This window comes from Rosa chinensis, chromosome 2 (assembly GCF_002994745.2).
Source record: "Rosa chinensis cultivar Old Blush chromosome 2, RchiOBHm-V2, whole genome shotgun sequence".
NCBI classification, from domain to species: Eukaryota; Viridiplantae; Streptophyta; class Magnoliopsida; order Rosales; family Rosaceae; genus Rosa; species Rosa chinensis.
The window spans coordinates 5,485,393-5,599,091 of record NC_037089.1 but is presented as its reverse complement, the minus strand read 5'-3'; the positions used below and the strand labels follow the sequence as shown (position 1 = coordinate 5,599,091).

At 38.6% G+C, this 113,699-nt stretch overlaps 15 protein-coding genes, 1 long non-coding RNA gene and 1 pseudogene across 23 annotated transcripts in view; 8 read left to right on the top strand and 9 right to left on the bottom strand.

The window, feature by feature from the left end:
* Nucleotides 1-10,923: 10,923 nt before the first annotated feature.
* On the top strand, nt 10,924-15,190 carry LOC112185981 (hexokinase-1). Its single transcript, XM_024324329.2, has 9 exons — nt 10,924-11,506; nt 12,460-12,610; nt 12,692-12,874; nt 13,115-13,189; nt 13,321-13,476; nt 13,652-13,750; nt 13,838-13,968; nt 14,143-14,224; nt 14,491-15,190. The coding sequence occupies exons 1-9, from the start codon at nt 11,235-11,237 to the stop codon at nt 14,836-14,838; spliced, it is 1,497 nt and encodes a 498-aa protein (XP_024180097.1). The 5' UTR covers nt 10,924-11,234; the 3' UTR covers nt 14,839-15,190.
* A 164-nt stretch (nt 15,191-15,354) lies between these two features.
* On the bottom strand, nt 15,355-19,842 carry LOC112185980 (receptor-like protein kinase HSL1). Its single transcript, XM_024324328.2, has 2 exons — nt 16,252-19,842; nt 15,355-16,155 (listed from the first exon to the last, which is right to left on the bottom strand). Exons 1-2 carry the CDS (start codon nt 18,929-18,931, stop codon nt 15,740-15,742), a joined length of 3,096 nt encoding a protein of 1,031 aa, XP_024180096.1. The 5' UTR covers nt 18,932-19,842; the 3' UTR covers nt 15,355-15,739.
* A 1,435-nt stretch (nt 19,843-21,277) lies between these two features.
* Nucleotides 21,278-22,541, bottom strand: LOC112185982 (probable 3-hydroxyisobutyrate dehydrogenase-like 1, mitochondrial). Its single transcript, XM_024324330.2, has one exon. The coding sequence runs from the start codon at nt 22,521-22,523 to the stop codon at nt 21,474-21,476; it is 1,050 nt and encodes a 349-aa protein (XP_024180098.1). The 5' UTR covers nt 22,524-22,541; the 3' UTR covers nt 21,278-21,473.
* A 2,222-nt stretch (nt 22,542-24,763) lies between these two features.
* On the bottom strand, nt 24,764-25,720 carry LOC112183537 (mitochondrial import inner membrane translocase subunit TIM17-2). The gene is made up of 3 exons (XM_024321922.1): nt 25,695-25,720; nt 25,302-25,647; nt 24,764-25,243 (listed from the first exon to the last, which is right to left on the bottom strand). The coding sequence occupies exons 1-3, from the start codon at nt 25,718-25,720 to the stop codon at nt 24,764-24,766; spliced, it is 852 nt and encodes a 283-aa protein (XP_024177690.1).
* Nucleotides 25,721-31,697: 5,977 nt separating this feature from the next.
* On the bottom strand, nt 31,698-32,677 carry LOC112190504 (mitochondrial import inner membrane translocase subunit TIM17-2). The gene has a single exon (XM_024329939.2). It carries the CDS (start codon nt 32,539-32,541, stop codon nt 31,918-31,920), a length of 624 nt encoding a protein of 207 aa, XP_024185707.1. The 5' UTR covers nt 32,542-32,677; the 3' UTR covers nt 31,698-31,917.
* An 84-nt stretch (nt 32,678-32,761) lies between these two features.
* Nucleotides 32,762-35,083, top strand: LOC112189918 (uncharacterized tRNA/rRNA methyltransferase slr0955). Its single transcript, XM_024329299.2, has 2 exons — nt 32,762-32,861; nt 32,970-35,083. Exon 2 carries the CDS (start codon nt 33,002-33,004, stop codon nt 34,823-34,825), a length of 1,824 nt encoding a protein of 607 aa, XP_024185067.1. The 5' UTR covers nt 32,762-32,861; nt 32,970-33,001; the 3' UTR covers nt 34,826-35,083.
* Nucleotides 35,084-35,590: 507 nt separating this feature from the next.
* On the top strand, nt 35,591-36,682 carry LOC112183536. The gene is made up of 2 exons (XM_024321921.1): nt 35,591-36,152; nt 36,270-36,682. Exons 1-2 carry the CDS (start codon nt 35,591-35,593, stop codon nt 36,680-36,682), a joined length of 975 nt encoding a protein of 324 aa, XP_024177689.1.
* Nucleotides 36,683-44,310: 7,628 nt separating this feature from the next.
* On the bottom strand, nt 44,311-47,115 carry LOC112187301. Of its 3 annotated transcripts, none has more exons than XM_024326044.2 (7): nt 46,611-47,115; nt 46,416-46,501; nt 45,770-45,848; nt 45,591-45,650; nt 45,302-45,423; nt 45,079-45,150; nt 44,311-44,711 (listed from the first exon to the last, which is right to left on the bottom strand). In XM_024326044.2, the coding sequence occupies exons 1-7, from the start codon at nt 46,974-46,976 to the stop codon at nt 44,609-44,611; spliced, it is 888 nt and encodes a 295-aa protein (XP_024181812.1). In that variant the 5' UTR covers nt 46,977-47,115; the 3' UTR covers nt 44,311-44,608. The 3 variants fall into 3 exon arrangements, 1 of the variants encoding a protein (XP_024181812.1); XR_002931049.2 differs by having other exon boundaries at nt 44,635-44,711; nt 45,079-45,200; XR_005806484.1 differs by having other exon boundaries at nt 44,635-44,711; nt 45,079-45,160.
* A 111-nt stretch (nt 47,116-47,226) lies between these two features.
* LOC112187302 lies at nt 47,227-52,185 on the top strand (annotated as a pseudogene).
* A 3,823-nt stretch (nt 52,186-56,008) lies between these two features.
* LOC112187437 lies at nt 56,009-61,399 on the top strand. Its single transcript, XM_024326218.2, has 14 exons — nt 56,009-56,568; nt 56,945-57,000; nt 57,116-57,290; nt 57,736-57,837; nt 58,049-58,120; nt 58,444-58,560; nt 58,680-58,757; nt 58,878-58,940; nt 59,024-59,120; nt 59,251-59,329; nt 59,421-59,632; nt 59,989-60,134; nt 60,700-60,822; nt 60,930-61,399. Exons 1-14 carry the CDS (start codon nt 56,479-56,481, stop codon nt 61,077-61,079), a joined length of 1,560 nt encoding a protein of 519 aa, XP_024181986.1. The 5' UTR covers nt 56,009-56,478; the 3' UTR covers nt 61,080-61,399.
* Nucleotides 61,400-61,709: 310 nt separating this feature from the next.
* LOC112187438 (cytochrome B5-like protein) lies at nt 61,710-63,611 on the bottom strand. Its single transcript, XM_024326219.2, has 6 exons — nt 63,390-63,611; nt 63,080-63,183; nt 62,897-62,937; nt 62,723-62,800; nt 62,536-62,627; nt 61,710-61,973 (listed from the first exon to the last, which is right to left on the bottom strand). Exons 2-6 carry the CDS (start codon nt 63,144-63,146, stop codon nt 61,889-61,891), a joined length of 363 nt encoding a protein of 120 aa, XP_024181987.1. The 5' UTR covers nt 63,147-63,183; nt 63,390-63,611; the 3' UTR covers nt 61,710-61,888.
* A 9,158-nt stretch (nt 63,612-72,769) lies between these two features.
* Nucleotides 72,770-75,335, top strand: LOC112188961 (senescence/dehydration-associated protein At4g35985, chloroplastic). Its single transcript, XM_024328198.2, has 5 exons — nt 72,770-73,707; nt 74,178-74,302; nt 74,393-74,559; nt 74,655-74,739; nt 74,929-75,335. Exons 1-5 carry the CDS (start codon nt 73,084-73,086, stop codon nt 75,092-75,094), a joined length of 1,167 nt encoding a protein of 388 aa, XP_024183966.1. The 5' UTR covers nt 72,770-73,083; the 3' UTR covers nt 75,095-75,335.
* Nucleotides 75,336-78,173: 2,838 nt separating this feature from the next.
* On the top strand, nt 78,174-81,956 carry LOC112189394 (tRNA A64-2'-O-ribosylphosphate transferase). 3 transcript variants are annotated; one of them, XM_024328726.2, is made up of 8 exons: nt 78,174-78,657; nt 78,755-78,933; nt 79,388-80,093; nt 80,326-80,414; nt 80,502-80,610; nt 80,724-80,783; nt 81,061-81,142; nt 81,356-81,956. In XM_024328726.2, exons 1-8 carry the CDS (start codon nt 78,189-78,191, stop codon nt 81,450-81,452), a joined length of 1,791 nt encoding a protein of 596 aa, XP_024184494.2. In that variant the 5' UTR covers nt 78,174-78,188; the 3' UTR covers nt 81,453-81,956. The 3 variants fall into 3 exon arrangements, with proteins under 3 accessions (XP_024184494.2, XP_024184493.2, XP_040371266.1); XM_024328725.2 differs by having other exon boundaries at nt 78,175-78,657; nt 81,061-81,216; nt 81,430-81,956; XM_040515332.1 differs by having other exon boundaries at nt 78,522-78,657; nt 78,760-78,933; nt 81,061-81,956.
* A 6,495-nt stretch (nt 81,957-88,451) lies between these two features.
* Nucleotides 88,452-94,547, top strand: LOC112184123 (putative ABC transporter B family member 8). Of its 2 annotated transcripts, XM_024322407.2 has the most exons (9): nt 88,452-88,889; nt 89,029-89,083; nt 89,452-89,630; nt 90,006-90,463; nt 91,219-91,759; nt 91,899-92,078; nt 92,171-93,469; nt 93,555-93,976; nt 94,051-94,547. In XM_024322407.2, the coding sequence occupies exons 1-9, from the start codon at nt 88,632-88,634 to the stop codon at nt 94,400-94,402; spliced, it is 3,744 nt and encodes a 1,247-aa protein (XP_024178175.1). In that variant the 5' UTR covers nt 88,452-88,631; the 3' UTR covers nt 94,403-94,547. The 2 variants fall into 2 exon arrangements, with proteins under 2 accessions (XP_024178175.1, XP_024178176.1); XM_024322408.2 differs by lacking the exon at nt 89,029-89,083 and having other exon boundaries at nt 88,764-88,889.
* On the bottom strand, nt 94,540-96,173 carry LOC112184127 (histidine-containing phosphotransfer protein 4). Its single transcript, XM_024322414.2, has 6 exons — nt 95,927-96,173; nt 95,702-95,829; nt 95,531-95,599; nt 95,050-95,121; nt 94,838-94,910; nt 94,540-94,721 (listed from the first exon to the last, which is right to left on the bottom strand). The coding sequence occupies exons 1-6, from the start codon at nt 95,987-95,989 to the stop codon at nt 94,698-94,700; spliced, it is 429 nt and encodes a 142-aa protein (XP_024178182.1). The 5' UTR covers nt 95,990-96,173; the 3' UTR covers nt 94,540-94,697.
* A 589-nt stretch (nt 96,174-96,762) lies between these two features.
* Nucleotides 96,763-101,636, bottom strand: LOC112184125 (probable protein phosphatase 2C 6). 2 transcript variants are annotated; one of them, XM_024322409.2, is made up of 5 exons: nt 101,098-101,636; nt 98,864-99,151; nt 98,382-98,487; nt 97,536-97,844; nt 96,763-97,502 (listed from the first exon to the last, which is right to left on the bottom strand). In XM_024322409.2, exons 1-5 carry the CDS (start codon nt 101,551-101,553, stop codon nt 97,462-97,464), a joined length of 1,200 nt encoding a protein of 399 aa, XP_024178177.1. In that variant the 5' UTR covers nt 101,554-101,636; the 3' UTR covers nt 96,763-97,461. The 2 variants fall into 2 exon arrangements, with proteins under 2 accessions (XP_024178177.1, XP_024178178.1); XM_024322410.2 differs by having other exon boundaries at nt 96,763-97,844.
* Nucleotides 101,637-113,155: 11,519 nt separating this feature from the next.
* LOC112189675 overlaps nt 113,156-113,699 on the bottom strand; it is a 2,325-nt gene continuing 1,781 nt past the window's right edge. For both annotated transcript variants that reach the window (XR_005807359.1, XR_005807360.1), the window contains exon 4: nt 113,156-113,699. This exon is cut by the window's right edge and continues 420 nt beyond it. This is a non-coding gene — a long non-coding RNA (uncharacterized LOC112189675).

The following is a 113,699-nucleotide window of genomic DNA, read 5'->3' as shown; positions in this document are numbered from 1 at the left end:
GTTCTGCATAGTGGGCTCCTTTATATTTTTGGATCCATCCCAAATATATTAACTATTTATACAACATATACTGGTTAATATTTTCAATATCTACTAAAGAACAGAAAAATATCAACTTTATTAGTTAACAAAGTCTTGGTCCTAAACGATATATTAACAGGACTCGCACCAGCTTATATATATTGGACGATATGGAACTTGGCATGGGTAATTTAGCTTGGAACATGATATCTCATTGCATGAGATTTAGGACTTACATGGTCTGTAGGAAATTTATGTATGTATGGCTAACACATGAAGTTGGCATCGATATCAAGATCGAGTTGAGGAGAGATACATACTCGAAGTTGGCAAATTTTTGGTTGTTAGAGTCTCCTTTTTCTTAATAGATATTAAATTGCTCAATCATAGTTGAGTATCTACATCAGTGGTGTATTAAATACATTTGTATAGTTTACAAAACAGAAGAAGCCCAATTTGTTTTGTAAACTAGAAGATGAAGGGAAAGGCAGAGGTGTTGAACAGAGACAGTAGAACCCTTTGCAGTAGAGAATATCTTCTTACTATTGGGTGGATTGTGAGTAGGTCCCTAGTCAGAGATGGTAGTGGGGCATCTTTATTGGGTACTGATGGGCAGCTAGATAAGCTCTAGGGTGTTCGCACAGCCACTTGATCGATCATGGAAGCACATGATGACCTGCTGCTAGCAGTTGGCTTGAAACTGAAATTTCTGGCTTTCAAAAGCTCGATCTGTATGTACGTATACTTGAAAGTGCTTATTGTTTAATTCTTTTGCTTGGTGATGGCTCGCTGGTTCAGCCAAGGTTACTACTAACTGCTTGTTATCTCATTTCTTGAGCACAGTACTTCGAACGCCTTCAACATTAAAGAATGCTAGAACAGTAAACCTAAATAGTTCAGTGTAATTTCGACAAGATATTATATATTATTCGAATCTCACTCTCAAAACTACTCATCATATTTGGCTTTTGCTCGCTCAGTGTTCTATCCAATCGGAGATTTCTAAACTCCATCGTTTTCAATTTTGTAAGCTCATGACATGCCAAATTAAATATATTAACATGTGAGCTCGCTATTCATAATTTCCTTCCTTAATCAACAATATATTCCGATATATTTCCACATGGTTATTGAAAAATGTTTAGATATTTAATATGGTTGCATGTGTAGCCAAATTCCATTCATTGTTGGCTTATATAATAATTCAAGTACTATACTAATTTCTTTTCTTTTCCAATTCAACTGTTGTATAGGGTCCATTGTGCATTATTTCTGGCATAATTCAGTAGATAATGTTAATAAGTTTTGAATATTTTTAAATTGACTTTTGTTTATGCTAGTTTTAAAGTGCATGCCAATAACATTTTGTGGTACTAGTAACTTTTCTTTTCATGGATTTATGATTTCAAAACTATATATCTCCCACCCAACAACCATGAAACATTGAAACCTTACAAGGAATGACACTTCTCTTTCTTCATACTATGATCATGAAAAGGCAAGACATAATGAAAAATAGTATAAAAAGAAAATTTGAACATCAACTATATGGGACGCGTGGCAACACCCTAATTTCGAATGAAGTTGCAGAGAAGCTATTCCATAAGTTTGCTGTTTCTTCATATAAGATCTTTCGTGACCTCCTTTTGTGAAAAAGCTTTGCTCTCGATCCCCAGGATCACACTGATCTGCAAAAAGGCACAAGCAACCGCAAAGCAAACTCTTTACTCGTTCCTTTCCACCTACACATGCTGATCTTTTTTACCAAAATATGCCATCTAGCTTACCTTTTTGTTTCTATATATTATCTAGCTATACGGCTATACCATTACAATGGGCAAGTTTAAATGCCTCGGACTATGACCAAAACAAGTAAAAGTAGGGTCTGGGTGTTCAGATCAGGTCGTCAAAGAAAAAGAACGGTTAATGGTGTTGAGTTTTAATCACAAAGGGTCTCCGTACAACTTGGTAAGAGTAACCCACTTATAAGTTATATTTTCTTTTGTTTCTTTTCCAATGTGAAATATTTTCTCTCTAACACGCCCTCTCACGTGCAACCTAGTTTCAGGTCTGCACATGAAATTAATTAACAATCTAATTCCCACATTAGAAATTGGGACACAAGTCTCCGATAGACTTAGCCAATATAACAATCTAAGGCCCACATCAGACACTTGGTAACAATCTAATCGGAATATTCCGATGGCAATATAAGGAACCCAAATTCGGGCCCATGACAATTGGAGACGTAATTAGAGAGAGGCCCACTCTGATACCATGTTAAACAACGACAAGCATGGCTAGTGGCCCACTGTTGTACCGATACTGTCATAACTTAACCACCTGTTAGGTGTTGGGTTTTAATTACAAAAGGTCTCGGTACAATTGGGTAAGAATCACCCACTTATAAGTTATATTTTCTTTTGTCACTTTTTCAATGTAAGATTTTTCCTCTCCAACATGATCCACTGGTATTATAGTGGTTAGACAAAGTACTGGACTTGGAAAATTCAACTCGTCAGAAAATAAGCTAACGAGTATATCAAAATATATATGATCCTTTCCATTACATGCATGCACTCGGATTTATCAATAATATATATCAAATTAACGCAACGAATTTCATTAACTGTTACCAACTGATGTACTTTGCCGCCAGCCTTTGGTTCAACTGTATATATAGCAAAAAGGAGGAAACCTCACGTAAGATGGAATTGTATATAGGGAGAGTCTTCTATGCATGGCGTGAAGATACACGCACCGCTGAGATTGGACGGTTTTGAGTGATAAATAACGGATCCCACATATGAACAGCTGACATTGCTTAGTTAGTATATGTAGACTTGCACCGACGTATATAGAAGAATTTTCACCATATATAGATAAATGAAAGAAAGCAATCAAAAGGAAACAGAAAGAAGAAATTAAAATGGGCACGTGATATATGGAGGAATTGGGAAGGAGGTGGAGATGGGTCTTTATAAAAGCCAGCTACTTGTTTCACACGCACAGCTCATCTTCATGTCGATCTAAAATCACATCTTAGATTCCAAAGCTTAACTTGCAAAGCAAATAAAAGAAAGGAAAACCCTAAAATTTCAAAAGGGTACTGTACCACGGCCTTAAACAAACTCATACAGTTTTATAATCATTGATGAATGGCGATCGTATTTTATATAGAATTATATTAGCTCTAGGGTTCGATCAGTTTCCTAGCTTGGAAACTTTGTGGATTCACACGCATGCCATATCCCACGTGGGACGCATTTCTGCACATGGCATGCAAGACCTTCTTGTCCAACTCCACCTAATTCCTCTACTCAGTCCTGGCAACCTAGCTAGGTTTATCTCAGCTTCTTTTGGCCTCAGGTTAACTGAGATTGGTCTTTAATCAATTTGCTTAAGTTCTCAGCGTGCTTGTTGGACTTGGACTACTACTGCATGCCTTTCTAACAATATTAAGGTCAAGGGATTGAAAGGTCTCTAGCTAAAACTCCATTTTCTTCTGAAGGCCGGGGGGAAACAAGCATACAACAACTCTCTTCCAAACTTATGTGCTAATAATCCCTTCGGGACCCCTCCAATACTGTTTTGGGTTGGACAACAACAGTACTTAAGACAGTCATGTAGTGAGATTATAGAGATTAACCATGTGGCACGATGGGCCCTAGCCATTTGGAAATTAGGGTTGGACAACCTCATGATGAGGAGAATATATTTCGGCAGGGCCATTGGGATGCGTGGGCTCACTAAACCCGTAAATAATCTTCTTATATATACGTGGTCATGTAAATTGAGCTGTTTAAGAGTTTATGTAACATAAAATTAGGGCTGCATACGGATTAGGTTGGATCGATTTTGACTCCAAACTGTTTATATGCCAAAATAAACAGTTTAGGTATTTTGGAAAACCAGTCATAAAAAAAAATAAGCTCAATTTGACTTAATCCAATCCAATTAAAGATGGTTTGGTTTGGTCAGTTAGGCGGTTTCTACCTATATAATATTAACATGCTATTTATGAAAAAATTCATAGTAAAAAGTCAATCTCAAGAATTGAAATTATGTTAAATTATCTAAATTTAAAATTCAATAATTAAAATCCAAAATATATAGTCCAAAACTAAAACCTAAATTAGATTCAAAGTGATTCACTTATTTAACGACTTAGCCATCAATACTAGCTTAATATGCATGATAGTATTAAAGGTCAAAGAATGAGAGATTGAGAGATCAGAGATGTGATATGAAAGGATCAAAAAAATTGTAGCGATTATATACTAAGGTTTTAGGCCTTTGGGCCTTGAATTCAATTATATCATTTGAGAATAAAGTCATAACTGGAGATTTAGAACTTACCTAGAACAAACTAGACAAATGAATATATATTTATTATGTGTGTGTGTGTGTGTATAAAAACTTTTTCTCTTATATTTTATAAATACAGGTCAGTTCGGGTTCCGCGATTTAAGTACAAGAGAAACCAAACCAACCCAGTTCATAAATGGTTTGGTTCGATATTGAACCGATTTTCAATTTTTAAAGTTAAAAAACCTTAACCAAACCATATTTATCGGTCAGTTTTGGTCGGTTTGTACTATGTTTTGCACACCCCTAATATAAATCACTTCTTAGATTTGGTGATCGGACAAACCATGTGGACAATCCAGTTGTCCAACCAGGAACTTTTGCAATAAAGAGGGACCGTACATATTTAGATTGAAAGTTTTTATGCTACCGAAGACTTATAATGAGATAATTTATGGCTTTTAATGGACTTGACTTTTTTTTTTTTTGAAAAAGATAACCATTTGGAGAATTTGAAAAATTTTAAGTTATGATTTTTTTTTTTGAAAGGAAAGTTATGAGTATAACATTGTATGGTGAATTCTACAGAAAGTTTCGTATTATAAAGTAAATTGATGCAAAAGATATATTAAAAAGTTTGGTATGTAGATTCCTTAATTGATGCGAGAATGAAGGGCGTGCACCAATCGAGCTAGAATTTTCAAACCCCAATTACCCAATTCCATTAGTATAGCAGATTGTTGTTGACCCCAGCAGTAGTCAATCAATTAAGGACAATGTTACGCATCTTAATCATTAATCAAACTTTAATTAATCACTTTTTTCGGATTGATTAATTTGGTCAACCTTAATCGAAACGGGTCAAATATAAATTAAGATATAGCTAGCTAGTCAATAACTACAATAATCACCAACTAAGAAAACAGATATAATCTGAGGTTTGACAAAATGGAAACAGGAATATCAAATTAAAGTGACTTTCTAAGCATGTAGGCGTTCATCCACGATTTAACTAAAGAGCTGAAGAATGATGAGGGAATAGATATGGTTCGATCTGGGGGGTCAAGTTTCTCATAACACCAGCGATTATGGAGGGAGAATATTGGTTGGACAAAGTAAAACTTAGCCAGTCCAAATCAATCAACATTAAGTTTGTTGAATACATACCATCTTTAATCAATAATATCCTACCTAGAGGGCTAGAGGCCACTAGCTAAGCTACAACCTTCACCGGCTATAGCTCGAACAATTAGGAAATTAATTAACCAAATTAGGTCAAATGAAAAACATGTTGTTTGTTTCACTTTTGTAGAGTGATTCACGGTTATAGCTGGTGAAAGTTGTTGAATTCAACAAGATATCATAAATACAAATTGAGCTAGCTGGACTACCTAGCTGTCTTTTTAGAAAATGTTTTGTTCGATCGAAACCCTAGTTAAAGCATTACGCACATGACAATTCAAAATCCGAGAAGATTGTCTCCAAAGTTTTCTAGCTTCAGTGGTAGAACACTTCATCGTCCCGTTGATAGAAGGGCTCCAAGTCTTGCTGTCCCCTAGAACCTTAGCTAGATTACAATCAAAATCGCCTGTGTGTGTATGCATGTACCCATTTTTACCCAAACACCATCAAAATTAGTTTACAGTACGCATCATAAACGCAGAAGACACCTTTAAGCTGAGTAACTCAGATTTAAGCATGCATAAGTTTCTATCATACAGAAGTCTGCATCACAGATCGAACAACCTCACTAGCAAGCTGCAAGAAATTGTCAAGCTACATTATTGATGATGTACAAGTACAGCACCTAAAGCTACTCCTAGCTATCTTTATCATACGGCCCATGTATATAAAAAGTTTATCAAGAACAGTTCCAAGACTACTATCTCTATCAGCACCACCAGAAGGCACGAAGTACTGTATATTATTAAGACTGATGAACAATGAAATAATTAAGCAAATGCAAAGATCTATTAATGATTGCTAAATCCCCAAAAGTGATGATTACGCCAATATGACATATCATGAGCGTGTGGTTTCAGATGAGTGATTAGTCCATCCAAGATTGATTGATCTACAATCTCGAGTGGAGAAATGATCATTGTGCAGAATCTAATGATCGTTGTCAAATGAATCCCCATAGATTAGAGAATTCTACTAGAGCCTTAACCTAATAACCTTCCTGGACCACTCAGGCCCGGCCCACAATGAATATGACACTTCGGCCCACAATGAATTTTATCATGTCCTCACTTTATACACAGACACACACACACCTGTGGTTCAAGTTCAAGTCTTTAAGATCAATGATGGTGTATAATTGATCATTACGGAGATTCTAATGGACCATAAAAAATGATTCTAATCCAAATTATGGATAACATTTTCGACATGTCCTTAAAATTTCTATTTTTGTTTACATGAAAGGTGTATTGCATTTACTGATACTTTGTTTTAGTACATTCCGTTGATTAGCTATATCTGAGATTTTGATATGATTTTTACTGGCATTCGATATTTTTGTCTAAGTTTTGTTTTGCTAACACTTGATGTTGGCGATACTACCATTTTGTTGTCTTCACTTGGGCCCACAATGAATTTTAGTGATGAGATTAATAAAGAACCACCCAGGCCCGGCCCATAGAAGCATGCTACTTCGGGCCTAGTCCAGATTTCTGCATGTATGGTTAACTTAAACCCACAAAAGCCCTTTGTTCTCCATCATCTCCATATAACTTAAACCCATAAAAAGCCCCTTAAACCTGAGAGCTGGGAATTTAGCTGAAGCTTCAGCTAGCAGAGCAGCCAACAATGGCACCTAAACAACCACCCAAGAGGAGGAGAATCGCTGAACCACCGCCTCAGCCTCGCAGGTGATCACTAATCCCAACATGCCCTTTTATTCAATTTTCCAATTTCAAATTTTGAGTCTTTGCAGTTTATGGTCCCGTGAAAACTGTGAAAGTTGGAATCTTTTCCTGTCAAATTTTCACTCAACGAGAGAGAGAGAGAGAGAGAGAGAGAGAGAGAGAGAGATTCTTTGGACTCTGAATTGGGTTTTCGTAACACGACAATTTATTAACTGAAAAAAGGCATCGTCTTCTTCCCCAAAAGGCAAAACCGACCCTTTCCACAGTTTTCTTCGTAAACGACAAGTCGTTTCCTCACACGCACATGTATGGTTTTTGTTGATTGTAATGGAGTTCTCTCATTAACTGGGCTTTTCTGTAACACCAGGAATGTGTCTGCACCCACTGAGAATCAAGTAACAGTAAGAACTGCTCATATCTCCGGAGTTTCAATATTACGAAACATTCTCCAAGGCCCCCAAATGTAGTCTCTCAGTTTTGACGTTGTGTAATTTATGTGTAGGTTCCAGCGGCTCAAATGAGTAGTGGAGTCGGATCGAGCAGTAGTATTCGGCAGGCTAGAGATTTTGCAGTAGCACAGGCACAACAGGATGGTGTCCTTGGAAACTTCAAGATCTTTGATTCACCCTTTGGCAATTTTCTTGTTCCTGTAATTCCAACTGCCAAGGAACTAGCTGATGCTTAGTTTCCTATGTGTATCAGGAAATGTTATTACATTACATATGTGTAGAAGAGTGTGTAAGGAGTTTGATATTTCAATTACTCGGAAGTTTTGTATAACTTTTTTGACGGATAAAAATTGTGAATGAAAGATCCAAATGAATTGAAATGTGGGTGCGTTTTATCCAGTTTCAATTAAACAAAATAAGGGTGGAATATATTCATGAAGAAGCAAAATCAGATCATATATTCGATCAAGAATCGAATAAAAATGGAAGATGAAGGTGTCAAGTCCATCTGTCTTGGCCAGCAGCACACAACTTTTCCCCAAATCTGAGTTGACAGATTCAGCATTTGTTAGTTTTGGGTGTTGCAAAGATTGACAACTTCTGCATACTCCACCAACCAATCAGGTTCTGTAAGCAAAGACCTAACTTTGATCCCTTCCAATAACATTCTGATCCATGAAGATAATAAGATGCCCATAAATGGAGGAAGCTTTGTCCGTGTCCCACTGGAATTGATTTCTCTTTATAACACTATGGTTATTTGGTTAGGCAAGGTTTGTTTCTTATTCTGGACCACTTTTTGGGGTTCCCATCTGTCCATGGAAACTGAAATGAAATGGAAACATCCTATAAGCGACAAATACAGGTATGAAGCCGATGTGGCTGGTAATTGATGGCCGGAGATCGTCTACCGAGTTAGGGTAATATCAGATGTATCACATTATAATACATTTTATAACGCATAACTAGATACAACTTCGACTATTAATGTTATAACGTTTATATGCACTCATGGTCTTTAATAAGCCCGGACATGAAGGGAGTCTAATGATTATGAAGCACACCTAATTACGCATTATATTGGTATGATTGAGATGAGGCTACATAAACCACTTTAATAATTCACTTTCTGTCAACTTGACTCATACATCTATTTATATAAATTAGAAATACGCGATGTTTGAGCAAATTTTATAAGCTTTTCGGATTTATATCCATTTAAGAAGACAAAAAAGAGATGGGATGTTTGAATGTTAATTACATTGTATCAATATTACTACTGCAATCTGATTTATTTTTTGTAAACCAAAAGCCAAAGCATACACGATTCTTGTGCAAAATTTATATATTTTAAAATTTTATATCTATTAAAAATGTAATGAAATCACTGAGCACATAAGAAAAGGGACAAACACTGGATTGTCAACTCTTTTAGAACTTTTTAATCCTTACAAATCGATCAATGTGCAATTTTTTTCAATTCCAATTGGCAAATGCTTAAATGATAAAGTAATCTAGCACACAATGTGGTCAGAAATAGTTTAACTAATTTTATTATGTATGTACATTTCAAGCATAGAGTGTTAGAGTCAAGAAACTTGTTCTCATAGTTGTAGTTTTGGTGAAGCCACTCTGTAGTGAATGGTTTCACATCCGACTCAAGCGCCACTTGCCCTCTTCTTTTCAATGATGATTAATTGCTGACTTGGATTGTAGTCAATTTTGGACAATCTAGTTGTCAATTTGATCATCAACTCAGATTTAACATTTTTTGTTAGAATAAACTTAGATTTAACTATAGTTGTTAATTCTGACCCGACTCGAAACCCGCACGAAATAAAGCGGGTTGAAGCAGCACGATTAAAAAGCCGGTCGACCGTGGGTCAACCGGCCATGACCCATTTTATAAATAGGTCTGCCACGAATCAACCTGCCAACACGAAATGAACCTGTATAAATCAATTATGCTGTACTTCTTCTTAAAATTTTGGACGGCGGGACTATTTGATTATATGATTAAACAATTTGAAATATTTTACTTTATAATTATTAGATTTAATTATTTATAAATTATATATAATTATTTATATTCTTCGTTTTGTGGAGTTTTTAGCTAATTTAATTAATTTATGCATTTTTTTTAGTTAAATGAGTCATACTGTTAACCTTTAAATGAATCATTTTGTCTAACACTATACGATCTATTTATTAAATGGGTTAAGTGGGTTGGAAACGGGTAATCTATTTAATAAATAGGTTGGGTTTTGATTTAAATTTTTGACACGATTATTAAATGAGTTGGGTTTGAGTTTGTTTCTTGCGACACGACAAATACCTTGACCTAACATGAACCCAACCCGACACGACCCATTGACAACCCTAAATTTAACATGTACCATTGCAATTCTCTAAGGGCCCAACTATTTTAATCCCTAGACTTAAGGACAATAGACCACACACATTGGATGTTACATCATAAATATCTTTCTTCCTTGTTGTTTATTGGAGTATGATTAGACTAATGCAAATCATAGTTTTGTTTTCTCTTGAGCTCTTCAATTCCTCTTATTATATTTTTCCTTCACAATTAGTACTGGGAATTTTTTTGATGAGTTAGTCGTAGGATTTCATTTCAATGCCCTTTGCATAAATCATTCATATAAGACTCTTTATCTGTTTATCTTATATGCAATCAACAGATGCTCAATCATAATAAGATTGACCGTCTATTCAAAAATAGAATAAAATATTAATAAAAAGGTTAACTAATTTATATGTTTATCTAATACATAATCAACATCTGATAAATATTAAATCGAGATCAAATTAACAAGCTATCGACCACACAAATTGTAGATATGATCAAATATAATAAAAAGTCATTAATCTACAGATTTATAATGATATTAAATACTTTATCAGATAAACTTACTATTATTTGATATGTATTCGATATCAAATACTTAATCGAAATCAGATTAACCAAGTTATTACCTAATCAAACACACATTTTGACATCTTGTTAGGATCACACACCAAGATGCAAACCTTTCCTTTTTGGAAGCATTAATGTTTTCGGGTTGGAAGCCAAGAAAAAAAAAAATCGCACTTTACACATGACCAGATGAGCCACCACCTCACACGTAGCCTTCCCTAAACCTGAAAACTCCAAAAATCCCCAACACCTCCCAATGGAATCATGTTCGTCCATATGAACACCCCCCTGACACTGACAGCCCCATTCTCGTAATTTCCCCTCTCCTCCAAAAAAAAGTGTAGGAGAAAATTAGATACCAAGAAGTTAAGCAAACAAAAAGATAAACCCAAAAGCACACACTTGCTTCCATTTACTCTCCAAATTCCGCAGCAAATTTTGCATTGGCGATTTTCCATTCGTGTCCCTAATCGATTCCGATCTGGGCTTCTTCTTCTTCTTACATTTGTTCAATTCCCAATTCAAAAGTCTTGATGCAATTACAAAAGCTCGAGTCTTGGCGTCAATTCGGATTCAGAACCCTCTGAAACCGATCAAGATTCGATCTTTTTGAGTCGAATTGGGAGATTTTGAGCTCAGTCGGCGGTGGTTATGGGGAAGGTGGCGGTGGGCGCGGCGGTGGTGTGCGCGGCGGTGACGTGTGCGGCGGCGGCGCTGCTGGTGCGGCGTCGTTTGAAGAGCTCGAGGAGGTGGGCCCGGGCGATGGCGATACTGAAGGAGTTTGAGGACAAGTGTGACACGCCGATTGGGAAGCTCCGGCAGGTCGCCGACGCCATGACGGTGGAGATGCACGCCGGGCTTGCGTCGGAGGGCGGCAGCAAGTTGAAGATGCTCATCAGCTATGTTGATAACCTCCCCACTGGGTATTCAAAACTCTATATCACCCGCCCTAGTTTTAGTTTTACTTCCTCTCTTTTCAGTTTTCTTGTTTCTTGGGGAATTGTGATTGCTTAAAAGTCACTGTTTTGTTTGAATTGGTGATTTTACTTGTTTGTTTTGTTAATTTATGTTAGGAGGGGGTAGCGATATTGAGCTTGTTTTGCTCTTTATTTCTTGAAATGGTGTGTTAAAGCAGATAAGAGTTGGGTTCCGTTTGTGTTGTGCTTGGTTTTCTTTTGATCAAAGTTAGTTTCATGATTCTGTATTGGGTCTACAATCTTTCTTTTCATCTTTACAGCTTTAGTTTTGAGTCCCTATCACCTTTGCTCTTTCCATCTTTTTTGTGTGGTCATCTAGTTCTCCTTACTGTTTTGCCGATTTGCCTCTGGATATTGGTCGTAGGATACGAAATTCTTGCTTTTTCATGCAGGTTGCATATGATTTCGTTTTGGGAATAGTGGTTTTTTTTTTTAATAGATCTAATTCTAGAGATGATGGCCTGCCTTTAGGAAAGGTGGTGGTAACGCCATAGGGTAATGACCTGGGAGTTCACTTCACAGGGTTGGAAAGTTTGCAAATTTGGACTTTATTGTTTACTTATTAGTTTTCATGTTTGGTATGTGCTTCTTGGTGTGTGGTTGTGTTATGTCACGACTCACGAGTCCCGTGTTCAGTGTGCTTCTAGTTTTCTACTGTATTTCAATTGGAAAAGCGGGGCAGCATTAAGTTGAGGGCGTATTGAAAGATTGTTAGAAATGATTGTGTAATTCATAATTTAGATACTAAATTCATAGAAATTGAAGTCTCATGCTGGGTAGACTATATTGATGCTTTCTGCTAGCTCATACACTAGCTGAATAGCTGATCTTGTTGAGCCCTATTGAGGGCCTATTGGAAGCATAGCTCAGTTCCCTTACTTTTGTCCTTAATTTTTCAGGGATGAGAAAGGTCTATTTTATGCATTAGACCTTGGTGGGACAAACTTCCGTGTCCTGCGTGTACAGCTTGGTGGGAAGGAAAAGCGTGTTATTAAACAAGAATTTGACGAAGTTTCAATTCCACCACATTTGATGACTGGGACATCAGAAGTTAGTATTTCTTTAAGCAATCTAACAAACTTGCCTAAAGTTGTTTGCACTTGAAACTAATTTGTCATGATTTGGTTTCAGGGATTATTTGATTTTATTGCTGAAGCACTAGCAAAATTTGTTGCTACTGAAGGAGAAGGTTTTCATCCTGCACCTGGTAGGCTAAGGGAGCTGGGTTTTACCTTCTCCTTTCCCGTATGGCAAACATCAATTGCTTCCGGGACCCTTATGAAGTGGACAAAAGGATTCAGTATTGAAGATGCGGCAAGTCTTCATTACTTTGGCACTTCCTGCTGTATTGACTTTGCTACCTTTTGTCTTTAGTTAGTTATGTAGGTCATATTTGGGTTTGCTTTGCTTTTGAGCTTTCTATGATTCCATCCATTATCTTACTAAGCATAAGCTCTACCGAAACATTCTTTTATTCATTGAATATCAAATCCATTTGAGAGAATATCATAGTGTGTCCTCTTGTGACAATTTCCATTTGTTGATATGATGTAGGTTGACCAAGATGTGGTGGCGGAGCTCACCAAATCAGTGGAAAAAATAGGCCTGGATATGCGTGTTACAGCTTTGGTAAGTCCAATATGGTTTGTGATTTCAACAGCTCTGTTTTCCTGTTATGCTCCGAGGAGCTGATTTACACCTGGTTAATGTTTAATTGCTAAATCAATTTTCAAAAATCCTAACTTGCCAGGCTGATGCAGGTTAATGATACAATTGGGACATTAGCTGGAGGTAGGTACCACAATCCGGATGCGATTGCTGCTGTCATTCTGGGCACTGGAACAAATGCCGCTTATGTAGAACGCGCACATGCCATTCCAAAATGGCACGGTCTTCTACCTAAATCAGGAGAGATGGTTAGTATGTGATGTCAAAATTAATGGATTTATGGTTGAGTCACAATGTCATAATATCAATGGCCCCTAGCCTTCTGGAAAGGAATTTTTATGTTTGATGCCTGCTTGCATGGTTAATTTCTATCCACTTAGAACAGAGCAGTCAGAGCTAATCATTTCTTACTTTCATAAATAGGTAATCAACATGGAGTGGGGTAACTTTCGTTCATCACACCTTCCCCTAACAGAATATGATCAAGCCCTTGACGCTGAGAGTTTGAACCCTGGAGATCAAGTAACTACCAAGTTTTTTTTACATGATTGACCTATGGTAGATGTGGTTTGATCTAGATTTGACCAGGGATTTTATTTTGTTTTACAGATCTTTGAGAAGATTATTTCTGGGATGTATTTAGGAGAGATTGTGCGCCGAGTTTTGTTGAAGATGGCTGAAGAAGCTGCCTTTTTTGGTGATACTGTTCCACCCAAACTGAAAGTTCCTTTCATATTAAGGTATATGGCAATCCTTTTGACTGATTGTTTGGCCTAGTATTTTGTGGCAGTGGCAACTTCTTTTAATATTTATTCAGCTTCAAGTACGGATAGGCTTTCTGCATGTGTTTCATTGAACCCATTTGTAAGTGGAGTAAGTGTTAGCGAGTCTTTACATTGCTGTAATATTTGCAGGACTCCTGACATGTCCGCAATGCATCATGACTCATCTCTGGATCTGAAAATAGTTGGGACCAAACTCAAGGATATCCTAGAGGTAATTACCCTTCTCGCACTTTCTATTTTGGAAGGGTCTGTTAGCAAACTGAAAACAAGAAAAGGTTAAAATGGCTAAAAGGGCTATGTCTTTCATCGAATCACTTTTTCATAGAGTGCGCATGATAGGTCATGTTTTTGTTGTCTAGATGGTCATACTCACAGTTCTAAGAGCAACTATAATTCCTTTCTATCTTACAATTCTTCCCAAGTCAATTTCAAGACAGCAGAATGAGTTTTGGTTTTTGATTTGTCAACAATTGTCAGATCTCCAATACATCACTGAAAGTGAGAAAGGCTGTTGTGGCGTTATGTGACATAGTTGCCACTCGTGGGGCCCGCCTCTCTGCTGCTGGGATCCTGGGAGTCCTTAAGAAGTTGGGTAGAGACACAGTAAAGGATGGAGAGAAGCACAAGTCAGTGGTAGCAATGGATGGTGGCTTGTTTGAGCATTACACTGAATTCCGCGTCTGCATGGAGAGTACTCTTTATGAGTTGTTGGGTGATGAAGTTGCTGAGCACATCTCGGTTGAGCACTCAAATGATGGGTCCGGAATTGGAGCTGCTCTCCTGGCAGCCTCTCACTCCCATTACCTTGGGGCAGAGGAGTCGTAAAATAGTTGAGACCAGGGTAGATGAATGAAGTGTGACATTCGCAATTTTTGTATATTTTCGCCTTCCCCCTGCCTTTTCACAACTTTCTTCGGAACAGTTGGAGCTGCTCTAAGCTCCTATTCCGAAAGATGTTGCATCCAATCCGTAAGTTATGGTCCTTCGAGCTTGTAATTCTCAAAGGATCATAATTGGCAGTTGGAGTTTTCAGTTGGCTAAAGCTTTAGTGTCACAGCCTGTTGTTTTGCTCCTTTCTGGGTGCGTCGGCTCCGTGTTGGTATAAGTGTATACGATCAATTCTGCTGGATTACATAATAAAATGGGGGATGTAAACTGTGTAGTTATCTTTTGCGGAATATTCTCTCTCGTTCTCTATTAATAAAACCGGAGTTTTATGGGCTATCAGAATCTTTTTTGGTTCCTTTTCCTTTGCCGTTGGAGATTCTATAGCGATGATTGTACTTGTATTAAAACGAAGAATGGAACTTCTATCATCTACAGGTCGCCGTACGGTGCTCCTCTATTAAGGGATCTCAACATATATACGCAAATCATAAAATGCCTACAAGCAGCTCATATTAGCCAACATACACTATCTAGCATCTCATATTAGCCTACATACACATCTTATTTCCCCTTTTATTGGTGTCCACTTCGGGCTCTAGTCCCGTTACCAGGGATCATTTGGTCAGTCACTGTCCGATTGAAATCGGATGGCTGACAGATAAGTGATGAAACGTTTTGGAAGATCAAGATGGTTTGGCACCGAATGTGTGATAACGCCCATGATCCCCTAGTTAGGTACTGACCATGGATCATTTGGCCAGTCACTGTTTGATTGAAATCAGATGGTGACTGACCAAATGATCCATGGTCAGTAGCTAACCAGGGGATCATGGGCGTATCACACATTCGTTGCCAAACCATCTTGATCTTCCAAAACTCTCTCTCGCCTCGAGTTCTTGAGGAGAGGAGCAGCGGCATATTCAGTCTTTTCCCTGCGAACTGGAGGAGGACTAGTTCGAACCAAGATCTGCAAAACCTCTTTCATAGAAGGCCTATTAGTAGGAAGTGTCTCGGTGCACATGATGCCGAGTCTGAAAACAGCGCACATTTCATCCAAGTAACAGGGTTCTTTGACGTCCTGGTCCAGAACACTGTCGATAGGTTTGCCTTCTTGAGCATGACGCCACGCCCATTCGGCGAGAGAAGTGTTTTCATCACCTTCATTGGGTTCCTTACCAGTTGCCAACTCCAGCAGGATGACCCCGAAACTATATACATCGATCTTTTCATTCACTTTTCTGGTATGTGCATATTCTGCAATCAAATTGAAAAGATGAGTTAACTAATTTGCTCACAAATAGCACATTTCTTTGGGAACTAACTTGAGCATTTTCGTGTATAGGTTATTACCTGGAGCCATGTAGCCAAAGGAACCAGCAACAGCTGACATTGTGGCAAGGTCTCCTTGCTTGACCAACATCTTGGCCAGACCAAAATCTGCTATTTTTGCGTTGAAATCAGAGTCCAATAAAATGTTACTTGATTTCACGTCTCGATGCACAACGGGTTGAACACAGTCATGATGCATATAGCAGAGGCCCTTAGCAGCTCCCACTGCAATCTGCAACCTCTTAGGCCAGTCCAGAACAACATGATGGACTGAACTTGAGAGGTTGGATAGGTATGGCCTGTTTTTCTTGTGCAACCATCGATCTAGGCTTCGATTGTCTAAGTACTCATATACAAGAAGTTTCGAAGTCTCACTGGATATGCAGCACATTAGCTTCACTATGTTAGCATGTCGAATTGAGCTCAGTATCTTGACTTCTGCATGAAACTCTTTTTCAAGCCTCTCCTCCATGATCTTCTTGTTGGTCCAAATCCTCTTCGCAGCTACAACATCACCTGTACGATTCACAGGTACACGATAGACCCTCCCTGATCCACCACTTCCAATCACATTGCTTTCTATCAACCCTGACAAGATTTGTGAGATGGTGAAATTCAACCTCTGAAATGCAACGAGCTTCCAGTCTGCGTCTGATCCATCCTTCCTCCTCAAGTAACCTCTAACAAAGAAGATTAATAAGGACAAAACCAACACGAACAACACCGCGCTTAGACTTAAGATCAAAGCAAGAGACCGAATTGAAATCTTGCTGGACTTTGGCGATTGAGAGCATATATTGAGATTCACACCACTGGTGCTTGCACAGAGACCGGTGTTGTTCAAGAAGCTTCTCTCATACGCAGAGTTTTCAAATGAAATTGGGATCTCGCCAGAGAGGAGATTTGAAGAGAGGTTGAACTCATTGAGTTTCAGATGGCCAAGTTGATTTGGAATTTGGCCTGAAAACTGGTTTTCAGAAAGGTCCAATTCAGTAAGGGCGGGCAAACCACCAAGTATCTCTGGAATTGGTCCGGAGAGCTGATTTCTACGCAGATCAAGAGTGTTTAGTGACTTCCATGATACAATATCTGACGGAAGGGGCCCGCTAAGCTGATTCTGATGCAGGGTCAGAGTCGTCAAGCTCGGAAGAGTAGTTAATTCCTGAGGAATACTACCATTGAAGAGGTTGTTACCAGCATCAAAAACTTGCAGATTCTTACAGGAAGACACCCCTCTTGGAATCTGACCTGAAAACTTGTTATCTCCGATTTCCAGCCTTTGAAGATTATATGACATCTTCTCAGGAAGCTCACCCGTGAACGAATTGTTGCTCATCATCACATAACTCAAATTCAATGCATTCCACATACCACTAGGAATGTCCCCAGATAGCACGTTATCATAGACATTGACTACCAGCAGACTATCACAATTTCCAAGAGAGCTTGGTAGCTCCCCAGTGAGACTATTCTCATAAGCAACAACTGCCACAAGCTTACCATTTTTACACAAGCCGTCTGGCAGCTTTCCGGTAAGCCTATTCACCGAAACCTGGAAATCTTCAAGCAGCGAATGCTTTCCAAGCTCTGGAGGAATTGTTCCTGACAAGTTCATGTTGAACATTTTGAAAATCACAAGATTTGGCAGGCGGCCAATGCTCTCTGGAATCTCACCTGAAATACCATTGTAGAACAAACTCATATCTGTCAACTTGGTAAGGTTTCCGAAACCTTGTGGTATCGGCCCTGTGAGAGTGTTCTCTGAGATGTCAACGATGCTCAAGTTGAGTGCTTCAACCACTTGAGGAATCTCCCCTGAAAGCCTGTTCTTGAACAGATATATAATGCTCAAGTTCTTGAACAGAAACACACCGCTTGGTATATTCCCGCTCAACTTGTTCTGCGCCAAATCCAATACTTCAAGTGCTTCCAGTTCTCCAATAGATTCTGGTATTTCCCCAATCAAATTTGCTTCGCGTATCTTCAATATCTTCATCTTTTTCAACTTGGTGAAGTTAAAAGGCAGCTTCCATGGCGCCATTTTGGGAAGCCAAGAGAGCCAGAGTTGCTCAAGATTGGAGAGGTCACCTATTTCAGCAGGGACAGAGCCGTTGAGCTGGTTCATGTATATATCCAAAGTAGCCAGCTCCTGTAAGTTCCCAATAGACGCCGGAATGTCACCGGAGAAGTTGTTACCGGCGAGGTTGAGGATCTTAAGCTTAGGCAATCCGTCGATGCCATTAGGAATTGTACCCACAAAGTAGTTTTGCGAGAGGTCTAGATACTCTAGCTTGGAGCAGTCGTAGAGAGACGAAGGAAAACCTCCCGGGAGGTAGTTATTACCAAGGTCAAGGTGTGTGAGGTTGTTGAGGTCACAAATGAAGGGTGGAACTTGAAGGCTGAGGTTTACGGTGTTGAGATTCAATCCGGTGACGGAGTTTCCGGTGCAGTTGATCTCAGGCCAGTTACAGTGGGAACCAGAGTCTGATGATGAAGTCCAATGACTGAAAGCTGGTGGAGGTAGCCAATATGACTTTAATTTAAGCAGGACTGATAATTCCTTGTCCTGAAGGGACTGAGAGTTTGCATGGATGAAGAAGATGAAGAAGGTGCGGAAAATGAGAGAAGGTTTCGGGGTTAGTGTAGTCATTTGGATATGGAGGCTTAACTGTTTCAGAGCTGTGTTAGAACTTGGAACCATGGGGGATGATGATTCAGAACAAAACAAGCTGATTAGAAAATGATGTGATCCATTTGGTTTTTAAGAGGTGGGAAATTAAAGCAAACCAGTTGTGGAAGTTTGGGGATGTTATAATAACATTATTGGAGGGAAGACCTGGAAAATGGAAATATTGGCTTCAAGTCTTCTGTCCCCAGTTTCCTATCCCCTTCCCTGTCTCCCTATCAAGTTTGACAGGTGGAATTTTTTGGTCTCCTCAGCCTAACCCTCTCTTACCAGCCTACAACCCCCCGTGTGTATCTCTAACCCAACTCTAACTCAGGGTATCTCTTCGAAGAGAGAAACCATCAAAAACCCACATCACATCATTGAACCCAGCTGCTTATAGTACTTGTTTTCCAATCACATACATACTTGGCATTGGCTCTATTCAACTTGGTTCCACCGCCAACAACCCAGCCCCTCACCGTCGAAGCCCCACCGGAATCCCTTCTGCACAGCCATGGTTTGCCGGCCAACGCACCCACAAAACAGTCCCATAGCAGTAGATCGATCACAATTGCTTCTTCTCCACCAAGACAAGACCATCAACCACCCATCCGGCAGCAACCACCACGCACCGGTAAGGCCAGAGGCCCGTGCCGGCACCGGGTCGCCGCCGGAGGAGATCACCAGATAGAAAACTGAAAAAAACTAACCCTTGCGCAAAACTGCAGTTTGCCGAGAAAGGCGGAGCAATCTAATTACGGGGAATCTCTCTTGATTTTGGAATATTGCTAAGTTGTTTGTGTTTGATGGCACAGGAGATTCATGTTCCATGGTGTAACTATGGCATTTTTGAAGAGGAGTTCCAGACAAAAAGCAAGACAGCCGAAAGAAGGAAAACGAAGAAGAGTCGTGGGTGAGTTAGAGATGTTGGGTTAGAGTTAAACGGGGTTGTAGGCTGGTAAGACAGGGTTAGGCTGAGGAGACCAAAATTTCACGTGTCAAAATTTGATAGGGAGACAGGGAAGGGGATAGGAAAATGGGGACAGAAGATTTGAAGCCGGAAATATTGGTCAATGGAAATACGGACGCCACTTTTAACAACTGGCGGAAGATCTGTTACAATTATTGTTTTTGCTCGATCTACAAGCAAGAAATAGTAATATAGATCTCAACTAGTTGACTTGATCTTATTGTATTGCTGCTTTCGAAAGAGAGACGAAAGAGGGACCAAAACCACGTGCGCTTTCTAAGTAATTTCCGGGAGGGAAATAGACGAGTGTACGTTATTCTATTAATTTCTGAGTTGGATGTTTACCAGGTTAACATTCTACATTCTACTTTGTTAATGAGCGAGTTAAACATATTATTATGAGCGAGGTGTGAGTCACTCAATTTGAAACGTACGGGCATGTTGGGATCGGAAATGAAAGATTACATACTTGCTGACAAAACAAGTAACCTTAATTAAATGTATGGAAGACGGCATTTGAAGCTTCCCTGAAGGCGGCCAACCAACGAGCAGAATGTGAACAGAGAACGCCATCGCTGAACGAAGACCAGAGAAAGCAGTGTGTTTTGTGATGGATAGGAGACTTTGACTCTAACAAATTAAACTTTGGATTTTTGTTCCCCTATTTTCTTTCCAACCATTAATGATTCCATTGGTCTAGAATAGAATTTCTAGCACGTAAGATTGTTCAGTGACACTGACATGAAGAGAAGAAAAAAAAAAGTTTGGGTGGATGTGTAGTAGCAAATGGCATTGGAAAAAAACGGGGGATCTAGATGGGTGGGTTGGTATTTCTCCCAAGTCAAGACCAACCCATCCATTAAGCTAGGCGTGCTTGATTTTGGGGCTACATCTGAAAGTGGGTATCATGTTTTTTCTCACTTCGCTTTCTTCCGGAAGATGTACAAGTTCAATTGATGTCCACTTTTAGTGTTAAGAGAAGAAGATCAGTGAGCTTGACTAAACCACAAGGCACAAATCACTCCCCCATTGTTTTCCTTTTTGGTAGCTTTCTGAATGGTGCAGTTATGCATGTGACTTTTGTAATGCATATAATCTAGAAATTGGTTGGTAGGACGGGGATAGGAATTTGGCATGATTTCAACTTCGATTCATTTCGTACGCTACAGCACACAACGTTCTCATGAATTTTTTTTTGTTTTGGATGAAAGCATATGTGAAACTGTGAAAGGCAATCACATGCTGAAACGTGTTAAATCTTGTCATAATCTGTTGTTTTGAGTCTTGGCAAAGATGGGTACAGAATCACATGAAATAAAGTTAATTTTTTTAATCAATTTTTTAATTTTTTTTGATACTATACCTTTTATTTTATATACACTAGTAATTTGAACAGTTACAAAAAGAAGGGAACATAACTGGGGTTCAAGAAACATAATGCCCCAATGGTATTAAAAAGCCATTACTAAAACTCAGTAGAACATTCAATTCCAGAACATACAAAGGCAAAGGCATCATCGCATTTAGAAGCAGCAGTAATAACTAACAAATATCAATTCTTATTTGATGAACATTCATACACATACCAATTCATATCAACTCTTACTACTTTGTCAACCCAGACTGTTGTTCAAGTGACACATTGTTGAGGCGCTCCAGAGCCACAATGAGCGCTTGGGTGCCCAAATTGCCCTCACCATGAGCCTTGAGTGACAAGTAAAGCTGCTGAGCCAGAGCCAACCCCGGCAGAGCCAGCCCCATGTTCTGGCACTCCTTCAAACAAATCCCCAAGTCCTTCACAAAGTGATTCACATAGAATCCCGGCTCGAAATCCCTCTTCAGAATCTTAGCTCCATGCAAATCCAACGACCTGGACCCGGCCGCCCCGACCGAGATTGCCTTCAAGAACAGGCCCACATCAAGCCCAGCCTTGTGGGCAAAAACCATGCCTTCTACCAGGCCCAACATTGTTGAACATATGATGGTCTGGTTCGCTAGCTTTGCAAACTGGCCCTTCCCGGGGGCACCCATGTAATTAACCTTACCCATGAGGGCAAAAAGGGGAATCAGCTTCCCCACGACGGCTTCGTCGCCGCCCGCCAGAATCGCTAAGGTCCCGTTTTTCGCGCCGACGTCTCCGCCGGTGACGGGCGCGTCGATCGAGGAGCAGGACTTGGCGGCGGCGGATTGGGAGATCTCGACGGCCAGGGAGGGCTCGGAGGTGGTCATGTCGACGAGGACGCCGCCGGGGCGGAGGCCGGAGAGGGCGCCGGAGGTGGGGTCGAGGAGGACGGAGCGGACATCGGAGGGGTAGCCGACGATGGAGAAGACGACGTCGGATTGGGAGGCGACGGCGCGTGGGGAATCGGCGAGTTTGGCGCCCAAATCGAGAAGAGGCTGGGCCTTGGATAGGGTGCGGTTGAAGATGGTGAGAGTGTAGCCGGCTTTGAGGAGATGGCCGCACATGGACCGGCCCATGACTCCGGTGCCGATCCAGCCCACGCGGGTGGTTGATGGGCTTATAGTGGGCTCGGTGGAGGAGGCGGCGGCGGCGGCCATGGTGCGGCGGAGGAGAGCGGTGAAGTGGGAGTGGAAGTGATGGGAGAGTTGGGGAAGGAGTGGAGGTGAAATGTGTTTGACTATTTTGAGGATCATTCTTTGTATTATCTCAATTTTTGTGATGGATTTTGGTGTTTTGTTTTTAAGAAGATCAACGGTCCATTTGCAATGTTGTGACACGTGTTTGAGATCAACCGTCTATATTGAAGTGAGAGCATATATTTTTTTTTTAACATTTTACTAGCTTGGTAAAATAGCCTTGTTTTTCAAGTAGTTTATTTTGTTGGAGTTTTCTTTTGCCGGAGTGCTTCAAATGTAATGAATGATTAACTTCAATGAAAAATTCGGGATGATGGTTCCTTTCTTTTTTTTTTTTTTTTTTCTTTTCTTTTTTTTTAAGCCGAGTGCCTTTAGAAGACAGTGAATATACTGGTTCTGAAGGCACTTACTGTCTTCTAAAGGCACTTGGCTACAATAAGTATTGAACCGGAGGCTATCACCCATGAAACCCTGCAATAGAAATGCCGGCAGCCATGGCGGGTTACAGTAACTGCAATCAGAGGGATTTTGGGAAGGGAAAGGAAAGAGGTGGTCTATATTTTTCAAAACAAGGGATCAACGTCACCAAACTCCTTGAGAGTATAGTCGGAGACAAATCTAAAAGGTTTTGATTGATCTATACTCCATGTCTCCATCTAGTTTAGACTCTAGAATATGAACCACTGAACAATGACGATAATGCTCGAGTTCGACAGAATAAAAGCTGATTGTCTGAGACTAAACAATGTGCCATCCTTTAGCCGAAATTGTGTGAAAGAGTGGAAAATTGCATAGCATTTGCAGAATGCATTAAGCTTGACAAACTGAATGACTAAAAGAGAAGATAACAGAACCACCTATCAGTGGCTAAAAGCCAAGTAACAAATCTATTGTTGAAAACATCCATAATCAAAGTGGCGATCGTATCATTCAATTTCTTGCCACAGGGTTCTTTCTCTGCAATCGTATCATTCAAATTCTAGCTGCATAAACTAAACACAGAATACCACATAAGTGCAACTCCTACTTCTAAATAGCAAGTTACCAAAAGATAATACTCCTGCTTCTAAATAGCAAGCTACCAAAAGATAATAGTAGGCCTGTAAATGGACCGGGTTCGGATCGGATCGACCTAAATCCAAATCCGTTTACTAAAAAAAAAATTCGATCCAAACCCGCTCCGTTAACCCGGCAGATCATTGATACCTCGATCCAAATCCGTATCCGTCGGATTAACGGATACCTGATCCGCTAATCCGATCCGTTTATAATTTCAAATATTTTTAAATTTTAAATAGTAATATTAAATTTATATCATAATATCTCATAAGATATTAATAAAATATTAAAATAATATGATCTACATGAAGAGTATCACCAAAAATAAAATTACATTATCAAAAATAAAATTACGAAGACTGTCTCTTAAATTTCTGCAAAAAAGTAATATTAGAAATCTTTAATATTTTATATTTTATATTTTTAAAAAATAATAATATATTAATAAAAAATAATATTTTTTTATTATTAAAACGGGTCGGATCATTAACGGATCGGATCGACCTAAATCCAAATCCGATCCGTTTATTAAACGGGTTAACGGATTCGGATCATTAACGGATCAACGGATCAAAATGTTCGATCCAAACCCGTTTAATAGCTACGGATCTGGAGCGGGTCCGGATCAAAATCCGGTCCATTTACAGGTCTAGATAATAGTGCTTGATGCGTATATACCAGAACCAACCACGCACTACTAACATTACAGAAGTACCTCCTTTTTCCAAGCATTGAAAAGATCATACATGACATGCAAACATAAGAAAATATAAAGTATAAACACAAGAAAAGCAAATAATAAGGCACGGCCACCAGGTCTAGTGCACAAACCCTAAAATGCTACTAGTCTGGCTTCACTTACAGAGCCAACCAAGTTAGAGCAGTAATCACACCTAGTTCTGGCAAATGTCCTGCTTACAAATGACCATTTAAAGCGATATCATGAATATGCGGCAGCCACCCATAACACAAGTGACAACATTTCAAAGCATTTAGCAAAGGTCACAAAACAAAGAAGGTAATCTGCTATTCAAGAACTCATCTGAAACCTTGCATGATCTTAGAAAGAAGCTGTGTTAGAATTTTACAAAGGTTTAATCTTTACATCTATTTCCACTCCAAAGTTTAATTAACATAAACCCATCAAACCAAAGGTCTAGCATTTAACATCTAACATCAAATATTCCTCAAATCCGTCAGTTCCATTCCAACCCTCCTATTTACAATTACTAACCTTTCTAATCAGCCCTCCACGTCACTTTGATCTCAAAACCCTGCACCGGAGGCGCATCAAAACTCTCCAGAACCTTCGTCTCGCTTCCGCTGCTGGCCGCCTCAGACTCTTTGCCTTTCCCAAACCACGAACCACCGGAGGAGCTTCCTTCTGACCCAACCGCCTCCGGCCTAGCGCTTCCTTCTGACCCAACCGCCTCCGGCTTAGAGCTTCCTTCTGACCTAACCGCCTCCGGCCCAGGGCTTCCCTCTGATCCAACCGCCTCCGGCCCAGGTAGACCGGGCATACTAGCACCAGGTTCCTCAGTCACGTACCAATGCAGTAATGCTGATGGTGATACTGCTCCAAGAACTTGTCCATCATGATCTCCAAGCCTTCGAGTAGGGCCAACAGTACCCCTCCCACGACGGTGGACCTCGCCGTCGGCTCGAACCCCTGCCGCATCTGGCGGAAGCGCCGGCGATGTTCCGGTTCCAGTGGTCCTCTTTTTGCCACATGTGCTCCAACGTGCAGTCGAAGGTGGAAAATAAGCCGCCCCATACGGCGAAGCGGCCGCCCACGAGCGGAGCGTTGATACGGATGGCCTGGGCGGCGCCGGCGAGACGCGCGCCACCGGGCGAGTTGTAGATTCCTTTGAGGAAGTGAAGGGCGCCTCCGAAGACGAAGCCTACCCCGAAGGTTCCGCCGACCACGTTGACGACATGGTCCGGGGACGGCTTCGGACAAGTTTCACGGTCAGGGTTTAAGTTTTCAGGGTTTTGCCGGTTGAAGAGAGAGAAATATAAGAGTAAAGAGGAAGAGGAACTTGTGCGTTGTGACGGAAATAGCCTCGCTTGTTGTAGTGGCTTTGTGACGGAGCAGGGTCTTTCGATCACTTTGTAAGACCATCTGCCATGGCAAGCAATAAACCCATATATAGCCTATCAAGTATCAACCTCTCCCACGGTAAGCCATTCCACATTTCCCAAAAATTTATTTTGCCGTATGGTCCAACATCCAAGCCATATATGGCTTTCAATCTGGTAAGCCATATCATTTAATAAAATATTGTTTATTTCTTTTATTCCTCTTTTACCCCTCTTCATTCATCTGACAGCATTTTTATTCCATTTGTGTCCTTTTTCCGTTTTAGTTACAATTTTCTTTTCTACTGAAATTTTATGTCTATAAATTTATCAATAATAAAAACTATACCATTGTGAAGTTCACCTTGAGATCTTTCATTTGAGCCTAATATTGAATATATTCGGACTAAATTATTGGCTTTGAATTAGCATGCATATGGCTTTGAATTAACATATGGCTTACCAATTATGACTTATGGTGGGAGCTTCATGCAAGAGTGATCAAAGATTCTCTAGAATATTCTCATGTGATAAGCCAAATATGGCTATATAGATAGAGTATGGTGGCAGATGCTCTAAAGATGCCTTCTTATATTAAACGGCGTCGTTTAGACTAGCCTTGACTCGACTACACACAAGTCACACAACTCAATCATCCTCCACCTTCGTTCTCATTAATTTTCATAAGGGAACAACTTAGCCGTACTATGTGGTGCGGATAATGTTGAGAATCGGTCAATATGTGGAGTCGAAAAGTATAAATAAGCACAATACATCAAAAGAAACAACCACAAAATTACGAGCACAAGATCATAGATTTAAGGTGGTTTAACAAAACTTTTGCCTACGTTTACCTGGCAAAAATAGGAAACTGAAATCTGTACTTCCAGAATTGAAATCCACACTCCCTTTGAATAGTTTAATAATATTTTCTCTCAACTCTCTTCAAACTTCCTGAAATGCTCTCAACTTGTTGTGTTACTTTTTTTCTTCTCTCTCTCTCTTCCTTCTCCAAACCTCCGGCCTCCTCCGCTCTGCTTCACCCCCAAAGCCTCTATTTTGGACCAAGCCTAGGGCCCAGGGCTTCAAGTCCACGCCGATCGGGGATTGCAGCTTGGATTCCTTGCCGGGAAGCTTCGATTGGGCCAACCACGATGCCTCTGACGCCACTACTTCTTCTTCTTCTGCTTGCGTTGGTGAGGAAAATGAAAAAGGGTGGTCAAACCCAAAAGGGGGCTATTTGTGCAATTGGATAAAGTCTAGGTTGATTAAGCCTGGAGCCGATTAGGCTTTCGATTCTGGTAATGGTTCCTCGAGTCAATGGGGCCTCGAGTTTCTCTCTGTCGTGGTTCCGTTGATATTATTCCCAGCAAACTCAATGCAGACACAATAATAACTGAGATGAGGTTCTAGTACAGCATCAAACAAATTTTAGCATTAAAATCATAGCTGGAAAGGACGAATTTGTTAACTAGTATCATGCTGCCGGAAGATATGCAATATGCAAGACCAGACAATAGGGATTGGTTTTGTATTTTGACTTCGCACTGTTTTATCTCTGTCTTTGTCCAACTTTCCATCTTCCAAATCAGCTTCATTCTTTTCAAAAGGCTTCATTTAAAATCAAAACCTTTGAGCCCCCTTAAGCCAAAAGTTCAGCAGCTCCACGAAGACCCAAAAGAGTTGGAATTAGAGAGAACCCATCAAGCTTCAGAGCAATGTGGTGAGAAAGGTGAAGAAGAATAAAAAGGGATTTGAATTGGAAGCGAGAGAAATAAAAAGATGAAGTCTTTCTTTTTAAATCTTCTTTCTCTCAGTCATGGATTTGGAGAAAAAAGAGATAGAAAAGAAAAAAGAAATAAAACAATAAATATGAGGGTATTTCAGGAAATAAGAAGAGAGTTGAGAAAAAATATTATTAAAATATTCGAATAGAGTGTGGATTTCAATTCTTGGAGTGTAGAATTCATTTCCCAACTAATGGGTACACAATCATACCAAACTTAAAATAGACTTGATGAACAATAAAAAAAGGGTGCGGCTATTGCCACCCTACCATTTTCTTAGTTCACCCTACAAACACATGAATTATTGAAAGACTATATTACCCAAATGTAAAATGACTAATAAGTACACTAATATTTAAAAATCTAAATATATAAGAAAAAATAAATATATAAGTAATTAATTAAATATAAAGACTACTTAATTTCTTATTGGATAACATTAATTTTTATTTTCTCCACCCAAATTTGAATTTATTACTATTTTTTTTGTCTTTTTGTTGCCTCCTCATTGTTAATTCGTTATTCAATTCACAAAGTCATTAGTGTTAACTTAATCAAAATCTTTACAATATCCATTGAGAACACCGCAAAAAAAAAAATTAAGACACCAAAAAAAAAATCAATTTCTTCTTTATTGCTCATAGTTGTAAATTTACTAATATTTTTACATGGATTGAAATAGAAAACATTGAAATTGAAAACAAAAATTAAAAAAATGAAAGTAAATCAGATTATGATTTTATTAGAAAACTTTAATATATATATATTTTTATTGGTATAAATTAAATGAAAGATTTTCGTTAAAAATATTTATTTTTTAATTGGATATGTCATATAAAGATATTATTGGAAAGAGAAATGGGTTAGATAAGTAAATTTAATAATTAAAATTAAAATGTAGGGTGTAATGAGCAAGTAGGGTGAACAAAGAAAATGATAGGGTGGCAATAGCCGCACCGTAAAAAAGAATAAGAAAACAAGGATTCTCTATTCTCTTCTTTGTCCTCTCTCACTCTTTAACTCCGAAAATGGAATATACTTTGCTCTCTGTCTCTGTGATGCAAAACTAAGAGCAGAACCCCTATGTATATAGCCATAAGGATATCAGCTTTTTTCACCGATTAGGAAACCTATTCCTATTGGTGGTAGACAATTATGCCTTCTCTTTCTCTATAATCAACAAGGATTACAAGTAATCCTACATCAATAAGGATCTTACTTCCTTATTGGAACTCCATTCATCAGTAGGAATCCAAAACCTACTGGGTAAACTATTCTTATACTTTGAAATAATTGTCTTAAGAAAGATCCATAGGCTGGAAACCCAATAGATAAGGTACCCAGTTATCAAAAGCCTTCAACTTTTTCTATTTTCTAGTTCAAGTTTTGTTCATTTGAATCAAAATATCTGGTTTTTGAAGTTGGGAGCTTTAAGTTTTTTAGGGGTGTTGTTAGTTACTACTTACTACTACCCATGTATGTATACTAGTATACTACACATAAGTGCGACTCCAGCTTCTAAATAGCAAGCTCTCAAAAGATAATAGTGCTTGATACCACCATCATATGGACCCGGATCCTCTCCTAAGCACGTTTCTCTCTTAACCTACCTAAGTTTTCACAGAGATGATCACACGTGTTAATTTTCGTATCCAATGGTCTACAACAAAGCTATCTTTTCTTTTCATTTTCTATTCTCTATGTTATGGAAATTATTCTATGCACCGACGGTGTAAGTGACCCAACACTTATAAAATAATCTCAACCTTTGATTATTCTTCTCTTCATTTCACACAAAGTGCTGATCTCCTCTCTCTCTCTCTCTCTCTCTCATTCTTCTTTTACTCATTCTCTCCGCACCAATACATGCACCAACTGCTAATCTAGCGGTTTTCATTAAATTTGGTCTTCTGAAAATAAAATACAAGAACCAAATTAACAGGTACGGTTGATCCCGCAATGCTTGAAGAGAGAAATTCAAGGATCAATGAATGAAATTTTACAGGGAAGAGACCCATCAATGAAACTTGATCATATCTTAATCTTCCATAAAGAATTCTGGAGCGACGATCCTTTGCGTTCTAGACTCTACCCAGATCGACAAAAACCCGGCCACCACAGAAAGTCAGAAACTGATTGACAAAAACCAATTTGAATATAGAGCTACACTGTATCCAGATCTATGCATGGATTGCCTTTTATCATTGAATTGTCTTTGACATCATCGTATATGCAAAAGGGCAAAAGCCGCAAAACATAGACATTATAATAAAGACTTGAATCATATGCATCTATTGATTCTGGAGAGAGGGAGGAAGAAGAGTGGGTGATGGTTTATTAGCAGCATATAGATTGGGTTGTCGGGGTTGTAATTATCGAAGAATTTTCTTTGCTCTTCGATCTACTCAAGTCTTGATTTCTGTTTTTGGTTTTTGCTATAGGATTTGGTGATGGTTTATTAGCAGCATATACATGATGGGTTTGAGGCTTTCGGTCAGCTCTCTTCTCTCTCTATGTTTATGGGTTTGACAGTAAGAATGATAAAGTTGTCTTTAATATGGAGAGAGGGAGGAAGAAGATAAGAAAGAATAGATAAGACTCAGAATAGAGACTGCTGGAGAATACAGACAAAAATCATGAGAGTATTTTTGCAAAATCATTTAGGGCCTGTTTGGATATAGGGATTTAGGAGTGTGGATTTGGATTTGAGAGTTCCAAATCCAAATTTGTTTGTGTGGCTTTTTTTTTTTGAAAGGAATTTGGATTTGAAATCATCTCCTCAAAATCCACACAGTCATTTCCTTAAGAATTTGAAATAACTATGAAGAGGTAGTTATTTGAACTCACCACTCTCTCTCTCTTAAAAAAAACACGTGCTAAGGCAGCTAAGCCTCTCTAACTCTCCTCTCCTACTATCGACATTCTCTCTCCTCTCACCGTCTCACAACTACAAACGCCTCCATCTCTCATCGTACAACGAGCGACCTATGCTGTTGAGGTCCGACCCCGATTTGGGGGAAGACCTGATCATGGGGGTGAGAAAGGAGGAGAAGAGTATGGATCTGAGGAGCCCGAATTAGAGTATGAATCAGGTTATGGGAGAAAACCCGAGTACGAAGCACCGGAATCGGAGTTAATCGGAGTTTCGATCCGGATATGGTCTAGAAACCCGAGTGCGAAGCGCCAATCGGGTTGGGTGATAGTGCTGGCGGTGTTGATCTCCTTCATCTTCATAGTATTCCTCTTCTCCTAGGCGGTCAGATGATGCTTAAGGCCTTAGGAAGAAGCAGCGCATACTTCTGATACTGGTTTCTCCATCCTAATTCACTGATCGAGATTAGAAAATTTGGGTTTTGATGAAAAATCGGAAGTGATTAATACATTATCGTTCAAATTTGACAAGAAATCTCGAATTATAATTTGAGATTTGATGTAGTGACTAAGTTTCCCGATATTGTTTTTGCAAATCTTCACTTTCAAATCTTGTTTAATCAAAACACTAAAATTTTAAATACATAGATTTTAATTATACAGATTTTAAATACATCAGATTTGAAATTCAAATCCAAATCCAAATCTTGTTTATGAACGGGGCCTTACTTCTTACTTTGAGAGAGATAAGTAGACCATTGGATATTAAAATTGACGAGTGTCTTCATCTTTGTGAAAACTTAAGTAGGTTAGGAGAGAAATGTGTTTAGGAGAGGATCCCGGGTCCCCACCACCATATACTACTAACATTACAGAAAATCATACATGACGCATGCAAACATAACTATATAAAGTATGAACACAATAAAAGAAAATAGTCTGGCTTCACTGGGTCTAATGCACAAACCCAAAACTGCAACTAGTCTGGCTTCACTTGTAGAGCCAACCAAGTTAGTGCAGTAATTGATACCTAGTTCTGGCAGGAAATGTCCTGCTGACCATTTAAAGAGATAACATGAGTACGCAGCAGTCATCCATAGCACAAGTGACAAGATTTCAAAGCATTTTACTGAGGTCACAAAACAAAGCACCTAATCTGCTATTCAAGATCTCATCTTAAACCTTGAATGATCTTAGAAGGAAGCTGTGTTGAAGTTTTATAAAGGTCCAACCTTTGGACTTCAAAGTTTAATTAACATAAACCCATCAAACCAAAGGTCTAGCATTTAACATCCTACATTTTACAAAGCTTTGATCTTTCATATACAGAACAAAAGCTTTGGTCTTTCATCATCGAAAAACAGTATAATACACCTATAATAGTACGATTAGTTCAAGATAGATAAAAGATAGAACATAAAAAAAAAAAAACATCTGGTTCAATCCAAAATTACCAATAAAAACCTCAAATTTCCCAACTTCTCCAAATCCCTCGGTTCAATTCCAACCCTACTAAATACAATTACTAACCTTTCTAATCAAAACCACCCAGATCACACTTAAACTCACAATGCAACTTCCCCGAATCCCTCAGTTCAATTCCAACCCTCCTAATTACAATTACTTACTAACCTTTCTAATCAGCCCTCCACATATCACTTGAACTCAAAACTCGGCACCGGAGGCGCATCAAAACTCTCCAGAACCTTCGTCTCGCTTCCGCTGCCGGCCGCCTCAGCCTCTTTGCCTTTCCCAAACCACCCTCCTAACCACGAACCACCGGAGGAGCTTCCATCCGACCCAACCTCCTCCGGTCCAGGCAGACCGTGCATTCCAGCAACTATCGCCATCTCATTCTGTTTCTGCTCCATGCACTTGCTCACAATGATCCCGGCGCCTTCGATTAGGGCCAAAAACATCCCTCCCACGGCGGCGGACCTCGCCGTTGCGCCGAGCCCCTGCCGCATCTGGAGGAAGCCGCCGGTGGCCGCGCCGGAGATGATCGAGTTCCAGGGGTCCTCTTTTTGCCGAATGTTGACCAATGCGCAGTCGAAGGTGGAGAAGACGCCGCCCCATACGGCGAATCCTCCGCCCACGCGCGGCGCGTTCATGCGGATGGCCTGGGACGCGCCGGAGAGACGCGCTCCCCTGGGCGAGTTGTAGATTCCTTTGAAGAAGTGGTACGCGCCTCCTCCGATGGCGCCCATCCCGAAGGCTCCGCCGGCGTCGTCGAGGATTCGGTCCGGGCACGGCTGCCGAGAAGTTTCTGGAGTTCCCATGGCGGTCAGGGTCTAAGGTTTAAGACTATAAGGTTGAAGAGAGAGAGAGAGAGAGAGAGAGAAATAGGGTTTAAGAGGGGGAAGAGGAACTTGTGTTTGGACCGAAATAGCCTTACTTGTTGTAGCGGCTTTGTGCCGGTGCTTGGGAATTACGTAAAGGGTGTTTCGGTCATTTCATAAAGATGCCTTCTTATCTCCAACGGCGCCGTTTTTAGACCAGTCTGGACTACACACAGCTCAATCATCATCCTCCTCCTCCTCTATTCTTCAGTAATTTTCACGAGGGGAGCAGCTTAGCGTTACTATGTGGTGCGGATAAGGTACCCAGTAATCAAAAGCCTTCTACTTTTTACATTTTCTGGTTAAAGTTTTGTTCTTTTTCGATTTAGATATCTGGTTTTGAAGTTGGGGGCTTTTAAGTTTTGTAGGGTGTTGTTTCTTGGTAGTTGCTACTACTCCAATGTATGCTACTAATTTGACAAAGGGCCAAGCATTTCCATTGGCTATCAGGGTTTGTTCAAAACCCAGAAGCTTTAAAGGGTTCCACAGCTCAAAGCCCCAATCTTTACAGATTGGTGCTCACCCAAAACCCTCACTAAACCTTAGTTCCCCTTTGGTTGATTTTGCTACCGATTCTAGTTATAGGGTTGTAGGAAATGGAATTGTTGCAAAACCCAGAAGTAATATGAGCGGATTCAGGGTTAGAAGTGCTACACAGAATTGGATGTTGGTAAGAGGTAGAGGTTTTTCGAATTGGTCTAGTCGGGGGGGTAATGGAGAGAGTAGTAGTGTGGGAAGAAGTGGAAATAGACTGCCGTGGTTGGCAGCTAAGGAAGCAAAGAGATTGGAGCAGCGAGCAACGGCTACAAAAATACCTCTTTCATCTTGGGGGGAGTCTGCTAAGAGGTTAGAGAAAGACAGCAATGCTGGTTCTTCTGGGGAAGAGGCCATGAGTTTGGCCAGGAGTAGAGGGGGAGACCGCCATAGTAAGTCCTCATGGGACAAATCAGCAAAAAGGGTAGAGGAAGAAAGAAAGCCGAAAGCTGAGCGTTCTTCTTGGGAGGTGTCTTCAGAAGGTTTTGTTGGGAATGGTGGTCCATCGGAAAAGAGGAGTGCAGAAAGAAGAATTGGAATGGTGAAGGATAGGCGAAGTGAGTATAGCGTGAGGGATAGAAGACAGGAAAAAGCCAACTCAGAAGGGAGTGGAGAGGAGGAAGAAATGGATGTTGGTGACGATCCAAGGTGGGATCAGATCAAGAATAAGTTTAGGAGAATGGAAGATGTCAAATCTGAGAAACCTGAGTATCGAAGGTGGGATAGGCAGGAAAATTGGGGCAGAAAGACATGGCAAGAGGCTAGTGAATCGTCGGTGCCTAGACTGGTTGGCCAAGGTGTTTATGGTGTTGGTCCAGTTTTGGCTGCTTTGTCAGCTGGAAGAAGAGAATTTTATACGTTGTATGTTCAAGAAGGGCTGGATTTGAGCAATAATAATAGGAAGAAGAAGGACAAGAAGGGATTTGAGAGAGTTTTGAGGATGGCTGAAAATTTTGGGGTGAACATAAAGGAATTGCGCAAGCATGATCTTAATATGGCCGCTGATAATCGACCCCATCAGGGTCTGCTTCTAGATGCCTCTCCATTGGAGATGGTTAAAATTAAGGAATTGGACCCTGTTTCAGTAGAGGAAGATAAGGGTTCTCTTTGGGTAGCTTTGGATGAGGTTACAGATCCTCAAAATTTGGGGGCAATCATCAGGTCCTCTTACTTCTTTGGAGCTGCAGGCGTGGTGTTATGCGCAAAGAATTCAGCCCCACTGAGTGGCGTTGTGAGCAAAGCAAGTGCAGGCTCACTTGAGTTAATGGAGTTGCGATATTGCAAGAACATGATGCAGTTTCTAACATCCTCAGCTGAAAATGGTTGGCGTGTTCTTGGTGGTTCTGTTTCTAGCAAAGCTATTCCTTTGAACGAGATAGTACCTTGTGAACCAACCATTCTTGTTCTGGGTAGTGAGGGCACTGGGTTGAGGCCTTTGGTGGAAAGATCATGCACTCAATTGATTAGAATCCCCGGGAATATTCCTGCAGATGTAGCTGCTGCTGGTTTTGATGATAGCGAATCCGTGGAAGTGAATCATGGGTGCTCTGCTGAAGAGTTCCAGTCGTTTTTGGCTGTGGAGAGCTTAAATGTCAGTGTTGCAGCTGGTGTGCTTCTTCATCACTTAGTGGGAAACAATGAGAAAAGTGAAGTTCATGTGGTTGCTCAGCAGAATAACGGACTGGATTGAGATTCCACACCATTGATTTTGTTATACTAGATTAAGCTAGTGTATTTATAGGATGATTCCCATTTTACAGCTCTCTGTTGTAATTTCTATTTGCATTTTTAGAGCTTTATCTAGAATTGGGATTTGGAGTAGGTTTACAGTTTTGATTTTCTTTTCAACTCTTCTCCGAAAACATGTACCGTAAACAACTGTAATTTTGGTGTTAGTGTTAAGCGAAGTGGCGCACAAAAATGAGATCATCAAATTGCCCGTATCTCAGTTCATAACTTCTTACTGCTTTATGCTTTTCGAATCTTTGGATTAAATACACTAATGATACTAATCTTTTTGTTGGTACATCATCTTATCTTTTCTGTATCACATTTTCTGATACTTCACTGTGCTCTTATGCATTTGAGCACGTTTATAAAGATCAACCAGTTATCTTCTCTTTCACTTTCAATCTTTAATGGTCCTAGGTATAGATCATCAGTCATATCTCCTTTATTCTGTGAGCAAAACAATTTCTGCACTGGTGTCCTGTGTCTCTTGAGCTTGAAGTTCCACTGTTTTTGGGCCATTGATTGCTAACTGGCCAACAAGGAAATCGTGAATCCTAGCAGCGTAGGGAATATTGTGTCCCCATTCTGTTTAATTGTCATTAATTTCATTCTTATATTGGGATTAAGATTATTTTCCGTTATTCTTCAAGGATTTGTATATAAAGGTATATAGTTGCTTTCTCAATTGTTCTTCTTTCAGTTCCTAGCTAGCTCTCATTTTATAATGAGTTTCTCTGTCATAAAGAACCCCTGTGGCACAAGCAGTCGTCACCAAGCTATTCTGGACTGGGCAGCAAGTCTTCCGGAGGATCTTGTGTTTACTATTCTGGATAACCTATTCGAACCCATTGACCATGTTCATTTGGCTGCAGTCTGCAAGCTTTGGCCTTCCCTTGCCAAATGCTACAATCGTTCAACACATCGCTGGCCTAAGCTACTCCCTCCCATGCTCATGTTCCCGATTAGTTTTAGTACTACTCCATGGGTACTTTATAGCCTATCTGAAGGAAAAATTTACGACAACATTAACATAAGATGTACAATGCCTGGTTTTGGTAGTCTCATGGCTAACAGATGCAATGGCTGTGGCCAGGGTTGGTTGGCCACAGTAGATGATCAACTGGCTGGACTTCCTGTTCTAAAGCTCATAAACCCTTTCAGAAAAGAAATCATTCCTGTGAATCGCATCGGATGTCCCCTCGTCATGAGCTCTAAGCCAAATGAGTTCCCAAAGCTGATCTTGTATGGCGATCCCACACTAGAAGGGGACAACATGCAGCTTTATGGTTGTAGCATTATACAATCAAGGTTCCAGTCTTGCTTTCACTAGAGAAGGGCAACGTTTTTGGACTTCGATAGAAACCTATGGACATTAATCGATTATGAGGTTGTGTTTTACGAAGGTAAAGTCTACGCAGTTGACAAGAATTTTGGAAGAATTGTGTCGTTTGATGTTAACAGATGCAGTTCTGGTATGTCACGAAGGCCAAAGATACACAATACTAGTGGTATGTGCCAGAGTTCTCAATCATGTCTTGTGGAATCAACTAAAGGAGAGCTTTTGCACGTTCGAAGATTTTCAACACTACGGATAGAAAGGAATCAAGGGGCAATGCCTTTCACTCACACCTTCAAGGTTTACAAGTTGGTGTTCGATGACACCGGATCCATTGTGAAGCAGGTCGAGTTAAAAACCATTGGAGATGAGACTCTGTTTGTTGGTGACAGTCGATCAATGTCTGTTTTGGCCTCGAGTTTTTCTTGGTGCAAACCGAACTCCATATATTATACAAAGCGATTCGTTGACTCTGGATGAATACTCAAATTTTAATGGGAGAGATATGGGAATTTTCGATTTAAAGCAGGGATCCACTACTCCTATACAGTGTCACCCTCAGGATTTAATGTACCAACGGTATAAATCCAAGTCTCTCATTCTTTTAATTGTTCATTTTTTGAGGTAAAGTACATATCTAAAGAAAAGATGAGGAACTGCAGCTTTGAGTTGGAAGCTTCCATGGAAAGCATGTAGATGAGGATGAAATCATCACTGCGTACATTAATTCTTGCATATATAGGGTCTGAATAACAACCTATTAGAACACCACTTTCGAAACTCCAAATTTTGGACACAGCCTAACCTAATATTGCTAGTTGATATAGTACTATCACACTGGCAACATAAATCAGCTGCTTGCATTTGCTATCATGTCACAATGTCCTTCACGACTTTGAGATCCGATGGGCAGAATTTCTTCTCTGTACTATGGGCAAAATACATGAAAAGAACACGTTGATCAATCCCTACGCAGCCTCAGTATATTTTAAACAATCAACCATAAATTGAGTCACAAAAAGCAAGCTCGATATCATAGATTGATTACGCATAATCCACCTATAATGACACATTGTCATCTGGATAAAAATGAACAATCAAGCAACATGACTCCAACAATCTCACAGCTTATTTCAGATCATATTCATAAGTTATGTAACATCCCAACCCGAAATAATAAAAAAAATAATCAGCATTTGAGGTGAATTGGAATTATGCTAACCACGATGATACAATAACTACATTATCATCTAGATCTTAGCACCCTTTCTTTTTCGACCTATGAACTTAAAAACTAGCTCCTCTCTTGAAGAAGAAGATTAGAGATGATGTTAAAGAACCCTAGCACTGAGGAGTGATCGGAGGAGAGACAAGACTAATGAGAGAGAGAGTTACAAGTATGGGTTTTGGCGACGTATCAATGAGAGAAGAGAGACGTTATTAAGTTTTCCTGAAGCGAGAGGAAACTTTCCCCCCTCTCTGTCTCCTCCCGCTCTAGAACTTCCCCTACCTCCTTTTCTTTCTCTCTTTTCCTTTTTGCCTCCCCGAAGACTCTCGACCTTTCCCTTCCTCTCTAGATTTGCCATGTGTCAACAAAAAAATAATAGCACGTGTAAGCTTAGAGACCTACATATATCTGTTATATGAAGATAGAATTCATTTAAATTTCTTCGAATACACATTGATAAAATGAATTTCTTCATTTAATTGAAATAACTAATTTATATTCGATTCTTTTATTCACTTCTCGAATCTATTGAGATAATAAGAAAATATTTATTCTATTTTCTCATGGTCTCATATTCTTTGTTAATAATTTCTTATCACTAAACAATAATATAATATGCAAATAAAATTATTTATTTCTAAAATATCTCGGGTATTACAAGTTAACAAGACGTACATAAACCATGCATACAGCTTGGGGCAACTCAGGCACCCATATATAGATGCATTGTCTAAAAGCAGGTTCTAGTTATTGATTCCTTCATTTCAGTCTGAGCGGTTGCACGGTGTAGGCAGCCGTCCAGGCTCCCAATTTCCTGTAGGACAATTCCAAGACAGGTGGGTACTAGATTCATTACAAACGACACAATCCATCATAATAGCTCTGTACACACCACTGCTACAATTTTCAGACCGACACCTCCGACAAATCTTTACAAATCCCTCCTGCAGTGGTGCATCATCATGCACGATTAAGCCTTCAGGGTTCAGCAGCTCTTTGTAGTAATCTGGTTCTGGTACTGTAGGGCCATCCATAGACAGTGTTTTTGCAACCAATGATTATCCTTCAAGCTAGCTAGGATAATCTTGGGTGGTACATACTTCCTCCTCACAGACCTTACAAACCACACCATACCAAACAGGCTCCTCACTAGGAGGCGCCGCAGACCTCCCATATCCCCTACTGTATGAACGCACCATGTAGATCCGAAGGAGCTCCGCCGCTGGGCGATATGGTATTACCCTTGGTGCCATACTCGTGTCTACATGACATTGATTAATACCTGTAGGAAGGTCAAGCAAAACATCGCGGTGACATGATGCATGTTGATGGGTGGCATGACAATCCTGCAAGTTAGAACCCTCTTGGATGCAACCCACAACACAACCACACAGCCCACAAACCAACTGAAACCATTTTAACTTGTCAACAGGACCAGCGAGCGGAACCAAGTCGTAGATCTGACGGAACTGGTACTCTGGCCATCTCGTGTCTTCATAACCTGGCAGCTCAAAAGTACTTTTGTCCTTTTGACGCTTCAATTTTTCAGCCGTGACTTCACTACAAACATCCAAATAACTCTCCATTTTTTCCCATTTCTTTGGCTTTCGATCATATGAAGAAGGGGCATCAGTTGTAGATTTTCTTTTTCCTTTACCTCCATCACATTCTCCATCAATATTAATGACATCTACATCATCAACTTTATCATGAATCTTTACGTGAACATCCGTGTTTAGAAATCTATGCTCTAATTGACGCTCCTCATCAGAGTTTTGTGGAACTTGGCCAGATGCATAATGCATTTGACCTGTTGCAGTAGTGGTGTTGAATATTTCACCTAGAGTTTCATAGTGGGCCAAGCCTTTAAGCCGAAATTTCTTCATCTTTGGCTTTTTCTACAAATCATAGAAATCACTAAAATTAGATACCAAACTATGTTGAAGTCAATTAATGAAAGGAACTACGGAAATCTATGGCTTGACATATAACAATACCTGAAGATAATTATCCCAAACATCTGGAGATGCAGTTACTGTGTTGGATACAGGATCCCACCCAAATCCTGTATGCTCTAATAAATCTGAGAATTCACGATGTAAAATGCGTAGCCTATTAAATTTACCAGTGAGCTGGTCAAGAGCAAATCTTTTGCCTACTTGTGCAAATAATTCATCACCTATCTCTGCCCAAGTTTTTGCTTTGAAAGTAGATGCCTGCAATTCCCCTTTCTTCACATGTTCGTACAATATGTCTATAATTATTTCTTCCCTTTTGTTAGACCAGTCAGCTGTTTCCTTTTCATTATCATCATCAACATTCTTATTCTTGGCAGAGGCTATCTCCTTTTTTTTTTTTTGAGGGGCCATCTACTAGAAAGAAAGACAGGAAAACAATATCTTAAAGGTATTACAAGTATTCGTTGGTTTTGGGTAACTATACATCTAGATTCTAGACTAAGTGTGGTAAGCTATAAAAAAATACAAATAACAGACCAAACAAATACAAATAAAACCTACGGGATTCATGATTGCAAATTATGGTCAAGCTAAGCATCAGTATAACCCAACTTCAAAATTTAAAGACCTTCATATAATAGACCAAACAAGTGCAAAGAAAACCAAACGGCAGGGGAAAAAAATTCGTACAACACAAGTCAAATTATAAGAACAAAGCATAACCAAATTGAATGGAGATCAACATTGTCAATCGATAAACCTTGAACCCTAAAACATATGTAGGTATTCCAAAACTTAAAACCTAAAACATAAACCCTAAAACACAAACCCTAAAACATATACTTGCATAATTGTTTTCTAGAAAGCAAACAGATTTGAATACAAAACTCATAGAGATTTTTATAAGAGCTTCTATGATTACTTAAGAAATACATACCGTAGCAAGACAATGATAGCGTTAGCTCCTCTAATTCAAATCGTTCTCTGTATGTATATAAAAAAAAATCGCAAGTAATGAATATAAAAGGATTTTTGATGAAGACCAAGGTCTGAAAATCAAAACCAGTAGGTGATGGAAGAAGAGAGCAAAGAGAGAAGATGGTGACTAGAGAGAGACCTGAGAAGAAGAGAGCGACGTGAGAATATGAAAGAAAGCACGTTCTTTTTTTTCTTATTATCTTTGTTTTGGAAAATATATTTCCGTGTTTTCAGAAATATGAGAATGAAAAGGTGAAAACGTCTATTTATCGTTTTCCTGTTTTACGAGTAAAATAAAAAATCATTTTCAATTTTTATTTTCTGCATTTTTAAAAACAGACCAACAAACGCATTTTCAAGCCATTTTCATTTTATAAAATGAAAAAATGACTTGAAAATGTTACCGAAAGCCACATAATTATTTTTCTTTATTTGTTTTCCTCAGCGAACGATGATGACAAGAAACTATTTGAGATTTCACAATTTTCAAATATCTATTGTACCGCAGCCGACGCAGTTGAGCCTTGGGATCGGATGTACGAATATGTGGAAAAAGCGGCAAGAGTTTTGCAAATTTGAGTATTCCAATGCGAACCTGTGTATATATTTGAACCTTTATATTCTTGTGTAGGTGTCCAAGGAAGAACAAAGGACGGGGAACACTACTACCGCTGAGTTTGCTAAGGACATGCTTTATAAGCACTGTTCTGAATGTGAAAAAGAGAGACGGACGTCAACTTATAATTATGAGGGTATAATAGTTGGGTGGCCAACTGGAGGGGTAATGATTTAACAAATTTTTTTGTTTTTGTTTTCCTATACAGTTACATTGATACTTGTTCGATGGCTTCTTAGTTCAGTTTGGTTTTGTTTATTTAGTTACTTTTGCTGTATTAGCCGAGTTTTTCAGCTCTTTTAATTCTCTTTAGTGGGTTTGTTATATTTTGGGTTGTAGCTGTGAGTTGGGCTTGATGGCCGCCTTTGTTTTCTCTTTGTAGCTCCTGGTTTTTCCTTTGTGGCCCATGCCCTGCTTTGGTTTAATAGATGTTTTATATTAGTCCAAAGAAAATAAAAAAGTGCGTTAACACCGCTTCTCTTGCAAGTTGGTCAAATGTATGAGTTCTAGGTCATCAAGAACAAACCTGGACATCAAGAAAGTATTGTGGATGATTGCTCTACATCGATATTTAAGAAAGTTGCCACAGCGGGAAGTGGCAGCCAGCATGCAGCCTCTCATATTGATGTAGAACGCCTTGCAGAAGAATTCGGGATGAAATAGTAATTATCTCTTTATTTTAAATATGCTTATAAAGTTCACAATTTTTGCTTTTGAATTGTATCAGGCCTACACTAAAAATTAGGGCCGCACATTGCATAGCCGTTACAAATTACTTTGCATTCCATCGCATTTTATTTGTAACCAAGTATGACAAAGCGAGAGCGGAGAAATACTTTTTAGGCGGAGACGAGCCGGATCTTGGGAAAGTTAATTCGCCTGACGAGTTTCTTGCAGCCCTCCATGTGGTGATAATAGGCGGAACAAAATGTCGTCTAAGCAGAAAGTCAAAGAGAACAATCGATTTGATCCGTCGGATGAAATAGATGGAAAAGAGAATGAGTGTGTGCTTTAAGCAGTGATACAGACGCTTGGGTTGTAATTGAGCTCTATGCTTTTACTTTGTTATTTTTGAATACTTCAAGAACTCTATTACTTTCAAGAAATTCAGCAGCTAATGCTTTTCCTTCTTTAATTAGTTAACCTTTTTGTTGTTTTTTCAAAAAGAAAAGTTGTTTTGATAGCTACTGTTGGAGTCAATAGCCATAAAATGGCACAGGATGCCTGCGTTTAGAAGAGCTTCGATGATTACTTAAGAAATACATACCGTAGCAAGACAATGATAGCGTTAGCTCCTCTAGTTCAAATCGTTCTCTGTATGTATATAAAAAAAAATCACAAGTAATGAATATAAAAGGATTTTTGATGAAGACCAAGGTCCGAAAATCAAAACCAGTAGGTGATGGAAGAAGAGAGCAAAGAGAGAAGATGGCGACTAGAGAGAGACCTGGGAAGAAGAGAGCGACGTGAGAATATGAAAGAAAGCACGTTCTTTTTTTTCTTATTATCTTTGTTTTGGAAAATATATTTCCGTGTTTTCTGAAATATGAGAATGAAAAGGTGAAAACGTCTATTTATCGTTTTCCTGTTTTACGAGTAAAATAAAAAATCATTTTCAATTTTTATTTTCTGCATTTTTAAAAACAAACCAACAAACGTATTTTCAAGCCATTTTCATTTTATAAAATGAAAAAGATGACTTGAAAATGTTACCGAACGCCACCTAATTATTTTTCTTTATTTGTTTTCCTCAGCGAACGATGATGACAAGAAACTATTTGAGATTTCACAATTTTCAAATATCTATTGTACCGCAGCCGACGCAGTTGAGCCTTGGGATCGGATGTACGAATATGTGGAAAAAGCGGTAAGAGTTTTGGAAATTTGAGTATTCCAATGCGAACCTGTGTATATATTTGAACCTTTATATTCTTGTGTAGGTGTCCAAGGAAGAACAAAGGACGGGGAACACTACTACCGCTGAGTTTGCTAAGGACATGCTTTATAAGCACTGTTCTGAATGTGAAAAAGAGAGACGGAGGTCAACTTATAATTATGAGGGTATAATAGCTGGGTGGCCAACTGGAGGGGTAATGATTTAAGGACATGCTTTATAAGCACTGTTCTGAATGTGAAAAAGAGAGACGGAGGTCAACTTATAATTATGAGGGTATAATAGCTGGGTGGCCAACTGGAGGGGTAATGATTTAACAAATTTTTTTGTTTTTGTTTTCCTATACAGTTACATTGATACTTGTTCGATGGCTTCTTAGTTCAGTTTGGTTTTGTTTATTTAGTTACTTTTGCTGTATTAGCCGAGTTTTTCAGCTCTTTTAATTCTCTTTAGTGGGTTTGTTATATTTTGGGTTGTAGCTGTGAGTTGGGCTTGATGGCCGCCTTTGTTTTCTCTTTGTAGCTCCTGGTTTTTCCTTTGTGGCCCATGCCCTGCTTTGGTTTAATAGATGTTTTATATTAGTCCAAAGAAAATAAAAAAGTGCGTTAACACCGCTTCTCTTGCAAGTTGGTCAAATGTATGAGTTCTAGGTCATCAAGAACAAACCTGGACATCAAGAAAGTATTGTGGATGATTGCTCTACATCGATATTTAAGAAAGTTGCCACAGCGGGAAGTGGCAGCCAGCATGCAGCCTCTCATATTGATGTAGAACGCCTTGCAGAAGAATTCGGGATGAAATAGTAATTATCTCTTTATTTTAAATATGCTTATAAAGTTCACAATTTTTGCTTTTGAATTGTATCAGGCCTACACTAAAAATTAGGGCCGCACATTGCATAGCCGTTACAAATTACTTTGCATTCCATCGCATTTTATTTGTAACCAAGTATGACAAAGCGAGAGCGGAGAAATACTTTTTAGGCGGAGACGAGCCGGATCTTGGGAAAGTTAATTCGCCTGACGAGTTTCTTGCAGCCCTCCATGTGGTGATAATAGGCGGAACAAAATGTCGTCTAAGCAGAAAGTCAAAGAGAACAATCGATTTGATCCGTCGGATGAAATAGATGGAAAAGAGAATGAGTGTGTGCTTTAAGCAGTGATACAGAGGCTTGGGTTGTAATTGAGCTCTATGCTTTTACTTTGTTATTTTTGAATACTTCAAGAACTCTATTACTTTCAAGAAATTCAGCAGCTAATGCTTTTCCTTCTTTAATTAGTTAACCTTTCTGTCGTTTTTTCAAAAAGAAAAGTTGTTTTGATGGCTACTGTTGGAGCCAATAGCCATAAAATGGCACAGGATGCCTGCGTTTAGAAACGGAATACTTCTTTGGGCTAGAAAGAGAGGAAAAAGTAAATACCAAGTGCAAATGTTGGAACAGAATGTTGCAAAATATACTCTTTTTGTCAAAAATGGATCCTTTCCAAGCTAAATTACTGGACTGAATTGTGTGTCTCCTTAGAGTTCGCTAACTTTTCTCTTAGGCAATATTACATATACATTGACAATCGGAACATGGGGTACAGGATCCTAAATAATCATTGATTTGGTACTCCCGGCATCTGCATTCTTGACTTGTCTTTAGTACTCGGTCTTGGTTCCTCAATCATCAGATGTTGAGCGCAATGAATGATTGCGCTAATTTAGAGATCGTGGATGCACAGCAAATTGGCTAAATCTTGTGAACAGTATATCCAACTTCCTCTGATGTCATGTTCTCCTTCCAGTGTTCAAATTCAGTTCCACCAAACACCACTTGCTTGATTCCAACAAAGCTGCACAGCAAAAAATTTGAGAAAATAGAGGCTTTAGAAGCATTTCAATCCTAGCCGGCATCAAAGAAACAATAAGTAAAACAGGACAACAGTTGGCTGAAAGGAGAGAAGGACGCAAATCCTAGATGTCACTGCTTATGTAAATGTCTGACTATATTCCCACTTGTCCTTCACACATCAAAAAGTCTAATTATGTGAAGGAATCAACAATTAACAACTATTAGTCTCTGGAAATGCTCATTACTACGACATGACTATGTTTGCAGTAGGTTCAAAAGATCATGTCTTATACATATAGGTTTGCATTGTTGGAAAGAAGAAAGGTGAATAAAGAAACAGATAAGATATAGGGATTTAAGGAGCATACTCGGAGCTTATCTGAGTCAATGCATTTATCAGAACATCCAGTATCAGTGGCTCTTTAGTACCGATATCCACCCTGTCAATAACTATATCCCATAGGTGAGTAAGAACCATCTACGCTTCTGTCTGCAAGTGTATAAGAGAATCAGCATATAACTAACTATCAACATAAAGCCTGAAATTGTGAAGGATTATAACAGTTCCACAATTCAAGATGAGCTACATACCAAACACGTCCCAAGTTGTCTTGAATCTCAAGATCTCCAATATTGTAAAATGTGGTTGGTGTCACATTTGCTCCCTGAATGGGATCATAACTTGGTCGTTTATCCAAAGGGGATTGTGACAACTGCATCAGTAACAGTTCAGTGGGTGAGTCCATAAGGGTCAAAACTCAAAAACTCGCATTTTATTTTCCAAGCAAGAAGCTTGCTATAAAGTCATCAATGATATATGCACGCGTTACCAGCTACGAGAGATTTTTACTGAAATTTTAAAGATGGATTGAAATCTTACTTGCATATTCATGGAATTGCATCCACCCAAGCGTCCAATAATGTGCCACGATCGAATAGTCTGGACACAAGACATATCAACTAAATTACTTCATATCATGTTTTTTTTTTTTTTTCAAAGGAAATTACTTCATATCATTCTTGGAGGGATGTATTATCAAGTTAACATAAGTTTCTTACATCCGAGATTAAGGAAACATCTTGTTCCAAGGGAATGTTGTAGAACTCGAACCATATGTATGAATTTGAGAATCCATAGCTGGTAAAGCAGGAGCCAAGAGCTAAGAAAAAGTTAAAAAAAGAGAGGCACTGATGACCATTGTTATAGCTGTGATTGAACACACAAGACTAATATCTTGACAAAACACTACATGAGGTTAGTTCTAGGCATGAGAACAAAGGGTTCTTGTTGAAATGATAACATATTGCACAAAAGGCATAGTAATAGATAAGATGACCCACACACACACACACACACACACACACACTCCTAGAAGAGAATGCTCATATTGATTCTTTTAAAACAAACTCGCATAATTCGGAAGAACCATTATGAGCTTTCTTCTCCACTGAGCAATATGAGCTTTCTTTTCTGGGAGAAAGCTCATATTGATTCTTTTAGAAAAAACTCGCAAAATTCTGAAGCGCGCACACACACTCTCCTAAAAGAGAAAGCTCATATTGATTCTTTTAGAACAAACTTGCAAAATTCTGAAGAGCCATTATGTCATTTGCTTATGTTAAAATTACAGTAGGTACAAGCTAGAAAATGGACTAAAACTCACAAGAACAAATTGCTTTCTGTTCCTACATCATCTGAACTTACTCATTGAATACCACTCTCATGGGTTCCCCTGACCCCGATTTTGTATGCAATATCTTGTTCCTTTTCTTCCTCAACCTCTCCTCCATCTGCAATCATGTCAAACCCTTTCAAGCTCACACCTAAAAACTCTTCAAAACTCAAACCAAAACTGTAAAAAAGACAAACTAAAACCACCATTGCAGAGAAAGGACTCACCTTGGACCTAGCCTTTTGTGGGTCATCAAGACATGCACCCATTATTTCAGCAAACTCAGGGTCTCGATCAAACTCCTTCCCTTCTCCTCTCCCCATAAACCCACTCCCACTCGAAAACCCATCTTCACCTTCACCCTCTTCATCACTAAAGCCTCCATCTTCTCCTTCACTCTCTTTCTGGGTCCCCAACTTTAAACGCCGACCCGCTTTAGCCACCAATACACTCGTCTTGGGCTGACCATTACAGCTCCGAAATGGACCTCCGACGGCCCAAAACGGCGGCGAGCAGTGTTTCTGGCGGGAAAATAAGGATAAGGGAACCCTCGGAGTTTGCAGAAAAGGCGCGCAGCTGTGTAAGACAGCCATGGTTATAGCAAAAAGGTTCAGTCTTTAGCCAAAAAACAGAAGAAAGCTTCAGTCTAGAACTCCCTCTGTAATACTGGGTTTTAGTGTTCGAAGCTGAAGAGTGAAAGAGCATATGAAACCAGAGACCCGGAAAAGGCCCAAGCTTTTCAAACAAGGACGACCCAAGTTCACAACTTTTGGGCCTTAGGCCCACGATGGTGGTGCAGCCATCACAGTGAAAACCGATGGCTATACACAGAAAGGTTTCGAGTCCCGCAGTTTTTAGTATTTTTTTTTAACTCTCTGTCAAAAAACAGAAGTGAGAAATTGGAAGCAAAACATGGATTTGCTTCCGGGAGGAAGTTCAAGCATGGTAAAGAAAACCGGGTTCAGGTCACTGAAGCTGGTGAACATAGAGATGGACCAAGTTCTGGGAGACAAGCCCGTCGGAGTTGACTATGGCAGGCTTGATAATGGTCTCTCTTACTATGTTCGTTGCAATTCTAAGCCCAAAATGAGAGCAGCTCTTGCCCTTGCTGTTAAAGTCGGGTATGTAATGCTTTCTTTACTGCTTTTTGTTCATAATTCAAATTGAAATTTGGTTTCTTTATCTTGTATTGGGTGTGTTTATATGTTTCTTGATTGTTATTGCTTGGTTGAGTTGTGTTTATGTGCTTGAATTAGTGGTCTTTTCAGTTTTGGGGTTGGTTAATTTGGCATTAGTTTGAGTTTTCTTGGTAATGGGTATGTGGGGAAGTGTTATTTATGTGTTTTGGACTTTTGGTGTAGAATTATTCATAATGTGATTGACCCAGAAGAGAATTAAGTGTGGTTTTAATCATACATGCTAAAAGTGAGCAATCTATTGCTTAAGCAGAAAGAAAGATTCAAACTTTGTGTATGCCTGAATGTATTAAGGTTTTTGATATTATTGGGATCCTGGCAGGTCAGTTTTGGAAGAGGAGGAAGAACGAGGAGTTACCCGCATTGTTGAGCATCTTGCTTTCAGTGCTACTCAGAATTACACGAATCATGATATAGTCAGATTTCTTGAAAGTATCGGGGCAGAATTTGGCGCTTGCCAGAATGCAGTGACATCGGCTGGTGACACTGTTTACGAGTTATTTGTACCCGTTGACAAGCTTGAACTCTTATCTGAGGCCATTTCTGTCTTGGCGGAATTCAGTTCTGAGGTATCAACCATTTTTACCTTGTTCAGTAACCCTCAGCAATTTTTACTTGCGTTTAATTACTGCGAGTGTGCAGATTCGTGTCTCAAAAGACGACGTGGAAAGAGAAAGAGGCGCAGTTATGGAAGAGTACAGAGGGAATCGAAATGCTACGGGAAGGATGCAGGATGCACATTGGCTTTTGATGATGGCTGGTTCAAAGGTACTGCTACTAAGAAACTAATTATAATCAACCACTTTGTCAGGAGATTTTTTAAATCCATCATTAGCCATCACTTGTAATGTTTGCATGTACTTATTCTGACTATACAATTAAGTATAAGATTTAGTTTCATGTAAACTTTAGTTTATCATGGCGCAATGCACCATGCACCATGCAACTTTGATAGAAGGTTGCAACATGGAACTAGTTTTTACAGAAGTTTTTGAACTTTGTCTAAACTTAAAAGGATGTTGCAAACCTAGTAATAGCTGAGTGAAGTTCTTTGAGTTTGCTATATTATGTGAGGATGACTATGATTTTTAGGTGAACGTTTTTGGTTTTTCTTTTACAATTTCTACCAAACTTATGTTATTCTTTTAACTCTATCTTGATTGCAGTATGCTGAGCGTTTACCTATTGGATTAGAAAAGGTAATTCGAACTGTTTCTCCTGAGACTGTGAAGCAATTTATCAGAAGTGGTACCATTTTAGCAATATGGCAGTGATAGCTGTAGGAGATTTCCCTGATACTGAGGTCAGATGTCATTGACTTGTTAATTTTCTCATTTGAATAATAAGCATAGTCTGTAGTCAAGATGTCTTAACACATTCTCTTTCCATCTCAGACTGTAGTTGAGTCGATAAAGAATCAATTTGGGCATAAAAGTTCTGCACCTGAGCGTCCACTTATACCAACATATCAAGTTCCATCTCATGAAGGGCCACGTTATTCTTGTTTCATTGACTCTGAGGCAACTGGGGTTAATACAGGAATAAATCTTAATATCGTTTGTGTCAATTGATGTTCACATTAGCAAAAAATGCAAGTAATATATGTAGAACTTGTCTTTTTACATATTGAATTTGTCGTGTTGTAGTCTGCAGTGATTATTAGCTATAAGACTCCAGCTGTTGAGATGAATACAGTGAGGGACTATAGGGATTTACCGGCAGAATCAATGTTCCTTTATGCTCTAAACCAGAGGTTCTTTAAAATAGCTCGTAGAAAAGATCCACCCTTCGTCTCATGCTCAACTTCCGCGGATGTTCTATTTAATCCCTTGAAGGCGTACATGATGACTTCATCTTGTAAAGAAAAGGGAACAATTCAGGCCCAAGAGTCGATCCTGATTGAGGTATGTTTTTCATCCACTATAATTACTATACTTGATTTTGTTCAATTTTAAACTAATTATTCTAACACCTAATGTTTCAGGTTGCCAGGGTACGGCTGCATGGGTTTTCAGAACGAGAAGTGTCTATAGTTCGAGCTTTACTGATGTCAGAGATTGAATCTGCATATTTGGAACGCGATCAAATGCAGTCAACTAGCTTGTGAGATGAATATTTACAGGTATTTCCATATTGTAGTTCCTTATCTTTGATATTTAAGGACTTCTGGTATTGATTTTGAAAAGTTATTCACCATTATTTTTCTCTGGCAGCATTTTCTCCGTAATGAACCTGTTATTGGGATTGAGTATGAGGCTCAACTCCAGAAGACTCTTCTACCTTGTGAGTCCTTGCAGATCCAAAATGTATTGATTTCGCAACTATATAACAATATATTGCTCTGCTCATCAAAACTTTTATACTTGTAGATATAACAGCAGCAGAGATATCCAAATATGCTGAGAAGTTACAAACATCATGCAGCTGTGTCATTAAGACAATTGAACCACGAGCTTCTGCAATAGTAGAAGATCTGAAAAATGTTGTATCTAAAATCAGTGCTCTTGAGGAAGAAAGAATCATTTCTCCATGGGATGAAGAACATATTCCAGAAGAAATTGTTAGCACAAAACCTAATCCAGGGTAATGGTGGACCTTAACTTCTCAGCTTTGTTTTATCCTTTTTTTTTGTGTGCTTGTTATTCCTCTTCTAGTTCATGTAAGACTCACTTCTCTATTTAAATTTCCTGAGTTTGGTTGCATCCTTCTTGATGTGTCTGTTCAGAGTTTGGAATCTTATATATTTTACACTGGTTATTAGCTTGTAATTTCTTTCATACTGTTTTTGCGAAAATTGTAGTCATGTATTCTTAGCTTCTTTCAATTATTGTTTCAGGAATATTGTGCAGCAATGTGAATATTCAAATATTGGAGCTACTGAATTGATTCTATCAAATGGCATGAGAGTTTGCTGTAAGAGTACAGACTTTCTTGATGATCAGGTACAACTCTTTGACAGCAATGCAATATCTGTGAGTTCAGAACTTATCCAAGGAAACACTGTCTATCTGTCCCTCAGTTCTTTGTACTTGAAGTTATGAACGCAAGACAATATTCATCATTGTAATGGATCTCTGATTTGTACTGGTAGGGTAAGAGAAAGAAAACTCTACTTGCAATGCATGAAATGAACAGTTATTAATGTTAAAACTAATCGATGAGGTGGATATGACAGGAAAACGAATGGTATCTTCTACAAGTCTTAAATGCGATGACCTCACAGGACTGCCATTCACTTTTCCTAGAACCATAATAAGGTATACAACAGTACAAACATACACACTGGAAGAGCATATTGTATTCATATTGGTGGTTGAAGGTGTTTCAAATGTGAGACAGTTGCGATGCCTTAGAAAAAGAACCATTATGTAATAGTGGTTTAATTAAGCAGCATCCCAACTCTGTTTGAATGTTGTTGATTTCTATATTTATAAATGTAAGATATCCCTAGATTTCTTCACAGTATTACTTGAACATGTTATCGCATGTCTGAGTATTTACTACCATTTGGATTCAAACCCCTGCTAATTGGATGTGCTTGTAGAGAAGTGGTACCGCAGCCCTATGGTGGAAGAACAATGCTCTGTCCAGCTTTGCTTTCCTGTGGAGCTGAATAATGGAACCATGGTGCATGGGAAAACATGTGATGTTTCATGATATGGCCTTTGAGGAGTTCGATTTTACTGATGATTTCTTGCTGGGAAAAACCCATCAAATGGCAGGTAGAAGATATTCACGTTGTTGGTTTCCTGAGCAAACTTCTTGAAACGAAAATAATGCAAGTTCTCCGGTTCTAGCATGGACAGGTTAATTATATCCCGGAACTCCTGATCGTTTTTATTCTATTATTCATCTTCATCTTTGGTTCAACTCTTACCTCTATGCTGCAGATCTACACTGTGGGTGTTTCAGTATTTCTTGGCGGTAATAAGCCTTCCAGAACTGCTAATGTTCGTGGAGATATAAGCATAAATTTTTCTTGTGATCCAGAAAATTTTCTTGGCAGTAAGAAGTTGAATTGCTTTTCACAGCGGCGAGTTGAATTTCAGGTGGAAGAGAGGAACTTACGGCTGACGGCGGTGGCGGAAGATGCGGCGGCAAAGAGTGGTCCGGCTATATAGTGGAGCTGACAGAGTGATGCTTTGGAACGAAGAGCAAGGAAACCGGCGGTTGTGAGGTTCTACACTGACAGAAGAAGACATGTTTATAATTTTAAGAAAATAGTGTTATAATTCAGAAATTAAAAAAATAGTGACTCAATTTTTCTAAATGACAGGGAAGAGGACCGAAATATGTTACTGAAAGGCTCTGTTGAGACAAACATGGATTTGTCATGAACATATAGGAGGTAGGATGGACACTTGGTCATATTTAGTATGGATCGTACATGGACACTAGTTAGAATTGGTGACTCTCCTAGAATCAAGTTGGGCTCTGATCAATCTTCCGGATGCAATCACACTATGAGATAGTGAATATGTATTTCTTATAGTGATTGATAGAGCAAGGCTTGAGTCCCTTTATATAGGCATACAAGAATTAAGAACCTCCCATAAAGATTTCTAATTCTTTATTGAATATGCATAGAGCTTTCGGCTTTCCTAAATCATGTTCTGTTAGGGATAATTATTCCCTTGATGAAATAGGTATGCCTTCCTTATTGACTATGATTCCTAGTCAATCTTAAGATACTAGAGTAGAACTTACCATTTTATCTCGATTACCTTTTCCACAATGATTGTAAGAATCACCTTTTGAACAGCTTGATACACTTATCTTTCTTCAACTCTCTGAGCGAAATGCCGCACAAGGGGAGGAAAAGAAGGGAAAAAAAAGAAGAAGAAGTTTTCACAGACCCTGCACCGTATAACTGTGAGATCACCCAAGGTTGTCTTCCACATCCATGGGTTACGGACGAACAACTCATGAGCACAAGTCCCTCATAAAATCGATCAGAAAGAAATGCACAATTGCCACTGAATGATAAGCAAAAATAGTAATACATTTTTAAATTCATCTCATATGTGATTTATACGGTAATACACATCACAACCCGCAGTTTGGATTCTGCCTCCATTTAATGGCCTATGCTAGCAGCTCGCTTTCTCCCTCCCAACTCAAACATCAATTGAAGCGAAGTTAATTGGGTTCTTAAATGAGATCATCAAAGTGCTGTCATCTCAGTTTCCTTCACTTTAGCTAGGAACAAAGCAGCTAAAACGCTCGAGGTCAATTTATTTTTTGTTGAGGGGTACGGTTCAGTATTTCGCTATTGTTACTTGCGAGAAAAACTGTCATTGTGGTTGATCAACAGTCTAATGAACTTGATTATGATTATAAGACTTATTGTCATAACCCTGCAACTTATCATCTCTGTAAAATCTATATGTTCCATCTTAACTGTGATCTTGGTATTTAAGTTGACGACATATTACATTGACAATGCATGATCACCAGAATCTCTTTTAAGTTTTAAGCCACTAGGACAATCACTGTCTTTTGTTTAGACTCTTTCATACACGCAGGATTTTATCCGTTTTATCTGTTTCACTTAATCTTGTACTTGCTCGAGTTGTTTCGAAAAGCTTGCCCTAGTGTCAAGTCGGGCCCATCTCCTAGCAAACTTGCTCTTAGCCATGGCTTGTAGCTCTAGCTGCTCTACTGGTAGCGAACATTTACTTCACACGTACACAAAGCGTTATTAAGGAAACGTAAGCTAGCTAGCTGTTAATTTCTCCTCCTTAATCTGCATAGTACAGTTAGTACTGATCCATGCATGGAAATCCCTGAAACTAACGGTCATGTTTGCCCCAAGAATTTTAGGTACAAGTCAATATCGAAAAGACTAGTAGTTTAGCATTATACCCCATCTGTCCCAGAACAATTTGAATTGTTCCTTTGCTAATTATAAATCCATCCATCCAGAATGAGCTTGTGTCTTTTGCTAACATGGTCGAACGCTTTCAAAGCTGGCAAGGCCATGTGAAATTTGATGTGATTGTGCTCAATCACAAGAAGAAGTTAATATTTATATATAGTAGGATGCACGCTCTCTCTAATTTGCCTAATTCCTCTGTCTCCCACAGTTTTCGGTTCTGGTATATATGGTCTATCCCACATATGCCTTTTTCATAATTTTATTTACATATTTCAAACGGTTTAATATATATCCTTCATTTTTGTAAAGTTTCAAATTCCTTTTATAACCTTCTTCTCAACTTAACAAGAAAAAAAGGTAATCTTCCAATTCTCATCTTCATCTACTCAACGGCAAGATGTTATAGAAGACCAAACTTTTCATAGCATGTCTTTGTATTCCTTCTGGGTCTCCCATGCCTATCCAAATACCTTCATCAACTTATAGTTTATGTCCTGTTAGCATTTTTCTTTTCTTCATCATCATATTGAGAAGGCATGTCACCCATAACCATTCTTTGCATCTTTGAAATGGCTATGGCTATGCCCTTCATAATCTGGTTCATCACTACCATCTCTCTTTAATTTGTGGGCGTATGCATGAAGATTGTATTTGTATATAATCCACTAGCTAATATGAGTCCAAATTTAGTTGGTGTTGTGTACTGGCCGGTGTGGTACAACAAGAAAGAAGAGAGAAGTTTGGAGGGAGTAGAGAGATAATAGATGGATGGAGGGAGAAGAGAGAGGCGGAGAAAGAAAGTGTGCGGGCTAGAGGTTGTAGAGAAGAAAGAGGAGGGCAAAAGAGGAACAATTTGGGAAAAAATGGCAAAAAAGAATTGAAGGTTGTGTATTAAGAAGTTAAAGATGTGTTAATAAAATTTCTCTTCCAATTAAGCTAAACCAGCCCATGACAACTCACTAATTAGTCAACAAAAATACCTAATTTCCAACCTTTTGTGATAATGGCCAACACTCAAGAAGCTTGTATATATGGTCCACGATATATATATATATATATATATATATATATATATATCAGTTTCACCTGCTTGAAGTTAACTTCAATTAGCAGTAGCTGCGCGCTACTAGGGTTTTGTAAGCAGTTTCGTGTTTGTTCCTTTCACATATCTAGACGTACCCGGGATAAAACTCTCTTCAAGCTTTACTTAATTACTTGTTACGTTACGAAACTGAATTTGGTGCAAGTTCAATAGTTTAGGACGACCACAACATAAGATGCTAGATAACAAGAGAGAATATTTACGCCAATTAAACAGAAGTATACGAAAGCTGCTATATATTATGGTGGGTCATCTAGTCGAATTTACCCAGGAAGTACAAGTCACCTGGGTTTGATTGATGTTCTAAATGGGGTACTATTCATTTCAGAATTACAAACGTTGTCATACTCATATATTCATTCAAGAACATGATATAACCCCCTGGACCGGATGTCGTCTCTGCAGGTGAAACCTAATTAATTTTACGTCGGTTTTGTGCTAAAACCATGTGAACCACGACATGATCTCAGAATTTAGATAGCTGTCGTCATCAACAGCAAAACTTCTGAAAAGCTCTATCCATGATTGAATTTGATCCAAAACGAAACGGAATATCCACAATCTTCATCTATAAAACTATCATTTCGTGGGTCCGAAATATGAATCCGAGTTGAGATAGAAAAAGCGGATTTGGTAGTTGTGAGAATTATAATGTTTCATAAGAGCTTTCTAGTTTCTAGCATCTTTGATGTTTAGCCAAGTTGTTGTCATGACTCATGTCCTTGTAATGAGATAGTTTTGAATAAAAATCAATAGCGTACACGCGTCTTCTTGATTTAGAGCGAATAATTGGTCGAGAGATTCACCCTAGCGACTCTTATTTTGTCAAAACTGCAATAATGCACCACAACTCTTCTTCAACGGTTGAAGTTAAATGCTAGAATCTCATTCATCTAAAATTCTAAATTATTATCATATCATTCTTGGAAAAACTAAAACTGAGTTTTTGAATTTTTAATTCAAGTTCATATTAGTTTTCATTTATTTGTACACATTTAACGTACACTGTGGTTATATGATTCGAATCTTTCATTTTTTAAATCAATATTTAAATAGTCATCTCGTAAAAAATTAACGTAAACATAAATATATTTATTTATATAATTACACAAAATAAATGAATGGTTGGTTATGAAAATGTTAACGCTTCACTAAAATTATTCATTTATCTGATACAATTGAATGCGTTAACGATCTTCTATTCAGATGCTTTTATGTAGAAATTACATAAAAACAACAGTACGAATGCATGCAAAATAAGAAACAGTCTGGACACACAAGTTCATGGACCTAAGTTTTTTTTTGAAAATGAGCTCCCCCCTCTTTGCCAGAACCATTTCTCAAACTATTACTAGTATCTTAACTTTCTCCGCAAACAAACAAGACCCAGAGTGGGATTAGCCGAAACCAGAGTATACCAAGATGACAGTGGTACCTACCATCCCAGATTCGGATCATAACCAAAGCATCTTCCCTTGGGGGGGGGAGTGGGTCTCAATCCCCAGCTCACCTTCCTCCCTATAAATAACCAAAATTCAATTTTTTCCCAACTGTATTTCTCTCTCCTACCTTAAAAAAAACGAACTTTGCCAGCTCGAATCCCAAAAGCGAAATAGTAAGAAAGAAAATGTGATGCTTCAGATAATCACAGCCAATCAAAGCTCTCATATTTCTTCCTCTTCGGAAATTTTATAAAAACTTACCCGCTCTGTCACACTAGCCTCTTCTCCCATTTCTCTCCCTGTTACGTTCAACGACGCCGTTTAACCCCAATCCGGCGAATGCGCGGTTGATTCAAAAACCCTTCTAGGGCCTTCTCTCGCCGCCTCGTCTTTGTCTCCGGGAACGAGAAATTGAGACCGAGACGGAGACAGGCCGCGAGTTTTTTGAATCCAAAAGATTGAAACTTTTTTTGAATAATGTCGACGACATTGGATCCTCTCGATTCGCTCCTCTTCTCTCTCAGCCGAACTCTCTGTACTCCCCTCGCCGTTTTCATTCAGCTTCAGGTTTGTTACTCAGATCCAGTTCTTTTAATTTTCTACTCGCCGGAGCAAATTTTTATTCATTTATTTAATGCCGGACGGAATTTGAATTCGGATTGTGGAGTTGGTGATTCCGAGGACTCGGATTTTTTATAATCTTTGGTTTTTATTTTTATTTTTTTATGGCGGCAGTTTTTGGTTTTCATTTTCAATCGTTTCGGATGATTTAGCTTCTCATTTCTTGATTTTAGCTCTGAATTTTTTTTTTTGGGTGTGATTAGTTGCATAATAGAAGTCAAAGATTTGATTTTTGGTCACAAGAAACGGATTTTTGCATGTTTAGGTCACTGTTTAGATATAGTGTAAGCAAAGGTATCTAATTCCATTATTGGTGCTGCAGGGATGTCTAATTTGTTTGATTCTGGCTTTAGGGTGGGCTTGTGCAGCTTATGTCAGGTACTTGAAGTGTAGTCTCGTCGATTGGCACGGCCTGTATGGCTTCTTTAGTGTTACACTTGCATTTTGTGATTGATATTGAACGTGTTTTTGTGCTTCTGTTTTTTCGTTTCAGGAATAGAGAGATTAGACGAATGAAGGATAGTACGAGACGGGGAAATAGCTTTGCTTTCCTTTGCCAGGATATCATGGAACTCGAGCACTCAAGTCAGGCCAAGTTGCCGAGAGTATCTGTTGTTATGCCTTTGAAAGGATTTGGAGAACACAATTTACATAATTGGAGAAGTCAGGTGAGGGAACCATTTCTGTATCTTTGAAGAGATAGGTCTGTTCATTTATATTACAATAGCCATTTCTTTGTTCTTCTGTATCTCACACGGATGCTAACTTGTCCTTGGTTTAGAAAAGTGTGTGTGTGTTCTCTTCTTAAGTGAAAGCTACAGAATGAGCTGAATCCAATTATAATGAAAGCTACAGAATGTCCTTGGTTTAGAAAAGTGAAAGCTACAGAATGTCCTTGGTTTAGAAAAGTGTGTGTGTGTTCTCTTCTTAAGTGAAAGCTACAGAATGAGCTGAATCCAATTATAATGCTGGTGGCTACTGTGTGCATTTTGGGTTTAAATCCTAGTTTTAGTTAATTGAATTTGTTAAATTGTGTCTTCATTTTTTTTTTCTCAACTAGTATAATTGGCATGGTCTTAACTGCTGATTGTTTTATTTTATAAATGAACCCAGATCACATCTCTCTATGGCGGTCCTTTAGAATTTCTTTTTGTGGTGGAAAGTACAGAAGACCCTGCTTACCGTGCTGTATCTATGCTACTATCCGAGCTTAAGGTATATTTATGTCATTTTGAAATTATTTCTTTTTAAAATACTAAATCCTCTAATGATCTGAAAAGCAAAATATCTGAGACAATGCCATAACATTTGCTTGGATCAATTAGTTGCTTCTTCTGGATATTATTGTAACTGCTGATGTTCAAATTCAAACAATCTTCTTTAATATATTAACCTCCTTTACCTGTTTACCACGGTTCTGTTGCAGGATGAGGTTGAGGCTAAGATTGTTGTGGCTGGTCTTTCAACAACCTGCAGTCAGAAAATCCACAATCAATTGGTATGTTTCTACTGCAGAAACCTAAAGTATTATTTGCTATTATGCTTGTGCAGTGTCAAAGGTGTGATACAACTTACGTTTTCTGTTCCACCTGTGAATTGTTAGTCACTATTAGTTGCCTACGATGTCTAGACTAGATACTGGATCAGACTTATTGTGGTATAACTTTTCTTAGGGATTCATGTAAAATGCTAAGGAAAGTTTCATTTACATGTATATATGGAAATTTGGCTTCAGACTTATTGCCTGTTGTATTTAGACTAGGTTTCTTGTGCTTTATCATGTCAAATCATCAATTACTAGATAGTAATGTCCTTTTGTAGGTTGGAGTGGACAAAATGCACAAAGACAGCAAGTATGTACTATTTTTGGATGACGATGTTAGGCTCCACCCTGGATCAATCGGAGCCCTAACTACTGAGATGGAGAAAAATCCTGATGTATGATCCTTGTATGCTGATACAATATATATTAATCCATCTTCTAATTTTTTCTGGTTCATGTGGTTAATTAACTGTGGATTATTATATCGTGTTAATTCTGTTAAAATGGTGTGCAGATCTTCATTCAAACTGGATACCCTCTCGATTTGCCTTCAGGAAGTTTAGGGAGTTACTGCATTTATGAATATCATATGGTATGCTTACAAAAACAATAGTGGCATAAATTACTGCTTTGGGATGCTTAAAAATATATTAGGGTGCAGGAACATGTACCAGTCTGACTCATTGATATCTGGAATTTATGTTGTCAACAGCCTTGCTCAATGGGCTTTGCTACCGGTGGAAGGACATTCTTTCTGTGGGGAGGTTGCATGATGGCAAGTAGCTATCACCTTCTTTTTCTCTAGCTTGCAATAGATAAATTCGAGATATTAGCCTAACTGTTTGAGATTGTTTGCAGATGCATGCGGACGATTTTAGACTTGATCGCTATGGTGTGGTCTCAGGGCTTAGAGATGGTGGTTACTCCGATGATATGACTCTTGCAGCTATAGCTGGTATATTCTCATTGACATTTTCTGTTCAATCTCATTCAATAGACATAGCTGCATTGATCTTGGTGGATTATGGCCTTCCCAAAGGTCAGTATCATTTACATGCATTATTGCTGATGTTGACCATTTCCAGGGGCTCACAAGAGGCTCATCACATCACCTCCAGTTGCTGTCTTTCCTCATCCCCTTGCAAGTGATCTTAGTTTCTCAAGGTTTATGATGCACAATTATTCAAATACCAAAAGTAACCAATTTGGTGCCTTAAAAACTTGGCTGAAGTAAATATTTTGACTTTTCATGTAGGTATTGGAATTACTTGAGGAAGCAGACATTTGTACTGGAATCATATTTAACAAAGGTTAATTGGATTATGAACCGGGCATTGTTTACTGTACACTGCTATCTCTCATGGGGTTTTGTAACACCATACTTGATGGCCATGATTCATGTCACAGCAGCCCTACGAATGTATATTAAGGAGTATTCAGTTGAGGAAACGACCTTCACTTTTGGTGGTGAGAACCCTACTTTTCCTTTTAGATAGGTGTTGTTTAGAGAATACATGTGGGGAAAGTCAGCATGGACGATACCATTTTGATTCCCAGCTTTAGCAACTGCATCTGCGGTTAATAGGGTGGTTAATTTGGACAGAGTACTGCAAATCAGGGTTTTAACAAAGTTCCTGATGTCCAAGAATTGCATCTTGTGTTTCACCTTTCATTAGTATCTCAATTACAACTGATAATGATAAATACATGCCTGCAGTTAGAAGTTTAAACTAGAAAAGATGTGCCACCCTTAATCTGAGTCTTTTTTTTTTCTTCGATGCACCATAATCATACTCCTGACTGCTGCAATCACCTTTGCCCAGGTTTGACACTGGTAGGCTGCCTAGCTGTATGCACTATCGTGGAACTTCTTTCAATGTGGAACTTGACAAGGATAGAAGTCCATCTATGCAACATGCTATCACCAGAGGCACCTAACCTCTCACTTGCTACATATAACTGGGGACTTGTAAGTATCCTTGTTCTCTGAAGAGACTCTGAATTTCATTACGGATATCCATATTTCTTGAAACTATCTTTGACTTCCATCTATAGGAAAGTGCACCATTTAACTCCAGTTATAGAGAAACTTTTATCAAAATTCACTATCTTGCTGATTTCCATCTGAAACAAATTTTCCCCCTTGGTAGACATGAATGGATTCTATTGACATTTGTGACTGAATGTAAATTCTTCAGTTTGGATATGGAGAGACTAAACATATAGCTAGAGGCCACCCTGTACCCTGCAAATTATACGTGGGAATGGGGATCAGAGGTTCTGAAGTAGGACCTCCTGCTTGTATACCATGTTCGATGACCACAACTCAATGGACCAAAAGGCCCAAATATGAAATAATGTACAAAGGAAGTTTAGTTAGCTAAGTGTACTATTCCTAAATATCTTGGTGAAAGTTTTGTTTGGAAATATGAGCAGCAGATATTGGTAGCTAGGACATCAGAAGTTTACAGTCATTTAGTTGGAGATGCTAATTAGTACTTTCTAATGTTAATGTACTGTTTCTCAAATGGCAGGTATTCATTGCACTCCTTGTAGATAACTTTTTATACCCCATCTCTGCCTTTCGTTCTCATTTTACTCAGTCTATCAATTGGTCGGGTATTCGATATCACCTAAAGAATGGGAAGATATTCAAGGTATGCTGACCAAGGCCTTTCTTCTAAACTATGACAAGTTAGTTTGTGTATTACATACGAAAAGGAAGAATTTTTTTCTGACCTGCTCTGATGTATTTTTCCTGAAGATTGAACGAAGCAAGGATATGGGTCCAATTTACACGGATTTGGGAGGAAAGCATTTAGGGAAGAAAGGAGCTCCTCCAAAGTTGTCATTCCTCAGCTCATTGGCCAGAAGTTTGGCACAGTGGCATCAACCGAAGAAATATGATAGCTAAGAAATTTGTTCAGTTCAAGTGAAACATCTTGTGATCAGCTGCCGAGCTCTCAAGATCGAATGGGTGACGAGGGTGTTGGAAGAAAAATTTGTTGGGGTTGGATTGGTTGGCAATTCAATTATTGGTTATTGGTTAGTGTTTTTAGGAAATTTTTGCTTCATTTTTTAAAATCCCATTCAAATCCATTTGATTCTTCAGCCTTAACCCACTGTCTGGGTTGATTTGTAACTCATTCTCATCTCCTCCAGCCTCTTCTTTAGTTCTGTAACTTGTATTCTTATACAGAGATTCATATGATAGCTAGAGATTTGATTTCCATATGCTCTTGGTCCCAGTACATATCAGTTAACTCAAGCCTTTTACATTTAGTTCCCCCTGTTACTGGTCCAGTTACCCCGTTTCCCTTGATTTGATCATCTGTGTTAAAATTGTAACTTGTAACGTTGTAAGTTCCATAACAAGTAAATTTTATAATTTGTACGAGTAGCTCTCACAAGTTTTAATCAGAGATTGAATTGCAATTGCAAGAGGGCAGTTTTGGTGTGAGGTTTTCTAGTCTTTCATCTCCCCCAAACGGGAGGACTTCTGTACAACGTCATATTCAAGTAGGATTAAGTTTGACTATCAGAGTGATCGCTAAAACACATGTTCATCCGGGGATTTCAGGAAAGAAACAGTTGGAAACCATATCTATAAGCAAACAGGTGATGCAGGCAACACGGAAACCAACTAGAAAATGTTTGAATACAGAAAGAATGCCGGTGGCTAAAAGAGAAGTACATTCTCCCAATGATTTCACAAGCTAATCACTAATTAGTTACACTGGCTCCAGGCTCCAGATCTCCAATATAGAATTCGTGAACCATATCATAGACTAAGCTAGCATGCTGTGGCCTACAAAACATAAAGTGAAGATTAAGAAGATAACGTCAGCAACGTCATTGCCACAAGTTTGTTGATGCAATAAAATGCAATAGTGCGGGTGCTAGGTACTGACAGATCACAAGAAAAAGATATTCCACCCTGGCTGATCAGATCTATCTATGAAGATAGAGATCAAATTATAGTTTAGCACTAAGAAAGAACAAATTAAAACACATTATGCACATTGATTTAAAACATTACTCTGGAGCTAAAACATGATTAAAGTGAGAGATGTGAAAATAGGGGTTCATTTACATCTATAAGTAGTGCTGTATCGATTGTCTTGGTTTCATTTCCAAACAGCCAGTTCAAAGCCTCAGATGAGGATTGAGAAAGTCACTATAAAACACTTTCATTCTTTCCAAATATGATTAGTTGACGCCAATCAAATGAGAGAAGACTCATTTAATGCTATCCAGTCTTATCTAATATCAACACACACCCTATGGTTGGTGAATTGAGAAAACAGGCTTATTATTTTTGCAATGAGTAATGGCAAGGAAAAGCATTTCAGCAGAGAGATACTACTTACCCATAAAACCCAACAGTTGCATCATCCCCGGCGTGTGCGAGGATGGCATCACCACCCGGGTGTACCTCTACATATGGTGTAAGGTCATACACCTACAGTTATTGCAAAAACAATACTAGAGTGAAATGTAAAGCCCACAAAGGAAGAACAAGAGATCTCCAAAGAATCTAATGAATCATCATATTACCTTGTTTTTGATAATCACCCAACAATCTGTTCGTTTATTATGCAAAGAAACCTCAGCTTTAGAGTATATCTTGGCCGTCTGGCAATGGAAATAGCAAAAACATTTGCTCAAACTTCATTTCTAGAAAACTGAAAAAGATGATCATTTTTCTTTGCCTGACAATTACAATTATACCTTCTCAGCTTTAGCATTTGACTTAACGTTTTTTGTATTCCCTGCAACCAAAAAGATTTCCTCCTTTATAATCCAAACTCAAAACTTGCTAACAAAGATTCAAACTTTTTGACATTACAACAACTCGAGTAAGATTGCTTTTGTTCTTTATGAGATGAAAAAGAAAAAGGAATAAGAAAATACCAGATGGGATCAGAACGAAAGCTCCTAAAAAGACACACAGAAGCAATGCCACCACAGCTAGAATCATATTTCCAAGCTGAGCTCCTTCAACTGCTGAATCAGAACTATAAAACACACCCAACAAATCCCATCAAAATAACTCAGACATATGCATCAAAAACTTTAGCACAGATGAAATGAAGTCGACTATGATTTTGATCAACTGGGTGTCATTTAGTTTAACACAATGCATAGTCTAAACCTTGGAAAAGAGAAATAAATCAAAAGGAAGATCTCTGCAGGCATTGAAGATGGGATAAGAACTACTTACAGAACACAAACTAATGCAAAGCCCGGAAATTCGATTTGAAATTGGAATCTATGTTGGTGTGTATGTGTAGAGAAAGAGACTGATTGAGAAAGCTGAAAGCTTTAGCTTGAGATTCAATTTGGAAGTCCCTGTATTTCTGCGGAGGTTCAGTGAGAGTTTGCAGTCATGTTAAACTAGACTCTGACTGTGAAGGTACGGATCCAATGGGCCTGGACTTCCAGTAAGTGACCCGGTTGAGGATCCAAATGTAAACATATGAATTTTTTTTTTAATTTTTTTTTTTGTCAACTGAAGTTCATTCATGCCAAACGAAGGATACAAGAGGGAAAGCAAAAGAAGACAAAACTAACCAAGAAAAGAACAACTATCTAAGGTTCAGTTGAGGTAACATCAGAAAGCAAAATAAGTTGCAAGGAGGGAGGCGGTTGCGAAACCCACGTGGGTGGGCACACCCTCCTGTATGTCAACGCAGCAACGTGATCCGCCGCAGCATTGGCTTTTCTGCTGGTAGATCCAAGACCAGCTGAGGGTGCTAAAAGAAGCAGCCAAAATTCAGATATCAAAGATGATAGGAGCTAGAGACGAATGAGAATGATGAGATGAGTGCGAAAGGGCGTGAATAAGATCTTGAGAGTCTGAAGTGATGATGATTTCGGTCAGAGAGAGATCATGAGCATGGAGTAAAGCCTCTCTACAAGCCAAGGCTTCCACAAGCAGTGGAGAAGAGGTATAAACATACTTGGCCACATCGTGGAGGAGCAAACCAGAGGAGTCTCGAAAGAGAGCAGCAATTCCACCACAAAGTGATTCTAAGTGCCAGGAAGCATCTACATTTATCTTGATGATACCAGGGGAAGGTGGCTCCCAAAGCTGTAAGGACAATGATGAAGTGGTCCCATTGTCAAGGCGACTCAACTTGTGGTTAGCTTCAGAGAATTCTTAAGTTGCGACAGTCGTCTCGAGACCACAGCAAAGGGGTCGGGTGGTTTGCGATGAAAAATACAATCACAACGATGCTTCCATAGCTTCCAGAGTAGGTAGGCCACCTTGGAAAATTTCGAGGAATTAAAAGGTTCAGATTGCCAGTCTCTGATAAGTTGATGAATCCAAGCTGCTAAGGCAGAGATGTGAGCAGTAGGAGCCCTATAGCTTAAGGAATGTAGGAACCATGCTTTTGTAGCTGTAGAGCACGTGAAGACAATATTTTCAATAGTCTCCGGTTGTGAGTCACATAAAGGGCAGATGGGTGAAGTCGCAAGATGATACCGATGACGATTATCGCCGGTAGCTAATGCATTTGAGACGGCTCTCCATATGAAGTGCTTCACCTTGGGAGTCGCACAGAGACCCCAGATCCATTTCCAAACAGTAGAATCTACTTGGAAAGAGGTGTGAGGATGTACTGATTGAAGAGGGTTACTGGTGAGATGACAAAGGTGATATCTGGACTTGATAGAGTAGCATCCATTGGATGTGTGAGGCCATACTTGTCGATCGATCAACAGATGCATGGTGGGAGAGTGGAATGGCCATAATAGCAGTGGTTTCAGCTGCCGTGATAGAGCTGCGTATCAATTGAAGATCCCACTGCCGGTTGATAGGATGTATAAAGGAGGAAACTCTAAGATGTGGGTCCATATTGGGGGATGAGAGTCAATGATCTGGTAAAGTAGAAATCCATTTGTCACACCAGATAAAGACATCATAAAGTAGACAACACTGTGAATTGTGAAAATTGGAAGAGGAAATGAAAGCTAGTTGCAGAGGAAACCACTCTGAAAAATTAAGAGTGAATGGCGCAGGAATGGCTGCGGCTACTGCTTTGATCAAAATTTCTCTGCCTGCGTGATTGAGTAGAGATTTTTGCCAGCCTTGTATTTTTTGTTTGACTTGTTCCCTGACATAACTTAGGGCTGCAACCTTGGACCTCCCCCAAACATTTGGAAGCCCCAAGTATTTACCCGGATCGAGCACGTACGTGCGTCATATATATTGAGAATGTTATTACAGTTCACCATTGTTGAAGCCGGAGTATTTGGACTATAAAAAAGTGAAGATTTGGCAAAGTTGATTGTTTGTCCTGAGGCTGTGCAGTATCCCGATAGAAGGGCGGAGAGAGCCATACAGTTATCTGCCGTTGCCTTGAAAAAGAAGAGAGAGTCATCGGCGAAGAAGAGATGACTAATTGCAGGGCCCCTGTTGTCTAGCCGTAAGGGATGTAGATGATTAGAAATACATGCTTTTTGAACCAAACGAGAGAGAACATCTGAGACAAAAAGGAATAGAAAAGGGGATACTGGATCACCTTGTCGAAGTCCTCGTGAAGGTTTGAAAGAGCAAGAGGGTTTCCCATTAACCACCACTGACAGTGGCGGATCTAGGATTCAAATTTGGGGTGGGCTGCATATTTAAGTGTCTTCTTTTGGACGAAGCCCAAATTTTTTTTGATACAACTATGCACAAATGTAAGAAATATAATTCTATATTATAGTCGGGAGGCGAGAGTATTTGGAAGAGAACAAGCAGTGGTTTACTGGCTATGATAACGAGAGTGAGAAACCTGAGTGAAGAAGAAAACGAGGACTTAATCGCTGATTAGTGATGAAAATGACGGAGAAGAGAAACCTATTCCTAATTATTTTCGGGTGGACTTTAACATTAAGGCGACAACATTTTGTTGACACTATATATATAAAATTTTTTTTCTCCAAAATGTTCGGGCGGGCTTGAGCCCACCCCATGATATATGTAGATCCGCCAGTGACCACTGATAATGTAACAGAGCGAACACAGTTCATGAGCATATGAATTGTTTGCTCTTCGCTTTTGAAAAATCATAAAAAAAAAATTAAAAAAATTAATTACAGATCTTGAGTTCTGTTAGTTTGAGAAATGTTTTAAAATCATTATGAAAATTTTTTAATTAGTAAATAAAAATATACAATTTTGGAATGAAATCGTGCATTACAGTTTTTGGTATAAATCATGGTCTTGGAGAAATATTTTATTTATTTATTTATTGTTTTTTTAGAAAGTTATGGTCTAGTTTTCACGAGATTGGGGCATAAACTTTTATTAGTTTATAGTTTTGCACTTTTTATTATTCTTTTTCATCATGAGAATACTGTAAATAAAGATTTGTGTTTGACATTATAAATTACTAACTAAAACCATAGGATGACACTAAGGGTTAAGATGATGTCACGTAATATGAACTATCAATACATTAGGTGCCTTGGAGAATTTTTGGCTAAAACGTTACAATTACATCATTGTGAGAAATTACAGTAATTAACAAATAAAAAAAAGAGACATTTCCATAATTAACAATGTAACTACCTAGAGTTCTTATATTTTTGTTGACAAACGTGACTAATAAGCAGACAACGGGTGAACATAGCAAAAATCTTGTCTAGCATGTCGCACTACTCTAATTTCTCACCACAAAGTACACAACAGATGGGATCATTGGAAGAGTTCGTGCGCTTGCGACAAAGCCAACAACGACATTGTTCCTTCGACTCTAATCTGTGATCATCGCCCAGCAAGATGAACAAAGTGAGCCGATGATGCGGGCTATTGCAGGCATGATGTCAAACAATACAAAACAAGCTATGAGATAGGGTGGTTTTAAGGCGACAGTGAGTCCCCGTCGAAGTCCGGCGAGCAACCTTGCTCTACGTCGATCGGAATGAAGTAGGAGCACTCCGACGTCTATGAGATGGAGTAACACAAAGGCATAATCATAGAACCCAAGTTGATCATATGTTGCTAGAAGTGGCTTAAGAACTGCGGAAGCCATGGCCAATGGTTGTATTAGCTAGCTGCTAGCTTTCAAGTTTGAATTGCGGAATAGATGGAGGAGTGCTGGTATTGCTTTCTATATATAGAACCAAGAAGCCTAGCTGATTAATCCGGATGAGCAAAGGAAAAGGAAAAGATGAAGCCTAGGGCACGTTTACTTACTTGGAATGGAATGGAATGTAATGGAATGATTACGGAGTAAAAACACCCCTGTGTTTACTAACACATAAAAGAATCGGAATGATTCCAGGTAAAAGAATTCCTGTGTTTACTAACACATGAAGGAATCGGAATTGGGGTAGGTCCCACCTATTTATCAGGAATCGATTCCTGAATAGTCAGGAATTCGATTCCGAAAGGGGGAGATGGGTTTAGGAATCATTCCTCCGGAATCAATACCGATTCCTTTCTTCTCCCATTCCACTTGTCTCCGATTCATGATTATTTTCCATTCCAAGTAAGTAAACGTGCCATAAGTTTATTAGGAATAGTTAACCGGCCTGCGAATTGAAGGAAACTAATCCACATTGGTATTGTAGTTTGTTGAAAACCATTTCTGATCTCTGGCAATAAAAGGGCCTTTACAATTACTGTACCTTATTATAGTAAAAAGTTAAATGCTAACACTATATACAGAAGTGAGAACCCATGCATACATGAACTAGAAGCTACTTGCACTATAACTATTGGTATTGTTTCTTTGTTATATTCCACTACAAAGAAGTAAAATAAAATTTAGTAAAAATCCAAATCGAATGAAGTTTGAATTTGATGAAAAAAATGAAAAAAAAACCATCATTTGGACTAGTTCGTAACTTTGTATATCTCAATTAGCAACTACATATAGAGTTCCCTTTGTGAACAATCTTTGATATTTTGACGACAAAGCGGACAACGGGTAGATTCATTCAAACACATATGGAGGCATATATGGTGAAATGTGTGTCCACATTTATCTAGCAACGCGCACACGTCTTTTTCCTTGTAGTCCATCAAGCAAATAGAACACTCACGGCTGCAAAACCCGATTTCCTCATCCATTTGATAACTGAAAATCACATAGCCCTTAGGCCTCTTGGCACCGATTCTCACCAGAAAAAAACTCGCATTATTCTGTAGATGTTGCATCACTGTGATCATCTTATTCCCTGAACAGTACAGGCTGACCATGAGTATTAAGTCATATACCAGAAGGAACGCAGGGAACCCAAACGCAATGCGGAGGACTGTTATGATGGAATTAGTTTCAATGGAATGATCATGATCAAAGGGATTAATGGAAAGAAGAACAATGGTGTATATTATCAAGACATCTAGTATCATGAGTATACAGATGACTATAGCTAGGGCGGGGGGAAGTTCATGTTTAATTCTTACGACGCCGAGGACTATTAAAAGGAGAAATAAAATCATAGCAGAAACCAGGAGAGCCATGACAGGGTAGCTAGCTTTCAAGTTTCAAAGTTATGGACTAGCCTTCTTATCCATTGATTTATTAGAGGGAGCAAAGGTAATATACTAATACTCTGAAGCCTGGTCGAGTAATCCCATCGAGCCAGGAAAATCAGAGTGTAAGGAGAGTACAAGCGTATTCTAATAATTAATCCAGTTCCAATAAAGAGAAGTAAAAGATGTAAAACTAATTAGAACTAGATATGAGCAATATTTCGTAAGCTGATATATGTGAGATGTTTTGAGTCCAAATAGTAACACATATAAATACATAAAATCTGTAATTGAAAATTGGTTTTATGATAATGATCTGGTTTGAATTTGAAATTCAAATTGTATGGTTATTTGGATCAATCCAATCAGACAAAAAATATAGCAGTTACATGATAGTTCCTTCCATAGTTCCTTGATGGAAGGAACTGCCTCATTTGCCTTGTCTATATAAGGAGATTGAACAGCCTACATTGATCCCTGCAAGAACACTACACACACTCAAATAATTGTCCCATCTAATAATTGAGATAAAGAGTGGATCTTGGAGAAGCATCAATGGACAGTGGCACTCCATCGTGTTAGTATCACATGCTCTTATAAATCTTGCTTTAAATTTGCATTTATTCTACTGCAGATTATCCTTATCATTTATTATTCGTGTTACTGTTTAATAACCAGAGGCGGAGCCACGTTGGGGCACGGGACCCAGTAAGATTTAATATAAAATCTTTCTAATTTGATATTACCATTGATAGTTGGTTTGCTGTAGTGGCAGAAGTCTTTTCGCATGTGGATGTGGTCCTAGGTTCGAGTATCACTAGCAACAATGCACCTTTTTTTTTTCAAACATTAATATTATTCTTTCTTCTCAACAAAAAAACATTAAAACTATTCTCTCTTATGATTTTAAATTCATAGATAAATTATACTTCCATTATGAAAAATTGTCTCAAATCTAAAAACTATAAGTTTGATTAATAAAATAAGTAATTTAAAAAATATATATTGATATTTTCATAATATTATTTTAATTTTTAATTTTTATTAAAATTTTGATATATTTTAATTTAAATTTTTTTTTTTTAACTTTAAAGTGCCCCACTGATCTTAAAGTTCTGGCTCCGCCACTGTTAATAACAATCTTGTATTTGACATAGTCATTATCTTACATATGAGATTATTGTGTTATAGGATTGCAATGTTTTACGCATCCTAACTTAGGATCAGAATACTATATCAATCTTACATTTGTCATAGTCATGTAAATCTGCAGACATTAGGATAGATACATTGTTGCATTCCTAAACCAGGATGCGACTATTACAGCATTCATAATATGCCAATTATAATATATGAGTTTTTATGTGCTTATACTGAGATATTTCATTGCAGTCATTTTGTGTAACCTCTAACAAAGGACACAATGGAAATCAATATGAAAAGGGATTCTACCAAATCCAAATGAAATGAAGTTTGAACAAGATTTGGGTCAAAGTTAATGACATGAATAATGCTAGTAATTAGTTAAATCATTACTATTGTGTTACAAGTACTCGCGGCTACCAGCTCGGGTACGTTCTTTATAATTGTATACAATATGTAATAGTACTTTGATGACAATGTGGACGAGAAGGGGAGGCCATATATAGCTAGCTAAACACTTACGGAGCATACATGATAAAATGTGTGTTGACATTTATCTAGCAACGCGCGAAAGCAAATAGCACCGAGTTAAGGACACTAGCAACTTTATTTACACTGCATGACTGTAAATTTAAGATTGATCTCAATGCAAAAGTTATGGAACCCGTTAAAGAATTGACTAAGCTGATCGACGAAGAATTTACTCGGAAAACTCAAACAAATTAAAGCCAAAGAACTGAAGAGCCCCTCCACCAATTTTGCTGAGAAAAGAAAAGAGCCACATTGTTTCTTAGGGATGTACATCATTTTTCTTAAATTTAATGTCACAAAAAGGCACACATGTCGTGGTGACACTCGTGGCATGCCATGACATATCAAAACATATCAAATTTTGACAATGTTCTTTCTTTTTATTTTGAGAAGAGAAAAAAAATTCATTAATCTAAAGGATTACAATGATGGGGATAACTCCGTAAAATCATAACTACTCCAATTAGAGAAAAGAACCTACTCATATTCCTAATGTAGAACCGCCGGTTACAAATACCATGAGCCGATACAGACTCAACTCTAACCACATGAATCCCCATTTCTTCCGAGCTACAAACAATCAACTTTTTTTAAGAGTCCCGATACATTCTTATAGTCAACCTCAAGAAGAGACTAACTCCCTTCCACACCATATACCAAAACCATGAGTATATGTGCAGGGGAATCTCCCCATTACATTGACAACAAGAAATTAAATATCAAAATTAAAACAACTAGTTTATAAAGATGACACCATAACAATGGCACAACCACTAGAACTAACCACCAAAACCATCGCTGAAAGGAGAAATGACTTATTAAACTAAGCAAAATAGGAAGAAAAAAAAACCCCCTAATAAAACAAAGTAATAGGCTATGATGAACCAAAACCAGTGAACCACTTCCATCTTTCACGCCGTTGACGACAAACCGTCATCAGTCTATCGGAGCTCACACCATCGAAGACACCAAGCTTTGTCGTCTTCCACACAATTCTAGAACTGATAGAACTAATTAAAACTCTCTACATAATCTGAGTTGCTTATTGAACTAGATGGGATTTCATATATGAAACATCTACATAATCAGTGTTACAAAGAGTGAAGAAAAGAAAAGATTTCATTTAGGAGGTACTGGTAGCTACATCAATTTCCTATTCTTTTGTACAATTTTTTGGTACTTTGACGACAAAGTGGACATCGGGGGGAGATTGCTAAACACTTGTGAAGGCATAGGTGATGAAATGTGTGTTCACAATTATCTAGCAAAGCGCACTTGTCTTCTTTCTTGAGCTCCATCAAGCAAATAGCACACTCGCCGTTGCAAAACCCCATTTCCATGTCCATTTGATAACTCAAAATCACATAACCTTCGGGCCTCTTGGCGCCGATTCTGATCAAAAGAAATGTCGCTTTGCTGTATAACTCTTGCATCAGTCTGATCATCTTCCTCGAACAATATGGGCCGATGATGAATATTAAGTTAGATACAGAGAGTAATGTTGAGAAACAAAGTCCAATGTAGATGACTGTTATGATCGTCGACGAATGGAAGGAATCAAGCAAAATGATGTGGAGTATTAAAACAACTAATATCATGAGTATATTGGCGACTATATCTATGGCGGGGGCGAGTGCAGGCTTGGCGACTCTGATTTCATCTTCGAAACAAATTATGAACAAGAGAACCATTAAAATGAGAACTACAGACACAAAATAGTTCTCATGAGAAGACTGAGATATTACCGAAGCCATGACAGAGAGCTGCCTAGTAGCTTTGAAGTTTCAATTAATGGAGTCACTGGGATTGTTTTAGTTTATAGAGGAACAAGGGACTCTGTAAATATAGTAATACTCGGAAAGACCTGATTAATCCCATTGAGCAGAGGAAAAAAGAAAGAAAAAGGAAAGTCACTTGTTCCCTAAGATGAAAAGGAAACATTACAAATTATTAATGTTCAAATATAAATTTATTGTGCCTAGACGTCCTTCAACAAAATGAAGTCTCAGAGAACTATGGACAAAAAAAAAAAAAACCATTTGGGTGAAAATTAGTGACATGAACTTAGTTACTAGTACTGCAGGATATACCAAGAACTTTGACACTACTAAGTAGTAAGTACCACAAAATATTGACACGAGTGTTGTAAGCAAATTGTAAGCTTCAAAACTCAAAAATTAAATTTATCGTGTCACGTGACTGTTCCGACTCTCAATAACAAGCTGCCACCTTACATATGAGACTAATCACTATCAAATAAAACATGCTCACGTAATTAACATGTCGGCCTACTACTATTTGATGGTCGATTGAGCACAACGTGGCAAGATAACACATTGATCATTAGGATTTTGAAGTAAAACGAAAGGCTGTATATCTTTAGAAGTAGCGGCCTCAGCCTAACCGACATGATTCCAAGAAGAGCATTACATCTAGGGCCATAAAGCTGAGATCATATATATCAGGTTGAAAATCCTATACTGAATAATTTGCGTTCACACTTCACAATTCAAAAAACCGCTTTAGCAAACTTCAACCTTGCTTTGTTCTGTGCTCTACTGATTATCAACCATCATAGACAGTCTGTCACACCCTAAGTTTTCCTCCCTCCACCGAAAAGCCACATTATTTTGTAGCGAAGGAATAGAATAAAGTTGCCAAATTCAAAAGAATCAATCTCCCTACAAAGCTAGCTTCAACTTTCCCCATCTTCGATCTCCAAAGACAAAGGCAAACAGTTTCCTTCCCAACAAAGAAAGCTACAATAGCTATGGGTTGCTTCAGTTCTTCCAGTTCCAAATCCAAATCCAAATCCAAATTTAAATCCACCACCAACACATCTCAGTATGATCAAACTGCTGCTCAGCCTCTGCAATACCACGAACCTCCCAACAAAAACGTCCAGCAACAAATCCTCCTACAAATCCCAGGATGCAGAGTTCACCTCATGGAAGAAGGAGAAGCCCTAGAGCTCGCCGTCGGCGAGTTCATTCTCGAGAACATCTTCGACGAGAATATATCTCTAGCCACCGTTATCAAAATCGGTGAAGAACTCCAGTGGCCCTTAACGAAAGACGAGCCGGTTGTGAAGATAGATGATTTGCACTACCTCTTCTCCTTGCCGATGAGAGATGGTGATCCGCTGAGCTACGGTGTGACCTTTCCGGAGCAGTATGCAAGTCACTTGGGATTTCTGGACTCCTTTTTGAAGGAGCACTCGTGCTTTACGATCACTTCCAATAGTAGCGCTACGAAGAATGTTAAGGGAGTTGATTGGAAGGAGTATGCTCCGAGGATTGATGACTATAACAATGTGTTGGCCAAGGCAATTGCAGGAGGAACTGGTCAGATTGTCAGAGGAATCTTCATGTGTAGCAATGCTTATGCTAATCAGGTCTGTGTTAAACTTTTAATTTGGCCTTAGAGCTCTACAAGTATCATATATAGTATGCTAGAATAACAGAAACTAGCTTATAGTACTAATCTATTAACATTACATATCAATTGAAGGTGGAGAAAGGTATGAGATGAAGAAACACTTGCTTTTTAGTCAATTTGGTGTCCTGTGTTTACAATTTAGCTAATGTGGTCATGTTTATCTTCGTTAAATCTTCGTTCACCTTTAGCGAATTTGTTGGGTACATGCATGGATAGAGTCTTAATGTTTTACGTCTATAGCTAATTCTGTCCCTGCGTTTGTACCTTTTAAATCAATTTTGTTCTTTTATTCACTGGGACTTCACTCCGAAATGGAGCTAAATATAGGACCAAATTGGCTAAATGGGTAAAACACAGAACAGAAACCAGAAACCTATGTAATCTTAATAATGATAAACACCATCTGGGCTAATTTCTTGCAAACAGCTCCATAAAGGAGGGGAAACGACATTGGCTCGTCCAGTTGAGGAGAAAAGATATGGGAAACAAGAAAGTCATAGCAAAAATTCTAATGCCACAAACAAGAGTGGAATGAACAGGAGCTTGAAACGGTGAAGTCCCAAACTGAACACAATTTACTTGGAACATCTCGTGAGCATGATTGAGCAGGGTTTTAAGCTTTCTCCTGTTGCAATTTTCAGTGTGAGAAGGTTGTCAAAGATGACATCAAATTTGAGCAAATCTATGCTTGATGGGGTTGGTCTTGTGACCGGATCAGTGATGAAACCTGTGGTTAAATCCCAAGCAGGGAAGGCATTCCTAAACATGGTTCCAGGACAAGTCCTCTTGGCTTCACTTGATGCTATCAGTAAGTACACAGATTCATAATAAGTTCCTCTACAGAGAAAAGTATCATATAACAATTCACATGTTAAAATGTACCATACTCAAATTAATGTGCAGACAAGATTTTAGATGCTGCTGAAGTTGCCGAAAAACAAGCCCTTTCGGCTACCTCTGCTGCAACAACTAGAATGGTCAGCAACAGGTAATTTTGATCACCATTTTTACAAAAAAGGACAAATTACTGTTTGAAATCAAATTAGCACATTATTTGGTGCGCAAATTTGGTGACTCCAGCGAATGTACAACTAACTGCTGTTTTTCTTATTTAAGTGTTATTTCTGATGGATTCTTGTTCTGATATGTGGCTTGAATTGCTACTGTTGAGCACTAGGTATGGGGAAAGTGCAGGGGAAGCAACTGAGCACGCATTTGCAACGGCAGGGCATTGTGCCAACACTGCTTGGAACATCTTCAAAATACGAAAGGCCATCAATCCAGCATCATCTGTCAAAACAGGAGTACTCAATGCTGCAAAAAATAAAAACAAAAGTTCTTAAAAAGCCAACAGCGATTAGTATCATTTGATGGAGATTGCTAACAATGCCTGAATATCCATCTCTTAAATATTCATGATCTTTAGTCTTTTCAAACACCATGTAGAAGCAAAGACAAATCTTCATGAAATGTAAACTCTAGCCACTTGTATTGGGTGTCACGTTGTGTGGATTTCAAGTTCAAACGTTCTTCTTTATCTCTTCCTACTTTGGCAGGATGTTATATATGAATCAGATTAGCCAACTAATGGTGTATCGTACGTATAGCATGGTCTGGGCATTTGACTCGTTTATCTGTGCAGAACCAATGAAAATGCCTCACTATAACACAGTATAATGAAATTGGCATTGGTTTTAGTATGATCTTTGCATTTAATTCATTCATGTGCCTAAAACCTAAAACCTATAACACCAAGAATGTCCTTATAAACATGGAAGGTTTTACATGGTCGTGTGCTTGCTGACGACTTTTTGCAAAAAAGAGGTGTATCAATGGCTTCAAGATGTGGTCTTTGTTGCAAAGGTTCAGAGTCTGTGGACCATATTTTTCTTAATTGCTCATTTGCCTTTTCAATTTGGAGATTCATGGGATTAAGGTTTGAATTGGCCGGGTACTCTTCCTAACTCATTAATTGAAGTCTTGCAATTTGGTCTTCAGGGACGTAGTGCTCAATTAAGAGAATTTATGGATTGTTTTACCACAGTATTATGGTTCATTTGGCAAGCAAGGGATAAGGTGAGGTTTGATGGGGTGACAATTCATGTATCAATGATTTGCCATCTAAGTACAGGACATATACAAGCAGCAAATCGGCTTGTAAAAGGCTCTATCAACAACTTAATTCAAGATCTGTGAGTGGTGAAAGCTTTTGGTGCACAATGTAATCCTTGTCCTGTTCCAAGGATAACTGAGGTTATTTGGCATCCTCCTCCTCCTCCTGGGTGGGTTAAGATAAACTACTCAGATGGTGCGTGGAAAAGTGACTTTGGTGTTGGTGGCTATGGAACTATCTTTCGTGATTATAGAGGAAATTTTCTTGGTGCTTTTTCTTCAAATTTAGATATTCCTAGTTCCATTGCGGCGGAGGTGATGGCAGTGATTAAAGTTATTGAATTAGTTTGGGTTCGGGAATGGAAGCATACATGGCTAGAGGTAGATTCTTCTCTTGTCCTTGATTTCCTACGCTCTCCCCATTTGGTTCCGTGACAATTAAGGGTTCAGTGGCTGAATTGTTTGCAGCGTATTTCGATGATGCATTTTCACTCGTCTCACATTTTTCGGAAAGGTAATAAAGTTGCAGACTTGTTGGCAAACTATGGTACTACCTCCACAGCATTGGTTTGGTGGATTTGACTCCTCCATTCATACTATCATCATGTAATAGTGATCGTTTAGGTCTTCCACAGTATCGCATTCGCTAGTTTGTTTCTTGTGTGTTTGATATTTACTAGAGAGGTTTTGGCTTAGTCCGCCTCTTCTTGTACCTCTTTTAACTTCTTTAAATAAATTTTGAGGCGTTAAGGAGGTTCATTGCCTCTCTTAACCCTCTATTCAGCCAAAAAAAAAAAAAAACCATCATAAGACATCACAGGAGATGCCCTAGTAGGCTAATATTGTACATTAAACTTGAGAGCATTATTGTTCGGGATATTGTTAGGGGGAGGCAACACTCTTATTATTATTATTTTTTTGAAAGGATTTGATGTTATTAGATATCAAAGTCATGAAAACAGGCTAGAGTCTAACATGCACTTACATAAGAATCCGGTGAAACCGGAGAACCTATCTAAGCCAATTCTAAACTCATTAGAGTCTAAAGGGACGCTCGCCGGAAAGCAAACCTACAACGAGCAAGAACAATATCGCTATTCTAAGGCAAAATCATTCATCTAGTCTAATTTGCCAGCACGCCATTGTGGTACAAATACCAACTAGAAACATCTTAGAACAACACATAGAGATTACTGTAACCCTACAAGGCTTGTAACCAGATGTCTAATAGCAGAGATTTAGGAAAATACTAGCTCCTCCCCCTTAGGGTTGGAGCCAGTATTATCCTTAGCCTCTTCAGGAGTCCTCAACAACCTCGGCAACAGGTTGGTCTTGCTCTTCTTGTCAACTGTAGCAGACTCAACTAGCCCAAGCTGGAGCGACCCAATGACCCAAGCCCACTTCTCAAACCTACTGAAATAGGCCCAACAGAGATTAGGCCCATTTGATCCAGGCCCAGGCCCAGAGGCCCAAACCCAAGCAAGGATGCTGGCCTGAGCATCATGGCGCCGCCAACCTGTCGCCGCTATCGTCTCCGCCCTGTCTGGGGGTCGTCCACCCCAGGCAGCCATCCTCAGAAGCAGCACTGCACTACCACACCAGTGCCTACCGATCAGTATACCTCCAACTCTGATTGTCGATCGCCTCGACCTCGACTGCACCAAGATTAGATGAGAATCCGATCTGTTAATTCGCCAGCAATCGTCCAACGCCGCCGTGTTTTCCCTTCACCCAAACCCCAGTCACGGCGGTACCAGTTCGACGAACCTACGACTGATCTGCCTCGATTCACAGCACCAAGACCCAGCCACCAAGATCCTAGACAAGTGGATCCTTTCGAAACCTCTACCACCACCAAACAGACCCTGAGATCTGCCACGCACGACCAACGACGCGGGTTCGCCGATGAAGACTACCACGCCGCCGCCACCCTCTGCTCAAAAACCCTAGGGCTCTGCTTTTAACACTCTATTGTATTATTTTATTTCTGGGCTTTGGGGAGGCAACACTCTTATTAATTCTACATCAAGTTGAAAAAACATGGCTTGACCTCATCCTTGATCTTGAAAGATATCAAATGATATCGTTTTTTTTTCTTGGCAATACATCGTATTTGTACTTGACTCGTAAATTGATAACAACTGTATTAATATTGTATACAATTTCTGCAAAAATTATTCTATACACCACAGGTACAAGTACAAGTGAATCAACAGATTTCATGAATTAGGTTTTTCAATGTTTATGAAATTTGTGTTCCTAGTGTTGGAACTTTCTTTTATTTCCTAGTACCATACTACAGCAAGTACGAAACCTACGTATCTAATGGTGTCGTGTGGGCTGCTACAGAGAGCCAGAGTCCAATACACACGACACGACAACCCTTTTTTAGTTAAGTTCCCAGTTTCACTGTCCCAGCCGCCAAATCAGAAACCAACCCTTTTCCGGCGAAAACTAACGAACAGAAAAACAGAACCAGTACTCTCTCTCTCTCTCTCTCTCATGGAAGACGACGAGGATACGCGTCAGCTGAGCATATACAGAGCCGCCAGAACCATAAAGCGCAGGGACAACACCCTCTACAACGCCCTCAGATCCATCTACGACGACTCTGTCTTCGTCGGCGAGATCTTCCAGCTCTGGCCCGACCTCCCTCTCCTCGCCAACCTCCGATGTGGCCTCTGGTACTCCCGAACGTTCCACGCCACGTGTTACTTCAAGTCCACCGACGGCCACAACAACAACTGGTCCTTCAACACGTCCCGGCTCAACCTCCACGTCGCTCAGCTCGCAGGTACATTGTTGCTCTGTTTTTGGTGGATTTGGGTTTGGTTTTTGGGTTTTGGATGTGTTTCGGTTCTGATTTGGTGGTGAATTGGCTGCATGGGTAGGACAGAAGGGCGGGTGTTTTATTGTGGATGCAACTAGGAGAGGGAAGCGGTTTCCGGACAGCATGTCGAAGACGATTCCGATTTGGACTTGCGTTTTGAACCGTTCGATTCAAAACCATCGAGAAAGAATGCGGCAGAGTGCTCTGGTTAATGATGGGCTGAGTTTAGAAAACCACAAGGTTCAGACTTCATCAAATTTACAAGTTTTGTTCTAATTGAGTTTGGGTCTACGTCCTTGAGCAATTTGGTTTGAACTTGCCCAAGTTGTGTGGTTATCAAAGACTAATGATCATGACTTTCATACTTCTTTGTGCTGTTTGTAAGTGGAAAGTTTACATTGATCTATGTTGTTTTTAGCAAAATTCAAAACTTGCACTAGTTTGAATGAGTTGTGATCGATTGGGTGAATCTGCTCTGCATCTTTGATAAAATAGATATAAGTTTATGTTGATTCACCATTGTTGTCTAAGTTATATGGTTGTCAAGATTGTGACTTTTTGTACCCTCTTTTTTAATCTGCTCTGCATTTTTGATAAAATAGATATAAGTTTTTGTTGATTCACCATTGTTGTCTAAGTTATATGGTTGTCAAGATTGTGACTTTTTGTACCCTCTTTTCCCCCCCCTGTTTAGGAGTCAAGTACTTGTGATGAATATTATGGAGATACAAGACAGATGCCTATTGATTGGGATTGTTCCTTGCATCTTCCGCTTTGGGTGTCTGGAACAGAGAGAGCTTCTATCGAGAAGCGATTAGAAGAATGGACTCAACAGTTGGATGCAAGTGGAGCTGATATTAGCTCTCTTGCTTCTTGTTTAAAAAAGCCTTTACGCCCTCTATGGATATCACAGAAAACTGTCATTTGGTTGAATGAAGTTCCAGATCATGAGTCCTGGGATTTCACACCTATCATTCTTGTTTCTGCCTCATCCCTGAGCGGTGTTGTGCAACACAGGATTAGTTCAGAATTTAGCTGGAATTATATACCAGGAGCTGGCGATGATGAAGAAAGTTGGGCGAGGGGTTTAACACCTAGTCTTTTCTGGAATTGTGCCTATGATATTATAAATGCAGGTCCTGAAATGTGTAATCAGATGGTGGCTGATATAGTTGAGAAGGATAGAGTGTATCGTGCTCGAAGGGGACAGGATGTTCCTCAGGTCACTGTTAAGGCTCCAAATCTGTTACCAAGCTCGGATCATCGGTTGAGGGACAATGATGAGTCACAATTAGCCGTGGATCTTGCAAACTTTAATATCGATCGTAATTCTTCTGATGAAGATTGTGTTATATCTTGGCTTGGTTTGACTAACCTTGCTGTAGGCACATCTCAGAACGGTATGCTGCCTTATGAACTCATCTTGTTTGTAAGCATCCAAAATCGAACAACACAGATTCATACAACTAAACCCTTCACTTCAGACATTCTTGTCATATGTTCATATATCAACTCCTTCACTCTTCTGTTTCTAATTTCCATCCAGCTTTATCCAAGTATCTTTCCATTCACTTTTCTTTTTTTAGTTCTACATGCATCTTACTGACCCTTTGGTTTACCTTGTTTGTGTAGCCGGAGTATCTAAAGTTGACTGCATATTAAATTGTGATAAGGAGTCTATCTCTGCTGATCCTAAAGCATATTTACATCTTCCTATGGTGGTGGGTCTATAAAAATAATAGGACAGCCTTCTCTTATTTTAATTGGTCAATGTGTATTTATTCCACTAACTCTCAATTTCTTTGCAGACATCAAAGTTTGATCGCTTCTCCTTGTTAAATAATCTCCCTTCTGCGGTAAACTTTGCAAAGTTGAATCTCAGCCAAGGGAAGACACTTCTAATTTGTTGCGATAATGGTAAAAACTTCACCACGATTGCCTAGCATTTTGAATTGCATTTCGAGTGGGCCATCTAAGGCCTTACATGGAATTATTGTATGGTAATATGTTCTATTATTCTATGCTTCTAGGGGAAGATATCAGTGTATGCATCTGTCTGGCAATCTTGACAGCACTATTTGATGAAGAAGGTACACCTTATATTTGTTATTTGCTTCCATTTGCTCTTTGTGCTCTATGTGCATATACATATATGATATGTCGTCATGATTCCTTGTAAGTTAGGAAGCAGTAGCACTTAACTGCAATGCCAATTATGCATATTTCATTCCTTTTAATCTTTTATACATCTCTCTTTCTGGTAGCTTACAATCATGGACTCGTGCATACTGTTTAAGGTGTAGGGACCATTAGTTCAAATGTTATGTTTCTATCTTGCTATCCCTCAATCTTCTTTTGTTTGAATAGGAACCTTCGATGGTGGAAACTTCTTCAGTGACACATGCATTACCAAGTTAGAAATGCGGAGAAGACTCATTACTATCTGCAAATATGTAGTAAATGCCAGGCCATCAAGAGGGAATCTGAAGCAGGTTTTTAACTTTCTTAGTAGTGGAAGAGCTGGTTTGACAAACATGCCTACGTAGGCCTTCACTTTTGCAGGAATGCTAACAGCTGATGATGAATCTCATCCGAACTCTCAGGATTAGCTACTCAAATACATTACAAAAGTTTTTTGCTGAAGACTCATTACTATCTGCAAATATGTAGTAAATGCCAGGCCATCAAGAGGGAATCTGAAGCAGGTTTTTAACTTTCTTAGTAGTGGAAGAGCTGGTTTGACAAACATGCCTACGTAGGCCTTCACTTTTGCAGGAATGCTAACAGCTGATGATGAATCTCATCCGAACTCTCAGGATTAGCTACTCAAATACATTACAAAAGTTTTTTGCTGAAATTATGCAAGGTACAGGCTCTCTTGGCTATGGCAAAGCAATTATGCTCATTGATGCCATTCTGTTGTAACATTAGTGTGAGGGAGAAAACTGAGGCATGGAATTTGTATAAAACGAGCAAGCATTCCTTGTAACGAAGGAAAGGAACTTGAACAATAAACAAGCTTTGTGGCATCATTTTTCACAAATTTGATTGAAGATTTGGGCCTGCCGATCTAAGGCTGTAGTACAATAGTATGAGATTCGCATCTCTGAACCTTTCTTTGCTCGTCTACAATTGGAAAACAGAGAGGGAAGAAGCACTTAACCTACCTCTACCAAACATGGCGGGGCTCCCTAGCGCACCCTTGGCCCATTAAACATATAGCTGTACTTTACAAACTTTAATTGAGGAATAGTATTATCTTCTTCTTCTTTGTTAGAAAGAATATTAGCATATTATGGATCTATCAAGATGAACAAATAGAAGAAAAAGGAGTGCCAAATTCTTTGTTTATATTTGATGTGATCGAAAGGCTTCACTTTCGCTTCGAAAGTGAGAATAATGGAGCCTCTATATCCCCTTTCTTGATGTGCCTTCGTCATGATTGCATTTTTCTTTTTATTTCTGTGTCGTCATATTCATGATGCCTCTATCAATCACTGTGAGTTCGTGGACATATTTTGAAGTCCTATTCTTTTGCCGACTTTTTCTTTACTAAAATATCTCGACTAAGAAAAACTTGCGGACTCAGATTAAAGAGCGTAGGACCAATCTCTTTTCTTAACCCACTTTTAGGTTAACCTATAAATTACATGTTCTTGGCGTATTGTGAAATTTTGCTGTCAGTAATTGGTTGTTTGTTGTTAGTGATTGATCTAGTTCTGATTAGGACTGACGTTCATGCTTGATATTAGTTAGAATATTTCATGCATGTAGTCCCCAAAAAAAGTAAGAAAGCATTCGCATCAACTTTGATCTTTTATTTTTCGTTGAAAGAATTATGTTTGCAAAAAATTAACTCTAGTAGAAATGTGTTCCTCGTGTATGGATAGTAGAAATGTGTTCCCCATGTATGGAAAGTAGAGGTGTAGTACGTTTACCACACGGATTACTGTCATCCGAATATTTAGAGCGACTGACCCATCAACAAGGAAGCTTCTTGCCATCACCATCTCTTGTATCAATCAATAAGATCAGATTATTGACTTGGTACGTTGGGTGACTATCCCAATGATGGCTTTCTGAAATGGGGAAGTGACGCAGTCGGATTGATAACTAGGTTTACTAGCAATAAACCTAAACAAAGGGTTCTGGAGTCCACTAGAGATAAAAGAGAAAACTCTCAATTTTGATTGATAATATGATAAAAGATAGTTCTGCAGCCGTTTAAGGTTGCTTATATATGGGAAAGAAACCCTAGGGCGACTAACAATGAAACCCTAAAGCCCACGGATTAAAACAAAACAAATCCAAAATAAATTAGAAAACCTAAAATAAAAGAATGTAACAAAACAAATCCAAAATAAACTAGAAAACCTAAAATAAAAAGAATGTAAAACTAGCCTAAAAATATGAAATCACGAATCGGATAATTAAGACGATACATTTTGGCCTAAATCTGATAGGGCTCACTAAAGTGAGTCTTGAAGATCTCGTCGTTCCCATTCTGGAAAGCTATCATGCGTCTCAAACAGACATTCTGGCCAAAAGTTAGTCAAATCTGATTCAAAATCAAAACCTAACTTTTTGTACGAGTAACTCGAAAGGTCCAAAACCAAATCTTCTTGAATATTCCAGCGGCTAATAATCTCATTACGCGTGAGTTACCTATTTTCCAATCACTCTTTTTGATTCTACGCCGCTTCTTTGCTTTTATGGTTTTCTGGCTAAACTGGGCACATTCTCGTCCTACATCAGGAAGTTCCTTCTATGGTATCTGAGGTATGGTCAATTGGATAGTTTGGTTTAGTCTTCAAAAGAAGACAATTTGATACCTGAACTTAGGCTTCGTTTGATCTTTTGGTACTACAGTTAATTTTTCAGTTAAATGTAAGTATAAAATTAATTTTTATAATCTAGTTATAAAAATAAAATAAAAACCCTTCGTAAGTGGGAGATTATGAGTTCGACTCACAAAAGACTAGTTGTAGCATTTGAGTTGTTTATCTGATCAAAAAAAAAAAAAAAAAGAGTTTTGTGGGTTGATGACCATGAACATGAATTAAATTTGAGTTATGTTGAAGATAACATAATTGAATTTTATGTTTAAAAGTTTAGTCGTTGTGATTTGAATAGCCACGAAACTAATCCATTGAAAGTAGTCTCGTGGGTATTCAAATCATGACGACTATATTTCTTAAACATAAAATTTGATTATTTCATCTTTAACATAACCCAAAAGCATTAATTTATACCCATGAAATGATAAAGAACAGTCATGAACCCACAAAACTTATTTTTTTTAATCTTATTTTTATACATATATTCCAAATGTCAATTTTATCCTTATATTTAACTGAATTAAAAATCAACATAAATACCAAAATGTCAAACGGAACCTAAATTCAGGTATCAAATTGTCCTCTTTTGAAAATTAGATACCAAAGTGTCCAATTGGCCATACCTCAAGTGCTGTAGAAGGAATTTACCTTCTGAAATTGGATTTGTAGAAGTATCAAAAATTATTCGGTCATGTAACTTGGATATTTAGTATACAACTAGGATCGACCAAATGTTTTCTTTTATTCGACATATTACTTTTGGCAAACATCGATATTTAAACAATAACCCAATATATCGTTAGATTATAGGTTGGAATGAGGGTGTTCTCACTTTTGTATCACTAAAACTCCCTATATATGTAGACATTTATAGATCAACAGATACATACATATCATTTGCCTTACTTAATTAGCAGCCTCTACATACAAAAGCATATTATTTCTTGTTTCTTAAACCAAAGCAATCAAGCAGCAGAAGCAGAACCTGGTTTTGTACCAAACTGCTTGGAAAAAGTCACGTGGTATAAATACATACTAAGACTGCTAATGTCTATACGATGAACTTTTAACGAACCCACTAATAGTACTAACATACATTACATAAAAACTGGAAATCGCAAGGCAGGTACGACTGTGACTTCCCTGTGTTTCACTTTTATTAGCTCAGAGCCCTCGGACATTCTCATTAGGGTTTACCTAAAAAGCAGGGAATAATGAATACTTTGCTCATTAATTATAATATAAAAATACTTAAACCCTTATTGTTTGCGGAAGGTCTACTAGCTTAGTAGATTAAGTGATTAACCATTCTTAAACTTCAATTAGGGCACATGGTTCTTATGCTTCTTAACAAAAAACGTCTTGCCATATACATATTATTAACCATATTGAAAGCAAAAGGTTGGCACATGAGCTTTTGTGGGATTCATTGTTTTGACCCATTTATTGAAATATGAGCTTTTAAAATTTGATATGGATATATTCAATTCTTTTAGTGGTTAAGGACCATCACCATCTGTAATGTAATGTAGGATTAACTGGGTTATTGTGGGAGGTGGGGGCAAGAAAAGTGGACGTATCAATTGTCTCACGAATATGATTGTTTACTTATTCCACTAATTGAGCTTAGTATTAGTTAAGCCTACTTAAGCCTACATCATTTATATTGTTATTATAGCCATTCGCCCTATGCTTGGTTTGCGCTGAGAAACCCGGGACCGTCGATCTATGCAACGTAGAGCTTGATGAGAAATTTTTCGTTCTTTTATGCCAAGTATATTGCATCTCGTTAAAAACTTGAGTTTGGTTTCAATGCATAGTTAGGGCAAAGCAAGTGCCTGCTAAAAACTCTAGAACTTCTCGTATTCGACATAGCTAGGAAATCTTGGTTAATGAGAACCCCGGCCCATATTCACAAATTGAGTTCGAGTTATTCGATTTTTTTTAATTTTTTTTATAATTTTATCAGGTAGTTAGTTGTTAGTAACTCACACACCCATGCAGTGGTATCCCAGCACCAGGACACCTGCACCGACATTGCTGCGAAAGCCTGGCAAAGCCAGACTAATCCACTGCACTGCAGACGCACGAATCCAAAGGATGCCTCAAATCTTCTGGCCACGGGATGGAGTTGGGATTCGAACGCTAGACCTGGGGGTTCCAGACTAGGCCATTTGACAAACACACCACACCACGTGGTTGACTTATTCGAAATTTTTGGAACATCTTCGGGGCACCACAAATTAGGCAAGCATTTTAGGCTTTAACCTGCTAGCTAATCTGAGAGAAGAAGCAAGCCCCTCCTGCTTTTAATTCTTTGTTAATCTATTTTAGTGAAACTAAATTAGGGCAACATGATTATGTTGCATTTGCACGTACGTACGTGTGCTGTTTGCGGTTGAATATTATACAGAAGGGGATAATTTTTTTAAGAGATCAACCAAATGCCAATCTGGGAAGATCATTTTTGATTTTTCTGCTCGATTCTTAATTATTGGAAAGCTTGTTAAGGTTATAAGATTCTTCCTTTTCCCTAGCTACGAATAATCAGATCTCACACTCCTATATAAAATTGATTCTTCTGTGCAAATATAAACTTCTTTGTTTGTTCACAGAATCTAAAACTGATTCATGTACATGATACATAAGTACATTTGATTACGCAGGAGAAGTCCTGCAATTTTTAAGTAAATATGATCCAATTAAGGATCAAGAATTAATGTAAAATATTAGTAAGATCACGACTTTGCAAAATGCAGACCCTGTCAAGTTGATCATGTTGAAGAAGATATATGGAATATCAGAACGATCGTTGCTTTTGCTTTGCTCTGATCCATATATTGCATCAACCACTCGATCATCACTTTTTTTTTCTTCCTTTTTTCTTTTTGGTGAAATGAACAGTCATACTTTTTCATGAGATATAAGTAGGTTGGACATATAAAGATGGATTAACTTGTGTACGCGCGTGTCAGTTTCTTTTGTATTCTTTTTAGTTGTTTAGTTTTTACATTTATCTTGAGAACTTCTTAATGCAATTGCTACACAAATCGCTTCAAGGCATCGCAATTAATTATGAATTTAGAGTTCACATCTTTTATTATTGCAACAGTTTCATAATTTGTATTAACGAATTATCACCGAATTCAAAGTGTGAAACTGTTTAAATCAATAATTTTTTCTAACGTACTCTTTAACAGTGAGTTATATATTATGTATTGTTTGAAATAAACCCGTGCGCTTAAAAAAGTAAGTAAAAAGATAATGAACTTGATGAAAAAGTGAACTACATTAACCACTAGACTTGCACATTTTTGTACTAGGACCCGACCATTAGAATAATGTTTTATTATCTAACGTGTTTCACGTTAATTAACCAGCTAGACAATGCGATTAATAAGCTACAAAGATAACAAATTGGATGAATTACTTTCCAGTACAACTAGTGGTTTAGTTCGGAGAAAAAGGTGAAAATGTTCCATGTTGAGTATAATGCTTTCTCATATAATTCCTAAAATGGTATAAGGACAAGAAATGGTGGAGCATGGACTGCAGGGAAATCTGAAATATATCTCATACAATTATAGGAAACAAACACATTAATTAGTTGGCTATGATCTAAGCTTGTATGGGACTATCTGATAATCTTAGCTAGTGTAATTGACATACAATGAAGTATTTATATCTAGCCACATTGAATTATTATATGTCATATGTCTTTACTTAACTAACATATATATATATATATATATATATATATATATCTTGGACTTAAAGAGGAAGCCAAACCATTTACAAGTCATCATACAATTAAAATCGATTGATTTCTAGCTAAACTAAGTATAAAGATAGTTTGCTTTCGAGACTGAAGCCATAGATGTTTTAGTATTAATGTTAAGTTTGCTTACAAATTATATAGACTTTAATGGGTGTGCACCAAAACTATAGATCAAATAACGACATGGTGGAATGACATGATATGTAGTTATGTACAGCTAGGGGAAGATAATAGAGGGGGAAAAGAAAAGAAAATGAAAGTTCCCCCTTTTTTCTAACCCATATCATTAATTATTCTATCTATCAATTTGTTCTTTTCTTATAATTCTTTTACATTATTTATAGTTGTAAATCATTGAATAATATATTCTTATTGGAAATATTCTGGTTGCATTACTTGAAAAAAAAAAAAAACGTTGTTGAAAATCAAAACTCTTGTTATGCGTGGGAGTCAGGGAGATGATCGATAAGTACATGAAAACGGTAGGTGAATATGACTCCACCATTCTTTCGATACATTAGTCCAGTTCTTAATTACATATATGTGTTAGTTACCATACATTACTCCTCAGTGAGTATAGCCATGTAACCCATGTTGATATGACTTGGAAAAGTCACAGTTTGCAGGCTGCTGTTTTGAACTTTTTAGGTTTTCTTTTCAATTCTATAGAACTTTAATAATCTTTTGGTACGAAACAGATTGTACAAGGAGATCATGCATATGTGACTTTACAATGTACCCATAGACATCGATCGCGAGCTCGAGCTAGTTAGGTCAAATTGGGTCGTCCATCTTTCCGTTCGTATAATACTTTCCCCTAAAGCAAATGAGAGCTCATGTTTACAATGAATAGACGATGAAAAATGACAAACAAAAGGAGGTCAATAAACAATAAAGTGAATAAACGACATGCGTGCAGAGCAAAAGTTGCATATATGGCGCAACACAAACACAGATGCAAGCTGATTGGCCAATAGTAGTACTGCCCAAGTGGTCATAGTCAACTTAATTTGTTTACCACACACACTTTATATGTTAATCCAAAAATGGGTTACCCTTGGTCTCATGCTATTGAAAGTTAGCCACCACCATGACACTCCAATATATAATTGTAGCTTCATAGAAACCACTACCCTACAATCCTACATCACTTTGCTTCTTGCTATATATAAAAATCCATACTTCATCTTATTTCTTTGAGCAAGCAGAAACGCGCTAATAAATTTTATGCGTCAACTTCTTCTTCTTCTTCTTCCTTTTCAAATTATCTAGACGGGCCAGTACTAGCTAGCATAATTTGCAGAGTGTGTTTGAGAAGCAAAATGGGTTCTCCGGAGAAGAATGAGAACCATGAGAAAGAAGAGAAGAAGTCCGCAGATTCAGTATTCAAAATTTTCAGATATGCTGATTGGGTTGATGTTGTGCTAATGGTTTTTGGAACCATCGGAGCTATCGGAGATGGCATGTCTACTAACTGTTTGCTGCTCTTTGCCAGCCGTCTTATGAACAACTTGGGGTACGGTCAGAATCAGACCCAACAGAATAATAATCATGGCAATTGGATGGACGAGGTTGAAAAGGTACGGTCATCAGTCTTACGTAGTCAAACACTATCACTCATCACTAGCTCTCAGTGTTTTCTTGGTTTTCTGCTTTCCATTTTACTCAACTAACTCATGTCTCACATTTTCCATCTTTTCACTGTGTTTTGGTGAACAGTGCAGTTTATACTTTGTATACTTGGGATTAGCAGTAATGCTGGTGGCTTTTTTGGGTAATTTCAAACCCTTCTTCCTTTTTCATTGGCTATTTGCTTTCCGATTTGGGGGATTGATCGGATCGATGCAAAGCAAAATTAAAGAACAAAACCCAGTTCACTGTGTTCCTAATACGCTGACAGCATCGATCTGTCAACAAAGTTAGGTCTAATAAGTATATACTAAAAAGGAGGGGGAAACGAAAAAGAAAAAATTAGAGCTCTCTGTGGGGGAACCCTAAAACTGATAAAGTCCTAATCCTCTAAAATATATGGGCGAAAATTGATATCCTTAAGAGCCCTGGGTTGGAATCATAATTAAGTATGAAATACTTATTAAATACGATCGATCCAGATCCCATAATTGACTGTTTTAATGGTTGCAGAAGGCTATTGTTGGAGCAAAACCAGTGAGAGGCAGGTGCTGAAGATTCGTTACAAGTACTTGGAAGCTGTTCTTAGACAAGAAGTTGGGTTTTTCGATTCACAAGAAGCAAGTACTTCGGAGGTGATCAACAGTATATCAAAAGATACTTCTCATTTACAGGAAGTTCTGAGTGAAAAGGTAACTCAACTTATTTTGGTAGTATTATTCCATCAAACCCAGCAATGGGGTAAGTATTCAATTTAGTTTTCTTTTCTATTTTGATCAAGTAAAAATGTTCACTCAATTATTTTTATGAGCAAATTAATGAGACACTGTATTGAAATTTCCACTATCTCAAGGCCGGTGTTCTAGTTTTTGGGCGTTTTAATGTAAACATACAAATCAGGCCACATGTAATGCAATTCAATAATTGAATTCGTTCCTATATATACTTCTCTTCAATTTAAGGGTATAGGTGCCGATAAAAACTTGTTAATTTCTGCAGTTTTGAATGGAAATATATAATTTAGATTTTTGTGGTTAATTTTGTTTTCATTTTTCATGTTTTATTAGGTGCCGATATTTTTTATGCACTCGTCAGTGTTCGTCTCCGGGCTTGCTTTCTCCACCTTCTTGTCTTGGAGACTATCCGTAGTAGCATTTCCAACACTTCTTCTCCTGATCATACCCGGAATGATCTATGGGAAATATCTTCTTTATTTGTCTAAACAGTCATACAAAGAGTATGGAAAAGCAAACACCATTGTAGAGCAAGCTCTGAGCTCCATCAAAACCGTCTATTCGTTCACGGCTGAGAGGACAATTTTGGAGAGGTACTCAGCAGTATTGGAGAGAACAAGAAGGCTGGGGATCAAGCAAGGGATTGCAAAAGGTCTTGCTGTAGGAAGCACAGGGCTGTCTTTTGCAATATGGGCATTTCTGGCTTGGTATGGAAGCCATTTGGTGATGTATAGAGGTGAAAGTGGTGGTAGGATCTATGCTGCTGGCATCTCCTTCGTACTGAGTGGACTGTATGTGCTTCCTCATCTCACACTTTGCCTCTTAATTAGTTCATCCAATATGTCATAATTTGATTTATGCTACTATATCATGTTTTTTACCAACTAGAAGAACATAGTTCTGTCTTTTGTTTTTTGGTATTTACTTTCAGATGGTCGGTTGCTTAGAAGTGATCGAAGTGATTGTTATGTGGGAAAAATGTGCTAATTAAGAACAAAATTAACTACAGCAAAGGAGTAAATATGGTAGACAAAAATTAAAAATTGACAAAATTATTTTGAAAAGTCACCGCTACTACTACTTTTAACCTTTATTTTAATGGTCAGCATAAGCCTTTCTTCACCTTTATTGGCACCTGACAATTTAATAATGCTCACTCAGCAAATAATTTCATTTATCATATCCAGCAATGACCATTTATTTTCTGGTAAAGATGAAATGGTGAAAATGTACTAATCATGAACAGTGTTTATGTGTAGATGCATGTCCATTTTCACGACAAGTTTTGTAAACCCTACTTTCAGTGCACAAAAAATTATTACTTTTAGTTTAAGGTATGGGTAATTTTAGTTTAACACATGATATCAGTATTTTCATGCAAGACTAATTGATACTTTCACTGCAAGGCTAGCATTTTCATGATTTTAAGCTAGGACTTCTGTAGATTATTAAAAAGTTCATACAGTATCCAATTCTCTAATTGATTGATGTGAACATATGTGTATGATATTTAGCAATTAATATCTGCTGAACTAATGTAATACAGATCCTTGGGAATGGCACTTCCAGATTTGAGGCACTTTACAGAAGCTTCCATTGCTGCATCACGCATATTCGATAGGATTGACCGAAAACCATTGATTGATGGTGAAGACATAAAAGGACTTGTCTTGGACAACATTAGAGGCGAAGTAGAATTCATAGATGTCAGATTCACATACCCTTCTCGTCCGGATTCCATTGTCCTCAAAGACTTCAATCTCAAAGTTGAAGCAGGGAAGACAATTGCACTTGTTGGTGCCAGCGGAAGTGGCAAATCCACAGCAATTGCATTGGTGCAACGCTTTTATGATGCAGATGGGGGAGTTGTTCGAATTGATGGTGTCGATATAAAGACACTTCAATTGAAGTGGATAAGATCGCAAATGGGACTTGTTAGTCAAGAACATGCTTTGTTTGGTACATCAATAAAGGAAAATATCATGTTTGGGAAACTTGATGCCAATATGGATGAAGTCACAGCTGCTGCTATGGCTTCCAATGCTCACAATTTCATAAGGCAGCTTCCTGAAGGGTATGAGACCAAGGTAAATACATATTTAAAAGGGTATTACTTATAAACGATGATGTCTTCATGACAATATATTACTAGTTAGAAACAAATGAGGTACCCTATGGTTGAAGAAGTACTCTACTTTTTAACATATAGCTGGTGGTATTTGACAGATTGGAGAGCGAGGAGCACTTTTATCGGGGGGACAAAAGCAGCGGATAGCCATTGCTAGAGCAATTATCAAGAATCCTATAATTCTCTTACTTGATGAAGCAACAAGTGCTCTTGACTCTGAGTCAGAGACACTGGTCCAAAATGCTCTTGACCAAGCCTCCATGGGAAGAACCACATTGGTAACTATTGTAACAATGCAAACAGATATGCCTTGTTTTTTTGAGAAACAGATATGCCTTGGTTAATACTTCATTACTGTGAACATGATCAGGTGGTAGCTCACAAGCTTTCTACAGTTCGAAATGCAGACCTCATTGCGGTGGTCAGTGGGGGTTGCGTCATCGAAATAGGCTCACACAACGACCTCATCAACCGTCAAAATGGGCAGTATGCAAAGCTAGCAAAGATGCAGAGACAGTTCAGCACCTTTGACAATGTAGACCAAGACCAAAATTCAGATACACGCTTGTCTTCGGTTGCAAGAAGCAGTGCTGGCAGGTTAAGCACCGCAAGATCAAGCCCTGCTATGTTTGCAAAATCACCACTAGCTATTGAGACCACAGAATCTGTAGTGTCTCATCCCCCAACCTCCTTCTACCGCCTTCTCTCTTTAAACTCCCCTGAATGGAAGCAAGGCCTAATTGGAAGCCTCTCAGCGATAGCCTTTGGCTCAGTCCAACCTATCTATGCCCTCACCGTGGGTGGTATGATATCAGCTTTTTTTGTGCACAGCCATGAGGAAATGCGTGCACGAATTCGAACATATTCATTGATTTTCTCTGCGCTTTCCTTAATCTCCATGACATTGAATCTTTTGCAACATTATAATTTTGCTTATATGGGTGAGCAGCTCACGAAAAGAATCCGATTGCAAATGCTCCAAAAGATCTTGACCTTTGAGACAGCTTGGTTTGATGAGGAGCACAACACAAGTGGGGCATTGTGTTCAAGATTGAGCAATGAGGCTTCCATGGTGAAGTCCCTTGTGGCAGACAGGGTCTCTTTATTAGTCCAAACCACTTCAGCCGTCACAATTGCTATGATGTTGGGACTAATAGTTGCTTGGAAGCTAGCACTTGTTATGATTGCGGTCCAACCACTCGCGATTCTTTGCTTCTACACCAAGAAAGTGCTGCTCTCTAGCCTTTCAGCCAATTTTGTCAAGGCGCAAAACCATAGCACCCAAATTGCAGTTGAAGCAGTTTATAACCATAGAATTGTAACTTCATTTGCAAGTGTAGGGAAAGTGCTCCAAATATTCGACAAAGCTCAGGAGGCACCAAGAAAAGAGGCAAGGAAGAAATCATGGCTGGCTGGCATTGGAATGGGGTCAGCTCAGTGCCTAACATTTATGTCATGGGCATTGGACTTTTGGTATGGTGGTAAACTAGTCGAAAATGGACAAATATCAGCTGGGGATGTGTTCAAAACATTTTTCATATTGGTTAGTACTGGTAAGGTTATAGCAGAAGCTGGGAGCATGACTTCTGATTTAGCCAAGGGTGCTACTGCAGTTGCATCTGTGTTTGACATTCTTGACAGGCACTCACTGATTCCAGGGTCACAGAATGTAAGTAACAAATAATTACTACTGGAATTAATTAATTAGCATTGTTTTTCAGTTTGTTAATTGGGTTGATATGTTTCATTTTCAGGTTGGGGATGATGATAGTACTAGTGGAATCAAGTTAGAAAAAGTAACAGGGAGGATAGATATGAAGAAAGTTGACTTTGCATACCCAAGCAGGCCGGAGACCCTAGTGTTGCGCCAATTTAGCTTGGAGGTCAAGACAGGCACAAGCATTGGACTTGTTGGGAAAAGTGGGTGTGGTAAATCAACTGTGATTGGACTGATACAAAGGTTTTATGATGTTGAGAGGGGGTCAGTGAAGGTAGATGGAGTTGATATAAGGGAGCTAGATGTTCAATGGTATAGGAAGCACACTGGCCTTGTTAGCCAAGAGCCGGTGATATATTCAGGCACCATCCGTGACAACATCATGTTCGGAAAGCTTGATGCTTCGGAAAATGAAGTCGTAGAGGCTGCCAGAGCTGCCAATGCTCACGAATTCATCTCGTAAGTATATGTCTCTACTTATGTATGTGTTCATATAGTGCTTATGTTTAAACCTACGTTATTTTGGGGTGCAGAGCCTTGAAAGACGGCTATGAGACAGAATGTGGTGAAAGAGGAGTGCAGCTCTCAGGAGGGCAGAAGCAAAGAATAGCAATAGCAAGAGCAATACTTAGGAACCCTATAATACTATTGCTAGATGAGGCAACAAGCGCTCTTGATGTGCAATCGGAGCACCTTGTGCAGGAAGCATTGGACCGAATCATGGTTGGAAGGACCACAATTGTGATAGCACATCGACTTAACACCATAAAAAACCTTGAGATGATTGCAGTTGTCGAAGATGGGAAGGTTATAGAGAAAGGCACTTATGCTCAGCTCAAGCACAAGCGTGGTGCCTTCTTCAACCTTGCTAGCTGTCAAACTTAATTTGGTACGCGTAAACAAAATATATGCCGTATAATGGTGTATGTATGCTGTTGGTGTGAACTGTTGAGCTCAAATGGACAAACTTGTTTATTGAAAATAGTTCTTATATATTTATTTTCTCTGCTAGAGCAGCATACATGATTTCTGGACACCATAGTAAGGTGGCCTTATTTATTTCAGAAACAAAAGACCAACACAAGCAAGACAACTAGTACAGATAGACCACTTATTGGTTGAACTTGAACTCTAGAACTGCAGCCATTGCATCATTATGCTTTACTTGCGCTGAGGGGTCTCAAGGATCAAGTTGCCTGAGCATCTGAAAAAACCACAACAAAACATATAAAAGCATAAGTGATGCGTTTACTAATAGAAAGAGAAAAGGTCTGCATTTGCTGCTGTGTCGTAAATTAGAGGGAGAGAAGAGAAAGAGACCTGAAAGTAGGGTCCAAGATTCTCTTTGAGCTTATCATGCTCATTTTTGACTTGAAAAAACTGAGTCCAAAATCTGCTCACATGCATCAACTGACAAGTTGATTATAATTGCCTATAATAACTAACTAATAGGTAAACAGAATAACGTTTTCAATGTTCTATATTTTTCAACCGATAAAAAGACGAGTTAGATGAGTAGTGCTCTACTTTACCTCTCCATTTCTCCATCTTTCAGAAGTGCCCTCAGTTTGTTTATTTCACTCCACACCTTGGCAGCACCAACGCTGTGAATAACAATGACAAAAATGAACAAAATTCATGAGATAGCCTATGGTACTGTAATGTTTATCATACACTCATTTTACATCTATTTGAAAAAAAAATTACAATTATTTGAATCAAAATTACAATATTGAGAGCAAAATTATCATATTCATTTACAATATTTACATATAATTAAACAAAACAACAAATTTGTTCAAAAACTTGTAACAAGGTCGTAGATGGTGTAATTACCATTATTATAACTAAGATTACACAAAATAGGACTCAACATTACCACTCTGACAACAAATTTGTTATTACATTTATAAATATGTGTATGAGATACGGATATGTATTATAGGAGTTTCCAAAATTAATAACTCAAGCAGTTAAAAAAAAAAAAAAAAAACGGAATGAATAAATTCCTACCTGGAGCTGCTACCTTTGAGCTGATGGAGATATTGATCTATCTGTGGGAGATCATAGGGTGGTGTTTGGCTGTGACAACATAAACATTAGCCATCATAATTTTTTATCTAATGTGAAAATACATTAGGAAAATAATTAAGAGATTAATGTTGTACTGGTAGTAGTACTCACAGAGCATGCTCCACAGTAGCTATCAGTTTGGTAGAGTCCCTGAAAAACATGGTCATCACCTCCTCAGCAAAGTGAGGATTCTCTTCTTCCAACTCTTCGAGTTGGACAAAGTGCTTGTCAAGCATTCCCTGCAGAGTGAACAAATTAATCAATTCATGATTTTCACAGATGTGTTACTAATACTGAAATGAATTCCATCGGAATTGCTAATGAAAAGAAATAAACCTCATCAAAGAAAAACTGCCTCAAGGTGGAAATTTGATTGCGCAAGCTGTTGCTGTCTGCCATTGTTGCTAGCTCACAAAACAAATACTAGTGATGAACCACAGTGGTGATGAAGCTAGGCCAAGAACATCATATTTATATCATGAAAACTAGCTAGGATAGAACAATGCATTTATTCATTTTGGAAAAGTCCAGATTACAGAATCCAAAGAGCAGAAATTGCATGTTAGGTGACAAAGTGAGTATGCAAATCATGTGAAAAAAAGAGCAATGCAGCAAGTTATGGCATGCAATTCTGCCGAGATTCAGAAAAATAGAGTATGCTTAGAACAGTCACGTGCACGCGCGTGAGTGACTCTCAACCATTGATGTGTGCTGCTAATTATTCACGCATAGCTGTTAACCATTGATGTGTGTTGCTAATCACTCACGCGCCATACACGGTACTTAGCATTCACATTATTTCTTTATGTTTTTGTATGTGTTTGATAAATTGTGAAATAAATGTATTGAGATTTTCTTAAAACTTTCTCGTTTTTTTTAAAATTGATATAGATTCGGGAGTAAATTTAATAATAGAATTGTTGAAAATTTGGATTTGCAATACTAAATTAACAATTTCAAACCGTTTATGCATCACTTAACCAATATTATTCACTTATTTCTATGGGCATTCAAAATTTAGACCAATCCGCCATATCAATCAATCAATTTGGCAAAATTTCAATGAATTTGCTGGATTTGATTCCAATTGTAGATCCATAATCTACACATAACAATTCCCTTGATATGTGACACAATATTGTAGTTGCTTACATTGGTGGCTTGGTGCCCTATACACATCAAATGAACTTGAACAGAAGACATGGTTATACATAGCTTCCTAGGACACCTGGTCCGGGAATGAACTTGAACAGAAAACACGTAGTTCTGGGCCTTGACATACGTATAGCAAGAAATGTACATAAGAAAAACAAAATTAGTATAATTTGAAGCACATCTAGAAGAATTCCATTAGTCCCTTCAGCCCTTTGACTTTTTGATGCAAAGTAAAGTAACATTTTCTTGAAAAACAAATAATTACTAGGATACAACATCCATTGTAGTGAAACTGAACTTAGGAAGGCACACACACTACTGAAGCTACCACGGTCCAAAGTGCTGACTTCAGAAACATTCCACGAGATATCTGCATTCCCTGTCGCATTTCAGAACATAAGTGTTGGAAAAATAAAGGGAAAAAGAAAATCTTTCTTGCAACCCTGCTTTACTTTCTTCTCTATACTTCATCCTCAAGCAAATATTATCAACCAATTTACTGTTTGCTTAGAAATCTCTTGCTCTTTCTCGACCAAGCCAACTAAAAATGAGGATTGATCTAGTGTTTCATAGTAACAAACTGGTTTCCAGTTGTTACAGTTGGAAGAGATTGATCGAGTCAGCTCTGTAGTCTGTACATGTCAGATAACGGTAGCTGAAGGCTGAAGGTGGACTACTGATTCTGATCAAATCATTTGGCAGTAAATCTTCCTGCCTCACCTCTGAATTTCAAAAGGTGTGAGAATAGAACTGGATTATAGCCTTGTGACTGCACTCACCCTTCATTGCCTTGGCTGACGTTTTCTTTTCGTTTTGAGATCAACAACTATAATGGATATGTTGTCGGAACTATTTCTTCCATATGCAATTTCGGTCAGATGATCAGCAACAGCTTGTGCTGCAGAAATATCATCAGTACTAGAAGACATGGACCTTCGCCGCCTTCTTAAAATATGTCTAGCCACCTCCCCAACCTCTTCATTAGTCATTACATCCCACAGTCCATCACTTGCCAAAATCAAACACTCATCCTCATCAGTCCTGGCTGTGAATGTAATCTCAGGAACTGGAATTATCCAAGGCCTTAGATATCGATCACCTGAAACATAACTAACATTAATGATCCTCCATTTAAGCTCAAATGTGACGGAAAAACTTATCCAAAAGAATATTAGAATACTAGTAACCTCTGTGATATTAGCATATCAACTACACTCAGCAAGAGAATTAAACAACAGGCAGTTACTTGCACATCGATTCAGTACTTAAAAGAACAATAATGTACCAACTCTGACACCCTGCTTATAAGTTGTACATGCAGTTATTAAGTCCTGCAATAAATAGAATTGACATGAAAGTTTCGCCTTCCTAATGTTCTGGGAAAGTTTAGGATCACACATATATGACATTCTCTAGAAATTTCAAATAATTTTGGCTCTAAAACATTGAGCGCATTCAATCATTTATCTTAACCCCAACCACTTTCCGAATGAACAACAAGACTGTTTTGCATGGTTATCACAAACAATACAGGCATTTTGTATAATCCATACAGTAGGAGCATATTAAAGTAGTTTCCCTACTCGGTAATTATGGGAATAAAAGCAAAATTAAGTAGAGAAATAGAGATGAAAACCTATAGCTCTCGACATGGCAAGAACTCCAAGCACCCTTGCGCCATTCCAGTTTATGACTTTCCCTCCCTCTCCTTCAATTCTCTTGAGTTCGTCTTCTCTATCAGGCTGTAAAATCAACAAGGAACAGAATGTCGTTAATGTTGAAAAGATGGTGTCAATGATATTAGGAAGTGTTTAACTTTTGAACTGTTTGTCATGCATGTTATAGACAAGTTGAATGTTCACGACCCTGATAAGAAGGATCCATTATTTTTCTTTTTATCATTCAAAACATTTCCATAACCATTGTAAACACAAGTTCTGCTTTGGTTTCTACTGACCTCCAAGTATATAATTCTATTCAATTATTGCTGCAAATAGAAGCAATAGTATATAAACTCAATGCCTCATGAACGATTAACTGAAGCAACAAGGTAAGAACGACACATTTCTGTTCACACCTATGAAAAACTACAAAGAACGTAAGAGTATCTACTCTGACCTTCTGATCAACAGTTAATGGGATTGTTTCTGTCCCTCGGCAAAGAACTGCCCTAGAGTCACCACAGTTCGATGTGATGATCTGACAACCAGATAGGACAACTACAACTGCAGTTGATCCAACCATCTCAGGTGCAACTGCCTCTGTGAGGACCTCACTGTCAGCCTTCTCAAACCCAACTAAGAAAGTAGTCTCCCACCTCCTTTGCCATTCACAGCCATCAACCGTCTCCCGATCCCACTCTTGTGCTATGACTTCATGCATTCGCTCAGCACAATATTTAGCCACCTATGTATCACAGGTACACTTTAGAGTAAATTTAATACTTTTGACACACAATAAATCATGATCTGCATGTCATTTACTTCATTATATGACAGAATGATGAAGATGGTAGCTCACAGAAATATCCAGCAAGTAAATATTTAACCACCAGTAAACTTGGACATGTATAATCAACTAAAGGAGAGTTACCATGTCTGTAAAATAACATTCTCACCATAACTCTTGGACACAAGGAAACAACTTCCAACCATTACAAAGTCATCCTTCCTATCAAAAACTACTAAGAAGGTCTACTCTTTCCTTATTATTTAGTAATATTTACAGCAGACAAACCTCTGAAGTTAAATTAAATTTACATATAAAATTGAAGCAGTTGAGACATTAGAGAAGCCACACAATCATGATCAGGCACAAGAAAATTTCACATAGGGACCCAAAAACCCACCGTCCCTTCATTTATAAATTTAAAAGAAACCACAACAGCACAAACAAGGAAGGTCCCACTCCGATTTTTCTTTCCAACAATTATGGAACTCCTTGATCCTGATTCGTCCTCATCAGACAACAAGACACTAGCGCCCCACGAGCTACCAAAATCAATAATACTATTTTTTTCTTTTCTCTAAAACAATCAAACTATTTAAAAAAAAAAAAAAGTCAAAAACCAATCAGAGTCATGGATTATATATAATTATTTGTATGAATAATCACCCATTATTCAATAACAGGAACACTAAGTTATCCAAAAATAAAAAACTCTTGCCTACCAACCATTTAGTCTAAGCGCATAAGTCTGAGGTTTCGAGATATTAGTCTGTTAATATTATATTTTGGAGTATTAAAACTTCAGAACTGGACAGTTTTTGGGTTTGCAGCAAGGTTTCAAATTTCTCCGAAAATACCGAAAATTTCCATCAAAATTTCTGTAATTTGGAACTACCAAAACGAAATTCATATATTATATAATTTCCGTCAGAAGTTTCCCGAAATTTTTCAAAATTTTCCGTACATTTCCGCAAAATTCTTAATATCTGAAATATTTACACACAAAATATATTTAAAAATTCACACCGAAATTTCTCCAAGATTTCTGTGAAATTTATATGCCACTAACAACGAAGTTTTTTATTCATATTTTCTCTATGAAAATATGAAATTTTGATTTTTTTTTCCAATCAAATTGAATACAACAAAAAACCTTTTTGCTTTTATCGCTACCAAAATCATTTTCAAAATTCATATACTTAGACGCAGTATTATATGATACTAAATGAAAAAAGTTCAGTCATATGGATCGAACTATATCGTAGTAACACTTATTCTTAATATTTTATATTGCTTTTATTGTACTTGTTCATTTTCATTCACAAGGTTTTGGGATTACGTCTCCCCCCTCTACCGAAATTAAAACTTTATCTGAAATTTTCTTAAATTCAAAGTACCAAAATCGAAACCGAACCTGAAATTTAAAACCTTAATTTGCCCTAATAAGTTACTCTAACGCCTTCAAATTCCGAGATAGAAAATTTTAAGACTCGGACCACGGGCCACCGCAGCACCATAATTAATTCATAATTCACAGTGCGCCATAAATGATGCGCCTGTGACGACAAGACAACGCATACCCGTGACGTTATCATCCACTCTTACCGCGACACGTGTCGACTCCGAAAACGAAACCAGCCCAAAAGCATAAAATTCATAAAGGACGGCCACTCTTTGCTGACCACGTGTCGTCTTCTCTTGGAAAGCAATCATACCTCCTACTTAAATATTCATAATTCCACACTACTGCTACTGTTACTCTAATATTTTTATTCTTTTCCTATCCTCCAGGAAAATCTTTAAAAAATAATAATTAATCTTACGCGCGCCTAATAGTTCCACTTAATTATCTCAAAAATAAATAAATAAATAAATAATAAATTTCAAAATTAGCACTGCAGTACCTGACTGCCGCCATGGCCGTCGTAGACGCCGAAGAAATGGACGGGGGAGATCTCGGAGGAGGTTCTCGAACCGGGAGCCGTACAACCTCCCACATGATCGCACGTGCGAGCCATAAACCCGGGAATAACAGCCACCGCGTCCTCCATCTCTCTCCTCCTCCCAATCACCGAAGTGAACCCCCACGTCACTCCCTTATTGTTCCTCCCAACGCACTTCGGCCTAACCACCGCCGCCGGGGGTCTTATCTCCTCCCCGGAAGGGGGCAGAAACGCCGGAATCTCGCCGGAGCTGCTGGTGGTGGTCCTGGAGAACTCGCCGGAGCTGCTGGTGGGGCTTCTAGAGTCGTCGGCGGTGAGTATGGAGGAGAGGCTGGTGGAGCTGGCGGAGGCGAGTTCGAGGTCGGCGGCGAGTGAGTCGACTCGGTCGAGTTGGGGATCGGGGTCTCTGGATTCCATGTGAGATGGAGGAAAAGAGAGGAGAACAGGAAGAGGGGATGGGGATAAAATAAGAGAGGGAAAGGGGGTTTGGGGAGAGAGAGAGAGAGAGAGAGAGAGAGAGAGCCTGCCAGGGCGACACGTGTGAAGGGGATACAAAGTTGGATGACACACGCTTTCTTATAGCGAGAAAAAAAAGAGAGGCATTGATGATTGTAGTCGTACTCACTTGCTTTTCGCTGCACCGCTACGTGTCCTTCTTTCTGATAGCCCTGCCACGCTGGAGAGGTTTTGCTTCCGTGGTCGTATGATATCCCTGCACCCACGGTTTAAGTCAGTCTATTTTGGTACTGATTCAGTGATTTGTTTAGTCGGATTCATCGAATGACGCGGAAGGTGACTATTAGGGAACTCAAGGGAGTTTTAGGTAGGCGCGATGGAGGGGATTTTGGCCCCTCTATCCATGGAATCTAATGTACGCTTGAGGTGGACCCCAGCGATGGACCTCTATCGAGCTAGGTGGCACGCTGGCAGGAAATGGGCCCAATCCAGTAGGTAGAATTTGACCTTTTTACGAATAAGTGTTGGCTAAATAGGTGACACATCTACTGTTAAATAGCCCTGTTTGTGTTTATATCGTGGCATTTCGTGTTCATGACTAGGTGCAGTCTTTTTAGATGTGTCATCGATATATCGGATGTTGTTACATTAGTTTGAATTCGAATCCGTCCAAAGATTTTAGTTTCGATTCAAATATATTGGTAACCTGTCATATTATAAAAAGCTAAATTGATTTACAATTTATTAGACTATCAGATCATTAGCCGCGAAAACGAGGTTAAATCAAACCATAATAATTTGCAAATATGATGTAAATTGATTAATCAAAGATGTGATACTTACAGCTTACAAGCATTACTAAATGAGAGGATTATTCATTTGATTATGTATGTTGGCAAAGCTAGCTTAACCTTGATATGTTTAATTGCATTCATTAGGCAGCGCCACGTTTTAGGCTTTTTGCGTGTTCAAGTTCTTCATCAATTATAATGAATTGAATGAGAGGTATTATAAGGGAGTGGTTGTCAATCTTGATATCTCGTTTAGAAAGAACCATCACTAATAAACTATGCATGGGACTAGAGTAGTTCTATAAGTTTTCTATAGTGTAGCCTTTTCTAAAGCACTTAGCTTCTACTCTTTATACCCAAAATGATGGTACATGATGAGGCCACTTTCTATATGCATTAGCCACATTTGGCCTAGTAGCATTGGTTAGAAAAAGTTAGGGATTAGAAGTCTATAACGACATTTCTATACTATATCAATGTGCTAAAGTAGCATTTGTTATATTGAAATGCAATAATGTTACCCCTAGTTTTGTAACTCATATTTATGACCTTTGAATATAAGCAAATCTTGCCAGTAACGCTAACTATATGTCGAATACGAGCTAACGCACTATTTAAATGCATTAGCCCATCATTTTTTTTTTTTTTTTTTTTTGGGTTAGTTCGATACAGGGGTGGATCCAGAATTTTTTTTCGGGTAAGGTAAGACAATGGCGGGAGGGGAAGGGAGAAAAATTAGAGGGAATATATAGATTTTGGAGGCCATTGTGAAGATTTTGCCCTGGTTTTGTTCTATTTTTGCCATTTTCACATACCTTGCCTACACCAAATCAGTGTAAACTCAAAAATTCAGTCTAAGCAAGTGCCTAATCTGGGCTCTATGTGAATCCACCCCTGGTTCGATATAAGTTAAACACTAAAATTTGATGTAAGTTAAACACTAAAGTTCTTCTCACTTCTTTTTTAATCATTTTTTGCAATTACAAAGACTCCGCAAAAGAACTCGATCAGAGATACCTAATTACATACAAATCAAATAATGTATTCGCAAAAGTTTAAACTCGGGACGTTTGAACTTACAATTAAGCTTATATTTGCTCATTATTTTCACTAACTTGGGCCATTTTTGTAGGTTCATATTGGTCATTAGGTTGTAGCCCAATTAAGCTTTCCTTAATCCAAGCAAACCATGTTTGGAGATATAATGAAGAGGCCCATTGAGTGTTTCTGAGGCTTTGATCACTAACAAAGAACTACCCAACTGATCCATCTCAGAATACCATCTCAGAATACTTATCGGGCCGGATTATAGAGCTAGCCTAGTCTGACTCAGTCTAATAATATATTGCATGTGCTACAGTTATATAATAGTGCATCGAAAAGTTAAAAGAGAGTGTGAATTATGGAAGCACATGCTTTAGACCTTGACTACTTTTTAATTAGATTCGTAGATGTCCAATTCATACTAGTGGCGGCCTCCTCCTCTATAGAAACGAAATAGTTGAAACAGAACCCCCCAAGTTGATCTGATCTATTTGTGTGGTTGACTTCTCCTATGGCATGGGGTGTTAAATATATCTACGTAAGAGCCTTTACAGCTCTCATTCGCGTGTGTATATAAAAACTAGGTTCTGGCCTTCGATTTCTCTACAGAAAGCGTATCAACATTAAACTTTCAAGCTCTCTCTCTCTCTCTCTCCACACACACACACAACTCTCCCATGGCTAGTTTATCCAGAAACACATTTGTATCAGAGGCATACGCAATCGATCTGTGCTTTGATTTGGACGACGCGCTGACGCTGCCGGGGAATACAACCGGTTACCTGACTAATTCAAGAACGTCATTGGAGAGTGATAGTACTAGTGATGGTTTGGTAGCCAACCTGCCGACGGTTGTCGCAGTTGAAGGTGTCATTTGCTCGGTTTTGTCGAAGGTTTTCGAGCAGAAGAAGAAGGAGGTGGTAGAGGTAAGCAAGTCCCTTGTGGCCATGTGTATCACGAAACTTGCATAGCAAAGTGGCTTTCACATTCCAATTCGTGCCCTCTCTGCCGCTCCACCATCTTCGATCCTCATCAGTAAATGTTAACCGTGATCCAATCGAGAGTAGTAGCCCTAAACAAATTCTGTGTACGTAGATTGTATCATATTAAGGATCATATATTCGCTTCTACTCAGTCCTTGCTTCAAGCTTGTTTGATTCATATTGCCATTTTTTCATTGAATAATGTAATAATCTTATCTTGTACTGTATATTTGACAATGAGTACTACGTGTAGACGATATGACAATAATCGAAGTCAAGGTCAAGGTCAAACATCTGAGTCAACAAACTCAGCTAGTCTTACACTTGCCAGATGTCCAAAGGTGATTGGTGACCAAGAAATGGATGTTAGAGAAATTGGTTAAGTCTAACAGAAGGTTGTTAAGCAAGTAGTTACGGTTATCTCTATATAAAGGCATAAAGCAATGTAATGAAAGCTCTGTAATGGATTCCAGTACAACTCTTAATGAGAAATACCATCATCTTCTTCCTCTAGCTTGCTGCTCTCAATTTCTCTCTCCCAAATCCTAGATCTTTGATTTCAGCACTACGTTGGAATTTACTAGGTCAACTTTGTCCTCGAGTTAATAATATCAAGTTTAGGCATGTCACAGCTAATTAGCTACCAGCTAGTAGATTAGTATTATTTGTTCGTGTTAGGAGGCAACCGGTGGCTAATCCTCAAATTTTAAACATCACATTCAAGCGGTGTTGCATGGTGTCTTCACCCTAGCTAGCTAAATTATAGAAAAATAGATTAAATCAAAGTCAGGTTTGTTCCCCAATTGGCATCCACCCTTGATTAGCTAGTTGACCAAGCCATCGATATCTCCAGCTGCCCTAGTGCAAGATTCAAAACTATATTAGCCAACTTGGGTGATTACAACATTCACTGAAAAATCATAAAATCTAGCTAGATTGTGTCACAGCAACTGTATAATAATCTTCATAAGTTAAAGTGCCAATTTGCATTGTTCAAGGCCGAAGAAGATTTGTACACTCTTCCTGCAGTCGTAAAAATCTGATCGAGTCAAATGATCTTGCAGCCAAGCTAGCTAGCATAAACAAACTTTTCAAACGGAAATTCGTTATTTATTATACAGTCTGCAATTTCTTGTAAGAATAATACGTTTAGATCTACTACATAATGAGGCCACTTTCTATATGCATTAGTCACATTTGGCCTAGTAGCACTGGTTAGAAAAAGTTAGGGATTAGAAGTCTATAAAGACATTTCTATATTATATCAATGTGTGAAAGTATCATTTGTTATATTAAAATGCAATAGTGTTACCCCTAGTTTTGTAACCCATATACATGCATGACATTTGAATACATGCAAATCTAGCCAGTAAAAATAATCATATGTTGAATATGAGCTAACACACTATTTAAATGCATTAGTCCATTAATTTTTCTTTATTCTTTTTGGGTTAGTTTGATATAAGTTAAACGCTAAAGTTTTTCTCACATTTTTTTTCTTCTTCTCATTTTGTGCAATTACAAACACTCTGCAAAAGAACTCAAGCATAGATACCTAATTACATACAAATCAAATGTTATACAGTATGTTTGTAAAGTTTAAATTCAGGATGTTTGAGTTTACAATTAAGCTTATATTTGCTCATTATTTTCACCAATTTGGGCCATTTTTCTATTTTCATATTGGTCCTTACGGTTGTAGCCCAATTAAGCTTTCCTTAATCCAAGCAAAACATGTTTGGAGATATAATGGAGAGACCCATTGTTGGTGACCTGTTACCGGTTGGTAGATTATAATTCTATTATTTTTTTTGAATCAAACCTCGTAAATGCGAGGTAAAAGATTTATTAAGACTAAAGAGAAATATAAGTAAATATCCTACACTCCTCAGATGTAAAGTACTACGAAAGAGGAATGACAGACAACCTCCTGCCTTCTAAAACAAAAAAAACTCATCTAAAACGAAAATTAGGGAGACCCAACTTATCTTTTAAACAAAATTGATTAATGAAGCTTGGAGATGAATCAAACCAAGTAAAGCCAGTACCTGAAGGACCAAAATTGGCCAAAGCATCAGCCACCTGGTTTCCTTCACGAAAAATATGTGAACAACGAAATTGCATCATTGAAATGCGATGGACACAATTTTTCCATGCCACCTGTAATTGCCAAGGTACTATATGAGGAGAGCGGAGAAAATTTAGAATTTGGGACGAGTCAATTTCAAGCCAAATATGCTTCCAATCACGAACTCATGCAAGCTCGATTGCCTTGATCACTGCCATAACCTCCGCAACAATGGAACTAGGAATGTCAAGGGATGATGAAAAAGCACAGACAACCTCCCCATGGAAATCACGAAAAACTCCACCATAACCTGACCGATCCTCCCCTCACTTCCAAGCACCATCCGGGTTAACTTTAAACCAACCAATAATGGGTGGATGCCAATTCACCTCGTAAACTTTCAGGGCACAACACGGCCTACAAGTAGCACCAAACCTCTTCAAGACACAAAGTTCCTATATGTTGTTCAACATATGCCCAGTAGCTATGCGACTAGAAACATAAACATGGCCAATAATTAACCTGCAAGCCAGAGCAACATCTGGAGTAATGCCATCATATCTCACCTTATTCCTTGTTTGCCAAATAAACTAAATAGAGGCACAGAAACAAGCAACCCATAATTCTCTCAATTGGGGGCTGTGACCAACCATTAAACCTAATGGAAATAGCTCATGAAATGAATTAGGAATGCAACCCAACTCAAATTTGTCCAACGTATAAGACCATATAGACCTTGCATATGGGCAGTGAAGAAAGACATGCTCTTTGGACTCCGTCTGTTGTCGACATAATACACACATTGAACACAAAGAGACACCACGTCGTTGTAAAAAGTCTTCAGTTAGCACCCTTCCCCTCAGTACCTTCCAAACTAAAATTGACATACGAGGTGCCACATATTTACATCAAAACAATCGACCCCAATCCACCGTAGGTAGAGAAGGCCTTACAAAATGAAAAGCCTCTCTTGTCGTGAGTGTGCCAGAAGAAGAGGCTGACCAAATTAACTTGTCTTCTTCTTGTGGATTAATTGCAATTGGAATACTGGTAATAATATCACAAAGACCCTGAAAATACAATTGGAGAAGATGAGGGAGATCTCATTGGCCATCATGAATATAATTCTAACATTGTAAAGCTCGTGATCGAGTTCGATTCTCACTGACATATGTAAGGGCGGGGTGGGGCTAAGGGTTTTTTTTTTTTTTTTTTTTTAATAATAATAATGAAGAGACCCATTGGGTGTTTCTGAGGCTTTATCACTGGCAAAGAACTACCCAACTGATCTAGCTCAGAATAGTTATCGGGCCGGATTATAGTGCTAGCCTGGCATGACTCAGTCTCTAATATTATAAAGCATGTGGTACAGTTATATAGGGAGCCCTTCGAATGAGGAATACTAAACGATTTTTAATTTGGTTGAAAAATAACATAAATGATTTATACATGAACATCTAAACATCTAACGTTTGATTTGCGGAAATGTTATAAAAAAATGAGTCTCACAAAAAATTCCTCAACTAATTCTCATTTTAGTGGTCTTCATTAAAATGACTTCCAATTATATAATATTGCATCGAAAAGTTAAAAGAGAGTATGAAAGCACAAGGCTTTAGACCTTGACTAATTTTTAATTAGATTCATAGATGTCCAATTCAAACTAGTGGCGTCCTCCTCCTGTATAGAAATGAAATGGTTGAAATAGAACCCCCAAGTTGATCTGATGCATGTATTCGTGTGGTTGACTCCTCCTATGAAATGGGGTGTTGAATATATATACGTAAAAGCCTTTACAGCTCTCACTCGTGTGTGTATATAAACTGGGTTCTGCCTTCGATTTCTCTACAGAAAGCGTATCAACATCAAACTCTCTCTCTCTCTCTCTCTCTCTCTCTCATGGCTAGTTTATCCAGAAACACATTTGTATCAGAGGCATACGCAATCGATCTGTGCTTTGATTTGGACGACGCGCTGGCGCTGCCGGAGAATACAGCCGGTTACCAGACTAGTTCAAGAACGTCGTCGGAGAGTTATTCTACTAGTGATGCTTTGGTAGCAAACCTGCAGACGGTTGCTACAGTTGAAGGTGCCATTTGCTCTGTCTGTGTGGAAGGTTTTCAGGCAGAAGAAGAAGGAGCTATAGGTGATAGAGGTAAGCGGGTTCCTTGTGGCCATGTCTATCACGAAACTTGCATAGCAAAGTGGCTTTCACACTCCAACTCTTGCCCTCTCTGCCGCTCCACCATCTTCGATCCTCATCAGTAAATGTTAACCGTAATCCAATCGAGAATAGTATCCCTAAACAAGTTCTGTGTACGTAGATTGTAATCATATTCTTAATATGAATCATATTCGCTTCTACACAATCCTTGCTGCTTCAAGATTATTTGATTGATATTATATATCATTTTTTCATTGAATAATGAATAATCTTATCTTGTACTGTATATTTGACAATGAGTACTACTACTGCTGCAGGTTGGGATTTACTATGTCAACTTTGTGATCTTTGAGTTGATAATATCAAGTTTAGACATGTCACAGCCAAATAGCCAATTAGCTACTAGTAGATTAATATTATCTGTTAGCATTAGGAGGCAGGCGGTGGCTCATGCAGCTCGTAGAGGCTCAAGTCTAATCCACAAATACTAATTAAACCTCACATTCATGCGGTGTTGCATGGTGTCCTCACCTTGCTAGATAAATATTATAGCAAAATACATAAAATCAAAGCGATTTGTTCCCCGATTGGCATCCACCCTTGATTAGCTAGTTGACCAAGCCATCGATATCTCCAGGTCCCCTAGGCCCTAGTGCCATTATTCAAAGAATATCATAGCCAACTTGGGTGATAACAACATTCACTCAAAAATAATTAAAAAAAGCTAGAGTGTGTGACGGCAACTGTATAATAATCTTCCCAAGTCAAATGCCGATTTGCCTTGTTGAGGCCGCAGAAGATATTTACACTTTTCCTGTAATTGTGAATCTCTGAACGAGTCAAATGATCTTGCAGCTAAGCTAGCACAAACAAACATTTCAAACGGAAATTGGTTATGTGTTATAAAATCCTGCAATTTCTTGCAAGAATAAACATGTTTTGTAGGCTAGGTTTTGTGACCTGAATTGTCTACTTCGATTTCCTATGCTTTAAATCTGTGTGAAAGAAATTCAAGGACTAGCCAACGGTTTGAATCAAAAAAGAAGAAGAAAAAAAGGACTATAGCCAATGGTGTTGAGAGTTGAAACCCACAGATATTTTCACATCGGACATATTTTAATTAGGTCAACTTTAAATAATTAGTATTCCATCCTAGGTGTCATGTCATGTCACCTACACACATCACCTATTTGTCAAATCATGCCATGTAATTTTTGAGTAAAAAGACTATCTTATCGTTCCAAAATCTAATGGCTCGAAATTATTTTGGTTTTCATCTAAAAATAAAATATATTATTTTAGTTTTTTTTTCTTTTTCTTTTTTTCATTATATATATAATTATATATATATATATGTTTGTGAATATATATATATATATATAATTCGTAAAAAAAAAATTATATACAAATATGTGTTTGTGTGTATAAATAAACACAAAGAACTATTTGTTTATGAATCCCTATATCATTGTCCTTTAAAGAACTATGACCATCTTTGATGGAAATAGAAGCAAAAGAAAAACGTAACAACAGAACGCAGCTGTTAGTAAACCATGTGGAATCTTTTATATTGATCGTCATATACACAATGACACACTCTTGTATCCAATAATTTCCTGACGATTAGCGAAATGAAACCTATAATTCAATATCAATTACAAACTGAATTTCCACATAATCAACAAAAAAACAAATTAGCAAAATTAAATCACATCGTGTTGATATAGAACTAAGCATCTTCGAAGTATTAAATCAAAATACAATGATGAAATACCAATTCAGATAATTATCGGTGGTTCTTCCTCGAGAAGGCGATAGAATGTATCAAGATCGATCGACATGTCCTCGCCGTCGAAATCCTCGGCGGCAAATCCACCGGCGGCACTCCAATTAGAACTCTTCTCCGCCATCAACATAATTCCAAAAACTCAAACACCAACCGAGGTCTCCTCCGCCGCCGCCGCGCTGTCGTAAAGCCCTAGTCCAATCAAACCCCGATGAATTGGAAACGGCGACTCAGATCGCGGTGATTGCAATCGCATTATGATATTGGGGGGGGGGGAGAGAGAGAGAGAGAGAGAGAGAGAGAGAGAGAGAGAGAGAGAGAGAGAGAGAGAGAGAGAGAGAGAGAGAGAGAGAGAGAGAGAGAGAGAGAGAGAGAGAGAGAGAGAGAGAGAGAGAGAGAGAGAGATTTTGGCAAGATCGAGTCCGATGGATAATGGTTCAGAAGAGCTTGGGTAACGGGAGGGGTAGAGAGAGAGAGCTGTCAGTGGCAGTCTTTGTAATTATTTATATTTTCAGTGTCAGGTTGTAAAGAGATGACCTTAATTATCATCGGGACATTTGTGGTGTCTGAATTATATGGGTAGCGGCACTACTTCCATAGCGTTTCCATTATGTTTCATCATTTGTTATTCTCCTATGTACTAAGCAATTCTTGGACTAAATGTTCTTTCAATTTAAATGTCTTTAAATGGGTTGTCTTTGGGACGTTAAAGAAAGCGAGTCTCCGGACTTAAAATGGGTTGTCCTCGAGGCGTTAAAGAAACCGAGTCTTTGGACTTTAAATGGGTTGTCCTTGGGACGTTAAACAACAAATATCCGGACTTTAAATGGGTTGTCTTCAGACGTTAAACGGTGAGTCCCCGGACTTTAAATAAGTTGTCCTCGAAGAGTGAACTAGAGGGCCCCCACCGCACTGAGAGGGTTTTCTTTAAAATAGAGAGATCATGTTATGGAGAAATTTCGCGTTGCGGTGGAGAATTTTATAAAAATATTGTGTTACGGTGGAAATTTCATGAAGGTTAAGGGATTATGTCGCGGTGGAAATTGTGGTTGGATCACGCCGTGGCAGAAAATTTGCTTCTCAGGAGAGACCTTTAAGGCAATTGGTGTCAAGAATATAGGTGGCATGACTAGGAAGATTTGTTCTTTCTCCGCTCGAGTTCTCACGAAAAAAGAAAAAATGGGGTATTGTGGGAGTAAAAGTTTTCGAGAATGATTTTTAGGCATAGCAAGGGAAAATGCCGCTAAGGAAGGAATGTCGAGTTGGGCAAAACACAACATCCTCGAGGGTGGGATTCCCTCGAGGTGGGTCTAGCTGAGGTGAGACACAATCCCCTCAAGGAGGATGGGATTCCCTCGGGGTGGATTTAGTTGGAGCGGAACACAATCCCCTCAAAGAGGAGAGGATTCCCTAGAGGTGATTTAGTTGAGGCGGAACACAATCACCTCAAGGAGAAGAGGATTCCCTTGAGGTGGGTTTGGTTTAGGAGAGATACAATTTCGTCGAGGTGGATATGGGTACAGCTGAATCGGTCAACGGATCTGTTCAGCTTATCCAAAGTCCCAAGTACTCGGAAGCACTTTCCTACGATGCCAAAGGAGTGACGTTGTGGATCCACTCGTGCATGACTTGCGGATCAAGCTTGCCACTACGCGCACTAGTCGAAATATCCAGTCAAGCTCGCCTATAAATATTTGGATAATTAAACTTTCGAGGTAAGTAATCACTTCCAAAATACACCCATCACACCTCAAACTCTTACTAACTTAAGCATCGAAGTACCTTTTGCAGGTATTCTCTTTTTGAAGCTGAGAGCGCCAAGCTCAAAACCCAACTCCAAGGATCGTCACCCAGTTCCTGCAACACGAAGCCCCCACTCCCGCTCCAGTCAGAAGAAATATGTGAGGAGACTTTCCGTGAATTTGTTTCGCACCAACAGAGGCTGGTGGAACCAGACCTCGTGTTGGAAAGATTCAAAAGCGATAGCAGCGAGTCTATGTGCTACTACATTACAAGTACGAGGAGCATGAACAAGCTTTGCTCCTAGGATACTCTTCATTAGCACCCCTATGTCATCCAACAGAGCCCCATTGTCATCAAGCTCTTGGTCTGCTAAGCAACTAAATTGCTTCCAAGCAGTACGTCACTTTCAATGGTGACATTTTGCAAATTCAAAGACTTAGCCAAGTCCATGGGTCACGGACGAACGACTCATGAACAAAAGTCTCATAAAATTAGAAAGAAATGCACAATTGCCAATGAATGATAAGCAAAAATAGTAATCACATTTTTGGATTCATCTCATTTGTGATTTATACAGTAACGATATAAATCCAAGTTTCTCTCATTCATTTCATTTAATTGTTCATTTTTTAGGTAAGTACATATCTAAAGAAAATATGAGGAACTGCGGCGTGGGTTGGAAGCTTCCATGGAAAGCACGAAGATGAGGATGAAATCATCACCGCGTACATTAATTCTTGCATATGTAGGGTCTGAATAACAACCTATTAGAGCACCACTTTCGAAACTCCACATTTTGGACACAGCCTAATCCAATATTGCTAGTTGATATAGTATTATCACACCGGCAACAGAAATCAGCTGCTTGCATTTGCTATCATGTGACAATGTCCTTCACAACATTGAGATTCGATGGGCAGACTTTCTTCTCTGCACTATGGGCAAAATACATGAACTATAAATTGAGTAAAAAAAAAATTAAAAAAAAACAAGCTCGATATCATAGATTGATTACACATAATCCACCCATAATGACACATTGTCATCTGGATAAAAATGAACAATCAAGCAACATGACTCCAACAATCTCACAAATTATAGCAAATCATATTTCATAAGTTAACAAGGCATATTAAACCATGCATACAGCTTGGGGCAACTCAGGCACCCATATATAGATGCATTGTCTAAAAGGTTCTAGTTACTGATTCCTTCATTTCAGTTCGAGCGGTTGCACGGTGTAGGCTGTCCAAGCTCCCAATTTCCTGTAGGACAATTCCAAGACAGGTGGGTACCAGATTCATTACAAACATCACAATACATCATATGAGATCTGTAGTCACCGCTGCTACAATTTTCACAGTGACACATCCGACAAACCTTTACAAATCCCTCCTGCAGATGTGCATCATCTTCACCCAAGAAAAAGTCTGGTCCCTCGTACCCTATCAGCTGCTCGCTGTTGAAATCTTCAAGATCTGGTACTGTAGGGGCATCCATAGACAAGTACTCGCTGTGCGCCGTCAAA

Bases quoted from the DNA above. Each gene is read 5' to 3' on its own strand.
- LOC112185981 (XM_024324329.2), top strand. From the start codon at position 11,235: ATGGGGAAGGTGGCGGTGGGCGCGGCGGTGGTGTGCGCGGCGGTGACG. The intron at 11,507-12,459 runs GTATTCAAAACT...TTAATTTTTCAG, and splicing joins GTTGATAACCTCCCCACTGG to GGATGAGAAAGGTCTATTTT. The intron at 13,751-13,837 runs GTAACTACCAAG...TTTGTTTTACAG, and splicing joins GTTTGAACCCTGGAGATCAA to ATCTTTGAGAAGATTATTTC.
- LOC112185980 (XM_024324328.2), bottom strand. From the start codon at position 18,931: ATGGTTCCAAGTTCTAACACAGCTCTGAAACAGTTAAGCCTCCATATC. The intron at 16,156-16,251 runs GTAATAACCTAT...ATTTGATTGCAG, and splicing joins CTTTGGCTACATGGCTCCAG to AATATGCACATACCAGAAAA.
- LOC112185982 (XM_024324330.2), bottom strand. From the start codon at position 22,523: ATGATCCTCAAAATAGTCAAACACATTTCACCTCCACTCCTTCCCCAA.
- LOC112183537 (XM_024321922.1), bottom strand. From the start codon at position 25,720: ATGTGGAATGGCTTACCGTGGGAGAG. The intron at 25,648-25,694 runs GTTGATACTTGA...TTGCCATGGCAG, and splicing joins AATGGCTTACCGTGGGAGAG to ATGGTCTTACAAAGTGATCG. The intron at 25,244-25,301 runs GTATGGGGCGGC...TGTGGCAAAAAG, and splicing joins TCGTGGGCGGCCGCTTCGCC to AGGACCACTGGAACCGGAAC.
- LOC112190504 (XM_024329939.2), bottom strand. From the start codon at position 32,541: ATGGGAACTCCAGAAACTTCTCGGCAGCCGTGCCCGGACCGAATCCTC.
- LOC112189918 (XM_024329299.2), top strand. From the start codon at position 33,002: ATGTATGCTACTAATTTGACAAAGGGCCAAGCATTTCCATTGGCTATC.
- LOC112183536 (XM_024321921.1), top strand. From the start codon at position 35,591: ATGAGTTTCTCTGTCATAAAGAACCCCTGTGGCACAAGCAGTCGTCAC. The intron at 36,153-36,269 runs GTTGTAGCATTA...TGTTTTACGAAG, and splicing joins GGACAACATGCAGCTTTATG to GTAAAGTCTACGCAGTTGAC.
- LOC112187301 (XM_024326044.2), bottom strand. From the start codon at position 46,976: ATGGCTGTCTTACACAGCTGCGCGCCTTTTCTGCAAACTCCGAGGGTT. The intron at 45,849-46,415 runs GTAAGTTCAGAT...CTGCTTTACCAG, and splicing joins ATGAGAGTGGTATTCAATGA to CTATGGATTCTCAAATTCAT. The intron at 44,712-45,078 runs GTATGCTCCTTA...TTTGCTGTGCAG, and splicing joins TTGACTCAGATAAGCTCCGA to CTTTGTTGGAATCAAGCAAG.
- LOC112187437 (XM_024326218.2), top strand. From the start codon at position 56,479: ATGTCGACGACATTGGATCCTCTCGATTCGCTCCTCTTCTCTCTCAGC. The intron at 56,569-56,944 runs GTTTGTTACTCA...TTGGTGCTGCAG, and splicing joins CCGTTTTCATTCAGCTTCAG to GGATGTCTAATTTGTTTGAT. The intron at 59,633-59,988 runs GTGAGAACCCTA...ACCTTTGCCCAG, and splicing joins AACGACCTTCACTTTTGGTG to GTTTGACACTGGTAGGCTGC.
- LOC112187438 (XM_024326219.2), bottom strand. From the start codon at position 63,146: ATGATTCTAGCTGTGGTGGCATTGCTTCTGTGTGTCTTTTTAGGAGCT. The intron at 62,628-62,722 runs GTAATATGATGA...CAATAACTGTAG, and splicing joins GGGTGATTATCAAAAACAAG to GTGTATGACCTTACACCATA. The intron at 61,974-62,535 runs GTAAGTAGTATC...TATGTTTTGTAG, and splicing joins GCAACTGTTGGGTTTTATGG to GCCACAGCATGCTAGCTTAG.
- LOC112188961 (XM_024328198.2), top strand. From the start codon at position 73,084: ATGGGTTGCTTCAGTTCTTCCAGTTCCAAATCCAAATCCAAATCCAAA. The intron at 73,708-74,177 runs GTCTGTGTTAAA...TCTTGCAAACAG, and splicing joins GCAATGCTTATGCTAATCAG to CTCCATAAAGGAGGGGAAAC. The intron at 74,740-74,928 runs GTAATTTTGATC...GTTGAGCACTAG, and splicing joins ACTAGAATGGTCAGCAACAG to GTATGGGGAAAGTGCAGGGG.
- LOC112189394 (XM_024328726.2), top strand. From the start codon at position 78,189: ATGGTGTCGTGTGGGCTGCTACAGAGAGCCAGAGTCCAATACACACGA. The intron at 80,784-81,060 runs GTACACCTTATA...TTGTTTGAATAG, and splicing joins AGCACTATTTGATGAAGAAG to GAACCTTCGATGGTGGAAAC. The intron at 81,143-81,355 runs ATATGTAGTAAA...TACTATCTGCAA, and splicing joins AGACTCATTACTATCTGCAA to ATATGTAGTAAATGCCAGGC.
- LOC112184123 (XM_024322407.2), top strand. From the start codon at position 88,632: ATGGGTTCTCCGGAGAAGAATGAGAACCATGAGAAAGAAGAGAAGAAG. The intron at 90,464-91,218 runs GTATGTGCTTCC...AATGTAATACAG, and splicing joins TCCTTCGTACTGAGTGGACT to ATCCTTGGGAATGGCACTTC. The intron at 93,977-94,050 runs GTAAGTATATGT...TTTGGGGTGCAG, and splicing joins AATGCTCACGAATTCATCTC to AGCCTTGAAAGACGGCTATG.
- LOC112184127 (XM_024322414.2), bottom strand. From the start codon at position 95,989: ATGGCAGACAGCAACAGCTTGCGCAATCAAATTTCCACCTTGAGGCAG. The intron at 95,600-95,701 runs GTGAGTACTACT...ATGTTGTCACAG, and splicing joins GCTACTGTGGAGCATGCTCT to CCAAACACCACCCTATGATC. The intron at 95,122-95,530 runs GTAGGAATTTAT...TGTTATTCACAG, and splicing joins CTCAAAGGTAGCAGCTCCAG to CGTTGGTGCTGCCAAGGTGT.
- LOC112184125 (XM_024322409.2), bottom strand. From the start codon at position 101,553: ATGGAATCCAGAGACCCCGATCCCCAACTCGACCGAGTCGACTCACTC. The intron at 97,845-98,381 runs GTTTTCATCTCT...GTTATGTTTCAG, and splicing joins TGCCATGTCGAGAGCTATAG to GTGATCGATATCTAAGGCCT. The intron at 97,503-97,535 runs GGCAATGAAGGG...TCACAAGGCTAT, and splicing joins GAAAAGAAAACGTCAGCCAA to AATCCAGTTCTATTCTCACA.